At 44.2% G+C, this 144,179-nt stretch overlaps 2 protein-coding genes and 1 long non-coding RNA gene across 3 annotated transcripts; 1 reads left to right on the top strand and 2 right to left on the bottom strand.

The window, feature by feature from the left end:
• Positions 1–29,189: 29,189 nt before the first annotated feature.
• LOC311603612 lies at positions 29,190–32,323 on the bottom strand. Its single transcript, XR_014781182.1, has 3 exons — positions 32,184–32,323; positions 31,204–31,611; positions 29,190–30,212 (listed from the first exon to the last, which is right to left on the bottom strand). It is a non-coding gene; the product is annotated as an uncharacterized lncRNA (long non-coding RNA).
• Positions 30,712–100,604, top strand: LAMB1 (laminin subunit beta 1). The gene is made up of 33 exons (XM_084792577.1): positions 30,712–31,085; positions 32,207–32,385; positions 35,221–35,356; positions 38,365–38,438; positions 45,019–45,207; positions 45,294–45,357; positions 49,746–49,948; positions 52,673–52,793; positions 54,638–54,826; positions 55,123–55,302; positions 55,428–55,540; positions 57,091–57,170; positions 65,374–65,509; positions 66,722–66,880; positions 67,834–67,961; positions 68,113–68,236; positions 69,104–69,308; positions 70,616–70,759; positions 70,908–71,139; positions 73,337–73,500; positions 74,644–74,868; positions 75,959–76,173; positions 76,807–76,903; positions 87,014–87,383; positions 90,524–90,708; positions 91,549–91,790; positions 94,482–94,685; positions 95,195–95,339; positions 96,917–97,124; positions 97,305–97,446; positions 98,444–98,620; positions 100,042–100,201; positions 100,314–100,604. Exons 1-33 carry the CDS (start codon positions 30,905–30,907, stop codon positions 100,448–100,450), a joined length of 5,508 nt encoding a protein of 1,835 aa, XP_084648703.1. The 5' UTR covers positions 30,712–30,904; the 3' UTR covers positions 100,451–100,604.
• A 2,309-nt stretch (positions 100,605–102,913) lies between these two features.
• DLD (dihydrolipoamide dehydrogenase) lies at positions 102,914–125,693 on the bottom strand. The gene is made up of 14 exons (XM_084792578.1): positions 125,537–125,693; positions 123,949–124,027; positions 119,228–119,307; positions 117,005–117,073; positions 116,447–116,516; positions 114,965–115,065; positions 114,472–114,615; positions 113,662–113,763; positions 107,457–107,647; positions 106,609–106,779; positions 105,593–105,782; positions 105,063–105,200; positions 103,721–103,810; positions 102,914–103,626 (listed from the first exon to the last, which is right to left on the bottom strand). The coding sequence occupies exons 1-14, from the start codon at positions 125,573–125,575 to the stop codon at positions 103,561–103,563; spliced, it is 1,530 nt and encodes a 509-aa protein (XP_084648704.1). The 5' UTR covers positions 125,576–125,693; the 3' UTR covers positions 102,914–103,560.
• Between the last annotated feature and the right edge of the window lie 18,486 nt (positions 125,694–144,179).

Below are 144,179 nucleotides of genomic sequence, written 5' to 3'. Positions count from 1 at the left end.
CTGCTCCCAGCCTTTGCAGACCCATTTAAACATGCTGTTCTCCTGAAAAGATGGACCTCCACTGCCTTGCCTGCCTCCCTGCCTCCCTGCCTCTCCCATCTCTGTCCCTCTCTGTCCCTCCCTGTCTCTCTCTCTCTCTCTCTCTCTCTCTCTCTCTCTCTCTCTCTCTCTGACATAACACTGAGGATTAAGCCCTGGCTCTCACACAAGACACCAGACAAAGCATTAAGCTATTGAGCTATATCTCCACTGCTCTCCTTTTTCTGCTGTTTTAATCTCACAACAATATCTGCCTAAATTGCCCAAGGTTGGCCTTGAACTAAGACTATAGGCCAGGTTTCCCTTGAACGTGTAATCCTCCTGCCTCAGTCCCCTGAGTGCTGGGATTGCAGGTAGGTGCCACCAGGCCCTGCCGTGCAGTTTCTCAAACCATGAACTGTGCCTTGTTCAAGTCCTTCAGCTCAGAGCACCTCTTTGCCACTCTGTGGATTTAATGGGCTGTTTTCCAAGGCTGAGTTCCTATGCCTGTTTCAAATCCTAAAGGAAGTATTCCTTCTCCAAAATGCAGTGTTTTACCTTCCAGTGGGAACAGGGCTCTTCTGTTCTGTGATCAGGATTTGCATACAATGACTGATATCTCCCAACCCCCACCCTATACCACTGAGAATACAGTGCTGGGTGCATGTCTAAATTTCCCTGTGCTCTAGCTTTGTGCGCTGTGCACAGCAAGTGGTCAGTAAGGTGCTGAAGAGCAGCAAGTGAGACTCCACTATCACAGCACTCCCTGATTGCCTGACCTCCTTCAGTTCTCAAACAGGGCCAGTTTGACTTTTCTGAAAAGCCAAGATATACCTGGATTTTAAAGTGGTTTTTATATTATTCACAGTAGTTGAATTGCTTTCTTAGAATAGGCCTTTGGAGAATATAGCATTAGGAATTGTTACCCAATTTGGTAGATGAACAAAGATTGCAAACCTTTTAATGGTGGTCAAAATGGAGTTGTATCAGCTTAAAATGCATGAGTTTGTATCTCCTTCATTGTGTTTAGATTGAGATGTCAGGCATCTAAACCCTTTAATTGATTTTGAATGTGCACTTCAATCTTCTTTGGAGGGCATTTTGGAGAATACGGCTTTGTTCCAAGCCTATAGTTTTCCATGTTTCTGGAGCGGGGGATGGGGGGTGGGGGTGAGGGGCGCATTTGTTCAACAAGTATTCTGCTCTACAAAATAGTATTTTCTTACAGAAAGAAGGAGTTATTGAGGATGAAGAGGCCTTAAGGACATAATCAATCTCCCCTCCACTGCCAAATGTGGTGCTAGCTAAGGGAACATGGTTGCCTAACCCTCCCTCCTTATTTGGAAGAAGGTGCGCCTGCAGAAGACATAGAGATGGTTGTAGATTGTGTGCTTGGCACCTACCTTCCTACAACATCAGAAATTCTAACCCACAAGCTTGACAAAATACAGGAACTTCTGCAACTCTGTAAGACAATGGGACAGATAAGGAGAGGCTCACCAAAGCAGAAGACGCCCGAAAGCTGCCTGGGAAAGGGCAGTGCAGCTAAGTCAGCTACCATGTTAATACTCTTGCCTCCTATTTGCAAATCATCTGCTAAGAGGGCAACAGAAAAAGTGTTTGCCTGGCTGCTATCGCATGCCACCGAACTATCCTGCTGGAGCTGCATGTCCAAACGGGAGGCTGAACTCTTCTCTAGACACTGCTGGTGGCTGGGGGGGCAGATGGCAGGGATGCTTGCTCTCTGCTTTCCTCACACTCTACATGTCTCTGGTGGTTCAAATGGGAATGGCCGCCATAGGTTCACAGGTTTGAATGCTTGGTCTCAGTTGGTGGAACTGTGTGGGAAGGATTGGAGGGTGTGGCTTTGCAGAAAAGAATCATGAGATAGAAGAAAGAGATCTTAAAGGACGCAGGGAGATAGAAATAGTGATGGAATCTACGTAATAAGAAAGCAGAAGAGGAGACTGTAAAAGGGAATCAAGGAAGTGGTACAAGGGAGGCCAGGCAGTGGGGGAGGGGAATGAATGTGAACAAAGGAATAAAATAGAATGGCGCATATAGATGAGAACTTAATAATGAAACCCACTACTGAGTAGCTGGCCTTAAAATCAATAAGAAGATCATTTTAAAAATTAATATAAGCAGCCGGGTATGGTGGCGCACGCCTTTAATCCTAGCACTCAGGAGGCAAAGGCAGGCAAATTGCTGTGAGTTTGAGGCCAGCCTGGTCTACAAAGGGAGTCCAGGACAGCCAAGGCTACACAGAGAAACTCTGTCTCAAAAAAAAAAAAAAAAAAAAGGAAAAAAGAATTAATATAATTGTGGGGAAAAAAGAAGAAATGGATGCTAATAAGAGAGGTATCATGGTAAACGGAGTTAACCCATTCTTGTCTCCTGTCACCCTGCTTCCTTAACTAAACAAGAAGCAGAAGCTTCTTGATCTGATGAGCTTGGGGTTCTGTGGGCCAGAGTCCTATTGCTACATAGATGCTGGTAACAGTCAGAGTCCTATTGCTACATAGATGCTGGTAACAGTCACAGTCCTGTTGCTACATAGACGCTGGTAACAGTCAGAGTCCTATTGCTACATAGATGCTGGTAACAGTCAGAGTCCTATTGCTACATAGATGCTGGTAACAGTCAGAGTCCTATTGCTACATAGATGCTGGTAACGGCAACATCCTTCACTTTGTTTGTTTGTTTGTTTCCAGACAGGGTTTCTCTGTGTAGCCTTGGCTGTCCTGAACTCACTTTGTAGACAAGGCTGGATTTGAACTCACAGAGATTCACCTGCCTCTGTTTCCTCGAGTGCTAGGAGTGGTAGTGTATGCTGCTGACGAGGCTGGGTTCTTTTTTATTTATCTTATCATTTTTGTTTGTTTGTTTGTTTTGAAACAGGGTCTCAATACATAGCTCTGACAGGTCTAGAACTCACTATGTAGACCATGATGTCCTTGAACTCAGAGACCCTCTACCTCCCAAGTGCTGGAGTCACAAGTGTGTGTCACCACGCTCAGCCACCCACCAGCTATGGAAGTTCAGTAGAGTTGAGATGAGATCCACCATCACCGCCTCATTACCCGCTACACAAATGCAATGTGCCAGATTAAATGCCCCAGAAAGTCCAACATCTTCAGTCTTAGTCTTTAAAGTGAAGCATATTTCCTACCCAGTGAAGCGACACAGCTATTTATTAGCTGTTAGCTGCTGAGAGATATTTTTAATTAATTTATTTACTTATTCATTTTACACCCTTATAGTAGCTCCCTCCCAGTCCCTTCCTCCCTCTCCCCCGTCTCCCCTACTCAGGAAAGGGGAACCCCGCCCCCCAAACAACCCACCCCAGCACACCAAGTTGCATCAGGACCTAGTGCATGCTCTTCCACAGAGGCCTGGCAAGGCAGCCCCGCCAGGGGAAAGTGATCAAAATGCAGGCAACAGAGTCCACATCTGAGACAGCTCCTGCTCCCCTTACTAACGAAGACTAAGCTGCCCATGGGCTACATCTGTGTAGGAGGCCACTGAGAGATGTTTTTAATACCATGTAGAGATACAGCTAGTGATTGGTAATTTAAAAGCGAGTAACAGGCTTTACCTGGAAGGGACCTTAATCATGGAGAGACTATAATGTTAAGTCTAAAGGCCAAAAGGCCAGAAGAGTATTTTACTGGTAAACGTTTGCCTTATTTACACTTTGGATGTACTTCAACGTTTTGTTATGATAATTGGTACATTGAACATCTAAAGCATCTATTTGTGTAATCAATGTCAATCTCTCTCTCTCTCTCTCTCTCTCTCTCTCTCTCTCTCTCTCTCTGTGTGTGTGTGTGTGTGTGTGTGTGTGTGTGTGTGTGTGTGTGTGTAAATGCTACTGTACTGGGAATGTTCCTGAAATGAAATAATGTGGGAAAATAGGTTTCACTGGAACGTAAGAAGGTTCCTGAAGTTTAAAAAGGAAGACACTGGAGTAGAGAGTGGGTGTGGCCAGGAGGTAGGTTAGATTCAGCCAAGTCCACACTGGCCTGAGCACTTCTTTGCAGATGTCCATCTGCAGGTTCCACTCACCAAGTGTGGGCTGCTCATGGCTGTCTGAGGCCCCAGATAAGGATCTGGTGAATGTCGAGGCGAGCTCATCCTGAAAATGGCCTATATCACTGGAATGCTCTTGACTGCCACCTCTGCCTGGGCCCCTGAGCTGCTGGAATGTCAGCCAGAATGAACAACCTAAACAAACAGGCAGAAGCCCAGCCCTTTGGTCCTCCAGCCCCTGTTCTCGCCTCTGTGAGGCCTCTACACCCTCCCACCCCCCACTCCAATATGACTTAGAGAATGCTGCACGCCTTTGGAAAATTAGAGTGCAGGAATTGACTTTTATGTGCAAAACTGCCTGTATCTGATGAAATCTGAATGTCCCGGATAAGTAAGTGCACTGCTAATGGCATTTACATATCAATCCTAGTTCTCAAAGCGAATGCTTCAGCATTTTGCTTTGCTTGAGAGGAATTTAAATTGACTATAAATAATTAAGTAGCTTTTTTTTTTTTTGGTTGAGTCTCTGGAATTCTCAAGGTGAAGTAAATGAGTAATGGCATATTTATCTAATCTGATATGTTAATATCTTACGTTAGACGGCCTGTTAAGACTTGAGGAAACACTGAGCAGGTTGCAGCAAGCTCAAATCACTGAAGGCCAAGCAAACCCAGCTATCACACAGCTGACTGCTGAGATAAGGAACGTAAGGCAGAAGGTACTGCAGGTATTTTAGTCTCCAAACTGACCCGCAATAGATCCTGAAGGTGGGAAACACCACTGTTCCTGCATAAGATATTACCACTCTTGCGCGCCCCCACCACCCCTGTCTAGTGGAATCGTAGTGTGAATACCATGAGAGTTTGGTGGGACTGTGCACCTATTTAATGTTCAACATTAATGTTAGTAATTTTGTTATATTGATATTGATGGACTTATACCTCAGGTTATTGTACTACAGAACCCTTCTAAGCATGACCTGGGACGGGGAAGAGGGAGGCATGTGCTAGGTGCTACCATCAGACTCAAGAGAAGTTAGTTACATGACTGTCCCAGGTCACACAGCTACTTAACAGTAGATTTGTGGACAGAGCTTCTCAGTTCTGGTTGAGAACAAACCTGAAAACTATTTGTGTTTTGTAGAACTACGTAGGGCTCCTGGCTGCAAGGTTGCTGCAACCTGTCCTGAATAAAGGTGAAAGGCTATCTCAGGTCAGTAGAGGCAAGCTCTGTTTCAACCATGAGATGAGGAAAGCTTAACCCCACAACTCCACGGTGTAATGGATCCTCCATCTTCTGTTGTATGTCTCTCCTTACAGGGGTCAGAGTCATGGGGTCCCCGTGTCTCAGCTGCATTCATTTATAGAAGAAGAGCAGTAAGGAAGAGAGTAGGAGGCAGCACAGCCTGAAAGAGTGATTGCGTAGGAAGAGGCTGCAGGAGAGGGAGACCCCAGCTTTCCCTTCCCAGATACAAACTCTGGAACAAGGGCAATGCAACCAGGGCCATGTCGCCTGCAGCTGCTTTGTGCTGCAATGCCCCAGAGTAGCAACAGGGACTCTCTGGACCAGCAAGTGCAAAACATTTACCCCCTCTCCTTTTACAGAAACAGCGCTCAATCTCTGGCTGCAGAACTCCCACATACACCTAAGGGCATGGATTTTCCTATCTCAGGAGGTGATAGACCAATACCTTAAGGAGAAAAAGAACGAAAAATGTTACACAGGATGTTCATAAGGAACAAGTTTCCCCAGAGGCGAGAATGACAGCAAGCATGAATCCAGAGAGCTCAGCAAGCTCTCGCCTGGCAGGGGCAGAGGGCACCTGCCAAAATCAGTCTCTTTCCCTGTTTCTCTCTCTAGCCAATAAGCTTGCCTCTGAGTGAGGCAGTACTCAGCTCTCCCAGAGGAATTGCTATCCACCGTTGGCTCTTGTGCTGGCTGGTTTTTATGCCATCTTGAGAGGAGGGAAACTTAATTGAAAAAATGCCTCCCTAAGATAGGGCCATAGGCCAGCCTGTAGGACATTTTCTTAATAACAGTTGATAAGAGAGAGACCAGCCCATTGTGGGTAGTGCCACCGCTGGAGCAGTGGTCCTGGCTGCTGTACGAAAGCAGGTTGAGCAAGCCATGAGGAACCAGCCAGTAAGCCACAGTCTTCCATGGCCTCCACATCAGCTCCGGCCACCAGGCTCCTGCCAAATTTGAGTTCCTGCCTTGACTTCCCTCAATGGCCTCTGACTGAGAATGTGTAAGCTAAACAACCCTTTCTCTCCCCAAGCTGCTTTTGGTCATACTGTTTCATCACAGTAGAAAAGTAACTAAAACAGCTCTCACATGAGTTTGGGGTTAGGATTCACAATACCAAAGTAGCCTCTAAACCCGAACTAAAAATGTCACAGGAAGTGGCCCCATGTTGGTTAGTGTCCTCAGATGTCTGTCAGTGACAATGCAGAAATGCCCTCTGAGGGACCTTGAACCAAGCCTCTAAGAAACAAAGAACACACTCAACAAAACACAGTATAACCACTCAGTAAAACACAGGATACAGTCAGATTTGCAAAACAATTAAACAGGAGCTCTAGATTTAGTCAGTGGAAGGAAAGAATCACACATAAGATGTTCCCCATTGTTATATGAGAAAATGTGGGTGCTACCTGGACCAGATAGAGAATAGAAAAATTAATGCATTCTTCTTTATTCAAACAGTGAATGCATAGAATGGGTACAAAATGAATAAACTAGAAATATATGTGTTCATGTACTTATATATAAATATACATAAATCTATTTAAAATATTGATATTAATATATAATTCATTTTTACCCAGTGTGTGTGTGTGTGTGTGTATGTGTGTGTGTCTCCATCATATGCTGACTCACACTCCCTGGTGTATGTCCATAGGCTCCTCTGTATGGAGGATCTCATGCAGGGGAAGACAGCAGGCTCCTACCAAATCCTGTTGGGGTGTTTCCTTCCCATCTACCTGTCCTAGTATGCTTAATGGGGCCCTGGTCACAACAGTTCATCTGCGGAAATTTTCCTGAAATGTGCATGCTTTAGCATTTTGTGTTATTAATGTGCATTGTGTGTACCTGCCCTTTGATTCAATGCCCAGCATATAATAAAAGAGTGAAGGAAAGTCACCAACCTAAGAGGAGATCCAGTTACAAGCATTAGAGGGAGTTAATTAGCTGCCTGTGGAAAGTGTCCACTCATTTAGGTTGCTGAAAGAACCTATCAACTCACCTTCTTAGTAGGAAACCTTTGGTTGGGCTGTATAAATAGGGTAGCTTACACAAAAGGAAAATGTTGGGGTCTTTACAACTGGTCTGTTCACTTGCTTTGAGTTCCTAACACGCTGGGTAAACTTTCCATTGCCTGAGGAGCTGGGAGCATTTGCTACAGAACAGACATTGAGAAAGGGGCTTCCGTCTCACCTGCTTCCCAGCTCCATCCTCCCACTCAACTCAGCCTTTGTTCATCTTCTGGAGTCTGGGTTTTCAGCCATAGAAGCCGATTGCAGCAGAGCTCCACTTTCTTTTTTGTCTCCCACCTTCCCACATTTCTCCCTTGCCATTTGCTAACCAAATAACATACCCTGCTGCTTCTAAATCTTCCTTGTTCCTCCTTCATCTTGGATGTGCAACTGTTTACACAACTGAACCAGAGATTGGCCAAGCATAGATTAGGTCATTCTGTCTTCTGTTTCTCCCACTATAAAATACCAGAAGGGCACAAACAACCAGAAGGGCCCCAATGATGATGCTTCAATATGCAATAAGAATTCATATTTTGGAGCCAGGTGTGGTGGCGCACACCTTTAATCCCAGAACTAGAGAGGCAGAGGCAGGTGGATTGCTGTGAGTTTGAGGCCAGCCTAGTCTACAAAACAAGACCAAGGCAGCCAAGGGTACACAGAGAAATCCTATCTTGAAAAACTGGGGAAATGGGCTGGAGAGATGGCTCAGAGGTTAAGAGCACTGACTGCTCCTCCAAAGGTCCTGAGTTCAATTCTCAGCAACCACATGATGGCCCACAACCCTCTATAATGAGATCTGGTGCCCTCTTCTGGCCTGCAGGGGTACATGCAGATATAACATTGTATACATAGTAAATAAAGATGAAATGTTAAGAAAGAAAGTAAGAAAGAAAGAAAGAAAGAAAGAAAGAAAGAAAGAAAGAAAGAAAGAAAGAAAGAAAAGAAAAAAACTGAGGGGAAAGTATATTTTAGACCTAAAAAGTTTACTTTAATTAAAGCTGGATTTTTTTCAAACTTTTTAAAAAGCATACACATAAAAGCCCTCTTAGAAAGCACAAGTGACTAGAGAACACCTGTATTCTGGACTACTGTTCTCTCTGTGTTCTTTCTAGAAGGAACAAGAGACTCTTGTGGACATGGCACGCTTTATAAGTGCTTCCTGATGATGGGACTATGGCTCTGTTACAGGAGTTTGCTGAGCTGAGAAACCAGCATGTTCTTTAACATAAGACAAGCACTCTGGGCTGACAAAGAGTGAGACAGCTCAAAGATGCTTCAGAGAAGATGGCTGGGGACACAGAGGACAAGATGAAGAGGATAATGGGTACCTATTCTTTCATCCACACTGCCAATCTAACTGTAAGCAAAATCATAAAGCCCATCTTTCTGCTAGAACTTAAGCCCATTTTAATTCATCATTAGCATAACTTAGCCTCAAAGAAGTCCACCGAGGAGTACAATGTGTGTTGGCCTTGTGTTTGAAAAGCTGTAAAGTAAGAGTGTCTAGCATGAGGTTACCTAGGAAGGTGCGACTGAGAAGCTGCCTTGCTTTGTCAGAACTGCAATTCACTTGGGTCTCCTTGAAATGTCCTTTCTTCAACTTTGTGTGCCCAGCTGGAGTTGAGACATCTCAAGATATTTTTGCTTGTGAGGTCAGAGACATCGCTGAACCTATTACAAAGCCTGGGGCAGGACAAGGACTGGAAATGCAGTGCAGTTGGTAGGCGGCTGACCAAGCGTGCAGGAAGCTCTGGCCAATCTCCAGCACTGAACACACGTGCTGTACGGTGCATGGTAGACGCAGGAGGATCAGAAGTACCAGGTCATCCTTGGCTACACAGTAAAGGGGAGGCCAGGCTGTCACTCCCACAAACAAAACACAAGGAAACGTCCCAAAACAGGCTGCCATGCTGACCCACGTCAGTGGTGGTGAGAACCCTGAGGGCTTGCCTGTTATGCTTATTTTTCATCTTATGGGGGGGGGGGAAACCCTCTCTTTTGAGGTTAGAATGATCTAGATTCTTGTGCATGAGTCACCTAGCATAGATCTAAGGTAGATATCCAGAAGAAATTATTTTTCTGGAAAAAGGATTTGATCAAAATGAAAACCCTAAGGTACATAGAGTATAGTAAGCATACACTGTAAATGATCAAAAAGAGACCAGGCTGTGGGGCTTCTTCAGTCAGTCAAGTGTCTTTTTATTCACACGTGAGGATGTGAGCGCAGATCCATAACGTCCACATAATAGCCAGACACGGACATCTGCCTGGTCCCCAGGTGGGGGGTGGCGGGTAGCCTGGCCAGTCACAAGCTCCAGGTTCACTGAGAGAACTTGTTGAAAAAAAATAATATGGTAGGCAACAAAAGAAGAGACCTGATAGCAACATCTATCCTTCACATATATGTGTACCCCAACACACACACCTGCACACACACATGCACACACACACACACACACACACACACACACACACACACACACACTCACACACACCACTGATACATATGTGAAGGAAGAAGACAGAATGTTCTTTTCCATACTGGTAGTCATGATTTCTCTGGGTAGTGCTAAATATTTGAATTTTGAAAACATCAAATAATGAGTACAGTGTACTATTTGTACTCATATGTATTGTCTCCCCCAAACTTTAAAACTAATAATACTTTTGCAAGATGAGTAATTATCAAAATAGTAAATTAGACAGGACTCCTTAATTATAAATGCCTCTTTATTTTTGTTAAAGATGTATTTATTTATATTAAGTACACAGTGTTTTGTTTGCATGTACATGTATGTCTACACTCCAGAAGAGGGCACGAGATCAAACTATAGATGGTCACCATGTGGTTGCTGGGAATTGAACTCAGGACCTTTGGAAGAGCAGGCAGTGCTCCTAACCTCTGAGCCATCTCTTCAGTCCAAATGCCTCTTTAGTATGAAATGAAAAATTACAGCCACCTATGTCATTGCTATGACATGGGTAAAATGAATATCCAACATAAGTGGGAGCAATATTAGGGAAACACCAAGAAATACCAAGCTATTTTCATTGATTATTTTAGGTGAAGTGGAAGCTGGAACTTACATTTATATATTTGTCTGAAATGCAGAGTGCTTCTGGATTTTTACTTTTTTTTTTTTAATCATTTTCTGCAGTTTCCTAAAAACTTTTCAAAGAAAATGGTAGGAAAGCCTCAAGAAGGCAGGCAGGGGCAGGGGGCATTTTATGTTACATTGTACGGCCAATACCATGAAAGTCAATTCCAATGTCCTCAGACCTTAGTCCTTGCTATAGAGACAAAAAACATGGAAAGCATATTTCCGTCTGTGCTCCATGTGCAAATTGCTTCCATTTAGCTGTACTGACTGACACTTGCAGTCAGGAAATTAGGCTGCGAGAGAACCTTAAGCTACCTCCCTCCCTGAGCATCTGAGGGTCTCAGACTTCTCTGGGGATCTGAGATAGCACACCGCCCTTCCTTTTCTCTCTTTCTCTCCACAACATAGGAAAGTAAAACAGGAATTTGACTGTCATTCCCATCCTGCACTTGAGAAGGACCCACACATCTATTATAAACAGATGCCCACAGGCCAGCAGCCTGTAAAGACAGAAAGAGACAAAGCGTGCTTGCCATTATTCTGGGCGAGGTACTTAGAACTGAGTCATCCCTGTTAGCTACTCACTGCATAGCAACAGCCCAAGTGTGATGGCTTAAAATGCCAGCTGTGGCTCCTTTGCCGTTGGGTTGCCTAGCACAAGCCATCTGGAATACACGAGTATATCAGCTGATAGACCAGAGGGCCAGTTACTCCAGGGACTGACCTAAAACCCAAGCGTGGCTGGTTCATGATCCCCTGAGGAGGAGCACAGAAGGTGCAAAGCTGGCCCCTGAGGCCCAACAGCACCATTATCCCAGCTTCCACTGGTCGAGACAACCGCTAACGTCAGCCCAGGTTTCAGAGTATAAGAGTGGGAGAACGTAACCGGCCTTTGCTACTTTCTGGGTTCTTCTTTCTTCCATCCTTCTCCACTCCTTTTCTTCCCTTTCATCCTTCCTAACACTAGATATGAGAGGGGAAAAAAAGGATAGTGAGGAAAGGAAAGAGATCCTTGAATAAAGTCAGGGGTCAGAAAAGGGCAGCGTGATTGTTAGGGGCTGACACCAGGGGCATCGAGCTCCCTGGGGCAAGTTTGAACTTTGCTGTGAGGATATGTAATTTCTTCTTTTTGTTTCTTCTTTGTGCCTGACTACTAAAAAACCCCGCAACCAGCCACAACCGACAACCCACCATGCCTCTTCAGAGCCCTAGCATTTATGTACTCTGTGAAAATTTCCCAGAATGCCAAATGTCACACAATCGTAGTAACTATCTGCAGCTGGCAAAAATTACATCCCCACCAGAGCACGGGGCAAATCACAGTCAGCTGCTGCGGACATCCCCACACCTGGGATTAAAACAAAAACATATTCTTATAATTCTGTGTTGGTTTTTTTCTGTTAAGATTTATTTATTATGTATACACTACTCTGCCTGCATGTACACGTGAAGCCCAGAAGAGGGCATCAGATCACTTTATAGATGGTTGTGAGCCACCATGTGTTTGTTGCAAGGAATTGAACTCAGGACCTCTGGAAGAGCAGACAGGGCTCTTAACCTCTGAGCCGTCTCTCCAGCCCCGTAATTCTGTGTGTGCATGGGTTTGTTTTTGTTGTTGTTGTTGTTGTTGTTGTGTTGTATTTTGTTTTGTTTTTCAAGACAGGGGTTTTCTGTGTAGCCTTGGCTGTCCTGGAGTCACTTTGTAGACCAGGCTGGCCTCAAACTCACAGCAGTCCACCAGCCTCTGCCTTTGCCTTCCAAGTGCTGGGATTAAAGGTGTGCACCACCACTGCCCAGCAAAGCTTTTTTTTTTTTTGAGGGGGGGGTTTGTGTTTGTTTGTTTGTTTGTTTGTTTTGAGACAGAGTTTCTCTGTGCAGCCTTGGCTGTCCTGGACTCACTTTATAGACCAAGCTGGCCACCTGCCTCTGCCTCCCTAGTGCTAAGATTAAAGGCGTGTATTACCATGCCCAGTCCTAAATTGTGTGTTTTTAAAGAAACCAAAACTCCAGAACTCTCACTACAGGAGAGAAAAGTAGATTCTACATCTTTTCTGTTTTTTAATTCTACATTTCCATTGCATATGTTTATGTATTTGTGCATGTGCATGGAGGCGGGAGAGAGGTATGTGTACCACACTATGCCTGTGGTGGTGGGAGGCCAACTTCCATGAGTCATCTCTCTCCTCCTACCACATGGTAGCAAGTGCCTCTGTGGGCTGAGTCATCTTGCTGGTTGTAGGTTGGAACTGCTTAGATTATGAAAGAGAACTTGGGGACTGGCAAACAGTGTGCAGTGGGAGTCCTTTAGCAGCTCTAGACCCAGGAGGTACGAGCCAATTGAACACTGGCACACCAGGAGGGGCCAGAGCTGAGCAAGAGCTGCCACGTGCTGGGCAGCAGTGGTATGACTCCTTGCCATACACTCCTTCAGCCACGTGAGCATGGAAGCAGAGGTAGAGGAAGCCTGAGGGAGTCTTTACGGAGATTAACTTTCCAGGACACTGAACAATTTGGAGACTGGAACCTGGCGTTGTGGCGCACGCCTTTAATCCCAGCACTTGGAGGGCAGAGGCAGGCGGATCGCTGTGAGTTCGAGGCCAGCCTGGTCTACCAAGTGAGTCCAAGACAGCCAAGGCTACACAGAGAGACCCTGTCTCAAAAACAAAACAAAACAAAAAATCCTAGGAATACAGATCTATAGTTATAAAAAACTAAACATTTACTGATAATAAATCTTAAAGAACTTCCTATTAAAACAATTCTTTCATGTGCATATAATTTTACTATTTTTTTTAGAAACAAAAATATGTATACTAACAAGATAATACTTCTTTTTGCAAAAGTATTTCTGTGGGAGCTTGAGGGATGGCTCAGTGGTTAAAGCACTTGCCACTCAAGTGTGACAGACTGAGTTTGCATCTGCAGAACCGGCATAGAAATCTAACCACAGTAATGCAGGCATCTACAGTCCCAGCACAACCCTGTCCTGAGCTGAGGGACAATGATGGGAGAGTTGCAGAAAGGTCAAGGGTCAGCTGGCCTGGTGTACACACCAATGGACAAGAGAGACCCTGTCCCAAACAAGGTGGAAGGTGAGGTTGCCTTCTGACCTCTGCACATGCCCTGTGACAAATGCACACTGATACACACACCACACTTACTCACAATCACACACACACATATACACTCATATACACAGTCACACAAACACATACACACACACACACACACAAGGAAAATGCTAAATGCTGGCTGAGCATTTGCTACTAGGGGACATAGGTCAGCATCAACATTTTTCAGAGTTCATCAATATTTGTATTTATAATCATCAACTCTGGGAATGTCATTTTTCACAAGTTCGTACTATAAAATGGCAAGTGTATGGTTGGAAAAATCATTTCAATTTTTTTTTTCAAAATTTCAGAATTTATTGCAAATTCTCTTAATCCATTTAAAGATATTCTATGACATTCAAGGTAGCAGGTCAAACAGCAATTGTTAAAAATGGAACATTCTAGCAAATACAATCCAAATATGAACAAATCAATATCCACATGCTGAAGAATGAGGTAGGAAAATGGCAACATTCTTTCTTTTTTCCTTTGCTTTTGTTGAGACGTATTTCTATAATTAACCCTTCATGCTTCTGTAAGGACAAGAAGCTATTGCATGGGGCTGTGGAGGTGGCTCAGCCTGCAAAGCTATCAAGCCCCAGTGACTTGGATGCCTGGATCCCACAGGGTACCAAAAGAGAACTGAATCCTGAAAGCTGTCCTTTGACCTCTACTTGTGCTCTGTAGCAGGCATGCAAACTTGTACACACAAAAATAAATGTAAGAAAACCTGTATATCTAGTTTTTTTTAAACACTGTAATTTGACATGTACATCAATCTCAGATCTGTGCCAAGGTGTTCTAGGAGGCATTCCTTGGCCTTGCAGAGTGTGCACTGTAAAAGGTACATGTTGCATATTCACAACCAAGCACTCAGCAGAGCTGCATGATGTAACATGGACAGGCACTGCCAGAAACACCTCGATTTACTATGTGTTCAATAGTGAATTGATTTTTCATCACTGGGCATTCAGAAACCTTTTATGATTGCCAATTTTTTTGTAATGCTGACATTCAATCACATGACCCTATATTGGATTGGAACCCACAATTTAAGAAGCTATGCCTTACAGGAGCCATTAAAAATCTTCTTTTCAGGCTGGGCATGGTGGCGCATGCCTTTAATCCCAGCACTCAGGGAGGCAGAGGCAGGTGGATCTCTGTGAGTTTGAGACCAGCCTGGTCTACAGAGTGAATTCCAGGATAGTAAGGGCTGTTACACAGAGAAACTGTGCCTTGAAAAACCAAAAAAAAAAAAAAAACTTCTCTTCTAGCGTTGAGCACATAGCTCATTATTAGAACACTTGCTTAGCACCAGCCTTAGGTTCAGCTCCTAACACTGCAAAGATAGATAGACAGATGGACAGACGGACGGACGGACGGACAGACAGACAGACAGTCAGACAGACAGTCAGACAGACAGACAGATAAATTTATGAATGTTCTTTCTCTTGGGGTAGAGGATGTTACTCAGTGTACTTGCCTAGAATGTGCAGGTGCTGGGCTGGATTTCAAGTACTATACACCCGCAAGATGATGATGATGATGATGATGATGATGATGATGATGATGATGATATAATAACAACAATACTGTTTTTCTTGAAATTGCTTCCTCTAGCATCCCAACCAAGCTCGCCCAACTCCTCACTCTTGCTCTCTTTTCCTTTTGCATCCCAGATCTAGCCTCTTCCCACAGCACTGGGTCATCCTCCACAACTCTGTATGTTAAGTTAAACACACTGTTGCTGTTTTCCAGTACACTTCACCATAAATTAGTGTGGGTTGCTCCCTGAGGAAGGTCACAGCCTCAGACAGGCTCCAGCTGTACTTCCTGGGCTGTTTATTGAGCCAAAAGGATGGATAGCTTTTCCTGTCCATTCCAGCAGCCTCCATCCTGAAAACAGATTGCCCAACACAGCGAAGAAAAAGAAAAGGACACACCTAACAGCATTTATTAATATGAAGGCCTACATTTACATGTATTCATAAGATTTCATGTAAAATTTACATATGCACAAATATAACACGCAGGCCTCTCTGTAGACTTGTCAAGCCCCTCTGTGTGCATCCCCCACAGGTACAGTCTCCTTTTCACTCTTGTCCACTCCACTAAAAACCAAACTTGAGTAAGGTTCTAAATTTCTTTGCAGCCCTAATTCTGCTGCTTTGTGGGAGTGAAGAACTTAGGGACCCTGGCAATCGAAGGCCTCTCAGGAATCATACTCATAAGGACAGCTCGGCAAAAGAAAAAAAAAAGCACTCCTACCCCCCACCTTCTGCACTTGGCATTTCTCTCCTCAAGAAAACCTGAGCTTATGTGTCATCTGTTGCTTTACTCGCAAAGGGGTAAGCGGACCATTCTAGGGGCTCTGGCTCCCTAAGAACCCGTCTTGGTGTATCCTGCTCCTTTCAGGGACACAGTTCAGTCTACTAAACAAACCTAATTAGAGATCAGAGCTTCTGAAGAGAAATACCAACTGATTGCTTTGTGTCGGCATACATTCTGTAGTGGCCTTAACAGGCAAGTCTTTTTTTTTTTTTTCTTCCTTCAAGACAGGGTCTCTCTATGTAGCATTAGCTGTCCTGGACTCACTTTGTAGACCAGGCTGGCCTCGAACTCACCTGCCTCTGCTTCCTAAACGCTGGGATTAACAGGCAAGTCTTAAGGCTCCACCTCACAAATGCAAATGGCTAATGAATGGAAGAATTGTAGTTTACTCTTCCTCAACCAGTGGCTGATTAAGGAGGCATAGTATACACACTGCATTTCAAAGTTCCTTCCAGACACCCTGCACGGGCTGGACAGATGTGGTGGCTCATACCTTTAGTCCCAGCACTCTGGAGGCAGAGCAGGCAGATCGCTGTGAGTTCAAGGCCAGCCTGGTCTACAAAGTGAGACCAGGACAGCCAAAGCTAACCCAGAGAAACCCTGTCTCAGAAAAAAAAGAAAAAACCTAATCTTTAGTGCTATTACTTTCCCCCCCTCCTTTGTGGTGCTGGGTATAAACCAGTCTTCATGTGCCGTTCAGCCTCTGCCTCCTATTAAGTGAAGACTAAGATTTTTAGCTCACAAAATATTCACAGTATGGGGGAAAGAACATTTAAAAATGCTAGAGAGATGGCTTGCCGTTGGGAACACTGGCTGTTCTTCCAGAAGACCCAGGTTTGGTTCTCAGCATCCGCATGGCCACTCACAACTGTCTGTGGCTCGTGTCCTCTCCCAGCCTCCCAGTCATCGGGCATGCACATGGAACACGTACATACATGTGATGGTTTGAAAAAACTGGCCCCCATTGGCTCATAGGGAGTGGCATTATTTAACAAGATTGGAACATGTGGCCTTGTTGGTGGAAGTGTGTCACTGGGGGTAGTTTTGAGTTTTAAGTGCTCAAGTCAGGTCCAATGCTCCCTCTCACCCTACTGCCTGCTGATCCTCCTCCTCCAGCGCCATGTCTGCCATGCTTTCTTGCACGATGACAATGGACCAAACCTCTGAACTGTAAGCCAGCTCCAGTTAAATGCTTTCCTTTATAGAAGTGGCCATGGTCGTGGTGTCTCTTCACAGCAATGGGACATCAGCTAAGACACATACATGAAGGCAAAATGTCCATACGCTACATGTGTGTCCGTGCCTAACGTGTGTGAGAGCACATATGTCAGGGCGCACCTTTAAGAGAGGACAGTTTTCTTCCTCCACCTTATGTGGGCTCCAGGGACTGAACTGTGGTCACCAGGTTTACGAGGCACGTGCCTTTACTTGATGAGCCATCTTCCATGTCTCCCACTGTAGTCTTTCTTTCAAGACAACCTGAGCTTTTTTCGTTTTTGTTTTTGTTTTTTGAGACAGGGTTTCTCTATGTTACAGCTCTCTGTAGACCAGGCTGTCCTGGAACTCACAGAGATCTGCCTGCCTCTACCTCCCAAGTGCTGGGATTAAAGGCGTGCGCCACCACTCCTCCACTTGACAACGTGAGCTTTTAACTGGTCTTAGCCTCTAGTAAATGGACCCACAAACACACCACACATTATTTTCCTTAAAGTGACTGATGTCTTCATATAAATGACTGGTTATGACAAATATTCAAAGCATGCGATAAGCTTCACAGAAAGTAATTCGTGTGTGTGTGTGTGTGTGTCTGTGTGTCTGTGTGTGTCTGTGTGTGTGTCTGTGTGTGTCTGTGTCTGTGTCTGTGTGTGTGTGTCAGAAGAGTTGAGTACCCTAGTCCTGGAGTTACAGGTGCTTATGAGAAACCTGACATGAGCTTGGGAACCAAACTCAGGCCCCCATAAAGAGCAGCAAACAACTCTGTTTTTCTTTCTTTTTTATATAAAGATTTATTTATGCATGTATGTATTTATGTATTATGTATAGAGTGCTCTGCCTGCATGTACATCTGGAGGCCAGAAGAGGGCATCAGATGGTTGTGAGCCACCATGTGGTCGCTGGGAACTGAACTCAGGATCTCTGGAAGAGCAGTCAGTGCTCTCAACCTCTGAGCCATCTCTCCAGCCAGCAAGCACTCTTTACCACTGAGTCATCTCAAAAACAAGAAACCGCACATCAGCTAACCAAACAGAAATAATTTATCTTTGAAATGTAATTTAATAAAACTGTATAATCTTTTGGGATCAGTATGCCATTTGAGAATAGGAATCTGGACAAACATATATACAACGTCAGTTATTAACATATTTGACATAATTATTTTAAGATTCCTTAAAACATTCCATGTTGTTTTTAAACACAAGGTTTCATTTAAAACTAACAAAGAGCCAGACATGGTGGCGCATGCCTTTAATCCCAGCACGCGGGAGGCAGAGGCAGGCGGATCGCTGTGAGTTCAAGGCCAGCCTGGTCTACAAAAGTGAGTCCAGGACAGCCAGGACTGTTACACAAAGAAACCCTGTCTGGGGGGGGGGGACACTAACAAAGAGGGAAAAATTGTAAGTATCAAGTTTTCTGTTATGGAATGTATTTATGCAATAAAATCTATTTGACTATGCAGGAAAACTACACATACACAAACACTCACACACACAATTACTAAGAAAAGTACTTGGTTAAGAACAGTAGCTCTGGCCAGGCATGGTGGCACACACCTTTAGTCTCAGCAGAGGCATGTGGATCACTGTGAGTTCGAGGCCAGCCTGGACTACAGAGTGAGTCCAGGACAGCCAAGGCTACACAGAGAAACCCTGCCTCGGGAAACAAACAAACAAACAAACAAACCAACAACAGTAGCTCTGGCCCAGACTTCAGAGGCAGAGGCAAGAGGATCTCTGTGGCTTCGAGGCCAGCCCACTCTATACAGCTAGTTCCAGGGCAGCCAGAGCTGCATAAAGAAACCGTGTCTTGAAAAACAAACACACAAACAAACAAACAACAACAACAACAAAAAGACAGCAGCTCTGTATCATGTATGACAAATCTCTAGGACTTTCTAAAACCCAAACAGTAATCTAGATTATGGCTTTGTGAAAGAATTGAACTCCCGAGTCTCAGTTTATTGAGCCAACAAAAAGGTATTTCTTTCTTTTGAACTCCCTGGGAATAATTAGAAATAGAAGTTAAGTGGAGCCTGTAAATCTGACAACCAAGCCAGTGTTTGGGAATTCCAGAGATCCGTGCCATGGGAAGAAACTCAAAGCTGGGGAAAGCTGTGTAAACATTCTGCATCTAGAGATAAAACAGCTGGGGCTCTTTATGACGCCCAGGGTCAGCTTTGTGCTGGTCTGGCTGCATATGACTCATCTAAGGAAGGCAAGGCATGAATGGAGAAGGCAGAGTAGGCAGGATTAAGGGCACAGTTGCTTCACTGGAAATAAGAAGTTAACATTTCTTATAATCTTAAAATATCAGTCTCCTTAGGCATGATTGACCTAGGCTTAGGGGTTTGTGCATATGTGTATTTTGTCATGTTGGGGATTGAACCCACAGCCTCATGCATGCCAAGCAAGTGCTCAACCACTGAGCTACAGCCCTAGCCCCAGACTGGCTGTTTAGAATAATCAAGCTTCCTTGGTTGTAATCTCCCGCTGCTCAGATGGCCATGGTACAGGCTATAGAGCAGATGTATGGAAAAGCACAGAGGTTTCTAAACTTAATTTCCTAAGCAAAACAGAAAACCTATTAACCCATCTTAGTACTAATGCTAGTGTTGGGAACAATACTAATATGCAAACAATGGGAAAGATTTGAATACTTGCATTAACACATTTTTCAAAGCAGGAAAAAAATCTGTCTCTGCTATAAATACAACTTTCTGTATTTTGACTGAAATGTAAGGGTGAAGAATTTAGTTATCAAAAAATTAATCATAGGTACTTGGAACATTGCATTCAAACCAAAATAGACCATAACACCCCTATACTCAAACTCAGACTTAAATAAAAAATACTAGTGGGTTTTTTGTTTGTGTTTTTGTTTTTGCTCTTTGTTGTTGTTGTTGTTGTTTGAGACAGGGTTTCTCCCTGAGGCTTTGGCTGTTATGGAACCCCCTTTGTAGACCAGGTTGGCCTTGACTCACCAGATCTGGCTGCCTCTGCCTCCCCGGTGCTGGGATTAAAAGCATGCACCACCACACCTGACAGTACTAGGATTTGTTTTTTGTTTGTTTGTTTGTTTGTTTGTTTCAAGACGGGGTTTCTCTGTGTCGCTCTGGGTGGCTGTCCTGGACTCTCTTTGTAGACCAGGCTGGCCTCCAACTCACAGAGATCTGCCTACCTCTGCCTCCCAAGTGCTAGGATTAAAGGTGTGCACCACCACGCCCAGCTAGTACTATCCCTTTTTAAAGGAACATCAGCAAGCTTGATTTCTTCTTTTACTTTTTTTCTGGCCAGAAGACAGATTTTTCTCTCATAAGTAAGCTCTCTTAATAGCTCAAAGTCTGTCAAAGTCCATCTCACTTCTAAATATAAATGGCCATTTCTGAGACAACACTAGAGGGAACTGCTTTAATTTGGAAATAATACATCATTAGAACATTTTCACTGCAGAGAAAAAAATTCATGGGAAAGCTGGGAAAAATAAGCAGCTATTGTTTAACATTTGGGAACTACAGAGCAAATTTTGGGGTGGTTCTTTATAAAGGCTTTTTTTTTAATGTTTTGTTTTGTTTTGTATGTGTCTGTGTCTCTATATGGCACCTGTATGTGGGTACCTGTGGATGCCAGAAGAGGGCGTGAGGTCTTCCTGAGTTACATTTAATGCTGGGAGCAAAACTTGGGTCTTTTGGAAGAGCGGTAAGTATTCTTGACTGCAGACCCACCTCTCCAACCCCATGGATGGTTATTTTTAATCCATCATAAATTGAGGCTTTTTCACATTTAAAGCTGTTTCTCCTCTTAAAGAAATAGGCCCCATACTTCTAGGCAACTATTGAGCATACTACTGCTTAGCTATTGATATGAGCCACTAGTGAGAGACATTTTGTATTATTCCCAGCTTTTCTGTACTGAAATAATGTAGTAGGCATAATCTGGTGCATTTTCCCAATCAGATCTAAAGTGTTTTAAATTGTTATGCATTTCAGATTGCCTTCCAGAGAAATAAGAGTTTAATCTTGCTGATAGTGTTTACACTATTGTCCTCAGAAACCTCTTTACAGATAAAGTAGCCAAGGCCTGGGGACATACATAGACTTACCATTAGCCCACCGCCACTTGGGCTTCTCACAGGACCAGTAGGGTTACTTCTTAGTAGCCTTCACGGAGATTATATTCTGTTTGTTACAGTACCGAGCAGTCACTTACACACTTATGTTGAACTCAAAGTTTATACATTAGTGTCTCATGTATCTAAACCAGAGCAAACTACCTGCCTGTGGTATGTCCTTCTACATGAAGTAAGTATTTTCTATGCACTTGAAAGTGTTCATGTGAAGCCGGGCGTGGTGGTGCACGCCTTTAATCCCAGCACTCGGGAAGCAGAGGCAGGTGGATCGCTGTGAGTTCGAAGCCAGCCTGGACTACAAAGTGAGTCCAGGACAGTCAAGGCTACACAGAGAAACCCTGTCTCGAAAAACAAAAACAAAAACAAACAAACAAAAAAGAAAGTGTTCATGTGTATTGCCATGATGTCTTCTAGCAAAAGATTTCTGTCAATGACCTCTCCAAAAGCTCAAGGGGTATAGTGCCAGGTATTTATTTCTTCATCTCAAAAGCTCTCAATCAAGATCTGATGAGCATCTGTCTGGTGGCCAGTCTGTGTGCAGTACTGGCTATGCCAAGATGCCCTAGGGCACTTAAAATATAAACGCTCAGAAAAACTGTATACACACAATATCTGTTAAGCTAGCAGGCGCTCACTGCACAGCCATAGTGTGCTGCGTTCTGTGCTAGTGCCAGGGACAACACAGTGAGTAATGGAAGTTAAGATGTCCAGATTTATGGTTCATCTGTTCTAGAACTGTCCCCACGGAGGTTTCTCTCCAATTAGCACGTGACCAGGTCCTTACGATGCCTGGGGTAGGATTGAGAAGGTCCTCTGTGTGAACAGCCATCAGCAATAGCCTGCCTGCGGACATAAGGAAAACCTGGCTTGACAAGAAAGAAGGCATTTTAGGTGGAAGGCATTAGAAGAGGCAAATGCAGGGTTCCAGCTTCGCAGGCCTTGATCACTTCTTGTAGAAAGAAGATGGAAGCTGGAGCGGGTGGGCCAGGAGGCTGATAGATGGGGAATGTGGAGACCAAAGAGATTAAGGCCAGATTTCAATGGCCTGCATACTGATGAAGGAATCTGACCTTTGTACTGCGTCACAGATAAGAGAGCGGAGTATGTGGGTGTGAGGGCGTGGCTCACTGACGGGCGCACTTTAATTCTGTGGGCCTTTGGGTTTTTTTATTTCAGAGTAAGAGCCCAGACTTAGTTAGCACTCCAGCCCACTTTCCTCAAAGTATAACAGATATTTTCCTTCAAAACAGACTTTCCTTGTTAGAATTTTTCTTTGATTTTTACCAGTTCAGACAAATATATTCTCCTTGCCTATAAACAAAAATACAACGTAAAAGCCTCATCACTTAATGTGTCTTTTTTTTATATCATTTTAAAAATATACCTGTATAGTTTTAGTTCACTAGTAGTGTCTTTGCCTAACATGCATGAAATTCTAGATTTGATCACTAGCACTGAAAAAAAAAATTTAGCCAGGTGGTGGTGGCACACGCCTTTAATTCCAGAACTTGGGAGGCAGAGGCAGGAAGATCTCTGTGAGTTCGAGGCCAGCCTGTCTACAAAGTGAGTTCCAGGACAGCCAGGGCTGTTACAGAGAGAAACTCTGTCTCAAAAACCATTCCCTCCCCAGAAAAAAAAATTACTTTCTCATTATTTTAAACTTGAGCCTTTGTTTATTTTGACAATAATAAACTAAAGTAAGTCTGGTCTGCTTTATAGTAGACTATCTGCCGCTATATACAACAATGTATAGCTCATATAATTATGGTGCTGAGGAAATGCTTACTAAGGAATGACAGCTGTGCCACTGGTAGAACCAAGGTACTAACCAGGTAGGCAGAGCCTCCAAAGCTTAAAGGTCAGACAAATAGAGGTGACATGGCCATTTGAGGGAGGGGTGAAGGCGACCTCTTTCTAGATGACTGGATTATGGGCACCACACTTCATGAGTTCTAAACAGGACCACTTAGAAGTCAGTGAGTCTTCCACCCTCACTAGGATGGAGGTATTGTGTTAGCTATGGGGAAGAGACCCAGCATGCCCTATGTCATCCTAGGTTAGCACAAGGCCGATCCTGGAGTGATACAGGGGAGTGACTGTTTTCTGATGTGATAAAAAATGCAGCCACTGAGCTCATGGTGGGCTGGCCTTCCTTTAGCAGGAACAAGCAGGGCACCTGTGAGGAAATGAATGCTCTTGCCAGAGGGCCAGCCCTTTCCTTCAGGTGAACTGTGGTTGGAGTCTTAACTCATCTAGAGAGCCACAGACTCCACGGTGGGAGAGGAGACAGGACATGGCTTTTCCTAACACTTTCATCCCTCTAGAAACATACTCGGGGCAAAGATGCTGTTTTCCCAGGTAACAAGTACTGGACTGGAAACTAAAATCTGTTCTGCCAGAAGCCATACATATTTAGCAGAGTGTTCATCTTGCTAATGAAACCCAGTTCCTGAATGACCCCAGGTAATAATTAACAACCCAGAACTCTGTGGCAGTCTAATCTACTCTCTTGGTTACAAACCTGTCACTTTGAGCCTCTGGTACAAAGACATGCCCTGAACCCAACTTATTTAAATCATAAGCAGCTTTTTCTTTTTTTAAATTCTGTTTGCATTCACTCTACACTTGTAGCTGGGAGTGAGGAGGAGGAGAGGATTCAAGGGCACATGAAAAGCCTGGCCTTGGCCTTTCAAAGAAAGACAGAATCTGGCCTGGCACAGACACAAGCTTGTAATTCCAGCACTCGGGAGGCAGAGGCAGGTGTATCTCTGTGAGTTCGAGGACAGCCTGGTCTACAAAGTGAGTTCCAGGACAACCAAGGCTATACAGAGAAACCCTGCCTCAAAAACAAAAACAAAAACAACAAAAACAAACAAACAACAAACAAAAAAGATAGACTCTGGATTAAAAAGCAGAGTAAAGGGAAAATAAAAAACTTTAAATATGGGAATAAGGAAATTTAGTATCTTCTCCTCTGGCTTTGGGTTTTTTCATCTTACAGAGCTGAGAAAGGCAGGTCGAAGAAAACAGAATAAAATTTTTGGAAACGACCTTTAAAATAGAATTTTAGGTGGATTGTTTTAAAAGATAAAGTCATTAAACAATGTCATTTTAAGTTGCTCTTTTTCCTCTGTAAAACTTAGCATCCACTGCCGAGTTAATACTCAATTGCCCGTTCAATCTTCTGAGAATGTTTTTCAGTAAACATGGTGAATCACTCATGAATAAAAGCAAAGACAGAATCCAGAGAGCGTGAAGCCAGGGCTGACGGCTGTATTTATGTCCTAAGTGTCTAGCTGCCTACATTCGCGCTAATCCTGCTATGAATCTACTTTTTAAACTTTCCTTAACAGAGCTTCTTACAGCCGTCTAGCCCCACCCCAGGCATCAGTCCCTGTGACTTATTTTTAAAGAGCCAACTTGGTAACCAGGTGCCCCAATCTATAATCAGCATAAACAGTGAACTGAAGAGGCTTGTTCCATTTATAAGGTTCCTATGGTGTTCTTGCTAAACACAGGACTAGAACATTCACCAGGGAGGAGGCGGAATCCACTGTCATAGACAGAAGATGAGGAGATGGCTCAGCTTACCTCGCAGTCATGAGGTCAGGAGTTCAGATCCCGGGATCCACATAGCAAGCCAATGTGAGCTCATCCCTGAAACCTCAGCTCTGTGGAAAGCCAAGGCAGGGGGATTGCTATGACCTGACGATTTCCTGCCTAGCAAGAAAAATGTCAGCTGTGAGTCCAGAGAGCTACCTTGCTTCAAATCAGCAGGCGGAGAGTGGAAGAAGAGGGCACCAGCACTCTCTTCTAATCTCTACAACCTAGAGTGCACATGAACACACAGGCTCCAGCACTAGCACACACACACACATGCACACGCACATGCACATTCACTCACACAGATGAATTAATCAACCAACCAATCAATCATTTAAAAATACATTAAAAATAAAAGGAAGTTACTCTGGACTAGATCTCGCCATCTTTTGGCAAAGGGAAATGCAGTGGGCACATAGACTTCCCAAAGCTTGAAAAGCTTGGATGGGATCTATCGCCCACTTTAGGGACTGGTATAAAGCAATCCAGTACAGACCAGGGCACTCTCCATTGAGGCACGTCCTTTGCAATGCTCTGTAGATGGGTAACCACTTGTAGGGAAGTGTTAGTAAAGGCTCGGCAGCTTCAGACAGTGTAAACTCTGCTCTGTTGGAGTGAAAGGAAGCAGCCCAAATCTTAAGACCACATTTATTCCTCACTGTGGGATACTCCAAAAATACTAACCAGCTTAGGGAAGACATCTGGCTTCCAGGACAGCTGAATCATGACACAGCAAGGTGATAGATACCTTCCGATGTCTTCTATGTTGACTCCGAGCTCAAGCGGCTTCCACCATTGTAGGCTGACAGCCACAGCACTCTAGGTTACAGGGACTAAGAGAGAGTTTCTTTCCAGGAATGTACACACACACACACACACACACACACACACACAATCTCAGAGTCACTGTAGCTGGAAAGTATGAGTTTCACAGCCACCTCTGAGCCAATCACTGGAAGGAGGGAGGTGGTAACGGCTGAACACCACTGGAACATTCGGGTTGAGGACTAGTCCCTCAAGGCAATCCAAGGGAAGCTACCAGAGCAAGAGAGACTCGATTTAAACAAGCACAACAACAGTTCTATTATAAAGTCTAAGGCACTGCGTGCCATGACCCCTGTCTACAGTTTCCATATGATGGAGGGTGAGAGTAGTGGGCCTGTGTGATCTCTAAGCAGTGGGGGGGAGGGGTGGACGGGAAAGGCTATTGAATTTTACGTATTCATCCAACAAATGATACTCAATATCTACAATACACTAGAAACCCTTCCCTGCTGGGAATACAAAGTTGGACAAAATACAGGCATTGCCTTCAAAGAGTTCCCACGGACAGGGCCATTTAGTACAAAACTGTGGAGTACTGATCTGCAAAGAACAGAAGGGGCACAGCAGTTACTTTTCTGTTGCGGTGATGAAATACCATGGCCAAGACAACTCAAGAGGAAAAAAAAAAAAAAAACGTTTATTTTGGCTTAAAGATCCAGAGGGCTAAGAGTTTGCCATGGTGGGGAGGGGAAGTATGCAGCAAGCAGCAGGCATGGCAGCAGGATCAGGAAAGCTGAGAAGTCACATCAAACCCAGTCAGGAAGCAGAGAGAGAGGGATCTGGAAGAGGGGCGGGGCTGTGAAATCTCAAAGCCTATCCCTAGTGATGTGTTTCCTCCAGCAAGGCCATACTTCCTAACCTGCCCCCCCCCAAAAAAAAAACACGACTATCAACTGGGGACCTGGTGTTCAAATACCTAAGTGTACGGAAGATGCTCTCCTTCGAAACAGTTCAAGGGGTATGCAGGAAGGGCTCTAGGCACCCAACTGCTGCCTTCCAAACCTGTAATGCATTCAGGAACCAGGGACGTTGTAGGAACTTCAATTCACTAAAAGAAGAATTGGTTGGCAAGTGAAATTTGGTATTCCTGAAATGAAATAAGTTCAGGCAGTATTATTTATTTTTTTCTCCTTAACCAGAGAAAGTATGATTTTTTTTTCATATTATTTTCTTCTAAAAGCAGACTGAAAAGAGAGGCAGGGGTGTGGGGAGGGAGGGAAAGAACTTTCAAAGCAGCAAAAAAAATCCAGTACTTTTCTTGAGAACAAGCTTGTGTAAACAGTCAGGTTTTCCGATCTAAAGATCAAAGTCTTGAATGCAAAATCCTTGAGGCCTCACTGTTAATCAGAATGTAAAGTGAGACACAACCCCGGCATTTAAAGACTGTGGAATGAGAATGACCTTGAAAATGGTTCTGGGTGGAAGTTTTTCAAGTGGAAATAATAAATGCCTCCAGGAGATAACTGCCCCATATTCTTCGAGACATAATAGCCAATAATTTGCCATCCCACCTGCCACTGCAAATCAGAGAGCCCTCCAGCATGAGCGATACTGTTGCCAGGCAGAGGGAAGCCCTGAGCAGGCTTACTAACAAGACAACCACTCCTCCTGAGCTTGCCACGTTTTTCAGAAATCCAGAAAGTTCTATAAGAATAATAAGCTGCAAGAATTTGTTCAGGATTCCTAGGATTGTAACATTTGCAAGGATTCCTAAACCGAACTCATCTGGGTAGTGATTGCCTCCAGCTGGAAACAAAGTCACACTAGGTAACTAGAAGGCAGACATATGTGAATTAAGGTTGGTTTTGAAACAGAGGCTAGTCTTAGCTTTGATTCAAAAACTATTTCCTGAGTACCTACGGTGGGTGGTATGCTAAGTCGGTGTCAGTGCAGGGGTGGGGTGGGGAGAAAGTTATACTTGCCTCATTGTCTCCTGGGAGAGATAAGCGTATAAGCGCATAGTTAGGGCATTGTGTCACATGTGCTGCGGCAGGCCTAATGTTGGAAGAGGGACTGGCGGAAGTGACACTAAGTCAGCAGAGAGGGCCCAGGAATACAGTCATACAGATACACACTATAGCTGTTGAACACGAGAATAATACGTTCAACGCTGAGCCTCTGAGGGCTCCTGGGAGTCCTGGGGAGGAGCTGACTGGAGAGGACAGGGCCTGGAAATAAGAAGGACAAGGGGTGAGTTGAGAGCAGGGAAGAGGGTGCCCCTCTTCTCTGACTCCAGCACTCCTGCCCCTACTGTCCAGAGAACCAGTGTGGAGGCGAGAAATAAAGTGCAAAGTAAGCATGGCAAACACACGGTGCTCATCTTTTATTTATTTAATTATGTGTCCCAACAGAACTTGATTGTAAATAAAGAGGAAATTGTGACGGGGGTGGGGGTGGGGGCATGACAGCTAGAGGCTAGGAAATCAGAGCAAAACCTCACGATTGGGTCAAAGGAGTGGCCACTGACGTGTCACTCTACAGTTACACTCAAGAGAGCCCTGTGCCAGGTTAGTGTTCTGCTGTTGCTGTCATTATTAACAATAAAGAGTTTCACACTTGTGCCCTGCTCATCATGCCGGGGCTATCCCCGGGCTCTCAGAGTTAAGGGGTGAACATAGCAGCAATAATCCAACTGAGAAATAACTCATCTTGTCCTAAGGGTGGGTGGAAAGACGAGGCCCGTTCTGCATGAATTTTATGTACCTATTCGTCAGCAAAAGTGGAGCTACTTGGTGGCCTGCTAGAAAATTCTGAGTCCGACACAGGGTGCAGATGTGGATCCAGAGAAGAGGAGAACAAGGGCAGCTGGTGGAGCCCCTGGATGCGAATGAATGTGCGGAGGGGAAACAACGATGACAGTACAGCCATCGGGAACACCGGTGCTTGACGGATCAGAGTCGGTCAAGAGAGACGGAAACGTGTCAGATGCAGTGAGAAACACTCAGAACTGTGTCCCAGAAGCCAGGACTGAAGGAGTCTCGAAGAGGAAGGGTGTCATCATGCGAAGCATAACGGCCCTAAGAGGTCACGGAGGACCACAGGGTGTGCATAGCTAAGTGTAGCGCGCTGTGCTGCAGTGCCTTCAGCTGGACACGCTAACAACTATGGTGGCGACGGAAGCCGGCAGGATTGTGGTGGGGAGAAAGAGGGGCTGTGAGAAGGAAAGAGCCCGGGCTGCAGAGAGGAAGGTATGGAGGACAGGAGGTGTGTTAGGTAAAGCCAGGACTCCTTTCACTACTAATTAAGATGAAAGAGATACAGCAGGTTTTTATGTGAACATGTTATTCTTAGGAGATAAGAGGAGGAAAAGTGCCAGGTGGGATCAGTGAGCTCCAGATTCAATGAAACGCTGTCTCAATAAATAAGGAGAGATAAGCTGAGAACGACACCAGACCTCACGTGACAGCCTGGGCGCATGCACACGCATCACATACAACTTCTTCTTCTTCTTCTTCTTCTTCTTCTTCTTCTTCTTCTTCTTCTTCTTCTTCTTCTTCTTCTTCTTCCTCCTCCTCCTCCTCCTCCTCCTCCTCCTCCTCCTCCTCCTCCTCTTCTTCTTCTTCTTCTTCTTCTTAAGTAATGTTCAATTGACTTGTGTGAATGAGGTGGTCAGGAGAGCAGCCAGGCTCTTGAGGAGCGCTGAAGGTGACTAAGGCTTTTACAAAGAGAAAGGACATTGATGGGGCAGGTGGCTGGGATGATTTGCCTGCCAGTGGAGCAAAGGAGCTGGACGGTGCTTGCAACTTAGGTAGAAGAAAACTAATGCAAAACTTTGGTCCAGGGCTCTGAAAGCTGAGCAAGGAGAAGAGAAGCTTGCATTTTAGTACTTTTTTTTTTTTCCTGAATGTCTATAGTCATCCTTTTCAATAGTAGAGTACTCTTAGTGCCCTGCAGACTGTGCAGCCAGCCCTTGAGGATCCCATGCATCGGCAGGCACAGATCTTGGAGAAACCACAGCAGGGGCGGGTGCTGATTTGGTGAATAATTAACACACATTTCTAAATTCAGAGAGCAGCTTATTCTATGGCCTAATGATTATAAACTTTCCGAGACCCAATTTCACTTCAGCTAAGTTAAAAACTGACCAATCAGCCACGTAATCCCTTTTCCTTGAAATGGCTGGAAAACAATCAAATCTGACTGGTCTAACAATTAACTTAAGCGCCCCTCCTTCCAGGCACACTTCTCCAGGAAGGGGATTAAAGAAGGCAACGGAACTGGGCTCTTAGAAAGGTTTGGGGTCTGATCCCCAACATCTTTCTCCTTTTAAAACAGGGACACACACACACACACACACACACAACCATGCAGTGCTATAAGAAGCTCCCTGGAGCCCTCGTCTGGATTCTGTTTGCAGTGTGTGGAGAAGGGTGTCTCATCAAAAATCTCCAGCTTCCTGTCAGTGCCAAGCCTTCCACCGGGAGGTGAAAAAAGGCTATTCAAGACATTACTTTAGTTCACGTAGGCTGTCATTTCGTGTGTGTTTGAATAGAAGAAAATTGAGAGCCATGACATCCTGGGTAGCAGAGACTATAGGTGCGTCCTCAATAAATTCGGGCGCAAAGAATGTGCCAGTCGTGTCCTACCTATGAAATATGAAGACACCATGCATGAAGCAGGAACGCAAAGCTCTGGCGCTTTGATCCTGAGATGTGGTGTAAAGATGCTTCTGGGAGCTCAAGTGCCTAAGAACCAGACAGGTCGACTCTCTTTCTAAGGGATTAACCCAACCCACCTTCCCCCCCAGCGCTAGTTGCCAGAGTTCCTAGCCTTGGGCACACTTCGTGACTCACTTCTTACAAACGTAAATGTATGAGTCTGTGGTAGGTCCTATCGGATCCCTTTGCTAGCCGACCTGAACCCCTACGTCCAGGACCCGCCCCAACCCATCCATCCCTCCCCAACGCGCCCCGCTCGGGAAGCGCGCCCAGAAGTGGACCCGACAGACCACGCTAGGAACTCCAGCACCAAAGTCCTACCGCGGCTGCAGAGTCTGCCTTAAAACAAAAGAGGCGCCTGGGGAGGTGGGACGTAGACCTTAACCCCCACCCCCAGCCAACTTGCTGCCTCCCGCCCCCTCCGTCCCCGCTCTCCGTGTGCGCATGAGCAGAGGCGCCTCCCTCGGTTCCTCCCTAGGCGAAAGTTTCTAATTCCCTTCTTTGGGCCGGTGGGCTGCCAGGAGCGGCTAGAACGCTCGCCCCGCCGGGGGAGAACAAAGTAGCTGAGCGACTTGACCCCTTCCTGGGCCCAGCCCCCGCTTCCGTGGGAGCGGCAGGAAATGGAAGGGCCCCTCTCCTCTCTCTCAACATTTGCCTTTCTCCCCTTCTACCTCTCCAGAAAGGAAGACACGAAGAAAAGGCAGGCAGTTTGCCTGCTGCGTCCTTCTTCCCGTGCTGCGTCCCCTCGGCTGCAGAGGCTGAACATGGGGCGGCTCCAGGTGTTCGCCTTCGGTGTCCTAGGTAACTCAGGCTAAGGGCTGGGGGGAGGGGCATGCTTAGGCATTAGGGAAGAAAACCCCCAAACCGGTTTGCCCCTGCTTTGAAGGGAGCCTTGGGGGATCGGGAGAGAGAGACTGACCGGTTGGAAAACACGCCACGGGATCCGGTTGCCACCGCTTTCGCGTCAGAGGTGGCCGGGGACCGCTCACGCGGAGCTCCGCGGACCCGCATCCCCTGGGTTCTGCGCGCAGAGCTGGCGCTCCTGCGGGCTTCCCCGGCGATCGCTCCCGGGCTTGCCACCTTCTACCAGTTAGCATGTTAACCAACCGCGGAAGGCAGTCTCTCTGGCGTGGCTGGGCAGGCTGAGGAAGGTCCTCGAAAAACCCCATTACGCACAGAAGTGTCGGGACCCAAAGCAGGCTTCGTCTGGGAACAGATTGGGGCCATGTGGATTTAATTAACCATCCTTGTTTGTCTCAGGATGGCATCATGAACAGCTGGGCTGGGTGCTTTGCTGGAATGGCGAAGCGCTGTAGCCACTATGGAGCTGCGGAGACACACTAGCCGCCTTTAGCTTTGGGAATCGGCTTCTGTGGCAAACTCAGTGTCACCCCCCAGCGCGATCGCCTGTGACCCTCGTGCGTGCACGTACACATTTTTGTGACCCCGCGCCTACAAATTTCTCACACCGAGGATGCGCGCACTGCCATGTGCACGCGGGTTCTCACAAGCGGGTGTGCAGCGCGTGGCAGGGTCAACCTCACTGCCCCCTGGTTCAGGCACGTCTAAGTGGCCCGGTCACATCGTCCACCTTTAGCGCAGAGGCTTTGCTCGGGTAGGGCGGATCAGAATAGACAAAAGAGTCGGGTGGATTTCCTCAGTGATGCGCTCAGCTGACTGCTGGTCAAACCTAGTGGCGTGTTTGGGTTTTCTCGCCCTTTTTTCTCCATGTTCCGGCTTTCTAGGCCTCTTCTGTGCTTATCTCTACGCTGTGTTTTTCTATGTAGTCTCCTTTCTTCTGAATCCTCTCAGTCTGCCCCTCCTGCTGTTTTTCTTTTGCTCTGGCTTGTCCCTTGCTTTTTTCCCCTCCTTCCCTCTCTCCCCCACCCCCCACCTCACCTTGTCGCTCTTCTCTCCTGTAGCCCTGTTGTGGGGCACCCAAGTGTGCGCTCAGGAACCGGAGTTCAGCTATGGCTGCGCTGAAGGCAGCTGCTACCCTGCCACGGGCGACCTTCTCATCGGCCGAGCTCAAAAGCTCTCAGTGACCTCGACATGCGGACTGCACAAACCAGAGCCTTACTGTATTGTCAGCCACCTGCAGGTGAGGCCAGGTCAGGCTGGTGAACACACTGAGGGCTGCATCATCATCATCCTCCTCCTCCTCCTCCTCCTCCTCCTCCTCCTCCTCCTCGCGATCAAAGGGGCATGCCCAGGAGACTGTACATCCTGCTGTCAATCTAGATAGGAAGTACAAGGAACCCGTGGAGAGCCCTGGGATTAGGCAGGAGCTCATCCTGTCGTCCCAATCTCAGTTTGCACAGTTGCATCCGCCGAACACTTCCTGCTACCACCTACCACCAACCACCATCAGTAAGGGAAGCCCGGGCTGCGGTCGAGTTTGGCCCTTTGTCCTGTGCCCTGTAGGGTCCTGCGTGTCTTGTTTTGGTGGTGGTGGTGTTTGCTCGAGCCTTTTTGAAACTGTGTGTTGAAGATGATTCAGACCTCTTCTTTGTCTGCTGATCCCATGGTGTTCGGTTTTCCGTCTTTCACTTGAGTATAAGAATGCTCCAAGCCATGAAACCTTTCGAGATGAGTCAGTGAGGACCAGACAGACACAACCTTCCTTAGTGAGAAATGACCTGGTTGTCACGGCATCATGGTAGTGGAAGAGCAGAATGAAATCTCTGAGCTGTATATAAAGTGGACTCAGAGTTTTAGATTTCAGGAGTTGTATTTATATGAGGTAATGTTAAAAGAAGGAAAAACAAACAAACAAACAAACAAACAACCCATACCATATAGTATCCTGAAGCAGAGTATTTTTTTCTCAGCCTACCCCTACCCCCCCCCAACACTGCCCTACCCTCCCTTCCCCAGGAAAAATTAAAAAGAGGCTAGAAATGGAGTGGGGCCTCTGACAGTAACAGAAGGTGTTAGTCTCACACGCTTGGCAACTTGCATGCGGAACCCTCTCAGTCCACCCACGCTTGTGGGTGACCTGCGATTTGCTCAGCACGTGTAGTAAAATGGAGTCACAATGTGGCCAAGCGGATTCCACTCATTTGCTTCCAGGTTTGCACAGAGCTGTCTAGACTGCTTCCTCCTGATTAGAAGGGAGGCTATAATTAAACTTTTTTTTTTTTGTAGTTCTGGTAATTGTTCTTCAGTACTAGTTTCCTTGACTACAAGCTAATGAAGGCAATTAACGTTGCCTTGTCTAATCTTAGCATTTCAATTTCACCTAAACTCGTCTTGCTAACATTTACTTCAGAGTTAGGGTGCTCTGTCAGTGAATCACCAGATTCTGAGATCAGCTTTGTCCAGCGTGAAAACTGCACTTAAAAAAAACAAGAAAGGCCAAATTCGTTGGTTTATATGGTTGGCTGTAACACTACAGAGAGCGTCCCTCACATCTCAAGGTCATCTTCTCTTTCTCAAACGCTCATGGGTATAAAATGAAAGCAGAGAACTGTGGTTCCTGATCCCTTTGCAGCTCTGCCCCGATTGCTCCAGGGCCCCATCCCCTCCCCGTTCCCCCCCCTCCCCCCACTTCAAATCAATTTGGCAAGAAGTTCTTTAAATAAATACCAATGTAAAAGTATAGCCTGTGTTGATGCTATATCACTTTTGACCAAATTCTGATTATAAGATGTGTATTTGTCTGTAGGTACTTAAGTCTTAACATATTTTTAGATGTAAAAATAATCTGTACACTAGAAAACGTAGACACAGAGCCAAGCTCCATATGGGAAAGGAAGCCCTTGACTAGTCTGTTTGTGGTTGACTGGGACGTGCGTGAAGAAAGGCCATCTGACCCCCAGGTGGTTGTGGCTGCCATTGAGAAAAAAGAAAACAAGAAATTAATTTACTTCTGTGGAAACTAAAGTCTGTCATCATTCTTGTTTCTGTCCATTTGGGGTCCTCAGAAATGCCCTCAGTTGAGAGTGATCCCACCATAGGTCTCCCTGCCCCAGGTACTGAGCAGTTTTCAGGTTAGCCTGCTAATCGTCTCCCAACCTTGGACAAAGGAGAAACTAAGACTGTGGTCCTCTGGCTCCCAAAGCCTCAGGATCCTTTTGCCTCATATGGTTTCTGTTTCATGTAGGCTTTAGAAAAGTAGGCTAACTGAGTTGGTTTTGTTTTGTTATTTGGTTTTTTGTTGTTGTTTATATTTGTTTTCTTTCACTTTTAGTTTGCATTATGTCAGCAAAAACTGAACAACACCTCTTCTGCGTTTTACTTCTGAGTAAACTACATAACTGAGATTAAGATTTAAGCCTCAATGGGGTACGGTAGTGCATACCTGTAATCCCAGCACTCTGAGAGGCAGAGGCCGGCAGATCTCTGTGAGTTCGAGGCCAGCCTGGTCTACAAAGGAGTCCAGGACAGCTAGGGCTACACAGAGAAACCCTGTCTGAAAAACAAAACAAAAAACCAACGGCAACAACAAATTAATCCTAGAAACTTAAATTTGATTAAATTCATAGATTATGGAAACAATGCCCTATTTTACTCTTGATCTTAAGTTTGCAAGAAAGGAGGAAATAATTTTCCAGAGCATTTTAGATAGTTCAATAAGTTTTAAAGTGAGGAATATGGCATTCATTGTGTAATTTTCCACATTCAGCTTTCCTAAAGAGGGTTGTTTAGATTTTTGTCCTGTGTACTTAATTTTTTTTTAAGATTATTTGTTCTTATTTCATGTGCATTGGTGTTTTTGCTTACATGTATGTCTGTGTAAGGGTGTCAGATCCTCTGGAACTGGAATTACACACAGTTGTGAGCTATTATATAGGTGCTGAGAATTGAACCTGGGTCCTGTGAAAGAGCAGCCAGTGCTCTTAACCACCGAGCCACCTCTCCACCAGCCCCCTTAATGATTGTTTTTTTTTTAATGAAATTGGTTCATAGACTCATGAAACTGTTGTGTTTTTAGGAGGACAAGAAGTGCTTCATGTGTAATTCCCAAGATCCTTATCACGAGACCCTCAACCCTGACAGCCATCTCATTGAAAATGTGGTTACCACATTTGCTCCAAACCGCCTTAAGATTTGGTGGCAATCCGAAAATGGTACGTGATTGGTGTGGGAAGAAGTTCACCTGGGTATCTGTGACTGTGACTGACGTCTTGGTCCTCTGCTTAGAGCCCCTGATGTAACTGCTGTCTGGAGCTTGGTCAGATCTGACACACCTTCCTGAAGCTTGTGTCCTGTTTGATGCTAGACCAAGGGAGTTTTCATGGGCCTCACACTGAGGGGGCTTCTGGAAGTGGGTGTGTGCTGAAAGGAGTCAGACTGCATACCTCAGGCCTTCCACAGAACATAGCACCATTTTTTTTTGTTTTTTGTTACCAGCCTTCAAGAAAGGGGGTGGGTAACAAAAACTCACAGCCCTTTCCTCACCTTCCAACTGCAGAAGATTTCATGAAACAACTGACGGTCCCATAATATAAGCATTGTGACACGACCCTGCAGACTGTCAGCACGTCTCCTTGTTATCAGTGTTGGCAATGCAGCCTAATCAATCAATCAAATATGTTAATGTTGTTATAAAACGAAAGCTATATGAAATGTAGGAATAAAGGTAGAGTTGGTGTATTGGTTAATTAACTATGTAATATTAGATCTTAGACTTATTTTATTTTATTTTGAACACCCTGTTGCTTTGTATGAAGCACAGATTGGTTTCAAATTCGAAACCCTCCTAGGTATTGAGATTACAGGTTTAATGAGGCATGCTTGGCCTCATTAAATAAAAATTTTAAAATTATAGAAGGAGTCCTTGCAGGAGCAAACCTAAGCTTGGCCATAAACCTAGAAGTAGCTAGATCATTTCATTGCATCTCTTCGGAGTTCTTAGGAGCCCGCTGGCACCTGTCATTTATCCCTGCTATGCGGAATTCCTTTATGGCTTTCAGTAACTGGCTGTGAATTGCAGAACCAAGGACTTGGTTTCTAGGGAAGGTTGCTTGTTTACTTGTCAGTCTTAAGAAACCTATTGATTACAGACTTGCTTGAGATAGAGAGATAGAGATAGAGAGAGAGAGGTGGGGAGAGAGAGGGAGAGGAGCCTTCAGAAAACGGATTGTAACTTGTCAGAGTGGGTACTTTTTACAAGGGAATACACTGGTTGGTAGGTAGCTCTGTGTGAAAGAAGTTCTAGCCATCTGAGTCACAGAGGACAGGGCTGCAGAAACAGCATAAACCTTTTACTGAGCAGAGTCCAGGACCTCTTCCTGACCTCCCAGTCTCTGCGCGACCTCTGCAGTGAAGCAGAAATACAACGCTTCCTGGACATTGGGAGACGGACGGCCCCCATTTTAGTTAAGAAATGGTAAAATAGTTCTTAATGTGGCTAAAAGGTTTTCTTAACCATGTCAGGAGTTCATTTGTTTTGGTAGTGTTGAGGGCAACAAAAGATCCCAAATGCCGGAAAGATTTGCAAACATTGGGGCCTGAGAGAGCTCTGTCATAGAGAGAGGAGATTAGATAGATGGGCGTGGTGTCTGGAAAGTCACTGATTGTTACTGTACCTCATCATCTCTGTTGCCTGATAGCTCACAATGGAAGACTCTTTCTGTGACTCTAACTATCTCCTTTCTGTGTGTTCTGCGGGAGCTGGGTGGTTAAAGGGTGAGGTTGCATCTTAAATGCGCAGGTTCAGGGACTGGCCTGGAATGCACTGTGACTTAACTCACTTTGCCCAGGGGATCTGTTCTCGGAGCTGATAAATCAGATACAATGTAGAATAATCTTGTTCTCTTCTTTTCTGATTTTTCTTTTCTTCTCATATCAAGAGGAAAAGCCCAGACCACCCTACTTTATCAGGCTGCGGATTTGAATGAAATGGGCTTTAGGGATCCATGCGCTGTGAGAGTCCTTTTGTTACGGGTCTTCCTTTGCACTTTACATCATTTCGTTATCTCTTAATTCTGCACAAATATCACAGGTTTTCAAAGCCTCGAAGAGGAGAAATATGCATAGAGTTGCTTAGCTAATATTTCACTCGAAGTGCCCAGGGTAGTTCTGCAAGATGGTTCTTTCCAGCGAATTAGATAAGGCTCATTGCTATGATTATGGTGTTTTTCTTTAACATTCCAACTAACTCACATCCGTTCCAGTGACCACTTTTCCCCCTCGGTCGACTTGGCCATTTTCCAGCAGGCGAGTTTATTTCAAAAGGTCCCGCTGACTTCCTGAAAATATACCAGCTGTAACATGATTCATTCTGACACATTCCTGTCTTCCTGTGTTTTAAGACTTCTTTGCTTGGGAGGATGGACCCTGAAGGCATCTTCTTTCTGGGACTACAGAACAATCCTCTGAACCCAGCAGGGGGCAATCTCAGAGGTCTCTAGGGCCTTGAGGGAGGCGCTTCTTATCCCTGGAATGCCAGTGGCTTTTTTAGTGTGTTCAAGTGGGGTCTCTGACCCTCAGGGCACTATGCTGCCTGCAGAGGCTTGCTTGTTTGTTCAGGCTCCCCACCCCCCACCCCCCAACCAAGGGAAGAAGTTTGTGTTTGTTCAGGGACAGGTTTATTTATCTGACTGGTTTTTTGCCTCTTGGTGTTGGTTTTGAGGCACAGACACGCAGCCAAAGGTAGCTTCCATCAAGAATGAGTTTTTCTGAGCTGACATGTACTAACATACGTGACGCTCACCTGCTTTCTTTGCTGTCACTTAGGGAAGAAAGTAGTATTTATGTTTCTGCCGTGTCTCTGCAAACTGACCCCCTGCTGCGCACTGGAAATGTGTGCTTGGGGTGGGGGGCATTTGGCTTAGAGGGTTAGGGTAGCGGTTATGGCTTCCTAACCATTCATTGAGGGGCCTTCTGCCCTGTGTTTGGAGCAGTGAACAAATCCAGTAAGCGGAACTCTGGAGTGACTTACGGAAAACTAAGGAATCGCTCTGACTTGCGCTGCACTGCTAACATAAGTACAAAGGACCCCGTTAGTGGCTTCAACTCCAGCTTTAAGACCCAGGGGAGATTTGTAGGAGGAGCTTAAAGACTGAGGGTCGGCTGTTCAGAGACGGTCCCCAACTGGTCTCACCATTTCCTTTATTGCTTAAAAAACCTGTAGGTGTGGAGAACGTGACTATCCAACTGGATTTGGAAGCGGAATTCCACTTCACTCATCTCATAATGACTTTCAAGGTAAGCAGCCCCTGCCTGTCCCACGTGCAGGCTCCAGAGCACTGTGATTTCCACATTCAGAAACGGTGTTTATTGGGAGTTGGTCTAAAGGACAACTTAAATGTTATTGTTGCTATACATTGGGGGTAATTGAGGAGCTTTTAAAACAGGGACGTGAATAACTACCTTTCACACATACTGTCTTCATGTCAGTAAGCAGCGTCTCCATCCCAAGGTAATTCATCTATAAACGCTTAATTAGAGATTTCTTTATTTCTCCCATAGAGAAAGGCAGTGTTGGGCTCCCGCCCAAAACCACAGTAAGACATTTGCAGAGCGCGTCTCTGATCTTGCATGTTTATGCTTTAATGCTGAATTTGGTAACTGAAGAGGAAATATGTCTTAAATCTTAGGTTCCAAGATTTTGCAAACGTTGTGGGAGGAGTTTTACAGTTCCCAAAGAAGCCCGACGCATGCCTTCCTAAAGGCAGATTTTTTTTTTTCTTTTCAAGATGTAAAATGACTGTAGGACTAGGGCATGCCGCTGTACAAAGTGCCTTTGTTTCCTAAGCGGCTGCCGCCTGGAAATGACAGGCTTCCCATGGCTTAAAGCACACGTTGGCACACACAGCACTCATAATTGACTTACTGCTCCCCAGATTGAAATCACTTCTGAGTAGTTTTCAGGCGGAGTTGGGGGCCTCATTGACATCCTTTCAGGTTAGGAAAAAGGGGCCGGGGATCAGTTTACCTCGTTGGCAAGGAGCCACGCAAGTCTTACTTCTGTCTGGTCCTCAAGTCTGAGAAGCCAAGGACCAAGGGCATGTGTGGCAGTCAGAAGGTAGCTAGTGGGGGCATCCGGGTCCGTGGTTCCCAGGCCTGTGCACCTCACCCCTTTCCTCTCCCCCAAATGACCCACTGTGACTGCTGGGGCAGGAAGGTTAATGGTGACACCTAATACTGAAAGTGGTTGGATAAGGGCTATTACTAGCTTATCAGGACCCCTTGCTGCCAACTTTATCCTTTCATGAGTCACACTCAGCCTTAGTGGTTAAATTCAAACTCAGCCCCACATGAGGATCTCATCTTCATGTTACGTGACCTTTAAAGTATTCATAATCCTCTGTATTGACATTTGTGGCACTATCTTACTTTTGGGAGAACATCTGCTTCACATACATGGATGGCTCTGAGTTCATTTACGTCCAAAGTCCTTTGAGTCCATATTCTGTGGTCGAATTCAAGGGACTACAGCGAGCCAGAGATGAAATGTTATTCTATACCTAGGTGCTAAAGGTTAGGCTGAGAAAGGCAGTGAGACGCATTGACTTCAGCGGAAGGGAGGTTCATCCTTCAGGTTCAAGCTTCTGTGAGACTGCAGAACCCATGGGGTAGGGTATAGGGGTAGAGTTGGGTGTGAATTTGTTCAGCCCCTTCCTGCCTTACATCATGCCTGGAACTTTGGCTTAGTTGCTGTAAAATGAGAAGGAAAATGGCTGTATCAAAAGGTTGTGTGGGTACCCTGTGCTCCGTGTGGGTACCCTGTGCTCCGTGTGGGTACCCTGTGCTCCGTGTGGGTATCCCTGTGCTCCGTGTGGGTACCCCTGTGCTCCGTGTGGGTACCCCTGTGCTCCGTGTGGGTACCCCTGTGCTCCGTGTGGGTACCCCTGTGCTCCGTGTGGGTACCCCTGTGCTCCGTGTGGGTACCCCTGTGCTCCGTGTGGGTACCCTGTGCTCCGTGTGGGTACCCCTGTGCTCCGTGTGGGTACCCCTGTGCTCCGTGTGGGTACCCTGTGCTCCGTGTGGGTACCCTGTGCTCCGTGTGGGTACCCCTGTGCTCCGTGTGGGTACCCTGTGCTCCGTGTGGGTACCCCTGTGCTCCGTGTGGGTACCCTGTGCTCCGTGTGGGTACCCCTGTGCTCCGGGAGCAGGGGGCATCTTCCTGAGCTGGCATATTTGGGAACGTGACACTTTCTTTAAATGCTGTATGAAGGGATTGGGTTTGGTTCAGGACCCCCAAGACCAAGTTCTCAGCACAAAGGAGATTTATTTTCCCCAGGGGGACAAAGGACAGAGAATAAAAGACAAAGACAGGAGGTAGAGGACAAGGGAAAAGGGACAAAGGACTGTCTCTAGATAGAGAGGAGATAGGTGTGGCCCATAGGCAAATGGCAACTTACAAAGGTAGAAAGGGAAGCCCCATGTTAGGATAAGGTGTTTAATTGGGCATGTTAATTAGGTAGCCAAAGGGGCTTTTGATTGCTTGACTTCAATACTTTTGATAGCTGGACCTTTTTGTCCTCCTCAGGAGGAGGAAGTGGTCAAATAAAGGAATGGACCTTGGGGGCTGGCTTTAGGAATGCAATCTTAATAGTTTTGCAAGGCAGAGGGAATGGGGGAAGGTCAAGGCCTGCCAGAGCCATGCTCGGCACACTAGCCTCCCTTCATCATAGTTAACAGAAAATGGTGATATTAACACTAGCAAGCTTGTATTGTGACAGAACTTCAACTGGGGAGACAAAAACACACTCATCTACGCATCCCCTATGGGGGACCCACTACAGACCAAAATACGGATGCTACCAAAGTTGAGCTTGATGAACCAATGTGTTTTATTGGAGTTACAGAATGAAGTAACAGTTACCAGTTAACAGGAGCAGAGATGGTCCAGACAGCTGCATAGGTGACAACTCACGAGCTCGGAAACCTGGAGCACACACACCACATGGTCGGTCTACAGGCAGTTCAACAGGTTGGAGGGTGGCCGTTTCCGGATGCCTCCGTTGATCTAAACCCAGGCAGCTCAGCTCACTTCTGCTGGTCTGGTAGCTGGTCTTGTCTGAGAGCTTTTCTTTTAGCTTGGCTTCTTCCCTCTGAGAGGGATTCTCAGCTTTTATTGAGGCCTAGAGAATCTGGTCAGTTTCAGGGACTTCCTGAAGCTGTTTTGAGTTATCTTCCTGCTTAGCAGCTTCCTTCAGGGACAACATACATGACACACATGGGGGACAGACTGACAGGGACATAACACCAGGATTGCCCTTGACCTGGGGGTTGGGGGGCCAGGACCAGTACTGCCCATGGCAGTGGTGGGGGAGGGAATGACCAGGACTGCGCTTGACCTGGGCCAGGAGAAATAAGAAGAGTTTCAGAGGGGAGAGAGAGGAAACCCACTCTTGGTGGATGAGACAGTCTGAGAGCAGTGTGCCTTGGTGTGATCGTTGGCTTGTTCCTTAAGTACTGCATCCATTTGCTTCAAGCTCAGGGTGGTGAGGGAAGAGCGGAGAAGCAGGTCCAAGTCAGAAGTGCCTCCCGCTCCATACTGCCTATAATGTTTACATTCCTCAGCTGAGTCCAGGAAACATGGCACAGTGGCACAAGCCCCGCACTCCAGCAGTTGGGTTCTCAGTGAGCTCAAGGCCAGCCTGATCTGTATAGCAACTTCCAGGCTAGACTAGGGTATGTAGCCAGACCCTGGAGTTTTTGTTGTTTTGTTTTTTTAAGTTTTGAATTATAGAGTATTCTAAATTTTCAAACTTCAGAAGTTTTACCTGCTCTTGGGACACTTTTTTTATTTTTATTTTATTTTATTTTTCTTTTTGGTTTTTCGAGACAGGGTTTCTCTGTTTAGCATTGGCTGTCCTGGACTTGCAGTGTAGACCAGGCTGGCCTCGAACTTACAGCAATCCACCTGCCTCTGCCTCCCGAGTGCTGGGATTAAAGGCATGCGGCACCACACCCGGCTGGGATACCTTTTTATATGCTCACTTGCTTTCACACTCCACTACCCTTTGCCCTCTGCTTTGAGAACCACGGAGGAGAGAAGAAAGCCCTACTCCCTGGGAAGGGCCGCTATGAGGCTTTAGACTGGATGCAGGCCAGGGCCAGGAAAGGGCTGTGCCCACAACAGCCTACAAGTCTAAGTCCTTAGGAAGACCCACATCTCCTCAGAAGCACTGTCGGTGAAAATGAGGCCGAAGCAGGGACAAAGATGGAGAGCTCATTGTTTGTTCTCCACCAAGCTGGCTTTGGAGATGGCTGATTGCTAGGTGGGTTGGGTTTTCTTAGACTCAGAAAAACCCATTTATGTGCATGTGCCAGTATGTTTTTGTTATAGGCAGATGTTTCCAGGCTCTTGTGTTTGTTGTGCGTTCAGCAGCTCCTGTGTAGCAATATGGGGCCAGAGAAGGTTGATGACTAAGCTGGAGGGGGCAGGGGCTGGGCAGCAGGGGGGCAGGGGGGCAGGGGCTGGGCGGCAGGGGGGCAGGGGGGCAGGGGGGCAGGGGCTGGGGGGCGGGCAGGGCCTTCTGTCCTTTAGGTGAAGTGTGTTGTTCTGGTCTCCAGGAACTTCTTAAATCCACAGGAAATTGGATGACTGGCCAATGGCCCTTGGGATTTAGAAGTTTCCAGAAGTGAGAGAGAAGGAAGCATAGCCAGGACAGGCTTCTGTGGGTTTTTTCTCTGCTGCCTTTTGATACAGAGCCATCAGACTAAGTGTGCCCCTCCCAAGCCTTCTCAAGGCTTCCCAGTTGGGAGCTTGGCCTCGTGGGATTGACCAGGCCGACACACCTGTCACGTCAGGATCAGATGGCCAAAGGCGTTTCTAATTTTTCTGTTTTAAACTTCTTAGTCTACATCATTGCTTTCATCTGCCTATGGATAGATGGAAAAGTAACTTTGTATCCATCAATCGGGGTTATCCAGGAAGCTGGAATGTAGGTCCCGGGAACTGTGCCAGTTCCCAACAGTAGCACTCTGCAAGGGCTTCTGCCAAGAGGTGGTTTTATTTAATTCAGAAATTCACATTTATTTAGTTCTGTTTTCTAGGTTGGCTGAACTTTCCTTTGATTTTCCTCCGTGGCACTGACTTCCTCTTCCTAGAGTGCACACAGCATGTTCATGGGCCCGAAGCATCGGCCCACGGCCTACTTATAGGGTCCGTCTACTTTCTTATTTCCACTTGACTTTGTCCCTCACACCCTCCTGAAATCATCTTCATGTTTTGAGGGCTTTGTCTTTTTCCTGTTCCCCTGACACCCCCGCCTTTTCCATCTCTGTGAGGCCACTGGCTAACGAGGAGGAAATACACACGGGAGCACACAGTAGGGAAGGAAAAGTGACGGTCGCCCGCTCTTCTCCAAAGTCTGGCCTCTCAGGCATTTTCCTGGAGTGTTGACCTCTCTTTCTCTTGCCATTGGCTTTGTTGGAGAAATCGAATGCGGCTCCTTCCACATCCATGTTGCAAAGCTGCATGCCGTGCCATGCGTGTCCAGCCCCAGACAAGCATTAGAGGCTCATTCATGTCATTTTCAACAGCCACCATGCTTTGGGGCCTTGTGATTCTTTCCTCTCTACTTTCTCACTAAGATCTACTAGGTCAGATGTAACTCAGTACATTGTACCGTCACAACGGAACCTTCGACTTCATATCTCTCTGTCCGTTTTATGACTGTTGGAGTTCGAGACCTTCATCTCTCTTTGGTTGCTCTGTTTCTTGTCATCTTCCATGTTTAATGTCATGTCTGATGAGTGTCGTCCCACTCCTCTTTCCCATGACCCCTTTCTGTCTCCACCTAACATCCTAGGTATTTCATATAAGTGAAATCATAATGCTTGATTTGGTTTGTTTTGTTTTTCTTTTTTGTTTTTCGAGACAGGGTTTCTCTGAGTAGTCCTAGCAGTCCTGGGCTTGTTTTGTAGACCAGGCTGGCCTCGAACTCAAAGAGATCTGTCTGCCTCAGCCTCCCAGTGGTGGGATTAAAAGTGTGTGCCACCACGCCCAGCCGTAGATGGTTTATTTCACTTAGTACAGTGCCTTCAAGGTCCTTCTATGTTATGTTATAAGAAGCTGGAGTCGCCTCCTTTTGTCGCTAAATAATATTCTATTGTATTTATCATACTTTGTTCTTTGTTCTTTTTCTTTTCTTTTTTCTTTTTTTTTTTTTTTTTCCGAGACAGGGTTTCTCTGGGTAGCCTTGGCTGTCCTAGACTCAACTTTGTAGACCAGGCTGGCCTCAAACTCACAGTGATCCACCTGTCTCTGCTTCCAGAGTGCTGGGATTAAAGCGTGCGCTACCACCGCCCACCTCACACTTTGTTCTTAACCAGTCAGTAGGCACGTTGGCTATTGCTACTCTTTAGCTGTTGTGAATGAGCTGCTAGTTTTTCATATGTCATACGATTGTACTGTGGTCTTTGATACTGAACTCTAAGTTTTATGCCCATATATATTTCTTATTAGCCTGTGTGTAGCGTATGGGTGTTATTTAAGCCACTGTCTGATACATCTATTGAATGGTTAAACAAAGAAGTGAGAGAGAGCAAGCATTCACATTTAGTTCTGTCATGGACATGGTGGCTAACCATGCCAAAATATATTTGCTACAAAGGCCTGTTTATGATCAGCTTCCAAAAAGAAACAGCTCGCTGATCTACCAGGTGGGAGAAGTGTTTCCTTGTAAGAACAGTGTCTACAGGACAGCCCAGCCGCAGTCTGAAATACCAACCACACGAGTGAGCTTTGAGGCACACAATGAGAGATGCTTTTTGAAAAGGACAGATTAGCCATCAGAAACATCAGCTGCGACTTTTCTCCTGCTTTTAGACATTCCGTCCAGCTGCCATGCTGATAGAGCGGTCTTCTGACTTTGGGAAGACTTGGGGCGTGTACAGATACTTCGCCTATGACTGTGAGAGTTCCTTCCCGGGCATTTCAACTGGCCCCATGAAGAAAGTGGATGACATCATCTGCGACTCCCGCTATTCCGACATTGAGCCCTCCACAGAAGGAGAGGTTTGTATGCCTCTCTGTTTCAGTTCTGCGTGTCAACTTGCTTTTTGGTCACTGCAAAAAATACTAACCCTGTTATCTGTTCCTAGGTGATATTTCGTGCTTTAGATCCTGCTTTCAAAATAGAAGATCCTTATAGCCCGAGGATACAGAGTAAGCTTGTTGCCAAATAAATACTTGGGTGGGAAACAGTGCTCATACAGCAGGTGTCACCCTCCCCAGGAGCCCTGCTACCCAATATCTTGCTCCTCAGTCCTAAATCCACGACATTTTCTTCCTTTCTTTGTAGTTTCCCGCTAGCTTTTCAAATGACCAGAAGTCAGGCTTCACAGATAAGGAACACATTTTGACTGTCAGCAGAACTCCCGACAGTCCTACTGGCTGTACCGCCCTCTATTTTTGTTGTCATTGTTCTTGCTCAGTATATAAATTAGAGTACAGATTTAAGCTGCTGCAATAAAGCATCCCTCAATTATAGGTGCTCTAATAAAATTTCATTCTTTTGCTTGAAAGAAATCGGCAGGCGGGAGCCTCAGTTTTAATTCTGTGTGTATATGGGTTGCCTGCATATGTGTGCACTCCCCGCGGTGCTCTGGGAGGCCAGACGAAGGTGTCAGATAGAGCCCTTGGAAATGGAGTTACAGACAGTCATGAGCCACCATGTGGTGTGGAAATCGAACCCAGTTCCTCTGGAAGACTAGCCAGTGCTTTTAATCACTGAAGTGTTTCTGCAGCACTGGAGGGACTCTCAAAGAAGAAGCACAGTTCAGTTGCCACAGTTAGTCTCAGTATAAAATGTGAGATGATACCCAGTTAAATTTGAGTGACAGATAGATAACGTGCTCTTTTCTTTTTTAATATCCCATATTAACATTTGTAACTGGTACAAGGGTGTCCCATCCGATGTTTACAGTTAGTATAATTTTTTTTTTATCATTTGCTATTTGGGACCTACTTACACTAAAGATGAGGGCTTATCATCAACTTGAATTTAACGGAGCATCCTTTATTGTTCGCATGAACCTGGTAACCCTAGCTATAAAACTGCCCCTCTTCCTAGGACTAGCCACACTAGCACAGTTAGAACAGGTCACCGTGTCCTCATTCTAATCTGCGGAGGTCAGGAATAGAGACAAGACTCGGAGGTTGCGCATAGCACTCCCGTGCATTGCTATAATTAGTCTTGTCGCTGGAGCACAGAAGATACAGAAATATCTCTGGCCAGGTGGCCTGTGCTCTGCTAAAACTCTTGGCAAGGGCTCCTATCCACAGGCGATGGGACACAGAACGCCGAGGAAGATCAGAATTGCCAGTCATGACAAGTGTATGTAGTAAGGTGAGGACTGTATGGCCTGCTGATAGATGATTGACCCGAGTGCAGAGTTGGATAACGCGCAGATGGTGATGGGGCAATGAAATGGCAGCTTGATCTTGGCTCACACAGTACAGTTCTTAGTTCAGAGGCTGGAGAGGTGGCTCAGCCGTCAATGGTTATCCCATCCCTTGTATCCTCCCATTCTTCCCTCCCTCCCATTTTCCCCTTACTCCCCTCCCCTATGACTGTTCCTGAGGGGGATTTCCTCCCCCTGTATATGCTCATAGGGTATCAAGTCTCTTCTCGGTAACCTGCTATCCTTCCTCTGAGTGCCACCAGGTCTCCCCCTCCAGGGGACATGGTCAAATGTGAGGCACCAGAGTACGTGAGAAAGTCATACCCTACTCTCCACTCAACTGTGGAGACTGTTCTGACCATTGGCTAGATCTGGGTAGGGGTTTAAGGTTTATAGCCTGTATTGTCCTTGGCTGGTGCCTTAGTTTGAGCGGGACCCCTGGGCCCAAATCTGCCTATCCACTGTTCTTTCCACTGTTCAACAATTGTTTACGTCACTGCAGGACTGCATGTTGCTCTTGGGAAGCAGATTGTTCATTAATTAAACTCTTTGACTTTCAAGTCACACCTAGGGTTCAATTCTAATTCTGTTATAATGCAGCTGCATGACCTGGTGACTCACTTAAAAACACTTCCAGTTCCTCTTTCCGCATCTTTAACTAGAGATGGAAATACCAACCTGAGGGTTGTTGGAGTCACGTAAGTGACCATCCCAGTGTCCAGTGCATCAAAGCTATGGGTGGTGGTGACGCAGCTTAGCTCGTGTATGAAGCTGGTCCTGTCAGTGAAAGTCAGAGTTAAAGAGAGGGAGAACCTCCCTTGTTCTGCCTTGCTATGAGGCTGCAATTGATCCAGTAGAGCGAGACAGGGCTGGTTCTTAATGCGTCTTTGTCAGCTGTGCAGAGGCCTAGTTTTAACCACAGTCTCACAGAACCTCCAAGCTTGCAACATGGGAGAATAGAGTGGAAGAAATCCAGAGGATGTTGACAAAGAAGTCGGCTTTCCAGCTCAAATTAATTTTAATGTGGCCGAGACTCTCCAGGGTCTGTAGTTTACTCATTCCTTCTATTGTAAAAACAAATATTTAATGGCATGCCTGTGCAGTCTCTGAGCAAAGCCACGAGGCTGTTCCTTTAGGTCTCAAAATCTGGTTGGGAAAGATGTCCACATGGGTTCCAGGACAAACAGCCCTGGAGTCCCTAACAAGACTCATCTGTTCTGCAAGTGAGCGTTGTGGGGCTTGAAGAATGCATTCAATTCACGATGTCAATTCCCTAGGCTCTTGTTGTTCGGTGGCATCAGGGAGACCTTTCTAGGAAGTGCCCATGTTAGCCACTCATGCCTTTGATTTATTTAGTAAGCGAGGGAACAGAATTTCTGTCGTTGAGACCTTGGAGACTCACTTCAAAGGGATGTGCCTCTCAGAAGAGCAGGCAGCCCGAGGCTCTGTTGTTGCTCCGTGTGGCGGGAGAGAGTGGGGGAGCTGTTTGCTCTTTTGAGGGCTCCTTGAAGTTCAAGGGTTTCTAAATACTCCAGCTGCCCTTGACGTTTGTGTTTCGGCCTCTTGTCAATAGTACTGTGTGTGTGCAGTAGAGCTTTGCAGATGTTGCCATTCACAGATGCCATTCAGTGCAAGATTGTGGGTTCTTTGTTTTGTATGTGATTTTTTACAAAGACCCTAAGTTTAACACGTGGATGCTCCCTTTCCAGCCCCAGCCATTTCTGTAGGCTTCACTGTAAACCGTGCATGTGTTACAACTGTCTGTTTTGCATTTGGTGTCTGAAACTATGTGATGCATTAGGCTTCTACTGTTTTGTCTTGTATCCTAAGTTGTAAATATGCATTAGCACAAATGAAAGTAAAGCTGGCAGGCAATTGCAGAATTCAGAGAGCTGTAAGAGGCAGTTGGGTGAATGAGCAGATCTTGTGGGGTCCACTTCAGTAGGAGCTGCTTGGCCATTAAGGAAAACCACCTGCATAGCAGGTTGGCTGGCCCTTGCTCTGTCTCGTTATATAACATGTAACTGACAGCCTAGCTTCCGGAGTAAGCTTAGGCCTACAGACTAGGGAGAAAGAGGAAAAATAAAAGAAGACAAATGGAGCTGGACTTGGTGGCGCACGGCTTTAATCCCAGCACTTGGGAGGCAGAGGCAGGCAGATCTCAGTGGGTTCGAGGCCAGCCTGCTTTGCAAAGCGTGTCCCGGACAGCCAAGAGGAAAACCCTGTCTTGAAAAAAACAATCCCCTTCCCCACCCCATTCCAAAAAAAATCCAAACCAAAAAAGACAAACTGATGTGTAGGGAAAATGATTTGCTTGGAGACCTAGAACTAAGCCCCTTTGTCCTCATGTCGCTATACTGAATTAATAAATATGAAAATGTTTTGCAAAACCATGTAGACTACAGTGTTACTTAAAACTAGCTTGAAAGAGGCCATGAATTTGAGAGGGAGTTGGAGAAACTAGGAAGGGGGTGGAGGGAGAAAAGGGAAGGATTGTTTTTTTAAAAACTATTTTAAGAAAAGCTTGGTTGAGATGTTCTTCCCTGAGAAAGGTAGTTTTTCTTTCGTGTTAAATCTGTTCTTGTAACTTGGATTTAGGTAGCAGGAAATTTCAGATAGTGTTTTCTCATTTAAAAATAAATACATATCTGTTCCTGTTTGATTAAAATTGGCAGCCAGGATAAAGCCTTTTTCACCTGAGAGGATTTCTGGCTTTGATAACCATGTCTGTGGGAGCCAGAAGATAGTGCAGTGGGCTCTGCAACCATGATGGTTGGTTGGTTGTTGGTTTTTCGAGACAGGGTTTCTCTGTGTAGCCTGGGCTGTCCTGGACTCGCTTTATAGACCAGGCTGGCCTCGAACTCACAGAGCTCCTTCTGCCTCTGCCTCCCAAGTGTTGGGATTAAAGGCGTAACCATGATTGTAACTGACATTCTTACTGATCTGAGGGGACTGTGGTCGCCTTCCCTGCTTCCAGGGGCCTGTGGCACTGTGCTAAACCTCACAGCCATCATCTAGTTCACTCAGGAGGACTGAAGTGCACTTAGGCCGCTGTCATTTGTCCCATCTTTCTCTAAAGAGAAACAGCGTAGAATCCGCACAGCGTGCTTGCTTGTCTGACTTGACCTTTCCTTCTGGTGACCTTTGCAGATCTATTAAAAATCACCAACTTGAGAATCAAGTTTGTGAAACTACACACACTGGGAGATAACCTTTTGGACTCGCGCATGGAAATCAGAGAGAAGTACTATTACGCCGTTTACGACATGGTGGTCCGAGGGAACTGCTTCTGCTACGGCCACGCCAGCGAGTGTGCCCCCGTGGATGGGCTCCACGAAGAAGTGGAAGGAATGGTGAGTGTCCGCTGGTGTCTGTACAGGTGACCTGGAGTGCTTTTCAGTCCAAACTTGGCTTTAAGCCTGCTGACCGTTAGGTTGTGAGAAAGCGTGTGAACACTACCAGTTTCATAGATCCTGAATTGGTTTTTGGAATCCATTGCTGCAGGCCATTGCTGAAGTATTTAGCTACCAAGGATTGAAAAGCTGTCTAAATTACAATCCAGACTGCATTTCCATTAAAGAAAGCACACGAGCATCCAGTCTTCATGCTAGCAAGAGCAAGGTGGCCTCAGCCCAGAGGGACTGGAAATTGTAACCCAGGTCTAGAACCATGACTTGGAGATCAAATGGAGTTTTCTTTCTGCCCCCCCTTCGACTTCCCTTTCTTTGCTACTTTTACATTGTGTTTGCAAATCAAATGCTTTGGAATTTGAGATTTCATTTGCTTGCCAACTGGCTACCATGCTGGTTAGTTTGTCTAGTAGTTGACACAAGCTAGAGTCCACTGGAAAGAATGACCCTCCGTTGAGGAATCGCCTCCCTCTGACTGACCTGTGGGCAGCTCTGTGGGACATTGTCTGATTAGTGCTTGGTGTGGGGGGCCCCAGCTCACGGTGGGTGGTGCCCAGTGGACAGGTGGTCTGAAGAAAGCCACGGGGATCAAGTTAGCACTCCTCCCAGGTCTCTGCTTCAGGTGCTGCCTCTAGGTTCCGGCCTGAGTTTCTGTCCCGATGTCCTTCAGTGATAGACTGTGACTTGGAAGTGTAAGCCAGATAAACCCTTTCCTTTCCCAAGTTGGTTTTGGTCGTAACAACAGAAAAGCAGACGTCAGCAACGGAAGAGTCCAGAGGATTGTAACTCTAATCCACTTCAGTGGCTTCCAGAAGAATTCTTCCAACCCTTAGGAGTTTAATACTAGATTAAATTCTGGAGGTGACACGGACCTTGAGCGAGGAGACCAAAAAGTTAACAGTTCGTAAATGAGTAACTAGTGGTGGGCATTCAAACCTGGTCCCCCACCCCCCACCTCTGCCTTAGGCACCCCTCGTAGCTGCTGGGCCTTTCTTGACGACGGCTATGCCTTGCTTATTAGCTGTCTTTCTCTTCAAAACTTGTTAGTCTCTGTCCAAAGGGTACAAGATCCGTGTACTCTGCCCTTGTCAAACCTCTGCCTTCCCTTTACTCCAGCTGGGAGTCTTCATGGGTAAACAAGTCGGCTTTTCAACAGCCCCAGGGGGTGAGAGAAGTTTCTATTCAACATACCTTTCTGAGAGTTCCAGACAGACTTTACTTTCTAGAATAGCAAACCTTTGTGACTTGATGTCAAGGTGTATTCAGATGCTGCGTGTCGTGTGTGGTCTGGGAGACTGCGTTTCAGTTCTGTACAACCAGTGGTAATGGGCGGATTTTAATCTCCACCTAACTGCACTCCTGTCAAGTCAGGTGCAGGAGAGGAGGGACCTGTCTGTCCGGTTCTCGAATTCCAGTTGGTAGAGATCAGGGGTAAGACCTTAGGTACGTGCATGCTTGGCTGGTGAAGTGATGTGTTGATGCTTCTCAGACTGCAAGGGTCTTAAAAGCATAACTTGAGTGAAATGACATGCATTAGAATATCTTGGGTCTTCTTAAAAAGTTAATTTGTGTCTTTCTCATAGTTTTATTTCCTTACTTGAAGGGAAGCAGATGGTAAATGGTTGGGAAAATGGTTTTTATTATGGTTAAGAAAAATTAAGTGCTGTGCTTACAGGGGGGAAAAAACCAGAAACCCTTCAAAGAAAATGATTACCTGGCAGAGTGTAAGACACACAGAATTTAGAGCTTGTTCTCTGGGGCCGGTGCATATTGAGGGCTACGTTAAAACCTTGAGCGGTTTCTCGTGCAGTCGCTTATAAAAATTATTCTTAAATAACTAGTTTAAATACATATTGCACTTTGAAATTCATTTACTTTATGTGCATGTGTGTCCTCACACATGTGCCACTGAGTTCATACGAAGGTCAGAGCACAACTGGAGGGAGGGAGTTTCTCTCTCCTTCCACGTGGGCACTGGGGATCAGACTAAGGTATTGAGGCTGGTGGTGGTTGTTGTTGTTGTTGTTATTGTTTTAATTCTTAAATACTTACTTACAAATTTTTATTTTGGATTATAATATAATTATATCATTTCCCTCTTTTCTTCCTCCAAACCCTTCTTGCTCTCTCTTAGTTTATGGCCTCTTTTTTCATTAATTGTTGTTCCATTTATGAATGTGTGTATATATGTATGTATATATACACACACATATGCGCACACACACATATTCCTAAATAAATAAGTACAAGCTTCTCAGTCTACATAGTGTTAAGTTGTATTTTTAGGGATGGTCATTTGGTACTGGACAACCAACCGGTGTGTTCTTCCCTGGGAAGACTAGTTTTTTCTGCTGTTAGCACTCCTTAGTTGCCTGAAGTCCTTTAAAAAAAAATTCTTAAATTGTTAGTTTTGTTCATCTGGCTTCTTTATGGAGCCATTCAGCTGAATGTCCATTACGTCACAGAAGCTATTCTAGAGACAAGGATGATAGCCATCAGCTTACGTGGCTAGAACTCAGTCCGCTGGGGAAAGAAAGTAATAACAAGCCTCACTGTGAGGAGCTGGACATGGTGTGAAGAGGAGATTCCATCTTCTCCTGACTGTGGAAGAAGTGTGGCCATTCGCACGCGTCTGACTTTGCCTCTTCCTGGTTTGTAACTTGCCAGGTTCATGGGCACTGCATGTGCAGGCACAACACCAAAGGCTTGAACTGTGAGCTGTGCATGGATTTCTACCACGATTTGCCGTGGAGACCTGCGGAAGGTCGGAACAGCAATGCCTGCAAAAGTAAGTGTCTGTTGGCGGCAGTGCGGGTGGCAGGACCTATTTTCTGGGGAGCTGTGATCTGTAATTACATTATTTGCAGAGGGGAAGAAAATCTGTTCCATTCTCCTGGCTGAGTCTGTCCCAGAGCAATGATGCGTATGCACTGAGTTAAGTGAACAAGAATTAACATGTTTGGCACTGACTTAAGAAAATGGCGGTGGTGTTCATGACATTGTATCTGCTTTTAAGACATAGGACAGCAGGGCAAATGAAAGGCAAATATAGTAGTTGGGGTCTGAGGTATCCCCCAAATGATACGTTGAAGGCCTGGGGTCCCCAGCTGGTGGCACAATTGAGAAGTCACTGGGTTCCAAGGACACTACCTTGATCGGTAGGTAGGTCAGTGCATTGATGAGTCCCTGGCTGACTGGGTTTCTAGGTTAGGCCCAGCTGGAGGAGTTGGTTCTGAGAGGTATGCCTTTGATGTTGTTTCTTCTTCTTCCCAACCCTTTCTGGTTTGTTCTTCTGCTTCCTGGCTGCCATGAAGGGAGCAGCTCTGCAGTCCCATGCCTTTCTGCCGTCACGTTCTGCCTTAGCACAGAGCCAGCAGCAACAGCTGGCCAGCTGTGGAGTACAGCCTCCGAAATAACGGGCCAAAGTAAAGCCTCCTTTAAATTGTTTTCCCAAAGTATTTTGTCACAATGAGGAAAGAAGTCTGGCCTACTGCTCGGAAGACTGGGTGTACTACCTGCCTGCCACACTGCCTTTCCCCATACATCCTACCATAATCTTCAAGTATGTAACCCTAAAAGGCTTTTCTAGGAAGGCAACTGTTCGTTAGGGTAGAAAATACTTTCATCAGTTTCTTCCCCGGGTGGGGCCTAAGGTACCTTTGCGGGATAACCCCCTTCTTCCTATATTGGTCACTTTTCAGAAAATAGCCAAGTAAATTGATATAAAGTGGGAAAAAGCCACCAGTCCATGGTCACTTGGCTTTGCTGCTTGAGATCTATGGAAAGGCAGAAGCATCATGGGAAAAGATAGCTGTGGGTCAGAGCTTTCAAAGGTCACCCCAGGGACCTGCTTTCTCCAGCCAGACCACACCTCCTACTTCGCATTATTTTCTTTCCAGTTAGGTCATTATTTTATGGACTAGGCCCTTCGTGAATCAGTCATTTCCTAACCAAGCCTTTTACACGGGAGCCTCATATCTAAAAGACACTGTTTCCTGGTCATATGGTTCCGAGGGGATTTTGTCCAAGAGTTTCCCATTTATAATAACAAATTTATCTATTGGTTTTATTGAGATGGAGTTTCTCTGTATAGGCCTGCCTGTCTGCCCTGGCCGCTCACTCTGTACATCAGGCTGGCCTCAAACTCAGAGATCCACCAGCCTCTGCCTCCCAAATGCTAAGATAAAAGGCACGTGTCACCACAGTCCACCTAGCAATATTAATTTTTTATATACAGTCCATGTTTGGTTTGGTTCGGTTTGGTTTTTCAAGACAGGGTTTCTCTGTGTAACAGTTCTAGCTGTCCTGGAACTTGTTCGGTAGACCAGGATGGCCTTGAACGCACAGAGATCCACCTGCCTCTGCCTCCCAAGTGCTGGGATTATAGGTATGCAGCACCACTGCCAGGCCTACAGTTCATGTTTTAAAAGCTGCTAGCTGATTGGAGGTTTCAGGGCGGGATCAACAAGGCCCTTTTTCATCATCAGAGGCTTCTCGCCGGTTACCGTTTTACTCAGCCTCAGTCCCCTCTTGGATTAAATGAGCTTTCTTGCTGCCAGCTCCATCCTCCATTGGAAAATAAGATTTAATTTTTTTTTTTTTTTTGTCTTTGACATTGGTCTTGTCACACAGAATGTAACTGCAACGAACATTCCAGCTCATGTCACTTTGACATGGCGGTCTTCCTGGCCACTGGGAACATCAGCGGTGGAGTTTGCGATGACTGTCAGCACAACACCATGGGACGCAACTGTGAGCAGTGCAAGCCGTTCTACTACCAGCACCCCGAGCGAGACATCCGGGACCCCAACCTCTGCGAACGTACGTTGGCAAACGTCATTCATGGGACTTGTTTTCACCGCTTTCCGTGCAGCATAGTTTGTGGTCAGCATCCTCCTCCTGGTGCTCAGACTCTGAGCAGCATAGCCAGCGTTGTTGGTCAACAGCTGTCAAGGATGCTGAGAGAGGCATTTGTTTGCTAGTTCTTACGTTCAGTTCTCTTTGGCTGGGTTTGGAAGGTAGCAGAGAACATGTGGGTTATGCAGACAGAACGAAGCAAAACAGAACAAAACATGGCCTGATTCCTGGTGTCTTTAACCTGGAGTTGTTCTTCTCAGCGTGTACCTGTGACCCAGCGGGCTCTGAGAACGGAGGAATCTGCGACAGTTACACTGATTTTTCTGTGGGTCTCATTGCTGGTCAGTGCCGGTGCAAACTGCACGTGGAAGGAGAGCGCTGTGATGTTTGTAAAGAAGGCTTCTATGACTTAAGTGCTGAAGACCCATTTGGTTGTAAATGTAAGTGTGTATGGGGCATTTCCCCAGGGATACGGCTCCCATTTTACATGGAAATTCTAAAGCTAAACCCTAGCATTGGACTCACTCGGCTTGTGTCTCTTTGCTCCGTTTTGCCTTTAATAAAGCATGTGCTTGCAACCCTCTGGGAACAATTCCTGGTGGAAATCCTTGTGATTCTGAGACCGGTTACTGCTACTGTAAGAGACTGGTGACGGGACAACGCTGTGACCAATGTCTGGTAGGTAAATCCTAACCTCTGGGGATGAGAAGTTAATGAGTATGACATGTTTGTTTTGTTTTGTTTGAGGTAGGGTCTCAATATATAGCCAAAGCTGGCTTTGAACCCACAATCCCCCAACCCCTGCCAGCCAGGTCCTTGTATGGTATTTGTGTATTGCCATACCCGCCAAATAAGAAATGCTTTCCCCATCTTGAAGCTTACCATCATCTTTACATGTTAATGTTAAGAGACCCAAGGAGAAAAAGTCAAAATGGGGATTCCTAGTGAATTATTTGCAAGCCACAGTGACTTCCATGTATGGAGACAAGTGCACAGTGTTGTCTTTAAAGTCCATGCTGACTGCTAGTGAGCACATAATAAGTTAGGACTTGTCAGCTTCTAGCAGAAATGTGGGTTGACTCACACTGTGAAGAGCATTTCAGAGAGATTGTCTCAGGAGCTAGTAAAACATAATATTCCTTACCTCTCTCCCTTCTGAGGCTCCTAATGAGATTCTCAGAGAACTGGACAGAGCTGAATTCTCTTAAGATTCATTGCATCCGTATTAACTATAGCAGAACACTTGGAGTCAGCAGTGGAAAAATAGTTACAAAAACCTGGGTATTTTCGTGATAATTTGGTTGTTGTGGAAAATGACTCTAATGCAAGGAAATGTTTATGTTGTTAGATAAAAAACAAAGAAACACTACAAGGTGTGAGTAGTACTTTATGTAAGAAAAAGTTTCAAGACAAAATCTGGAGGGGAGTACACCAATAACAACAGTTCAGGGAAATAGTATATTTTGAGGGGTTGCCTGGGAGGCTCTAATAATTGAACCACCTGCCTTGCATATGTTGGGCTCTACCACTGAACTTCAGCCCTAGTCCTGAGTGGAAGACTTACAAGGGTAGTTAATAAAAAATGATCTGACATCTTCTGTACTGTTTCAATGCTGTTTTTGTTCAGTTTTGCTTAGGAGAGCCACCTGTCCCGTACATTCATGTATCTGTGAGCATTAAGTGTGTATATATGTACAACCCTGAGAGATGCTGATAGATGTCTAGAGCTGTGCTTTAAGTTACCAAGTCTGTGAGCAGGTAAATCTCTGCTCGTTTTGAGACTGCAGAGACCGTCTCTATAGCGAGAGCATCTCAAGGCCTGGCAGTCAGTCGCCTTTCCTTTTATTGGAGAATAAGCTCTCAGTTTCTGCTGTTTGCACAAACACGGATGCTAAAGGATTTCTTTCCTTGTGTTTGGGGGGAGGTTTGTGGCCAGCTGAACTGAGGGAAATGTAAAAGGCTGTGGAATCCGTGTCATAATTGTTCTTAGTGTCAGAGCCATTTGAGTGAAGAAAACTCTATACTGCTGTCTCCGAGTCGGGACAAACCCTTTCCCTCATGTGACACCATGCTGAGTTTCTTTTAACAAGAGTATTCCTAGCCTCTGTCTGTTTCCTTGGTTGAAAGAAATTCTTGGAATAACCTGGGCATGCTGGAGCTTGTTCTTTGCTGAGTCTCCTGTACAGTCAGAGGAACCCACTTTTACCTGTTTACTCTTTGATCTGCAGCCACAGCACTGGGGCTTAAGCAATGATTTGGATGGATGTCGACCTTGTGACTGTGACCTTGGAGGAGCTATAAACAATAGGTAAATGGAATCTTATTTGTACTCAGACCTTGGTGCCAAGCAATCTCACAACTTCAGGGAGCCTGAAAATTAATGTTTTTTTTTTTCTCATCCATTTAAAAATCATGTTAGGCTTCACCTGTTCTTGTTGTTGTTATTATTACTATTATTGTTGTTGTTAGTGGTGGTGGTTTTTTCTTTTTTCTTTTCACGTGTATGTTGTGTGCATATATGTGCACATGTGTATGGCAGCCTGAGGTTTGACAATGGGAGTCTTCCTTGAGTGCTCGCCCACCTCATTTCTTTTGAGGCAGGGTCTCTCCCTCGAGCCCAGAGCCCCCCTAGTGGCCATTCCCCTTCACCAGCTGGCTCAGGGATCCCCTGTCTTCAACTTAGGAGGCTAGGATTCCAGGCCAAGCACCTACACGAGTTCCGAGGCTCCAGATGTTGGCCCTCTTGCACGGTATTGAGCCCTCTCCCCAGCCCGCTGAGTATGTTTTAATAGACATTTTCAAAGAGAAAACCAGCCCCTGATTTCCCACTTGCCTTTATCTTCATTTTTTTTGTGTCTGTGAATGTGCACACACAAGAGCACATGTGTGGGGGTTGGAATTGAGTCTCCTGTGCCAGTGTGTTGGTTCAGGCATGGTAGCTTAACCTACTGAATGAGCCAGCCAGCCCTAAACATGTCATCCTGGAACTCGCAAACTTTCCACTTGTGGAAGCCTTTGTCTTACACTCACCCACATCTCTATTTTCAATAGCTTTTGTCTCTGTCTGTCAGGTGGAAATACGGTGATCGATTTGGTTATTTTCATCTTCCCTTTTTAAATGAGTTGCAGTGAAGTGCTCTGAAGCTGACATGTCTTGACGAAAGCTTGCCTCTCTGTAGACCAGGTTATCAGTGATGAAACTCCTAAGCCAAAGAACATACACGGAAAAAGGTCTTCAGAGAGTGTCATATTGTTGTAAGCAGATTAAACCAACCGATTTCCCTTATGTCTGTCACAGAAACGTTGGCTCCTCTGGCCCCAGCCTCAGCTGGTGTCAGCAATTCTTTTTCACTAATTTAATAGGTGGGAAATAGATTCTCATTTGATTGTGAGAATCTTTCCATCTTTTTCCTTTGTTACTTATGGTCTATTCATAAAGTTTTCATATCAGTTACTGAAATATGATTTGATAAAACGTGTGAATCTCCATGGAAATATATGATACGTGTTTAGCCAGATGTGGGGGTTGAGTTAACCACACTTGAGTCCGAAAAGAATTTTGGTCTCAAACCCAGAGCATCTGGTGGGGAGAGTGCAAGTGACTGCAGAGAGGGTCGTTCCCTTGTCGCCTAGGTCTTCTCCCTAGAGAACACGCTGATTCATTGAGCAAGTTTCTTGTGCTCAAAACTTGACTCTCTGACAAGTCTGTCTCCCAGCTGCATAGCCTGCTAGGAAGGCTGCAAGGTGAAGTCCCAAGAGTGTGTTCTCTTTCGCCTCTTTATTAGGGTTTGTTCTGTCCCAGAGTATAGTGGGGGATACAGGGCAGCCTGTGGCCTCTACCTCCAGAGAACTCTGTTCTGAGAACCTCCCGAGGGGAGACAGCTGGAAGGTTCCATATGCTCTGCCACAGTATGCAGTCCTGGTTCCTCCACTCACAGCTGTCGCCCCAAGTCCTTCCTGACCAGATAGCAGTGGCCGCCATAACTCAGAGATGCCTCATGTTCCTTTACTGTACTCACTTCGTTTTCTCTATTGCACTCACACTTCTGCTCTTGATCTCCACCCTGGTCTGTCTTTTAATCTCTTCTGCCAAAACTTAAAACAAAACAACAAAAAATCTTAGTGAGGATTTTAAAGCAGGTAGTCCCTTGATCTAGCATGACAGATGTGACACAGTGTTCTGTTGGGGGAGGAAACCTTTCTACCTTCCAGCCCCTCAGCCCTACAGAGTTCCGTGGTGCTCATTTTTAGTGTTTCTTAAGGCATTGGTTAGGCTTCTGCCTTAATACACCATTTTAGCTGGGAAACAGGCACAGCCAAGGTACGCTAGGAACACTTGCTGGATGACTTATCTGCCACACAGGAGTGTATTTTACTTGATGATTTTTTTTCTCTTTAAAAATTTTTTTGCCGGGCATGGTGGCATATGCCTTTAATCCTAGCACTCGAGAGGCAGAGGTAGGTGGATCTCTGTGAGTTCGAGGCCAGTCTGGTCTATAAAGTGGGTCCAGGGCAGCCAAAGCTGCACAGAGAAACCCTGTCTCAAACAAAACAAAACAAAACAAAACAAAACAAAACCAAAAAAAAAAAAAACCCAAAAAACTATTTTTACACTCCATGAGTGCTTGCTTGCTTGTGTACATGTGTGCCTGGAGGTCAGAAGACAGAGGACAGACCCCAGTCAGTTGGTTTTCTTCCTCTGTCTCATGGGTCTCAAAAATGGATCTTGAGTCATGAGGCTTGGCAGCAGACACCCCTACTCATTTAGAGTAAAAAGACACTTTAAAACATTTCATAAGCTGGGCATGGTGGCATATACCTTTAATCCCAGCACTCAGGAGACAGAGGCAGGTGGAGTTCTGTGAGTTCAAGGCCAGCCTGGTCTACAAAATTGAGTCTAGGATAGCCAAGACTACGCAGAGAAATTCTGTCTTGGAGAAAAAATGTATAGCTAGCCAAACTTAATTTGAGCTGTACAGTAAAGACTTAGTTATACATAACTAGTATGTTGACAACAAATCTGAATTTTTACTTAGTGAACTAAGATCTAATTGTTTCAAGTAATAGATCTAAAGCCAGGTTGCTGAATTTTTGTCCAGATTGCTTGCTTTAACGAATGAATAAGAATTCATGGCAGTGGTTGCTGGATAAACAGTACTTTAAAATATCTTTGTAGCGTCCTTCCAAATGTTCTCAGTTAAATGTTGTCCCTTGAGTTGGGCCTGGGCATCTGGCCTGTGGTCCACCCTGTCTTGGCAAGAGCTATGAGTTATAGCTTCAGTCCTCCGTTGTGTCTTATGAGATTCATACTACTGTAAGCTCCTAACACTCTCCTGACCTTCTTCTTTTATCATTTGTTTATACTGCTTTGCATTTCCTGGGTACCAGCACCGTGAGGGATGCAGATGCTCCATCAGCCGTGAAGCTAGAGCAGAGGTTACTAGACACTTCCCTCGGCTCTCTGCATAATCGTGGTTTCTCTACCTTTTTATTAGTTGCTATGAGGGGTGGACATTAAAGGATTCTAGAACATCTTTCCTTGCACTTAGAAAGTATAGTTGGGGCGGTGGTGACATTACCCAGAAAGAATGGGTACCAGCTCTTGTTTGGAATCAATTACAAAGGAGATGGCAGTGTTGAGTACAGCAGTTGGCTCCTATGAAAGATGCTTTTTCTACTTTAAAAGTGTTCACTGTTAATAGAGAAAAGCTGAACTTGCACTTTTCCTGCTCATTCACTTGTAACTGAAAGCAATTATGTTTCCATGAGAACTTTTAATGCCTGTATTTGAGAGAAATCTGTGCTAAATGATCTTAGCCTTGACCTATTGGGAAACCTAGAGCCTGTATTAGTTTTTGATTGCTGCCAGAAGAAATGACTGCACTTTACTGGCTGAAAACAACATAAACGTACTATCTTGCGGGGGTAGGGGTGGGGGGAGGAGGAGGGGAAGAGGGAAACAGGCAGATGTTGATGTACAGTACTGCTCTCAGTGGACAATGAGTAGAATGTGGTTTCCTTGCAGCTTGTAGGGTGAACCTTTTCTGCTGGCTGTTCCCAGCCTCTTTAGGCATCCATGTTCCTTGATTCACACCTCCTTCTTTCCTCAGAGCCATGATGAGCAGGGTCTGGGAGTGCATGCTTTTAATCCCAGCACTGTGGAGGGAGAGGCAGGCCGATCTCCTTGAGGCAGCCTAGTCTACAAAGAAAGCCCAGGACAGCCAGGATAACACAAAGAGACTCCATCCCCCCAAAAACAAAACCAACCAATCAACCGAACAAAAAAAACATGATGAGTAAATTCTTTGGTCACTATGGCTTTCTAGCTCACTTCCCTGCTTGTCCCTCCCATCTTAAGATTTCCCATGACCACCTAGATAATCCTCAGTCATTTCACCCATTCCAGGATTCCTGCCCTTCATCACATCTGCAAAGTGCTTTCTGCCATGTGAGGTCATGGACCAGCAGGTCCCAGGGAGGATAGATGTGTATTTTGAGGCCAATCCTGCTGCTCAGAGCCTCTCTTTCATCTCCCCCCGACCCCCAGTTTTTTGAGACAGGGTCCCTCTGTGTTAGCCTTGGCTGTCCTGGACTCGCTTTGTAGACCAGACTGGCCTCGAACTCACAGCGATCTGCCTGCCTCTGCCTCCCGAGTGCTGGGAGTAAAGGCGTGCGCCACCACGCCCGGCTTGAGCCTCTCTTTTATCTTATGTCATCTCTCTGTTACTGACTCAACAAATAGACACTGTATTTAGGCTACAGGAAAACTTGTAGTGGGAGTGTGAGGAATTACACAGTGTTTCTGACGTGTGATGGTTGTTAGTTTGTTTTCATGTAGATCAGTAAAGGATAGTTACATGCTATCTTTTAGGGAAGAGTTTGGATTTGAAAATGAATTTTGAAACCAGCGTAAGGTTCAGGGCCTTCTAGCTGGGAAGAGGGGGGGGGGGGGAATGGGTGCGTCAGGCGCTTCCTCTTCTTTGCTCTCATCATTCCCATCTTCTTCTCTCTGCACATCCCAACCATCCTCCTCATGCTTCCCTTAGTCTCGATCAGATGTGTCTACCCAGAGGGCTTCACTCCTGGCTACATTTTGTCTTAGTTAATTGCCTTGTTGCTTATCTTCCCAATTAAATTCTGAGCTGCTGAGGAGACATTCCTCTCCCTTACATCCCATATTACTTATCCATAAATAATGTTCTTTTTTCTTTTAGTTTTTTTTTTTAAGACAGGGTTTCTCTGTGTTATCTTACCTGTCTTAGGCTTACTGTGTAGACCAGGCTGCCCTTGAACTCACAGTGACCCACCTGCCTCTGCCTCCCAAGTGTTGGGATTAAAGGCATGCACCACCACTGTCCTTGTTCTTATCAAATATGTGTAAGGGTTGATTCAGAAGCAAGTTAGAAATGGAGTAAAGTGTAAGGGCACTGATGCTGGCAAGCACCGTTTCCAGGGACAATATTTGTTCAGTAAATGTTTGCTGAAGAGTGAGAGGAGTGTGGCTTGTCAGAAAGCACAGGGCTTTGCCAGGAAGACAGGCAGCTGGTCTGGGAGTTTGGGCTGTGGAGCTGCAGCAAGCACAGGGGAGGCATCGTCCCCTGCTGTGATGAGGTACAGAGAAACACTTGCAGGGCTGTGGAAGCAAGCCTGTGACAGGAGGTTTGGATAGTGATGGTTAACATTGGAGAGGTCAGTTTTGGAAGACGTAGAAGACGGTGGCATCGTGGCCTAAGCTAGTGACAGCGGCAGAAGGAGGCTGCTATGAAATAAGACTTTAAATGTTTGCATTGAGGAGGAGTGACGTTTTATCTCACACCATGAGAAAGGATTTAAAATCTGAGTGTTTGAGAAGGTGGCGTGAATGACCGAAGAAACTAGAGTGCAGAAAAGTGCCTTCTCTGTGGTTGGAATTACAGAAATGTGCATGCGTGTCAGTTGGGGTGTTGAGAGCTGTAAGGCTGAAGAACATCTGTGTGGGGACTGATGCAGGCGCAGGAGGCCCCAGAGACAGTAGTGTGGAGTTGAGGTTCTGTTTAACAGTGGCAGCGATTCCAGCCTATCCCAAGACTTGTGATCACCGGGCAAGATCTTTCTAGATCCTTCCATGTGATCATGTCTTCCTAGGATTTGTTCTTCATATAGAATTGTGCCACCTAGCAACAGTGGCCTCACGAGTCTGTCAGTATCTCCATCCTCGTCTGCCTCCACTGATTGTTTCTCATGACCGTGGGAGCTAGTTGCCTTCCTTGGTGGTTCATTTGGTTCCTCAGCAGACATCTGCTGCAGGGGGAAGTGGGTTCGTATGATGCAATGTCTGATGGCTGAATTTCGGAAAATGACAGTTGGTGGTGCCCTTGGCTAAAAGTGCTGGGTCCTAATTAGGACAGGCTTTCTTCTTCTGAGAACTGGTTTTGTAGCTTTAAGAACCGTTCCTATGGGATAATGACTTGCTACAAAAAGCACGGATGTCCACTGGCCCGTGACAGCCAGGTGAGATGTTTCAAGCAAGCCAAAGCCTGTTTCATCTGCTGAGTTGCAGCTTGCCTGGAGCTTGAGTTCCCCTAAACTGCGGGAGTGGGTTTAAATAGGGCTGCAAATCACATCTTGACTTTTACTGGACTGGAAGTGGACGCCTGAAGCCAGATGTGGCGATTTAGGTTGAGGTAAAGGATGGCGGCTTCCAGGCCAGCCCGAGTTGTTTACAGAGACTCCTGACTTAAGAAAAATCAAACCAACAAAAGGATGCATGTATTTGGAATTTACCTGATTCATAAAATGATAGCATGGGAAGAGACAGAGAAATATAGCAGAGAAAAAAACCTAATGCATTATAATTTATATAGATGCATTTATTATCTACAATAATAATATCTTGTGAGACTTAATCTACATTAATTTTGTTGTTGTTTGTTTGAGACAGGGTTTCTTTGGGTAGCCTTGGCTGTCCTGGACTTGCTTCGTAGACGAGGCTGGCCTTGAACTCATGTTTTTTTCTATCTTTGGTCCATTAATTTGTCTATCCAGAGTTTACTGCAGAGCACTGGGCTTGGGTGGGTGTGGGTGGCTGAGGTGTGAAGGCGCAGTCCTAGCCCTCAGGTTTCCAGTCCAGCTCCTGGTTAGAGATCTGCTAACGATTAGGATAAGGGAGAAAGGAAACAGGTTTTATACGAAAGTGGGGAAGACTCAGTCTCAAAGTGCATCCACTGACTGAGGTAGGAGGAGGAAACTCAGCCTTATAGAAGTTGGTCCAGGTGCTGAGAGGTAGGATTGAAGGCTTGGTGCCCTCACTTTAAGGCAGTGGCAAGCTTTGTAGTAAACAGCATGCGTAAGAAGTAAGGCAGTGGCGTGGAAGAGACTGTCTGAATTATGGGATAGGGGTCAGGAGATGCCTCAACAGGGAAGGAGAGGCCCACTGTGTGTGTGTGTAGATGCTCAGCTCATAGAGAGATCACCCCAGGCTGAAGGAGCTGCTGGGGCCAAGGGAGGAGTCACAGGCACCAGTGCACTAGAGCAGTTGTGAGGAGTAGGAGTGTGTTGTGACTGGTGAGGTCTGGGGAGACCTCAGGCTGGTAAGGGCCAGACGGGAAGGGGTAGCACACCTGTCCGTTGTGTCAGGAAGTTACATGGTGGTGCTTTCTAGAAAGGCCATGAGGGGCAAATGTGTGGAGAAGTTGTGTTGAGGTTCCATAGTTGACAAAGGTACCAATTAGAAAAGTTGCTTTTGCTGACTGTGAGAGAATAGCAAAGCACAGCATGGCCAGTGGGAGGTGAAGAGTAGAGATGTGGGCTCTTGGTGACTCAGTGCAGGGTGGGATCCACCAGCCTAGTGCAGAACAGAGCTGCGAATGATGCTCTTTGCACCCATTATTCTGAGGAAACGCTGGGACAGCTGAGTTGAAGAAGTCTTTCAAGGAAGATGGGTAACTGGGTCTGAGATCAAAAAAGGAGTTGTAATTAAAAACAAAACAAAAATGGGCCTGGAGAGATGGCTCTGTGGTTAAGAGCACTGGCTGCTCTTCTAGAGGAGCTGGGTTCAAGTCCCAGCATCCACATGGAAGCTCACAGCTGTCTGTAAACTGCAGTCCCAGGGAATCCAGGGCTCTCTGCAGCCCTACTCCAGTACCAGGAATGCATGTGGTTCAGACATACATGCAGGCAAAACGCCCGGATTCATAAAATAAAGTGAAGGGGTGAGGATGGGGGTAGGGGAGCAAACAGTGTAAGTAAGAGTATAAGGAAAAAAAATTATAATGTCTGCAGAAAATCTTCATGTGGTGTACAGGGAGCATAGGGGAAGAGAGGAAACTGAAAATCCAGGCCAGAGAACATTCAGCACCATCTGCTTAGACAAATTTGGGATTTGTTTACAGGTATTAATACCCCCCACACACATACACATATCTTATCTTTTTGAATGAAATAAGAAAATATTGCCATTTGAAAAGCCTAATAGCAAACCAGAAGGATGTAGCGGGTTAGTCTGTGCCTGATGAGCCGTGCTTCGTCCCCAGCTGCTCTGAGGACTCCGGCCAGTGCTCCTGCCTGCCTCACATGATCGGGCGCCAGTGCAACGAGATGGAATCCGGTTACTACTTCACCACCCTGGACCACTACATCTACGAAGCGGAGGAAGCCAGCCTGGGGCCTGTAAGTAGGGGAGCTTCTGGCAGCTTGGTAGAGCAGCACTTTGTGGGGGGCTATTGTGGGATGCACATGTTTCACAAAGCTGCTACGTAAGGACTTTTTCATAGATCTTGTAAGCACAAAATAAGGGTGGGGCCATGCTGTCATTTTAAAGGTGACTTGATCTGGAATTCTCTAGTGGACTTTGGAGAGTTCTCTAATGAGGCTTTCGGCTGGCGTGTCTACACGAGTACGTGTTTTCTACTCTTCTATTTGTGCTCCAAAGGTATTGCAGATCTAATATCACATAGGCTCAGGCACATTTCACTTTCCATCCCAAACTTTACTGGTGTAAAATGTACGTCTGGCACCTAAGCTTAACTGGCTGCACGCTGGACCCAGAGTACTTTCCCCCAGGTAACTTGCTGTCTTGGCATCCTCACAATATGGCTTTTGGCTGCCGATAAGGAAGAAACAAAGGGCCAGAGCTCACAGAGTTCTAGGCTGTCACCTCCTGATGCTCTGTTAGTCACAAGTCCCTAGGCCAGCGTGGTTCACAGGAGTATAACATAGCCTGTACCTCTTGATGAGTAAAACTCCTCACAGACACTAAGGCCTCAGTGGTGGCCATCTTTGAATGGTAGCCAGCCACAGGTTCTGTGTAATAACTGTGACAGTCTACCAGCATGGACTCATCGTTAGGGAGGACTCAATATTGTTAGGGAGGACTCATCATTGTTATGGGAGGATTGATCATCATTAGGGAGGACTCATTGTTATGGGAGGACTCATCATCATTAGGGAGGACTCACCAGCTTTTCACACTCCTACTTGTGTACCTGGCAAGCACACAATGGAGGAGGAGAGAGAAGAAACTGCACTAGATTCTGCACTAGGTACTAAAGTAGCCCAGTACTTCTAGACATGCTCAGAGGCCGTCCATCATGTTCTTTGCTCTGTTTACCTGCTCATTATGTCATGCAAGGTATATATCCCAGACTTTGGATTTCCATCTCCAATGGCCCACGATGACTCTCAACGATAAAAGTAAAAGCTAACCAATTGCCAGTTTATGTGAGAGGAGAAAAGAACAACAAACCTTAAAACCATCCTCAGGGAATTGGTAACTAGGAGACGGAAAATAGGCATAGTTTTCAGTCTTTGGACTTCTTTGGCTGTGAGGTGTAGGTGAATTCCATTTCATACAAAGAATAACCAGTGTCCTCTTGTCCCCAGGGAGTCATTGTGGTGGAACGGCAGTACATTCAGGACCGGATTCCTTCCTGGACAGGACCTGGCTTTGTCCGAGTGCCTGAGGGGGCTTATTTGGAGTTCTTCATTGACAACATACCGTATTCTATGGAGTATGACATCCTAATTCGCTACGAGCCACAGGTGAAGAAGCCATCAGTATATGTGGCAGGGGGGTGTCTAGGGGTTGCTACTAGAGAAACATTACTCCTAATAGCTACTAGAACGTTCTGTGAAGATGAGTTTGTATTGAAATAGATGCCAGCCACTGGGTTTTCTAACCTCCTTCATGTACCAATTTGAGCCCAGCTTCTCACTCAGCAATCCCCTGTTAGGCCCTCGCCTGGCTAGGTAAAGCAGGTGATGATGACGTATCAAAAGCTGTCCTCTCCCCGAGGCCTGGCTGCCCAATGGTCCCACCCCCACCCCCAACCCCCAACCCCAAGCATAGTGGCCAGAGATGACGTCCTAAAAAAACTGAAACATAAATGAAGGTGGCACTTAAGGTGGGAGGGTTGTATACAAGAGCACTGAGCCAGGGCTTCTAGGATATTTCCCAAAGACCCGGTTCTAGGCCAGGAATGGGAATGCCCAGATCGAGGCCTTATAGCACGAGTGGGAATTTTTGTTTCTCCCCCTTTAGAGATAGATGGGTTCTTGTTTTACTGCTGAGGCTAACCTTGAAGTCAAATCCTGCCTCACTCAGCCTCTTCAGTGCTGGGATTACAGGTGTGTGCCAACACGCACAGCACCAAGTAAAGTTTTGATAAACTGACCCAAAGGGAAGAGAAGAGAAGATGTGAAGGTGGGATTACTGAGAATCCCCCTTAATGGTAGCTGAAGGATGTGGTCGGAGCCGTGCTCGGGGAAGCGCCAGGATCAGAAAAGGCTCCGGATTGTGCATTGAGCAGGAGGTTGTTATGTGAGCTTCACTTGGAAGAAGCAGGAGTTAGGGCCGGAGCGGAAGTGTTAGGGACAGGAAAGCAACTGTGCGGTTTCTCATGCAACTTAAGTGCTGTGGAGAGGTCTTCCTAACTGGCCCGGCTGCAGAGCGCTCACACGGAGACTCCTTTTTGAGGCTTTGTTTCCTTCTCTAGCTGCCGGACTACTGGGAGAAAGCTGTCATCACCGTACAGCGGCCTGGGAAGATTCCAACCAGCAGCCGATGTGGTAACACTGTTCCGGACGATGACAACCAGGTGGTGTCCTTGTCGCCAGGCTCAAGGTCAGTGTGGTCTTACCAGCTTAGTCGCCCATGTCCCTGTGAGGCACTGGCCATGGACAGTCATCTTCCACTGGATGATCTTCCTGTTTTTGTTATTATTGGAAGCTTAAACGTTGCCTGTTTGTTGTGTTTCTCTCCTGTCTTGGGGCAGATACGTCGTCCTCCCTCGCCCAGTGTGCTTTGAGAAGGGAGTGAACTACACAGTGAGGTTGGAACTGCCCCAGTACACGGCATCGGGCAGCGATGTGGAGAGCCCCTACACGCTCATTGACTCAGTGAGTGGCAGGCTCCTGTCCACGCAACAAAGAGCACCCGCCTATAGACAGCGCCAGCCCCAACTGCCACCCGAGAATTGTGTGGAGGGACAGAGCTGGGCAGTGAAGCAGCATGGGCCCTCTTTGTGTTTCTGTGTTTATAGCTGTAGGGTAGAAGGGCTGGGCCTCCTTCCTGGTGAAAATCCCTGACTCATCAAAACCCACCAATCCTTGAGCATGAAAACCCACCAGTCCTTGAGCGTGAAGTCCTACCAATGCCTGGGCTTGCTCCAAGCTCAAGACTTGAAATCTCACCAATCCCCCACCCTGGAAAACTCCTCCGTCCCCTAAAACTCTATAAGCCTGTCTCCTGTCTAGTTACCTGCTGCTTCTCACCAGAGCAGAGGTAGCCTGCTTGTGTCTCTCCCAATAAACCTCTTGCATGAGGTATGCTGTGCAGTATGACTTTGGTTCCCGGCTGCAAGGATACCTTTCCCTTTAGAACTGTAACACTTCTATCAAAGAAACACTTCCTTCAGCGCCTCAAAAAACTTCCATTGGGGGGAGCTTTTCCCCTCCGAGCTGTAACACTTACCATAGGGTTCCTCCTTTCTGGGATGGCAGTGTTCAAACCAGTTCCCCACAAATCTGTGAATTGCATCAGCAGTAGTTGTTTCAAAGCCCCCACCAAGCCGCATAAGCTGTCTCGGCATTCCCTGGCCGGAATATTTATGACTAGAGAGGGTTCTGCATTAAGTCATGAGTGTCATTAGCTTTTCTCCCCAGAGCTTCTGTCCCCAGGCTGAGGGGTTTTGGCATGTTTACTCGCTATGGTCGATGATGTGGGCCCCTCCATGAGGTCACTGTGTTGCTCTCCTTCTCCCGTAGCTTGTCCTTATGCCCTACTGTAAATCCCTGGACATCTTCTCAGTTGGAGGCTCAGGCGATGGGGAGGTCACCAACAGCGCCTGGGAAACCTTCCAGAGGTACCGGTGCCTGGAGAATAGCCGGAGTGTGGTGAAAACGCCCATGACAGATGTCTGCAGAAACATCATCTTCAGCATTTCTGCCTTGATCCACCAGACAGGCCTTGGTAGGTGTTGCTTGAGCAACTGCCGAGGCTACAGTTACAGCGAACAGTTACAGACGCAGTGTGTGTGCCACTAGGAGGTACAGTGGCCACACACCTGTACTTCCCTATGAGACAGCAGGGAGAAAGTAGTGTCTTAGCCAGAGTTGGTCATTATTCTTATAAATGTTTTAGTTGTCCTGGTATGGTAGTTCTACATTTGTTTGTTTGTTTGTTTGTTTGTAATTATTCACTGTACATCCCAATTGTAGCCCCCTCCCTCATCTCCTCCCAGTCCAACCCTCCCTCCCTCTTCCCTCCTATTCCCCTCCCCTCGTCCTCAGAGAAGGGGAGCCCTTCTCCCCTACCAACTGACCCCAGCCTACCAAGTCTCATCAGGAGTCCTCCTCCTCTGTGGCGTGGTAAGGCCACCCCTCCAGGGGGGAAATGATCAAAGTGCAGGCAACAGAGTCCATGCAGGGACAGCCCCTGCTCCCCTTACTAGGAGACCCTATATAGAGACTAAGCTTTTATTCCCGGTACTAGAGAGATAGCCTGGTCAGCATAGCAAGTTCCAGGGCAAGGCTCTATAGTGGATCCTTGTTTCAAAATAAAATAGTAAATAAGAAATGTTTTTGTCTTTGAGTACCGTTGAAGATGAGATCCACACTAAAGACATTTACGGGGGGGGGGGGAGGGCGGGGCAAAGAGATAGCTCAGTGGTTAAGAATACATACTGCTCTTGCAGAGGAACCAGGGTCAGTGTCCAGCACCCGCACTGGGCAGCTCACAACCACCTTGTGACTTCAGTGTCAGTTCCCAGGGACCCAACACCTCTGCCTCCATGGGCACCTGTACTTGTAGTGCCTTTATCCACACAAACATACATAGAATTGAAAATAATAGAAATAAATCTTAAGTGTCCATGTGACAGGCAACTAGACCCAGTGTGTGAGGATGTAGCCCGTCTTTCTGTAGCCTGTGGACATAGAGGACAGAGTCAGAGAAGCGTCAGCTAACTGAAAGTTACGTATTTCTCTAGGTAAAGGTAAGTCCAGTTTCCAAAGGTCACAGGGGTTTAATGTCATCAGATATTTGAGCTCTAGGGCTAAGGGGAGAAAAACTTTAACTTCCTGCCTACAAAACCTTTCCTCTGCCAAGGAAGTTGCTTTGTTCCCTCCCAGTCAGCGCAGGGGTGATGATTTTGAAACTGGAATTTTCAGCACTAGAGTAGGAAAGGGGTGAGGGAGTGTTCGGGGGAGACAGGGCCAATTGCAATGGGGTGCTGTGTGCTGTCCCCACCATCAGCCTAACTGCTCTTTTCCCTGCAGCTTGTGAATGTGACCCTCAGGGTTCCCTGAGTTCTGTGTGTGACCCCAACGGAGGCCAGTGTCAGTGCCGACCTAACGTGGTTGGAAGAACCTGCAACAAGTGTGCGCCAGGCACCTTTGGCTTTGGCCCCAACGGATGCAAACGTAGGTGTTACCAGAGACTTTGTACTGACTTCTGGTGATGGTCCTGGGGGATTCTTTGACTCTCAGGCTCTGGGCCTGACGGTGTGAGCCCTCAAGGGTGAAGGTGCCTCTGTCTAGCTAATAAGCTGTTTGTTTGTTTTGTCTGCAGCTTGTGACTGCCATCTACAAGGATCTGTCAATGCATTCTGTGACACTATCACTGGCCAGTGCCACTGTTTCCAAGGCATATACGCCCGGCAGTGTGATCGATGTCTCCCTGGATATTGGGGCTTTCCCAGCTGCCAGCCCTGCCAGTGTAACGGTCATGCTGAAGACTGTGACACAGTGACAGGGGAGTGTCTGAGCTGTCAGGACTATACCACAGGCCACAACTGTGAAAGGTATGTGGGCACCACCTCATGAAAGTAAAGAATAATGTATTAGGCGTGGTGGCTGACATTCCTGTAACCCCATTACTTGTGGGGCAGAGGCAAGAGGATCAGGAGTTTGAGGCCAGCCTGGGCTACATACTGAGGTTTTCTCTCAAAAGAGAGAAAGTGAGAAAGAGAATGACAATCCACTTTGGCTAAATAAACATTATCTTGGACGAACCTCAGGATTAATCTCTTCAGGCACTTTCTGGCCCGGATGAGAGTTGAGAAACACTCTTTCTTGTCTAGTTTGAGTCAAAGCAGAAGTCTCATCCAAGTTGGATTAGTCACTTAACTAGCTTTGTTATTTAAAACGCATGCACTCATGTTCTGGGAGACAGAAAATGTGCAAAGTAAAGCTTTTCTCCAGTCAGCAGATGTTAATTTAGTAATTACCATGGATACCAAATATATAGGGAGAGGCCGAACACTCCATTTCTGTCACCACAGCTTTGGTTTTGTTTCACTTACAGAGTGTTAGAGACTCCCCCAGCTGCTCCTGTAGGAAGCTGCTTGTCACTATAGCTCTCCCCAGTACATGACTAGGCAATGTGTTCTTGCACTGTTTCTGTGTGAAACTAGATATATATTTAATAGTCTGTAGATTTCTGTTTCTTCATTTTTCTCATTTAAAAATTGTTGTACCATCTCAAAACAAGAAACATGAGCCCTGCTTCTAACTGTTCTACAACTATGGATGAGTCAGAGTATTCAACCTCCCGAATGTGTAGTAACTAGGGTGGACCCAAAGCTCTTTCACACTTTTATGCTATATGGGAAGTTAAAAGCATCCTGGATGGCGTTTGTTTTGGGGTCAGCAGCATTACACAGTAAGATAACTCCTTGCTCAGAGCTGGGAGGCTGAATCAGAATCGAGCCTAAGCATTTGCAAACCGTTGAAGCTCCACAGATCCCGTTTTCAAAAAACTAGAAGTGAAAAAAGCTGGAGAGATGGCTCAGTGGTTAAGAGCACTGGCTGCTCTTCTAGAGGGCCTGAGTTCAATTCCCAGCACCCTCATGGTGGCTCACAACCATCCATAATAGGAGCTGATGCCCACTTCTGTCTGATTTCCCTCTTCTATCATGCAAGCATATGTGCAAATAGAGTACTCATATACATAAAATACATGAATAGACAAATCTTTTGCCACATGGTAGTGGTGCACACCATTAATCCCAGCACTCAGGAGACAGAAGCAGGCAGATCTTTATGAGGTCAAGGGCCAACCTGGTCTACATAGTTTCAGGATAGCCAGGGTAACACAGAGAAACTCTGTCTGGGGCAGGGGGTGGGGTGGGGTGGGCGGTGAACAAACTAAAAACAAAAATGAAAAAAAAATGGATGTGATGGATTTGAAAGTCACTAAGCTTCTAACACCCGCCTTCCTGCCCAGGTCTGGAACTCGGGAATCACAGCCATAGGGCATCCCTGTTAGCTTTGTTGGGTAAAAGCTGGATTGCGGGATGGTTTAAACCCGTGGCGATGAGCTTGCTAACATAATCCAGCTCCTCCAACTCCCCCTCTCCCCCACTCCCCATACTCACACTCAGGCTAAGAAGGATAAGCCATGCAGCCAGAAGCGTATTCCTTAAAGCCAAATGTCAAGGGCAGGAAGGCAGCCCATGGGACAGTGAGGGCCACATGGGGAACAGTTAGTGAAGGAGATCATCACATTAATTCAGGGGTGTCACCCTAAATACATGGTCTTACGACTGTTGCCCTCATAAGCCAGCATCCACACCACCAGGAACCTTGTTAATCAAAATATTTGGGAGAGGAACCCAGCAACGTGTTTAAACATGACCTTCATGGGGCTCTAACCAAAATTTAAGAATGGTTGTTGCTGCTGTGCAAAGTCCTGTGTAGGGGAGCAGGAGGAATGGGTTTTTATGTCCTCATTATAAATAATACAGTTTCCAAGCCTTTTCTTTTTTTTTTTTTTTTTTTTTTTTGTTTGTTTGTTTGTTTGTTTTTTGAGACAGGGTTTCTCTGTGTTAGCCTTGGCCATCCTGGACTCACTTTGTAGACCAGGCTGGCTTTGAACTCACAGCGATCCGCCTGCCTCTGCTCCCGAGTGCTGGGATTAAAGGCGTGCGCCACCACGCCCGGCTCCAAGCCTTTTCTTATGGCTAGGTCATGGCTCACTGTCTTCTCCACCCACTGCAGGTGCCTGGCCGGTTACTATGGTGATCCCATCATTGGGTCAGGAGATCACTGCCGCCCTTGCCCTTGCCCAGATGGTCCTGACAGTGGACGACAGTTTGCCAGGAGCTGTTATCAGGACCCCGTTACTCTCCAGCTTGCATGCGTTTGCGATCCTGGGTACATTGGTAAGTCCTGCACACACCCTGAGAAGTAGAGAGGCAGGAGAAGGTGTGTCTTTGAGTTCACTGTTAGAAAAAGATGAAGAGCAGACCAGCTAAGTTCACCTTAACAGTCCTTCCTTAAAACTTAAGAGACTCAGGACGACCCTGCCCTTTTTCTGTGTAGCGCGCGGGGCAGAGTCAGTCCTTGGATGTGGAAGATAGTGGAGTTAGAGCTACAGCGTTTGAATACATGATAAATTTGGGAGTAATTTCTCACTTTTAAATACAAGGATAATTAATTTACTTTAAAAAAATGTTTATTTATTTATTATTAGGTATGCAGTGCTCTGCCTGCATGTACAGCTGCAGGCCAGAAGAGGGCATCAGATCACATTACAAATGGTCATGAACCACATGTGGGTGCTGGGAATTGAATTCAGGACCTCTGGAAGAGCAGCCAGTGCTCTCAACCACTGAGCCATCTCTCCAGCCCCCATAATTTACTTTCCTCCCCCCCTTCCTATAACTTAGCCTCTAGCAAGTGTCTGGCAGCCCTGAGGGGGCCCTAAGGTAGGCTAAAGAGAAGATCACCTGGGGAGCTTCCAGAGAGCAGGATTGGTTAGAGCCGACTGTGTGTTCCTCACTGTTCACACTCCACTTTCTTCTAACTTTCAGTGACATTAGCCTTTGGGTGGGAGTGGGGGGCCCTTCACTCCAGCTACGAACTCTCGGATCAACTGTTAGGCTCATGCACGGCCCCAGAAATACCTCACGCGTGTGGTTCCAGGGTTTCTTAGGAGCTCATTTTCCTGGCTGTTGACAGAGGATGGCCTATTCTTCCATGATGTGTAATGCTTGGGTTCGGATTTTAACACCCAGCTACACTTACTTGCATGCTCTCATCTCTGTGCAGGTCCTGCCCTATTCCACTCCCAGATGACTAGGAGCTAAGGCTCTCCTACCCGTTGTGGTGTTGGGGAGCACAGAGTACTTTCCCCTCACAGCTAGAAGCCTGCTGAGATCCCAGGGGCTGGGCTTGGGAAATTACATAGTGACACTGGTGAGCCACTGCTTGGTGGTCCTCCAGGGTGGAAATGCTAATGGACCAATGAGCAGGCTTTTAGATGGGGTAAACCGAACGCTGTGCTTGGTTTTGTTTTCCAATAGGTTCCAGATGTGACAGCTGTGCCTCAGGGTTTTTTGGCAATCCCTCAGACTTTGGGGGGTCATGTCAGCCGTGTCAGTGTCACCACAACATTGACACTACCGATCCAGAAGCCTGTGATAAGGAGACTGGGAGGTGCCTCAAGTGCCTGTACCACACAGAAGGGAACCATTGCCAGCTATGCCAGTATGGCTACTACGGTGATGCTCTTCGGCAAGACTGTAGAAGTAAGATGCACATTCATTTAGCATGCGCACTAATGTGGTGCTCCCTTCCCCTCCCTGCCCCTCCCCTCCCTCCCCTCCCCTCCTCCTTTTACCAGAAATTTATTGTTCAAGTATTTATTTCACAGGGAGAAACCCTTGTTCAGTGAGGGGGGAAAATCACATTTAGCAAGTGAAAGATGAGTCTGATTTATTTATTTTTTTTAAATCTCTTAAATCCTCATTCTTTGGCAAGACAAGTCTCATGACGTGGCTCTGTGCCAGGGGAAATTGTGGCTGTCATCAAGATAAGTGCCAAGCAATAGAGTGCATGGTGGTGTGTTATTTCCCCGAGCTTGCTGATTGGGGCAGGGGAGGGGTGGGGTGTGGTGTCCTAGAGGCCTGAGCTGCCACTGTGGGTGGCTGCGCCTGTCTTTCTGATGGCTTTGGTGGAGTCAAGTCTTTCTCCTCAGGCAGAGACAGGAGTAACAGCAGGGTAGAAGCTTTCTTTCAGATCTTATCTCTCTTATCAGGAGATCAGCCAGGCTTTCTGGCTGCAAAGCCCAAGGGCTTCTTTTAATTTATAAACGTGTGGAATGTTGGGGACCCGCAGGACCGGATTCCTTAAGGCTTTAGCATACAGGGTTTTCTATCTGCCGCTTCTGACGTAAGCTATGGCTGTTTCCTGCTAGCAGTTAGAAATCACTAGATGTTTCAGTTCCCACTGGTATATTTTTATAATTTCCAGGTTCGTTTTTAAATTTTGAAATGGCTCCCTTTTGAATCTGTATATTATGAAAATATCCCTAGGCTAGCAAAATCTGTCACAGTTTGTGTGAACATGTTGCCTGCCTGGGAAGTGTCAAATGCATAATGGAGCATGAAAATTTCTAAAGAATGGTAATTTCGGGTGGATTTTTTTTTGTTATTATTATTTTTTGTTTTTGTTTTTTGTTTTGTTTTGTTTTGTTTTTTAGCCTTTCCTTTCTTCTTGTCTGTAAACATTGAGATCCAGAGAGAAAAAGGCCTACCTGCTTAGGTTCAGCTAACCTCTTTGTGCTGTGTATCTGTGAGTGTGACCAGATGTAAATTTGATCGTGCTGTATGATTTCAGAGTGTGTCTGCAACTACCTGGGTACAGTGCAGGAGCACTGTAATGGCTCTGACTGCCATTGTGACAAAACCACTGGCCAGTGCATGTGTCTTCCAAACGTGATTGGGCAGAACTGTGACCGTTGTGCGCCCAATACCTGGCAGCTGGCTAGCGGCACTGGCTGTGAGCCGTGCGGTTGCAATGCTGTGCATTCCTTTGGGCCGTCCTGCAATGAGGTGAGAGGCTGTGGCTAGGGGCGAGGCCTCTAAGAGGCTCCCTGACAGATAGCCCATCAGGTGACACTGTCCCATTTGGAGGAGGGCCAACGTATAGCACCCAGCTTGGCCAGCAGAGTGTAAACTGGCAGTCAGTCCCTGCTTGCCCTGGGCCGAGGCAGCGTTAGTGTGCACAGAGTCCTCATTTCGCCCCCCACAGCATTTCAGTAGAGTGTCCAGCTATGGACGCAGACTCACGTGTCATTTCTTTCCCTCATCTGGCCCCCAAATCAGTTTCATAGTTGCGCAGCTTGAAAGGAGGAAGTACATAGCCACCCTCTGTAGTATAAAAGCGCTGTAACTTGCTGACACAGGCTAAAAGTAACACTCCCCCCAGAGTCAGAAGAGCCAGAGGTGGCCTAGGATTGGTGTCAGTCTATGAAAATAAAAGTGAGATGCAGAAATTCTACCATGCCAGAAACTATCCAAGCCCCTTGCTGGAGAACAGCTAGGACAGAGGTGCTGGTGTGGCGAACCCTCTCCCGTCTGCACCACAGGTGTCTGGGTTCCACGTCTGTCATGTAACCCGGTTGGGGCAAGTTACAACGGGCTTCTCCACTGACACAACATGACTGGTCTGTATTTTGACTACAGTTCACAGGGCAGTGCCAGTGCATGCCGGGCTTTGGAGGCCGTACCTGCAGCGAGTGCCAGGAGCTCTTCTGGGGAGACCCTGACGTGGAATGCCGAGGTGAGGCCAGGCCCCGTGCTGATAACTGGGTGGGATGTGTGGGAACAGGGGCCTTAGGTCTGGAAAGGGCCTTTGGTGAATTCTAAAGCGTAGTCAAAAATGACATAACAAGTTTGTGCTCTCGCTTGTGCGCTCTCTCTCTCTCTCTCTCTCTCTCTCTCTCTCTCTCTCTCTCTCTCTCTCTCTCTCTTTTTGGAAAGAACTTCTAATCTAGCCTTGTGGGTAACTGTGACTGTTAAAACAGGATGTGTTCATTTCTTCAGCCCTACATCGAGGGGGAGGCATTTGTCTTGGCACAAAAACAGGCAAGGATGTGTGCACATCCTGCAGGCCACTTTTTAAAAGTGATTTTCAGCAAAGTGAGGCTATATGAGCCGTGTAGGCCAGCAAATTGATTTTGTTTCCTTCTCTAAACAATATTCTGTGGGCAGCTTCTTTGCTCATGCGTGCACAGATACGTTTCCTCTAGTAACATCAGCCAATTCCAAGACACAAGTGGACTCTGGCAGCAGGTGAAGCACAGAGCCCACATCAGCAAGACTGGAAGGCGGTGATACAGAGCCTTGAGCCAACCATATGAGTGTATGTGGTTGGAGTTCCAAGTCTTTCTCGTTTCCGTGTGATTCAAACCTAGGTTCTCATGTAGGCTGAGGGAAATGCGACCTTTTCTTACTAGAAACTTGCTGCTGGGGTGCAGTGGCTCAGCCTGCACGTGCTAGTACTTAGGAGCTTGAGGTAGGAAAAGGGAAAGTTCTAGGCCAGGCTGTGGTCAGCATAGCAGGAACCTGTCTCAGAAAGCAAAAGCAAACAAGAAGCCCAACTTATTAAAACACTCCATGAGTCATAAGGATTTCTTAATTTTTATACTGTTAACTCATGTTAATTTAACCAGGCAAGTTTTTTTTTTCAGACCTTAAAAACATTTATGAAAGTATTTTCTAAGCTGTTTAAACTGTCTCCTACCCATTTCCTATTTTTTCTTCCTTGTGCTTTAAGTGTATTTTTTTTTGGGGGGGGGGTTAATATTTCCTATAGTTTCTTACGTACTCCTTGATATATTTTTCTTGTAGGTCATTGTTTAACTCAAAATGTAAGAATGACCTTTTCCTGTCGTGGGTAATAACAAGAAATAAGAGGTCTTTGATGAGCAGCTAGCTCATTCAGTATCTGCTGCAGAAACTAGAGACCTAGAGCCTGTGTGCCTTGCAGCAAACTAGTGACCAAAGCCTGAACAGATTGCATCCGATTTCAGTTTTCAGTGAGGCTTGCCAGAGGATTTATATGGACATCTTGGGTCAAGGTTCACTTCACATGGGGGGTGATGTTTGCTCTGTCCATAAGTTAGCACACTTCCATTCAGAGTTCTGCGTTCCAGATGTGCCTTCATAGTAAGTTTTGACTTTCCACTTCCACTGGAAGGTCCTGTAAGTCATAGGACCAGCTCCTCTAAAGTGTCACCAGACATACTGTCCTGTCCACTGTTCCCTTTGTATTTCCTGTTTTTCTTTTAAGATAACTAGACCCATTATAAAGAAACCGCAGCCAGTGCTTCCTGGGCAGCAGTAGGAAGGCAGGCGCATATAGAGTGATCCCGTGGCAAAGAGCAGGTTTATGGGGCAGGCGGCTGATTTCAAGCTGAGAGTCTACATTAGGAGAATACAGCCCTCGCTCTTGTGCCCTGCCCCGCAGGCATCTCTACCTCTCAGTATGGTATTCATCTTTCTAGTTCTCTGTGGCTGCGTTGATAGTGCACATCTTATGTATGCATAGTTTTCAATATAATACACATGGAGTTTGCTTTTAAAAGTTGAGCTTCAGATTTTTCCATATTCATCTCCGTTCAATTCCCGTCCTTCAGCCCATCCACTAAAAAGTTGTTTCAAGCCCCTTGGAAATACTGTTTTCTTTTAGGATGTGGGCTCAAGGAAAAACACCCTGAGAGCGATGAGTAGGACCTGGGTGTAGAGATTCTGGTTTTTCTTGCTTCCTCCTAAACCATCCCACATTCCAACCTCCTCTCTTCCGGGTGGAAGGCAGGAAGTTCCCTTTCCTACAGTATTAAAGTCTAAGGTAAAGGCATATGGCCTGCTCCTTCACACTGGCAGCTTGCTCAGTCTCTGAGACTAGACAGGGAAGGAAGGAGGAGGGTCTTGGAAAGTTGTAGAAGGGAAAACTGACCTTATCACCATATGGGTCCATTGTTGCAGGTACCTGGGGTCCAGGAGCCAAAAACAGTGTTCTCTAGGGTGTAGGCCCCCATTCAAGCAGGTCCTGAAACAAGAGACTGTTGGGTCTGAAATGCTGTCAAGTCTCTATGAAAAATGCTCAGAATTTACAAAGCCCCCAAAGAGAAGACTGGCACTTGCAGGTTGGGAAAAGGGGGTTCATTGCCAGCCCTGGGGCTAGTGTGGCCTGAGTGGCAACAAGGCTGAGGGCAGGGACAGCTACAGAGTAAGAGACAGCTCAGGTTTCTGTTTGTACTGGAATGTGTTGACAATGGGAGGACCCCAGCGAGCATCTGGAAGTGCCACCTGAAGTTAAAGACCACACTCTGCTGGGATTGTGTAATGGATTGCCGAATGCGTCTTCAGTTGAAATGGTTTGTTGAAGCGTACAGATTTAGACTTTATGCTGCCAAGAAACACTGTGCTTATAGAAGGGCTGAGGTCATAGCTAAGTAGTCTCCTTATGGGAAAAAAATGTAGTTATGTGAAAGACAAATGGTTGGAGCCTCCAGCATACAAATGGTTGAATGTTCCTATTGTCCAGGCAGCATGGGGCTCTTGGCCTATTGTGCCAAGATGGAACAAGCCCACCACTGTGCTGGGATGGAAAGTCTCAGCTACCCAGGGCTGAATGAACTGGTTCAGCCTAGAGCCTGAAGCTCTGTTCTGTGCCCTGCAGGGGCCGGGGTCACAGGAGGAATCTTTTTGTCCATTCATGGATGGCAGAGGGAAGAGTGCAGTGCCCGCGGAGGGCCACAGGCTCCTTGAAAGGCCAGTGGCTTTCTGCTCGGGGGAGCTGCAACATGAGGCATAGGCAAGGGCTCTGGGTGGTGGGCTGGGTAACTGTGCCCCCTGCACTTGCGTCCCACATAGAAGGACCTAAGTTCCATTCCTTAATACACACACACACACACACACACACACACACACACACACACACACAAAGAAAAAATGCCATGCATTCCTTGCCTACGTATTCATCTTTAGATGCTCACATTCTTTTCTTGGGCTGACATTTCTTCCACAATCACTCCCCTCCATGCTCCATCTGCCCTTTTGAGATACGGATTCAGGCTGGCCTTGAACTCCACATCCTCACATTTTGATTTCCGAAATGCTAGAGTTACAGGTGTACACTGCCCAGTCCGGCCCACCCACCTCTTATTGTTACTTCCCTTATGACTCTGGAAATAAGACAATCTGAGCTTTTAGAGAACAGTAGCCTCGGTTAGCAAGAGGTCTTTCTTGTCTTGTATAATCCTAATAACAGAGCATGTGTCCCCCCTACCCCCACCCCCAGACTGTTGGCTTTGCATTCATTTCCTGATAGGTTGTCTGTGGCTCCTTTGTGTTCCAGTGCCAGACTTGATGGTCAGGCAGGACGGCCAGCAAAGCCTAACGTGTTGACTCGGTGGTGTTCACTTCAAAGCCTGTGGCCCCCCGGCCAGGACGGGAGCCCGATCAGTTATCCTTTAGCTTTTGTTCCAGAACCGAAGTTGTGTTACCAAGGCCAGAAAAAAGGAAGGGATGGGCATAGAAGAGGATGAAAGTATTGAGATTTCCTTGCTATCAAAGCCAGTTTTTAATATTTACGGGTTGCCATGGCACCTGGAGGTGAGAAGAAAAATGACATGACCGCTCCTAAGTGTGGTGAAGGAGAAGGTCTGTTGTAAATCAAAGGGAGAGCGTAGCCGGAGGCAGGGACATTTGGGAGAGTCCAGAGTGGATATGACCCTGAGCCACGTGTAGGGAAGGGAGAGGGGAGAGAGAGGAGCCAGGTATGGCAGCCAGGAGGCCAAAGGTAGGAAAGGGCATATACCAAAATGTCTGCACTATATAGGGAAGAGCCTTTGGGGCGGGAGAAGGGCAGTCCAGCCCCTGGGCTAGAGATTTTAGGGTAGAGGGTGGGGTGTGCCAGCCATACCCTGTAACAGGTAGGGACTGAGGAATGCTGGGAAAACCTGGAGGCCAGGTCCACTTTGGTATGTTAAATGGGCACTTCAGCCATTTGTCGTAGATTTGAAAATAAGAAGAAGGTCAATGGAAGGTCTGTTCTCTCCTGCCATGTGACTTAAACTCATGGTCACCCCTGAAGTCACTTGCTTTTAGTGAAATAGAAACTTCTCTGCAAACCCTTAGCAGATTGTTGCCCTTGTGGAAGAGCTGGGGTATGGTAGGAAGTTAGGGCAGTAGATAACCCACTACTTGACTTTCCACATTGCATCATTTCTATGTTCAAAATAAGATTTCAGTTTCTAATGAGGTGAGCGGTCATATTCAGTGCACAGGGGAAAATGAGTAAGGCTAGACTGGATGGTATACACCTGTAATCCTAGCTCTTGGGAGGTACGGACATGAGGCTAAGGAATTCAAGGCCGTTCCTCACCGCATAATGTCTTTAAAGCCAGCCTAGGCTCCGGAAGACTTTATCTTAAAAGGTGCTCCTGCCTAAACCAGAGGCACTTCATGGGCTGTTTGGGGAAAATGAAGCACATGAATGTTCAGAAAATCTTTTGTAGTACTGAACACTTTTTAGGTATATTATATACATATTCTTAATTTTGTGGATGCAACAAATAACCTATGCAGACGAATATAGCCTCTTTAGGATTGCTGACAGACCTCAGGCACAGGGGTTAACTAGCTTGCCCAGAGCCATGCTGACAGACCTCAGGCACAGGGGTTAACTAGCTTGCCCAGAGCCATGCTGACAGACTTCAGGCACAGGGGTTAACTAGCTTGCCCAGAGCCATGCTAACAGACCTCAGGCACAGGGGTTAACTAGCTTGCCCAGAGCCATGCTGACAGACCTCAGGCACAGGGGTTAACTAGCTTGCCCAGAGCCATTTCTCTAATGAGGGCGGAACCAGGACCAGAGGCCAGGCCTAGGGAGCCAGGGCCTTTGCTCTTGCCTCGAGCCTGGTGCTCCTGTTGGCAAGTGGTGTTGAAAGACAGGAAATGACTGTTCCAGCTAGAGGACAAGATGTCACAAGATGTCTGTGGAAAAAGACCCTCAGGAAACAGTTCTAGCTTGAGTCACGAAGAGGTTTGGTCTCACCAGCTGGTGAGACGCTTTAATGACAAGTCGGGGGAGGTGGACTCTGCTCAGTGGGCAGAGGTTTGGAAGGAAGGGAAGGCTGTAAGGCAGCAGGACCTCACATGTCTAAGAAACAGGTACACAGGTGCATTCCCATCGTGAGAGTTGGCTAGTGTTTTCACCTGAGGTTCAGTGGTTTTTAAATTGGTGTGATATTGTAATGTAATCATGATTTAGACATCACAATTTAAAAAAAAGAACCTTAGTGACAGAACAGAATATATTTACAAATAATAACAAACTTGAATTGTTGATATTTTCTTTACTAGTTTTCTTACTATATATGATTAATACTTTTTTAAAAAAATAATGACCAGTTTGGTTAAATATACACATGCATGCACAAACACACACACACACACACCCCAAACAAACCTCAGAATTCTGATATGTAAGAAAGATTACATCCTTTAGGCAGGTTTTATTCAGAAAACATTGCATCCTTAGGCATGACAGCAGCTACTGCCTCATACAGTAACATCCACCATGTGACCGTTTTTAGCACATTCCCACCGTGCTAGTCTTTCTCCGCATGATAGCAGCTGTCAGAGAATGCTATGAGTATAGTTGCCAGCTTATAAATGCACTCAACAGAAAACACATAGGAACAAGTCATCTAAAACCTTCCGCAAAATCTGTGGAAAGCAAAAACCGCCAGATGCCGTTCCTTCTCATGACACAAAGTGATACTGGTTTTGTGGGCTGTGTGAGCTTCTCGTCATACTTCCTTAGTAATGACAGGTATGCAGGGGATCTGTTTCCAGTGAAGGCGTGCGTCTGTGTTTCCTGTGTGGTCCAGCACCTTGTCAAAGGAGCTGAAGTTGTGAACTGGTTATGGGCAGGGTCAGCATATTTGAAATAGCCACAGGCAGCAGATGTCTGAGCAGTTCAAATTCTTCCACAGCCAAGAACGTGGGGCCACTGTAGTCGTCCAGAAGGTCTGGGCAATAACACAGTTTTGCATAAATGTGTTTTAAGCTGTTTTATCCCCTAGTCCCATACCAGATCAAGCAACAGACAGTTATTTTAAGGGCCAGGCTAAACAGTCATTTGAGCAATAGCAGAACCTACCTAGAAGTGTGCAGCTCATCTAGTGTCTGCCTCTTAGAGAACCATATCTGGTTGTTCCTGGCTTTTATTGAGAGCAGCCAGGTCAGATGTGTCATAGGTGAAGTGAAGCCCCTGTGATTGATTGACGTGGGATGGTCTATATTTCATCCATCATCAGCTTCCATGAATCTGTCTTTAAATTTTTTGGCATCGTTCATCCTATCTGGATAAAGGGTTCCCTTTCTCTAATGTCTGGTTTGTCAGAGTTTTATGTAGTTTTTTGGGGGCAGACATCACTGGTAAGTTTTCCAAGGTTTAGTAATATCTAGATTTTTACTCTGGAGTGCATGTGTGTGTGTGCATGCATGTGCAAAGGGACAGCCTTCCCTGCCCCTCCTCAGGGGTTGTTCATCTTGGTTTTTGAGACAAGATTTCTCCTTGGCTTGGAGCTCAGCAGCTGGGCTCAGCCAGCTGGCTGTCAGAGTTGAGGGGCTGCCATCTCTGCCTCCCAAGGCTGCGTTCTAGCTTCTGCCTCAGGTTTCTCTGTTACACAGAGCCTTGACTGTCCTGGACTCTATTTGTAGACCAGGCTGGCCTCGAACTCACAGAGATCACCTGCCTCTGCAGGGACTAGAGGCGTGTGCCACCATGCCCGGCTGCAGAAATTTATCATAATAGGTGAGCAATTAGCATGCCACTTATGGTCTCCCAGTATCCTACAGGGTGTAGTCTCATTCTCTGATAATTCAGAGAAGCACGAACTCTTTCCTACATAGAGGAATGGAGGTGGCCCACATACATCTCTAGCTGTGTTGGCAAATGTCTCTCCAAGGGCAGGTAGTTGCACTCCATTTATTAGAAGATCAGTCAACTGTTCAGAAACAAAAAAAAAAAATCTTAAACCACGGCCTGGAATTTCAACTATTTCAATACAGCCATCACTTGGCAGGTGTTTGGTAGTGCGTCTGGCAGCTCCTTTCAGATTAACTCTTTGTTCCTTGCTTGTGAACATCTGAGAAATAGCTATGACGCTCTTATGCTGATAGTCCCCTGACCTGGGTTGTGACTTGATGCTAACCATCAACAAAGGACTTTCCCAGGCTGGATATGTCGCCTTGATGGCACAGCTGGATTTCCTGTAGACCAGTTGGTGACAGCAGTCATATATTCAGCTGGTCTCTTCCTTCTACTGAAGACTCTTTTGATACTGCAGTTTAAACATTTTCTTCTGTAACTGCTCACAATTAAAGCCTCTAAATGTTTTTTTTCAGTAGAAACTTCATGTTATAGCAGCTTCACTGTCACTAGCCCATCCAAAAACTATAGTTCCTATGGCTCCTGTAAAAAAACAAAACAAAACAAAACACTAGGTTATTTTGGTTCTTGAGTTGGGTTTTAAAGTCCTTCTAAGAGATTATGAGCTTGAGAGTCAACTGCTTATTATTACCAAATGAAATGAACTTGTTAGACTTAACAACACGAGCTCTTTAGCCAGCGTTATCTGAGCTCTTCTGCTCACTTGAAACACTGACAGAGACTTGGCCAGGCCTTTCCCTGATTTCTCTGGTTTGTTACTGCTCATTCCACTACAATATGCCACAGTGAAAATGATTTAAAGGAAGGTTTGGCCTATTGCACTCCTCTGTGGTCTTAATATGTTGCTGGGAATTGAACTCAGGACCTCTGGAAGAGCAGAGTGCTCTTAACCACTGAGCCATCTTTCCAGCCCCTGAAAACTCTTCTTAATCTTCAAAGGGAAGATAGCAAGTTGACCTTGGGCATGAGACTCTTTTTTTTTTTTTGAACATAGAGAACAAATGGTGTAGAGATTATACTTAAAGTGATTTGCAACTTAAGTGACTTCTGGTTTGATGAATCATTGCCTTCCCAAAACACAGGAAAATCAAAATGCCTGGTGCTTGGAAAATTGTAACTGGGGACTGTTTTTAAGAAAAAAGCTTAATTTTGAAATTCTGAAGTTTAGTTCCAAAACATCCAAGGAAAGTGTATTTTACAGTCCTGAAACTTGAAGGTTGGAATTGGTAAACTTCAAATTTTTAAATAAGGTATTACTGGAAAATACACAAAAATAAGCCACAGACAGACAGACAGACACACACACACACACCCTTTATCCAGTGGAAATATGATCAGGTACCATAGAGCAGGAACCTACCAAACATGTAGAGACACAGAAAGTGACTGTGAGAACCAGTAGCTCTGAGTGCTTGCTGCTCACCAGGCATTCTCACAAATGCTTTGGAACCCTCATTCCAGATGCGGAAGCCTCAACACCTTTCAAGGATTGGCTTTTGTCCTCTTTGTCCTAGCTTTCTTTCCCTACCCCGGGGCACACAAAGGTATGGGGAAGACAGGATTTTTATAGCTTCTGCCTATATTGTGTTCTAGCTGTAGTGCTGGATTCCTTGACCTTGTTGTTAAAGGTGATAGGCAGGTAAGTGAGCATTACCACTCACCATGTGGCAAGTGTCAGTCAAACCATGTAGGCTGCAGACACCCTTGTGGAGTGAGAAGTTGGAGATGTAAGTGGCTCTCAGGATTGGGCCCAACTGATTGTGGGTGATGCTCCATCAGAAATCATTTAGGAGGCAAATCACAGCTATTGATGTTGAAAGAGTCGGGGAGACACTGTTGCTTCAGGCTGGTTATTTCTCGTATGTGAAATGCCTCATTTGGCAAAGACTATTGAACTCCTGAGTACAAGTTAATGTTTTGCTTGGTGCCCTGTGGGAAAATGGCTTAAGACAGCCATGCCTCTGCCCTACAAGTCCATACTCCTAGGGAACTAGGAGGGCATGTTTGTTTTACTTTCACACCTTTACCCAGAATGGGCATAAGGCCAGAGATGTGTGTACAGACCTTTTGTTGTTGCAACTCTACAAATACTGTGAAATGCCAAGTGTTGATATGACTTGGTGACCTCAAGTTCAGAATTTTAAGCAAGGGTTCAGGGGTATACATGTTATAGTAAGCGATGCCGGTCAGCTGTTGGCTGGAAATGCTAGTTTTTTCCTATGCCAGGCAGGATTTCACCTTTTCCCACCCCCAGGTCACTTCTGACATTTTTATGAGTCTTGCTCATACTGTAAGGGTGTTTAGTCACAGCAGCAGATGCAAGGTGGATTGTCTATAGTGGAAGCCTTTAACGCAGATGGTTTGAATTATTTGTATTTGCTTTAGACTTGGTTTTCTGAGCATCTTACCCAACCCACAATGCTTTGTTTGGTGAGCAGGCAGATTGATTGGTTAGGTGCTGCTCCTTTGGGGTGTGGGGGTATATCTTCTAGCAAAGGGTCACAATCTGAATCATTTGACTGCCACGTTATGTGGGAGCTCAGACTTGGAGGCAGAGGTGGTACGGAGCCCAAGATGGGCACTGGAGACACAGAAAACTAAACTTTTTCTCTGCCGTGAGACTTGGAGCAGCTCTTGTAGTGGCTTCCATTTTAGAGAAAGCGATGACTATTTTGCCTAGACATAGCGATGGTGTAAAGGTTAAATGATGTGATGCATAAAGCATGTCTACAATGTAGCCACAAAGTAAGTATTCAGCAAGGCTTAGCTGTTGATTTTTTAAAATTACCATTACTCTCAAAAAAATGTCAATAGTCATGCATGCTAGGGGGAGCCACTGTAGGTTGTAATAGTGATTAAGGATTTTCAATGCCAAATTTTGTCACTGAAGCTTGTAATGAAGTATTTCTGTTTCCCTGGCAGCCTGTGACTGTGATCCCAGGGGCATTGAGACACCGCAGTGTGACCAGTCCACAGGCCAGTGTGTCTGCGTGGAGGGTGTTGAGGGTTCACGCTGTGACAAGTGCACTAGAGGGTACTCGGGGGTCTTCCCTGACTGCACACCCTGCCACCAATGCTTTGCCCTCTGGGATGTGATCATCAGTGAGCTGACCAACAGGACGCACAAATTCCTGGAGAAAGCCAAGGCTTTGAAACTCAGTGGTGTGATTGGTCCCTACCGGGAGACCGTGGACTCTGTGGAGAAGAAAGTCAATGAGATAAAGGATATCCTGGCCCAGAGCCCAGCAACAGAACCACTGAAAAACATTGGCATTCTCTTTGAGGAAGCAGAGTAAGTAGTTACTGAGCAAAAAATTAAAAAAAAAATCACTCATGAAGGTCCCCAACTTTTGAACAGCCACCATTTCCCAGGGCAGTACTTCTGCTAGGTTTTCCAGTCCTATTCCGTGGGCTCTGGGCCCCCTGGTTATCAACAGTGTGATAAATTTTATCACAGAGGTAAGCAGGATAGAACAGGAGGTTCAGTGCTCTGTTGCCCTGTTGACGCAGAACTGGATTTGAGGCAGAAGACACAGAGGCTCAGCTTTGACATGTGTGAGGCTGTGAAAATGTGGGTGGCACGTTGATTCCTGGCTCTCTCCTGCCATTGCCCTCCAGTGTGACACAAAGATAGATCTATACAGTGTTAAGTACTGCTACTACTAGGGAACTCCCGTCACCACAAATAAGACCCTTATTCCCAAATTACTTTTCTGCCCAGCTGCTGTCATGTGCAAGGCATCATCGATAGCATCTTGAAATGTCTACACGGAAACAGCTTCCTCACTGGGCCTTCTCTGGATATTCGCTTCTTTGATTCAGTACTGTTTAATTTTACCAGTTAAAGTGATGTGAATTAAGTGGAGATGCCAGTTGGGGGTCATGCTTCTACCCTTTATCCTAGCCTTGTTTTCCCTGTCCTCAATATTTCAACTATCATTGCCAGAAAGGAGCCCCAAGACACCACACCTAAAGACTTAAGAATCGAAGGAAAATAGAGATGGGTGTGGTGGCACAGGCCTGTCGATCCCAGCACTAGGGAAGCTGAGGCAGGAAGATCACAGAATGAAGCCAGCCTGGGCTATATAGTGAGAACAAACAACAGAGAGCCACAAGAAAGATTATGTAAATACACTCTGGGTTGGAAGGCTAGCTCAGCACTAAAAGTACATCAAATCCTAGGTTTGCTCCCCAGTCCAGTAAACTCTTAAAAATATAGTCGAAATTGTTTTCTATTTTTACATGTGTAGGCATGTGGCTGCCATGGTGTACTTATGGAGGTCAGAGCACAACGTGTGAAAGCAAATCTTTTTCATCTAGCATGTGAATTCTGGGGCTCCAATGCAGGTCATCAGGCTTAGCAGGAAGTACCTTTTTACCTGCTGAGCAATCTCACCAGTACTAGATAGTGTTTTGTTTTTCTTTTTGTTTTTGGTCTTCAAAACAGGATTTCTCTGTGTAGCCTTGGCTGTCTGTCCTGGAACTCACTCTATAGACCAGGCTGTTCTTGAACTCAAGATCCACCTGCCTCTGCCTCTCAAGTGCTGAGATAAAGGGATGCACACCACTGCCTAGCTAGATATTATTTTTAATTGCAATATTTTTGAAACCTGAAAAGAAATGAAAGCCTTTTTGAATTGGTCAATTAATAAAAATGAGCCGGGCATGGTGGTGCACGCCTTTAAACCCAGCATTCGGGAGGCAGAGAGGTAGGCGGATCTCTGAGTTTGAGGTCAGCCTGGTCTACAAAGAGAGTCTAGGACAGCCAGGACCACAAGAAAAACCCTGTCTTCAAAAACCAAAAACTAAAATAAAAAAAAACAAACAAAAGAAACACTGGGAAAAAATTACTACCAGGAAAGTGATTGAATATTCTAATTTCTACCAAATCCTGTAATCTTTTATAGTGTCTGCTCTTTGTGTTGGGTATCCTCTCAGCTTAAGAAGCATTGTTGGTTTTGTTTTGTTTTTTAAGTATATTTATTCATTTACACATCTGAGAAGTCAGGGTATACCCATGCCTTGGAGCACATATAGAGGTCAAAACTTGTTGGAGCCAATTCTCTTTCTACCACTTGTGTTCTGGGGTAGACCTCTCATTGTCAAGTGTTGCAACAAGCATGTTTATTGACTTAGCCATCTCACCAGTCCCTTAAGTAGCATTAAAAAAAATGCCCCTCAAGATTTTCCCTTTTTGTCCTCTAATTTTTAATTATTATTGTGTGCATGGGAATGTGGACATGCTTGTACCATGGAACACATGTGGGGGTCACAAGACAACCAATGGTAGTTAGTTCTTTCCTTCTACCATGGGGCTCCTGGGGAATCAAACTTAGGATATCAGGCTGGTAAAGCCTGCTATCCTGTTGGCCTGCTTTTAGCATTTTACATCTTGTAGATTTTGTTTGTTTTATTGATTTCTTTTTTAAGAGACCCAGGCCTGTCTAGTCACTGTTGCCTGATGGCCCTCAGATCTAAGGTGACCATCCTCCCTCAGCTTCCAGTGTAGATGAGACAAGAGCTACCAGGATGGTTGGATGGTTTCCTAGGACTTTATAGTGACTATCATGTCCCAGAGAAGACAACTAGATTCCATCAGGCAAACCAGTAATCCCCGAGATCAGATCTTCTCGGACATTCCTTTGTTGTATGTGTGCACGTAGACATCATACTATTATATGTACACAGGTAGATAGATTCCTGAAGTGCAGCTTCAGAAAAATGACTCAGAAGAGAAAGGAGATGGGTTTAGATTCCAAAGGAAATACTTTAAAGGCCACATGTTTTATTCTCCAGAGATTAGGACCTTCTTTCAGCTTTTTTTCTAAGTAAAAGGGTAGTTGTTTTGTGGAAGGAAGAGGGTTCTTTGATGCCACTTTGCTTGGAGCACAGAATCTGACAAGATGTTCAAGTGGCTCCCGCTTCTTCAGGGTGGGTTCCAGGGCTTCCTCCCATCATGTTCCATCTTGAAGGAGAGGCCTGAGGTGGGGTTGAGGGAAAAGGGTTCGGCAGGTGGCTGGGAACATTCCTCTGCACTGGAGTCTTGAGTCTGAGTCATTACTGAGCTTGAGCTGCTTCCACTGAAAGCCAGCAGCCTGCATGGACCCTTGTTTATTTTACATCAGAGGCCTGGAGCTCCCACCAACACACACACACACACACGCGCGCGCGCGCACACATACACACACACACACACACGCACACACAAACACATGGAGAGAGAGCGCTGAGGGTTCTCTGGTGGTTTTCTTCAAAGTACTTGAAAAGGTATTGGCTTCCATTGTCTCTTGTAGGAATAAAACTGGAACAGAGAGGGTTATAGCTGAGCTTGTCTGAAGATGGAGGGCGAGGGATTGTGCTAGTGGAAAATGCACAAAAGTGAGACTTGAGAGTGTGGGCCAGTTTTAGGCAAGCTTGTTTTTCTTTTTACAGGAAGTTAACCAAAGATGTTACAGAAAAGATGGCTCAAGTAGAAGGAAAATTGTCTGATACAGCATCACAGAGTAATAGCACAGCTGGGGAGCTAGATGCACTGCAGACAGAAGCAGAGAGCTTGGACAAGACTGTGAAAGAACTGGCCGAACAGCTGGAATTTATCAAAAACTCCGATATTCAGGGTGAGGACTTTTTGTGCAGGAATCTCAAACCTGACTAATAATAACCCTTTGTCTACCATCTTAATACTTTCTTTTTTTTAAAAAAAAGTTTTTTCTAACAGTTTTAAATCTTTACTAATTGAGTCTTTGGCACAAATGGGGCTTAAAAGTTCTTGGTTTTGCAATATGGGATCTGGACACAAGGCACGGCAGAGACCCCACTGGGTTAAAATGTGGTCCATTTCCCAATTTAACTCCCTTGCCTTTCCTTAGACATTTGTGAATACTAAAAAATTAAGTTGTTAATTTTGTGAATCCTTTCACATTTGAGATTACTGATCACTTAAGAAGTAACTTTTGAAAATATTTGAAATCATTATCGCAGGCTGTATAATACCCTCACCCAGAAGCAAAGGTGAAATATGTTAATGACACAATTCCGCATTATACATTTTGTTTTAGTAGGTCCCAAGAGCCAAAATGTATTGCACTCTTTATGTGTATAATAATCATTTAAACGTACCCAAGGACATAAATAACAGAAACAGTCATCCAGACATCCCCAGGCTTCCCAACACCAGGATTTGCCAATGTATATAAATAACATGTAATAACATATATGAAGGCTTAATTTCTCACTTTGCCCCAGTGTTTAACATCCTCCATATTTTGATCAGATGCTAATGGGACAGAAGAGATTCACTGATGTTAGAGGGAAGCTCTACTTCCAGATTTTTTTTTTCTTGAATCCCAAAGCCATGTAGTACAATTCAGGGCCACAAGATACCAAATATGGGCCCTGGGTGGTGAGAAACCAGGGACAAGGAAGTTAACTGTAGACGATTTCATTTCCTGCCTTAGGTGCCTTGGATAGTATCACCAAGTATTTCCAGGTCTCTCTCGAGGCAGAAAAGAGGGTGAATGCCTCCACCACAGACCCCAACAGCACCGTGGAGCAGTCAGCCCTCACCCGGCAAAGGGTGGAGGATCTGATGATGGAGCGAGAGTCCCAGTTCAAAGAAAAGCAAGAAGAACAGGCGCGCCTTCTGGATGAACTGGGCGGCAAACTGCAAAGTCTAGACCTGTCAGCTGTCGCTGAGATGGTAAGGCTGGGGGTCTGGTCTCATTTTCTGTGTTCTTTTAGGAGACAAAGAGAACAAGCAAAAACCGCTGCCTTGTCTTCAGTGTTGCTGTTTGCAATCCTGTAGGGGTGACTCGGTGCTCACGGTGCTGGGCTGCAGTGTGGGTTAGCTGTGACCAAATCCTGGAACTGTGCTTCCCAGCCCGCTCCTGCCTGATCCTCTGTGCAGCCACCCCCCCCATCTCCTCTATCTGCTGAGGGACTTGTTACTGAGCCTGGATCCTTTTTATAGTGTGGCCTTAAAAAACAAAACAAACAAACAACAAAACTTCGCTTGTTCTGCTTTGAACAGCAACATCCAAATGGAAGAATTCAAAGTTGTTCAGGGACGGACTTTCTAGTTTTTCCATCGGTGTTTGCAAAATGTTCCTTTGTTCCAGTAATATTACCTGGTAAAGATTAAAGTCTGAGCTGGCCTAGAAAGCAGATTAATTTCTTAGAAGCTTTTAAAAGGTAACTCTGGAGCCAGGTGAAATTGAGTAGTGAATTTAATGAAAATCAGGCAGAAGGCCAAAAGAAAGCTAAGCCAGGTTTCTCCTGCAGTTTTCATGGGAGAAAACTGGAGAGAACTGAGACGTACTTTTATACATACACCAACATTATTTTCTAGTTTTTCTCATTCTAGATAGAGGAATCTTTGAGAATCAGGTGAAGCCTGTAAAGACACTCATTTGTAAGGCCCTGGGCCCTGCACCCCACCACTCCAAGTCACTTTCAACCTTCATTGCAAACCAACAGTGTAGCAAGCTGAGCTGCTTCGGATTTAAGGACCATGGTGCACTGGAGACAAAAACAAAACAAAAACAAAAACAAACCAACCCTCTCTTTTAACCACTCTGTAGTTGCCATTTTCCCTCTTGCCCCCCACCACATCCACAGTCTGAAATAGAAAAAAGCCCTCATCTCGTATTGTGATTAGTTTTTTTGTATGCCTGCAGGGCTTGGTATTCATTATATCATGACACTTTAAAAAAAAAAAGATTTATTTATTGTATATGAGTGCTTTATCTGCAGAAGAGGGCATCAGATCATATTATAGAGGGTTGTGAACCACCATGTGGTTGCTGGGAATTGAACTCAGGACCTCTGGAAGAGCAGCCAGTGCTCCTTAACTTCTATACAATTTACTGCCATTTTGTTGATGAAAGAAAAATGAAGGTCTTGCTTCTCCATATCGTATACCTAAGAGTGCACACACAGTTTCACATGTATGTTAGTTTTCTTCATGTTTTAGGATCTCTTTACAAATCCTAATGAAAAATCAATCATTTAAAAATCTCAACAAATTGCAATGAAGTGGAAGTCTCCTTTCAACCAAGGGCAACTTAAGTGGGCATGGAGGAGTACCTCTAGCCTTAACAGATGAGCACCCTCTCTGTGTAGGCTTTTCTGTAAGACAGAGTTTTCTTGTTTTCATAGTTTTTGTCTTAATTACCCTATGATTGTTTATCTGTGGCCTCTCTGCTGCCATTTTCCATTTGTGTTCCTTGGACATTGAGTTCAGTCATGCTGGCTTTCTGTCCCCGTTCATGATTGTTGAAACAAAGCAGCTCTAGTGTGCTGCCAGACTGCTCCTAGAAGGCATTCCTTCTTGAGTCTTGAGGAGGACTCATTTTCTGCTATAGCACATAGTAGAATACAGTTACTCTAGTCTCTCTTACCTCTTATCCCCTCTCTCTCTTCCTCTGTGTATCTATTTCTTCCCCCTTTCCTTCTCTCCCCATGCTCATTTAATAAACCATATATATATATATATATATGAGAGAATACAATCATTCTAAAGTGCTTTATGATCTATAAACCAGATCATTATTTTAGTTATTAACATATTTGGGATTATAGTTATAATTATTTGGGCCAAAGAGTTCATAGTATCTCTACTAAAAACATGGTGTCTTGAAAACAATGCTTTTGTGTTTGGAGGTGTTCTGGTAACTGCTTCCCATTGCAGTAAACCTGCCCTCTCCTTAGTACAGTTTCCATAAAGTGCTAAATATAACTTTCTTCCTGCCGTTTCCTATCATACAGCATGTAATTTCCCTGCTTACATCTGATTGTCATAACCATGTAGCGATCTTTAAGAAGTTTGTGGTAGAAGAAAAAAGTCTGAGTACAAACTGGATGGGGTGGTTGAAGGAACTTGGAAAAGTTACATCCACCTTTGTTCATACAAACGGTCTTCCTTTCCCATCTGAAATGTTCTAGCACTTTCCTTACACAAATCCTATCCTCCTGCTTCTCTATCTCCATTTAATTCTCAGCACTGTCCTTTGCTAACTTTTCTCACTACATGTCATCTATTCTTGATGACAGTTACATGCCAGATAGCACGCCATCTTCACCAGAGCACTTGGTGATGACTCTAAACAAGTTCCATAGTACCTCCCTGTCCCAGTGTAACTCAGAAAGTCTTTGACTCTAGCAGAACTTGATAAAGCAGATAATGCTTGTTACCTGGGAGAGCTCATAAGCTATCCTGCATTTGACTAGAAGGTATGGAGATTAAAGGTAGGTGGAAGCAAGCTGGATGGCTCCTGCATCTGACACTTTTTAAGTATCCTTGCTGAGGACCATCTGTGTTCTCTGGCCCACCCTCAACTGTTCTGTTGCCGACTTACCCTGAACCCTGTTCTTGACCCTTGGTTAATTGCAGACCTGCGGCACGCCTCCAGGGGCTGACTGTTCTGAAAGTGAATGTGGCGGCCCCAACTGCAGAACTGATGAAGGAGAGAAGAAGTGTGGGGGGCCTGGCTGTGGTGGTCTGGTCACTGTGGCCCATAGTGCCTGGCAGAAAGCCATGGATTTTGACCGTGATGTCCTGAGTGCCCTGGCTGAAATAGAACAGCTCTCTAAGATGGTACGTCTGTGGGTGGCCTCAGGTGGTTCATTGGTTTGCAGTTATAGGGAGAATCTAAAAAGGAGTCAGTTGCACATGCTAACTAGGTTCACTGTCCAATGTGAAAGCTGGTTGTTTCTGTGTGGTCAAAAGGTGATGGTGAGGCTCTTATTCTGACTAAGAATTTGCTTTCACTTCATGGAAATAACATGTAGGTTAGGTGAAAGCAGCATAACTCTTATATTAACAATTTGAGAGAACATGTAATTGCTCTACTGCACAAAACTGGGCACTGTTTTAAAACGACACATACTTAGACCACCAAGTGTTGTAGAGCCAACAACAGTTTGAAAACATTTTAAATACTGAACAGGAACCTGTATACTGAGTGCTTTTATGTACAGAGAAGCACAATATTGGAGTAAACAGGAATTTGTTTCTAAGTTTGCTGACGTTACTTTTTAGATCATTTGACATGCGGACCTGTTTAGAGAGGCCGAGATCACAGACTGCTTGTTCTTCATGTTTAGGTCTCTGAAGCAAAAGTGAGAGCAGATGAGGCTAAGCAGAATGCCCAGGACGTCCTGCTGAAAACAAATGCTACCAAAGAAAAAGTGGACAAGAGCAATGAGGACCTGAGGAACCTCATCAAGCAGATCAGAAATTTTCTGACTGGCAAGTAGTCGTTTTGTTTTACTTCTACTTTCAGCCATTTGTTCCTGCAAAATTCTGTTTGAGAGGCAAGAGTTCCTATCTGAGTTTTAGGTAAAGTACATTTCTGGCAGGAAATAAAGTAACAGAAAATATCTGTTAAGAATGTCTTCATGAGCTGGGTGTGGTGGCACACGCCTTTAATCCCAGCACTTGGGAGGCAAAGGCAGGTGGATTTCTGTGAGTTCGAGGCCAGCCTGGTCTACAAAGTGAGTCCAGGACAGCCAAGGCTACACAGAGAGATAAACCCTGTCTCAAAAAAGATTCCCAAGCAGCTTACCAAGAAGTCAAAACATTTACTACGAAAACAGACCTAGGACTTATGTCATTAGAACCTTGAAGGGGTTGTTACCTTGGCAATGTCCCCAAGGCTTTGTCATCTGTCTAGAACCTAGACAGATGTTTTCTGTGAAGAAAGAAATCTCTAGAATTTGGTCCAAATTTTAAGTTTTGGTTATACTTCATATACTGTCAACATGGATGCTATTGGGTTGCAAGATACAGAAAACTTGCAACTGGATCAGAATTAGTCAAGAAGGGGATTTATGATATAACAAGTCCAAAAATAAGTCTAACTCATGGGTCTGAGACTTGCTCGTTTTACCTTTTCTCTTTTGCCATTCTTGAGCTGACCCCCATCGTTACAGGAGGTGATCTGACATGAGGGGTGGTTGAAGAAGAGGACCCCTCCTCACTCCTTTGCTAGACCGTTTTAGGAGGGAGGAAAGCTTTAGGCATTCTCATGCATCTCTGGCGAGGAATTAGTCATCAGTAGATGGCCCATACATAGATGCCACTGGAAGTGGAATGTGCCTGTAAAAATTGGCAGACTAATAATTTAGTGCTCACTTGATTTTGCCTGATTTTCAGGTATCTGTTAACAGACAGGAGACATGACTAGTAAAGACAGTTTTCCAATGACAACTGGAAACAAGATGGGAAGCCATGCCTCAACCGTGTATTTGTTTTTCCACATTTATGTGCACTGAGGTCCAATTTATGTTCTTAGTCAAAAAATGAAAACGAATTACAGAGATCTGACCTGTTTAAAGCTTAACAATACATAGACATAGACTCGAGTTTTGCTGAAGTCTTGGTTCTTGTTACACTCCAATCCCTTCTAGAATTTCCTAAATTTAGGTAACTGATAAGGAATATTGGTGTATAGCCCTAGTTATCCCAACTCCCTATGTAGAGCAGGCTAGCCTCTGAGGTCTGGGACAAAGTGTGTACCAACCTTATGTGAGTGTAAAGGTTTTGTTGCCTTGCAGTACCAGCTTTAAATGCTAGGCTCTGATCTTCCATAACCCAAAGCCAGTTACACGTAACATGCTCTGTCTGCCCTTTCTCCCCAGCCTGAAATGCCCTTCAAAGCCTGCTTGGTTCCTCATCTTGCATGACCTCTCCAGCCTAGGGCAAACCTTACTGGTGCTTACTTCTCCACGTTAGAGGCATGTCTCTTGCAACCCTTAAATAGTGGGTATATGATATGATGTGGCTGAGCAAAGCAGCTATATGTTTTTTCTGTCTGCTTTTCACAGAGGATAGTGCTGATCTGGACAGTATTGAAGCAGTTGCTAACGAGGTACTGAAAATGGAAATGCCTAGCACCCCAGAACAGTTACATAACCTGACAGAAGACATCCGGGAACGAGTTGAAACCCTTTCTCAAGTAGAGGTTATTTTGCAGCAGAGTGCTGCTGACATTGCCAGGGCTGAGATGTTGTTGGAAGAAGCTAAGAGAGCAAGGTATCTGAAGACACACTGGCCATCTGGGTGGGTGGGCAGGCTGCTTCTGCTGTGACTAACATGCTGTAAAAGAGGACTTTAACTAATGGTCTTTCAGGAGACTATGCTTTCAAAGAAAATGCTATTTTTCCAAAGGAAAAACGTTTTCATGTTAAATGCAGTGTGTGTTCTTCTGCTCAGCAAAAGTGCAACAGATGTTAAAGTCACTGCCGACATGGTGAAGGAAGCATTAGAAGAAGCAGAAAAGGCCCAGGTTGCAGCAGAGAAGGCGATTAAGCAAGCTGATGAGGATATCCAAGGAACCCAAAACCTGCTAACATCGGTAAGGTGCTAGACCTGGGTTATATGGAGGAAACACGTATTTGTTACTTAGGGACAAGAAACTCTGTCACACTGAAAATTATTCCTTTAATTAAATTGGAACTATTTCTTAGCATAGGTGTTTTCTCTCCTCTAAAGTGAAAGTCTGTCAGAAACTAAGCACTATTCTTAAGAGTTTTTGATTATTATTAGCAATTTTTTCCAAGTTAATGGTACAGCTCCAAGGATGAGGATCTTGGGTGTGACTTACAAATTTTAGCCTGTGTCTCTACCAAATTAGCTTTAAATGTTTTGTTCTTTAGTTAGTTCTGTGGAGCATGCCTGTCTTTAGAGGGAAGCTACAGGCCAGACTGCTTACTCTGGCTACCTTTTAAAAAGACAGTGTTTGTCCTTCCAACGAGACCAGCTTCCAGACTCCTGCCAGTTGCCCAGGCCTCTCTTCCGCTGGGTAACTGGGTAACTTGTCCCGAGTCTCCACATCTTCAGGCTAACTCCCCTTCACTAGCAGAGTTTATCACCAAGCTGACAGGACTATCTACAAAGATGACTGCAAGTTAGCAGTCTACTTTCCACATAATTTGGAATTTTCATTGGAAATCCTTCTCACAGTTGCTCATTTGTGAATGTTCTTTTGCTAAACACAGCTTGGATCAGAAGACATTTTAAAAAAAGAATGTGAGGTGCAGAAATAACAGAAGCTGGGCACTTTTAAGCCATGGCTCTCAACCTTCCTGATGCCTAGATCCTTTAATACAGTTTCCCTTGTTGCGGGGACCCCAACCATGTTGTTTTGTTGCTACTTCATAACTATAATTTTGCTACTGTTATGAAAATATCTGATATGCAATCACCAACGGAGTCTCAACCCACAAGTTGAGAACTACTGATCTAAACTGTCCTAATATTTTCATTTCTGGTTTAGTACAAATTAGCATAGCAGCCTTGCCTCTCCTAAACATATACTAATGGGTTCTGGATGATTAACATCATACCTTTAGATTGAATCTGAAACTGCAGCTTCTGAGGAAACACTGACCAACACCTCCCAGCGCATCAGCAAGCTTGAGAGGAATGTAGAAGAGCTTAAACGTAAAGCTGCCCAGAACTCTGGGGAGGCAGAATATATTGAAAAAGTAGTATATACTGTAAAACAGAGTGCAGACGATGTTAAGAAGGTAAGTAAATCTTTGTAACTTCATAGATAAGTTGATAAATAGGCAACTAGTTTTCTCTTTACCTTTGTTGATATTAAGATACAAATAGCCCAATGACCTATTTTTTTTTAAAAAGGTTTATTATGTATAGGGTGTTCTGCCTGCATGTACACATACATGCATACCGGAAGAGGACAAAGGGCATCAGATAACATTATAGATGATTGTGAGCCACCACATGGTTGCTGGAAGAGCAGCCAGTGCTCTTAACCTCTGAGCCGTCTCCAGCTCCCAATGACCTATTGTAAAACAGCAGTCTTTAGGATAAATGAAAAAGAATGGATTGTGGGATACAACTGTAAACCTAGGCCCTCAGATCTCAACCTGGGTATGAGTTTAGAAGAATGTAATTAATTAGAACTGGGGATGGTAGTCTAAAAGCATACATACTAGACTGGAATTTCTGTACTGTAGTTCAGGGAGAAAAATCTTTTATGACATGGCAGCTAGCCAGTTATTTGAGAATACTTTAAAGACAGAATGGAGAAAGCTTAGCACAGAGCAGCTAGTAGGAAGTCAAATCATACCTTTCAGACTTGTTTTGAATTGCTACTTTTTGCTTCTCATTGGAAGGCACTGTATTTAGCAGATTTATGTTTTACACACATTTCATTTCTAAATTTACCTCCAAAGACAGCTTTTTACACCTGGAAGTAAAGTCATGATTGTTATATAGCCTAATTTTGATTTCTTATTTTTGAAAAAAGAGAGTTTAAGTTATTGCAGCTTTCCAATATTACAGAAAAGTCATTTCATTGCACCTGAATTGGGAAGAGAGACAAATCTGAAGAAAAATTACTTGCCAGTGTCGACAGTCCTTCTTGTTCCTACTTACCTGCAGTTCTGAAGGCACACAAATCTCCCAGATAGTCTCATGGCATTGAAAAAAATGATATTGAAAAATTTTAAAGCTCTAGAAAATTTCATAATCACTGTTGTACCTATTGCTCCAACCCCTGTATTCCCTATAGCCTATGTTGGCCTCAAACTCAGATCTACCTCCCATTCCCACAGAGTGCCTGGATCACAGGTGTGCACCACCACAGCCAGCCCTTCCCTTCTCTGTGTGTGTTATAGACCTTTTCTTTCCTAAACCTTTATTTTGATGTCCAGTCTACTTCTGTATAGCTGGTTGTGCTTATTTGTCTGTAGTAAGTGCTCATCCAAGGTAAATAGGGTTAAGCCCTACAGTAGTCGACTTAAAATTCCAAATTTTCTTGGCAATGTTTTTAAAGGTTACACCTTAATATGAAGCCCGAGTACTTTGATGATCCTTAATCCAGGATGCTTGCCTGTCCCCTCCCCCCAAAATTAATGTCTTTTGTCTAAAGATCTTGGACATTACCGGTTTCACTTCTTTCTGTCTTAATATGGAACTGCAGACTCTAGATGGCGAACTTGATGAAAAGTATAAGAAGGTAGAAAGTTTAATTGCCCAAAAAACTGAAGAGTCAGCAGAGGCCAGGAGGAAAGCTGAGCTGCTACAAAGTGAAGCAAAGACACTCTTGGCTCAAGCCAACAGCAAGCTTCAGCTGCTGGAAGGTGGGTCGGGTCTTCCTGTTTATGCCTTAGGTTTTTGGTACTCTAACATTAACTTTAAAATCATATGCTATAAATAGTTCACATTTAACCTTATTTTTATTTGTCTCCATAGATTTAGAAAGGAAATATGAGGACAATCAAAAATACTTAGAAGATAAAGCTCAAGAATTAGTACGACTAGAAGGGGAGGTCCGCTCACTCCTTAAGGACATAAGTGAGAAAGTTGCTGTTTATAGCACCTGCTTGTAAGAGGAAAGGGCTGTAAGTGGCTGCAGTAACCAAAGTAAACCACACGGACAAACTGATGCAGTGATTTGCAAAATAACTCATTATCTATTTAAAGTTTTTAACCACCCACTTTTGTATGAAGTTAAATAAAGTACATTGGTTTTGTATAAACATACTATGTTTCTTTTATAAAATGCTACTTTCAGATGGGCTTGTAAAGCACTTTAAGACGACACTAGTGTGTACTATGTGTACAAGCAAGCTAATAATAATCACTCATTTGTTAGGAGACCATCAAGCCTGGCATATCTGGACCCAGAAGGGACCGGTACAAACCGTTGCACCAAGGACAATGCATACAGAGAACCTAGACGTCCTGTTCAGATCTAGCAATGGACAGTTGTGGGGGAGCTGGGACTGCCTCTGACATGAACTCTGGTGCTCCTGATGTGATCACTTCTCCTTGGCAGGAGACCATGCCATGTGGGCACATGGGGGAGGAGGGTAGGAGGTGGGACGTGGGCTATCTGGGTGAGATCTGATAGGCTGTGGTCAGGGTCAGCTGGTGGGGAGGAGGCCCCCCTGTCAGAGGTCTAGGGGAGGGGAGTAGAGTGGAAGAGGAAGGGAGGGTGAAATAGGAAGATACAAGTGAGGTGATAACAATCAGAAAGTAAGATGAATAAATTATAATTTAAAAAGAAAACAAACTAAAACTATATTCCTTATAAATTCCCCACTGGGGATCCTGGATGGAAGCTAAATCGGATGATATAGGATAGCCTATACCATTTTACTTGTTGCTCCAACCGTTTCCAAGCATCAGAAAGAAGATGGCTTCTTCCTTCTATATTTTACCACCTAGAATAGGGCCAGGGTTACTCATGGGCAGGATTTTAATTTAGCCTGGTGAATGAAAACTGTTCATGCTAAAAGGAGCAGACGTACTCACACACAACTCACACGCTTAGGTTTTACATTATGCTTTAGCCTCACAACCAAATATTCTGAACAAGTACTTAGTCCAACGCAGAAAGATGATTAGCCTATGACTGCCAGTTGTATCAACTACATAGCTGAATGGGATAGCAGTCCAGCCTTTCTTGTTCTTCACACATTCATCTTAGGCTCCCCCGCCCCATATCCAACACAGGTGCAAATGAAGCAGGGTCTGGATAAAAGTTTTATACACAGTTATAATTTAAACGAGGCATTTATCTAAGTAAGAATCTTAGTTCTGGCTCATTCATTAACAGCATTCAAACACGCAAACACTCTACTCCCCATGTCTTTTCCACCAAAACCCTTACTTTTATATACTAAATAGCTTAGTGAATAGGACTGTTCCCCCAAGTTCCTTGCACTGAGAGTTTAGTGGATTATAGCAAGGAGATGTTTGGAACTTGTTTTACTCTAAGGTCTTTATGCTTCACTCAGATCGTATTTGTATTCTCATACTGACAACTGAGACTATTGTGTTTTGTATCTGCACAGCTAGGAGATCATATTAAATTACTATTTCCATATTAGAAAATTCCCAGAGAGAAGGGGGCACATTTAAGATATAAATCAACCATCACCCGACCTAAATCTAACACTTTAGATTTTAAGAATAGATCAATTTCACGTCTACTGACACATTAGCATACACAGCACCAACCCTCCTGCTAATTACAAACTGAACAACAGCAACAAAAGGCACTGCAAAGCATATGCACAATGTCACAAACTGCCCAACGCAGTAGACTTCTGGCACAAGACAAACTAAAACAGTTTCAGCTGCAAACTGCTATCAGAGTTTGGAGTTGAGCCCATTTAACTGCCTAGAGCGAGGCAATTGAAGCCTGGAAATAAATCTTTGAACTATAATCAATTCTGCTGTGCAAAAAAATAAAGCATCTGAATGGTCACTGTCCTTTCATTTGTTTTACAGATAATTACTAAATGTTGAGCCTCAACTTTACACGACAATGTTGTTAGAATCGATATTATTCCCACTTCGCTTAAAACTGTATCCTTTACATTGCAGTCAAGTGAATACTTTGCATATTTTAAGTCGTTTTCAATTTTTCTTTTACTATCAAATTTAGGAGGTACTCAATAAATACGAAAGTTCATGGCCTTTCTTGAGATACTTAGTCATTTTACGATTTAGCCATTCAATAACATTTACCAATAAATAAAATTTTGTAGCACTCTTAAAAATGACCATTTACTATGACTAAAAAGATAAAAACATAATTTTAAAAGACCATTTAGCCATGAAAATACAGCTGACTATAGATTCCCTCATTCTGTTTCTCCTTAAATACAGGCTAAATGTTTAATATTTATCTGTAAAACAAATCAAAGAGCAATGACTGTCCAAATGCCTTAATATTGCTGTACAATCTGAAAACAGTACTATAAAAGTAACAATTAAAAGACAATCAGAGGTAGTTAAAAGAATTAGAACCATCTTAATACGCATTCAGAATAACCAGTAAATAAATATTTAAGACATGTTTATTTTGGTATCTCCATTCCCTGGTATAATCATGACTCTCCATTTACCAGTTCTGTGGACAGAATCCTCATTTGGGCAACTGAATGCCCTTTAGACTTACAGACTTTACTATACCTTTTCTACCTCTAAACTGTCAGGAATATAGGAGTTAAATAAAATGAGAGGCAATCACTTTTATTTACATAAGTTTGTTTGTACATATTGAATCTTGTTCTAGTCACTGACTCGTTTCCAATATGAAAACCAAATTTAAAGTAACTTCGTCAGTTTTCTTCAATCTGTTCACATGCATCATCCAGCTCCTCCCTTGTCAACAGATTCACTCCACTAAATTAAAGGTAAAATCTATTAGTGCTAATTCAGTGAAGTCGAATCCTGTAGACACCATGAAACGCAGGTCAGAAACTTTCCAGGATGCTACTATACAGAGCTTTCTGTCTGCATTAATGCACTGGAACAAAATATTTAAAATATAGGTACAAGGTTATTCCATTCTGTTCAAACCTACTAAATACCTTCCAGAAGTTTCATAATTTCATCCTACAAATTCTTGGAACTGGGAGAGTACCCTGTTCAAAAATGTAATGTTGACAACAGCTTCCAGATTTTAGGAAGAGCAATCTTCTAATTAAAAGTTGATTGGTTTGCCAAAAGACGCAGCCAGGTTTGCTTCTCTAAAAGCCTCTGACAAGGTCTGCAAGGGAAGCAACAGACAATTAAGTATGGATAGTTGTGGGCCAAAAGAAAACTTAAGCAGCCATGAAGCCTGTGTATGTTGTAATAATTACCGGATGTGCGTGACAGACTCTAGCTATATCTTCACAGGAAGCTCCATATTCCAATGCCAGGGCAGCTTCATTCACCATTTCTCCAGCACCCTTTAAAGTGAAAAATTATAGTTTCCAAGGCAAAAGTAACTACATGCTATGATTTTAAAAAATCAGGCTTTTTGGCTTTCACACCTTAAGTTTGTCTTAAATCTCTGCCTATTATTACAACAGTGGAAGAACAGTCAGAAGTTTGCCAGTGAAGAAAGGCCTAGGAGAAAAGGTAGCAGAGGAGGGGCTTGGGCTTTGAAGCCAATGAGCTCGGTCCTGCAACTATGCTATTTTTATGTGTTTTATGCAATTCTTTGCTTGAAAAATCATATCTCTCCCATAATACTATAAAAGCAAAATATGAACAGTGAGTTTCTAAGTTAGGAGAAATTGCATATGAAGCACTCAAATATTGTTAAGTTTACTGTTCTTCCACACAGCAGGGGAAAAACACTTCAGACTTACTGACATCTAAGCCTTCCCTCAGAAGGTAACATCCGGGCTGAGACCATGCAAAGGCTGGAAGAGTGCTCTATACTATGAGCTCAATATGCATATGGAAATGTCCCCAAATTACAAACAAAGCTTGGCCTGCTATGAAAAGAAAGCTCATCTTACATGTAAGAAATTAAAGAGTGGGGCTGCACAGATGGCACTGGCTGTTCTTGCATAGGACCCAGGTTCGATTCCCAGCCGCTACATGGTGGCTCAACTCTAATTCCAGTGGATCTGATGCCTTCTCCTAGCCTCTGTGGGCACTGCATGCATGCAGACAAACACCCACACACACAAAATAAAAATGAAAAGGTTAAAAAAAGAAAAAAAATTAGCCAGGTGTGGTGGCATACACTTGTAATCCCAGCACTCGGGAGGCAGAGGCAGGTAGATCTCTGAGTTCGAGGCCAGCCTGGTCTATAAAGCAAGTCCAGGACAGCAAAGGCTACAAAGAGAAACCCTGTCTTAAAAAAGCAAACCAAAAAAAAGAAGAAAAAAAAATTTAACGAGCAAAGACAAAGAACAGAAGATGAGGTCAGAACGTGGGGAGGACAGAGTAGAGTGGGACCAGAGTCAGCAAGGCTTCATTCTAACAGCCTTGAGGTTTTCAAGCATCACTAGTAGGTTTTAGGCAGTGTAGTAGATGACAGGAAAGGCAAGACTATACAAATACAGCTGTGGTACCTTGCTGGGATCAGTGCACAAAATCCTTAGTCAAACTTTCATCAGAGGTAGCAGAATAGAAACAGCTAGTGTACTAAATCTATTAAATGATTCCCAGAAACGTTACTGGGGTCTCTGACTTGGCAATACTTACTGGTCCTAGAATATGTGCTCCCAGTACTCTGTCTGTTGATTTCTGTCCCAGAATCTTCACCATGCCATCCGTGTCAGCATTTGTTTTAGCTCTGCTGTTTGCAGCAAATGGGAATTTACCAACTTTGTACTCAATACCCTGTGGAAAACAAAAAATGAGAAAATATTTTAATCACTGTAACTTTGTTCCCACTGGTGAAATCATCTCTCAAATTAAGAATATAAACCCCAAGAAAATAATTGTTCAGGGTACACTGAAGGAATGACCAAGGCAGGTTAATAAAATTTGATGTGGCAAGAAATGTAAGCAAGTATAAGTGCCAAATATTAAAAAGCTCAGGTTTTTAAGTACACGTGGTTATGATCTTCTCTACTACTGCTGACATATCTAAGGAGTGAATATCTCCTTATGACTCTAACATAAGCAGTAATGTTCTACAGAGCTACTAAAGGCAAAGATGAGTTTTCTAGTCACTGGTGCCATTAGCTCAAACCCTACGATGGAGTGAAACAGCCCACACTTAGGATTACCTCTTCTTTCAATTGCTCTTCTGATTTGCCAACCCAAGCAACCTCGGGGTGTGTGTAAATCACTGATGGCACACAATTATAGTCAATGTGCACAGCACCGCCAGCCATTCCTTCAACACAGATGATGCCTTCATCTTCTGCTTTGTGAGCCAACATTGGACCAGCAACGACATCCCCAATAGCATAGATACTACCAGAAAAAAGAAATGCAGTAAACTTCTAACATCAAAGGAAGTTTAGTTGTATCACAGAAACATACTCTGGCTACTAGGTCACCAAAAAGTACAATCAATCAAATGCAGTGCTTTAGAAACAAGAGCTAAGTATCTAATCTTGTTTGTTTGTTTTCGGGACAGGGTTTCTCTATGTAGCCTTGGCTGTCCTGGATTCATTTTGTACTCACATCAATCCACCTGCCTCTGCCCGCCCCTGAGTGCTGGGATTAAAGCTAAGTATCTAATCTTTGAACCATGAAAAATTCAATTAGTTATATTTGATTTAAAGCCTTATTTTCAAAACAGTAACTGAAATAAAGTTATTTAAAATTTCCAACACTTGAGAGCCTGAGGAGGATCACTTGAGTCTAGCTCAAAACTAGCCTACACTGCAGAGAAGATTTTATCTCTAAACAAAACCAACAGTTTAAATGCAAATAAACATTTTCAATTAAAAATAATAATTTCTAGGCGGTGGTGGCTCACACCTTTAATCCCAGCACTTGGAAAGCAGAGGCAGAAGGATCTGATGTACAGATGGAGTCCAGACAGCCAAAGCTACACAGAGAAACCCTGTCTTAAAAAGTCAAGTATCTATATATGTGTACACACACACATTAGTAACTATGAAGGATTTAAACATTCTTCATTACTATCATTTTTATACGCTTTGTTAAATTATTAGGGTAGAAATGCTAGATATCCCTTTACAACACATGTGTCATTTTTATCTTTATAGACATCCAAAAATATTACGCATATAACATTTTTAAAAAGCAAACAGTTAATTATTCAACTTACTTTGGAATTTTAGTTTGAAATCTGGTATTGACTGGAATTCTACCTCTGGGATCTAGTTCAATTCCAAGCTCTTCTAGTCCCAAATTCTGAGTAAAGGGCCGTCGACCAATACAAACCAAGAGTACATCACAAGAGATAACTTCAGCTTTACCACCAGCAGCAGCTTCAACACTAGATAACAAACAGTGGCCATTGGTATACACATAACTGCACTGACAGCTTCAGAGCCATGACATTTCTACTGCCTTTATTTCATTACAAATATGAGCCACGCAATTAAATACACACATTCTTAAAATCTCATAAAACAAGGCAGTGTATCACAGTGGTAAAGACACAGGTCCCGGGGTTGAGGATGAGCTGACGATGAGCCATGTGGTAGAGCACCTGCTTAGCATGCCTGATGTCTTTGGGGTTTGGTCCCCCAAAATCAAAAGTCTCAAAAAGCTTCTCACTGACCATGCCATTGTGAACAAATTACTTTGTTAAATTAGGTGAGTATTTAATGTCTGCCAAATGAATGATATCAATTTAGTAATCAAAGTCCCCATGTATCTGTCTAAAAATGCTGAATGAATTTTAATAAACACAAGGAGCTTTAAACTGAATGACTATATACAATGAAAAATATATCACAATGAGACTATCTGATTAGGGTGGGTTTTTTTTAAAGCATTCAACTAATTTATAAATTTTAGTTGACTAATTTATAGGCAATACCATGTAATATAAAGCATTAACATGGGTCTAAGTTATAAAAAGTCTAGACTATATCTGTTAATCTGAAAGTGAGTACTTTTCTGAGACAAGCAAGGATGATTTGTCAAAAACAAATGCAGCATACTTACGACACATCAATTTTTCCATCTGACTTCTTGGTGGCACCAGTAACTTTTGTATTCAGTTTAAACTTAAACCCTTGCTTTTGAAGTATACGTTGAAAATTTTTAGATATCTCCATGTCAATTCCAATTCCACCCACATGACCCAAAAATTCAACTGCAGTCACATCTGCACCAAGTCTTTGCCAAACTGAACCCTAAAATTAATTGTAAAAAAAAATCATAAGTTTTCATAGCAACATTTACTAATTATCTCAAATAATGTACTATATTGATTTATTTTGCAAAAGTTTAGGGGAAGCTCTAAGGTTTAAAAGGAAAACAGATAATTTTATCTATTATTCACCTATTCTATGTTTACTGGGTACCTACTTACTACAGGCAGGTACATTATAATTATAATGGTTGTATCAACAAAACTTGCTGCCCCTGGGGACTTTACAATATAGTAGAGGAAGTCAACAACACATAAACCTCATGCTAGAGGATAATCAAGTGCTTTGAGAAAAGGAGAAAACAGAGCTGGGGCCATTTTAGATTGCAGAAGGGTTCTATCTCAGTAACATTACACGAGAGAGTGAAGGAAGCAGACTAGAGCAGTGACGGAGAGAAGAGTGTTCAAGGCGAAGAGTTAAGTGCAAGGGACCTGAGATGAAAGAAGCTTGATGATGTTGATCTTGCACTGGCTTGAGCGCAAGTTGCTTCCGTTGTAAGCCCAAGACGGGGCCCAGTCCTAAACCTGGACTGATGAATCTCTAAGCCTTCAATCATAGCAGCTTCTCTGTACAGTAGATAGTTGATTAATATAGAAACACACAAACGGTCACTGGGCAGAAAAATGAGAGGCAATGGAGTATCCAGCTCTAAATCTATAGCACATACCTTTCCCCAGGGCCCAGGAATCATTACAGAAATTGGGACAGAAAGGTTTTAAGAGCTGTAAGTAGTAGACAAACATCTATAGCAAAACAGTATCTGCTGGGCGTGATAGGGCCACTGCATATAGAACTCATAGTGCTGTGACTGCATTCGTAAAACCTCTCCAAGACTAAGACAGCCAACACCTCAGCATGGACAAGGGCGGGGCTGACAGAATCCTACCCCTGATGAGAAGCTACTGGCAATTGGTAGTGCTGGGGAGGTAAGTTTTCTTCAGGGATGGAATGCCATAAAAGCTACCCATGCTCCAGTAGATGGTCCTACACCTATGTACATACAAACAGCACAAAATAGACTCAGTTTAAAATAAGAGAGAACACACAAAGTTGACAAGAGAAAGTGGTGGAAGGAATAGGGAGAAATCTGGAGGAGAGAGAATGAAGGGTGGATGTTATCAACATACATCACATGTATAAGAAATTCTCAGACATCTAAAAACAAGCATGTTCTTGCTATTAATAATTACTACATTGGCAAAATACTAAGCTGGCTGAGAAAATCTTTTATTTTTTCAATGAAGGAAAAATGCTTACTTTATTCAAATTTGGACTTAAATGGAATGCTGCATTTTAGTAAGTAGCATGACTGACTGCGCAATGATTAAATATGAAATAGCATCAAATTTGAAGTTAGGACAGGGAGTACAGGTCAGTAGCAGAGTGCTTGCCTGGAATGTGCAAGATTCAAGTTCTAATCCTAGAATTGGAAAAAAAAGAACAAACTATGCAGCCTTTTAAAATATATTATTTAATATTTCATATTAAAATCATCTAATAATTTTAAATGACAAGAGTATCTTTCTAACTAAGTTAGATTTACAGTCATTTACAAATTTCATGCATTTTTATGATGAGCATGAACAGGAGAAGAAGTAACACTGGACTATGAAAACTCACAAATAAACATATACAACACTTAACTCAAAATGTATCATGAATATAATGCTCACAGCAGGTGCCTTTGTAACCCTAAGTTAGAAAAAGATACAAGAACAGAGCAGTCTTCCCAGTATCCGAGAGGTAAGGAACTCAAGGCAGTAAGAACATGTCTCAAAAACAAATTAACAGGCAATTACAAGCTAGCTTTTGAAAGGTATTCACCGTATGTCTACTGAGAAATAAAAGCTGACCGTGAGTACTTAACTACATATCAGCAATTGTGCTGGATACTAAGGACACATAGTGAACAAACAGCTATGATCTCTGTCCTCATGTTTATGATTTAATGAAATCAAGAGGATCAGGTAACATCAAGGAAGATCAATGTTATAAGAAACAGCCTCCAGGTGCAACAGAGCAAACAGCAGGAGCACCTAAGAACCTCCACTCTCATGAAGCACGACTCAATATTCCAAGAACTGAGAAGTGAGAAATATCACAGTGGGCACTAGGAAGGCAGAGACAAGCAAGTCTCTGTAAGCTCAAGGTCAGCATTGATACACACTGAGACACTCTCAAAAACAAATCCAAAGTAAACAAAACAGAAAAAAACAAACAAACAAAAGAGAACTATCCTAGAGGGGAATGTTTACCAATAGGTGTAATGCTTGCTCAGAACTGATATTCTGATACAACCAAAGCAGAGCTGGCGAGGGAGAGGAGGTGGCCATTAAGCTGGAGAAATAAACCCGCATCACAAAGTGCTTATCCTCAAACAACACTAAGGTTAGGTTTTCCTAACAGACTTCAGCCAAGAAAGGAAAAGGACATGATTACACATCTTTCTTGTAGCCACTATGAAGACCACAGATTAGACTAGGGTAAGATATGATGCTGGCCTAAACTAGGATCCAAGTGACTCTCACTGGAACCAGGGAATGACTGACTATGGGACAAGAGGTCAGGTGAGAAATCAGGTATCTACTAGCGCTCTTATGGAAGCTTCTACAAGGAGAGAAGCACACACACTGAAGAGGGAAATGCTAGATGAGAAATGGGTGTGGCATTGTTTGGAAGGAAAAATGAAGATAGAAAAGTGCTTTAAAAAAACAAACAAACAAACAACAACAACAACAAAAAAAAAAACCAGAGTTTCTCTGTGTAGCCTTGGTTGTCCTGGACTCACTTTGTAGACCAGGCTGGCCTTGAACTCACAGTGATCCACCTGCCTCTGCCTCCCCAGCGCTGGGATTAAAGGTGTGCGCCACCAAGCCTGGCTAGAAAAGTGCTCTTTTAAGTGAACAGAATTATCTATGAAACACATTAAGTGGAGATGCTATATATTCAGAAATAAAAATCCAGAGGCAGAGAGAGCAAGTATTAGGTTATAGATATGGTAGGTTCTTGGGTAAGTAAGATGATAAGGAGAACATTGTGTGGAGAGACCCAAAGAGTCAAGGAGAAAAACCTAGCTAAGGAACCTAAAGTAAATTAATAAAAGAAAAGTAAAAACAGAAATGTGAGTAAGTAATTTTTAAAAAAAGTTAACCCAGAAGGTAGATATAAATCCAGCACAAGATGAAGTCTGAAAAGGTAGAAAAATTTCCAAGGCAAAAAAAATCACAAAGCCAACTGCTACTAAGCACAGCAGGAAAGAAAACAGTCCATGGATCGAACAATAAAACCAATTTGTGTCCCTTTCAGGAGCAATTTCTTGGCACAAAAGGCCACGGCCTGAGGATTAAATGGAAGGTGGTGGAACAAAACACGAATACTCTTTTGAGAAATTTAATGGAAAAAAGAAAAGTAAGAGGGAAATTAGTAACTGAAAGACAAAGGCTTTCAAGAAGGCTTATTCATTCACATACACATAAGTATGTGTCTGCAAGGAAATGCATCTGAGCACGTGTGTGACACATACCCAGGTATAAACACAGAGGCATGTTCAACTGTAAATCAGAAGGAAAATATACAGATTGGTAGTACATGTGTACAATCCTAGAACTCAGGTGGCAGAGGCAGGAGAGCTGCTGCAAGTTCAAAGCCAGTCTAATCTACATATCAAGTTCTAGGCCTGCCAGAGATATATGAGGCTCTCTCCAGAGGGTGGGGGCTAACACAAATTAAAAGGAAAAAAGCCCACACAAGTAAGTAATTGTGAGGGCGGAAAAACATGTTATGAAGTATGAAAGAGAGCTGAAGAGATTAGTCTTATCAGGCACAGGAGTGCTTATGCATGCCACGCTTTTCTTGTACATTACTCAGGAAGTTCCATGTGAGGGCAGGGGAGCAAGTGTGCCAGTAGAGATAGAACACGAGTGGGGAATTCAGTGGCCATGGCAGAGACCAGAACTCAGCTAGGGAAATAATGGATCATCAGCCAGGCTGAAGTTCATGATGAGGTCTGTGACTTCAACAAGAACTTAAATAAGCACTAACCCAAAGAGCCTTCTTTCCCCCAGATGCAGACACTACCCTGGGGATAGCATGGGAAGACTGACGGCTAAAGTCAAACAAGACTAAAGTTTGTCCCGGCAAGTATGTCACAAAAGTAAAGCCAAGCCAGGCGTAGTGGCACATGCCTTTAATCCCAGCACTCAGAGGCAGAGGCAGGTGGATCGCTGTGAGTTCAAGGCCAGCCTGGTCTACAAGCAAGTCTAGGACAGCCACGGCTACACAGAGAAACCCTGTCTCGAAAAACCTGAAAAAGAAAGAAAGAAAGAAAGAAAGAAAGAAAGAAAGAAAGAAAGAAAGAAAGAAAAGAAAAGAAAAGAAAAGAAAGAGAGAGAGAGAGAAAAGTAAAGCCAGCTAAGCCTGATAGTACGTAAGTCTGTAATCCTCATTACCCAGGAAGCAGAGACAGGGATATCACATGTTCAACAAAGTGAATTAAAGGCCAGCTTTGACAACTTTTTGAAAAGACCTGACTCAAAATAAAAGTAAAGAGAGGGCTAGGGATTTAGGTTAGTGGTTCAATGCTTGCCTAGCATGCTTGAGGCCTGTATTAACAAGACAAGCAATTAACACTAGTCATTATGTTCCATCACCAGTATAAAAAAGGCGACTCACATTTAATAGAGCTTATAAGAGAACAGTTCAAAGTAATCGGTTGTGAAATCTAAACTGATCAGGAAAGCAGTCAAGACTGGAAAACAGGTAACAACAACAACAAAAAAACTACTCAATTTCTGAACTAGAAAAATTAAGAGAAGAGCATGACCAGGGGAAGTCTGAGCTGAGGACAGCAGAGGTAGAGCATGTGGTGGCCCCACAAGAGAGCACCTGATATAAAGGGGAAAGTTCACTAGAAAGATGTAGAAGCTTGCCAAACAGACAAGAAAGGACGGTGAGAATTACTATAGCTCAGAACTGTTAGTATCTTGGCATTTCTAAAATAAATGTTAGGGAGAGGAAAGAGTAACTGTGTGTGCTATCTTGAGGAGTGCGGAATTTACTGGAATGCATTTGCTCAGATGAAAACTATTTTTCAGTATGTTACGGGTTATCAGATTAAAAAAAGAGACCAGTTTCAATGATAAGAAATGGTGAGAAAGCTGAGCATGGTGGCGCACACCTGTAATCCCAGTGTTTGGGAGGCAGAGGGAAGCAGATCTCTGAGTTTGAGGCCAACCTGGTCTAAAAAATGAGTCTAGGATAGCAAAGCCTACACAGACACACCCTGTCTCAATAGACCAAAACTAAAACAAAATACAAAAAAATGAAACTGAGAAAACAAAGAAGCAGACTATGAAACAAAGGACATACAGAATACTAATGATTTACCTAAATAAGTTACAATGGAAGAAAAGGTGTGTTTGTTATTACTATAAGTTTTAAGAAAAAAAAAAAATCAATGCCGACTGACCTAAAATGTTATACAAAGAATCAAATAAAAGTAGAGTTTTTTGTTTTGTTTTGTTTAAGACTATTTTATAAGAACGGCTACAATGCATACGCCTGGTGCCCTCAGAGGAGAAGAGGGCACAAACCCCCTAGAACTGGAGTTGCAGATAGTTGAAGCAACCATGTGGGCGCTGGAAACTGACCCCAGCTCCTGCAAGAGTAGCAAGAGCTCTTTAGCTACTGAGTCATCTCTCCCTTTCATCTATTACCTTAAACGGGCCCAATCTTGTACTTTTCTTGAGAGAGGGAGATTTCATTTTTAATTCTGTGTGTATGTGCACGTGGGTATGTGGCCATGAGCAGCGGTGGTGAACTCGTGGAGCTGGAGTTCAGGTAATTGTGAGCTGCTTGATATGGGTGCTGGGAACGAAGCTCGGGTCCCTTGGTAGAACAGTTTGTGCTGCTTGCCATGAGCTCTCTCTCCAGCCTCCAAGAAGAGGTTTTGAGTCCCTTTTGATACCACAGAGGCAAAAAGGAAAGCTACTACTTACCAATTCTACACCAATTACTCCTGCACCAATAACAACCAACTTCTCTGGAACCTTTTTTAAGGACAAAGCTCCCGTAGATGACACTATAGTATCTTCATCAATCTATTTTAAAAAAGCAAAAACAGTAAGCAGACTCACTTGTGAAAAGCTAGTATGTTATTATCTGTGATCTCATTCCCTTTTATCTCATTTATTTGCTTTGATGTATCTATGGCTTCAATATATCACAATTTCATCAACTCTCATCAAAACGCTAATCTGAAATTTTATCATTTGACATTCCAAAATAAAATGGTTAATTTTAACTTTGTGTTTTGTTGTTGTTGTGTTTGTATATGTGTTTGTGTGTGTGGAGGCCAAAAGTCAGCCTTAGCCATCATTCAGAAGCTCTGCTGGGATGCTGCCCATGCCTCCACGACCAGCTGTTCACATGGATGTGTAACAAGCCCTGTATCTACTGGGCTTTCTCACCAGCTCTTTTTCTGAGGCAGTCTCACTATGTAGTCCTGGCTGCTAGACCAGCTTAGCATTGACCTTATGGCAATCTCCCTCCTGCCTCTGCCTCCTAAATGCTGTAACTACAGACACTCACCACCATGCCTAGCTTAACTTCATACTGAACTCAAATGTATTATAAACTGTTCTATATCTTATAATCACTGCAAAATAATGAGAAGTAGCTTTGCAAGGCTAAATGGCTGCCAAATTACGTTTCAGTCAGTAACCACTCAACATGTATGAACAGCATAAATTTATTAAAACCTATTTTGCAAAGAAGGTTTTAAGAAATAAATTAGAAAGCATAAATACCGTGATTCCAGGGAAAGGAGTAACTTCTGAACCCGTAGCTATAAGGATGTTTTTTGTACCAATAACCTGAGTGCTGCCATCGGCTTTTGTAGCTGTCACCTCATTTTTGCCAGTTATTTTTCCAAATCCATTGACGTGAACAACCTTTATAAAGTAATATTTATACATTCACAATGCTTAAAATGCTTTTCTGATAATAGTAACTGGAACATAAAATGCTTCCTTAATAATATGCAATGCATGTAGCAGCAGAAACACTGTTCGGGGACATCTGTTTCAGGGCAGTCTTACTTTGGATTTTCTTTTGGGTTTTACTCTTTGTAAGGTCTGGATGATAATAAACGCATTTCATTACTTTTTAAATGTTTTAGTACTGTTTTAAATTAAATAAATATCCCACAGCAGGCCAAGATCATAAAACATCACTGTTAGCATAAAGCAATTATTTCCTGTATATGTGAAATAAACAGAAATCTGAACACTGCACACTAACCTTATTTTGTTTGAATAAGTGGGCGATTCCCCCTGTTAGTGCCTTCACTGCAGAACTCTTCTGCTCCATCATCTTCTCTAAATTCAAGCGAACTTCTGACACTGTAATTTGTTAAACAAATCTTTTCATTACTTAAACTCTGATAGCAATATATGATAGTTTTTGACTAATCAAGGTCGGAAAATATTCATCTCAATGTTGATAAAACTATATAAAAGTCAGCATTAACTTTTAAAATGTAATAACTGTTATAGCCACAGCCAGTAAAGCCACATCACCACATCATTAACAACAGAACTACCAAGCATTGTTAAATGTGCATCTGTGCCAGAAACACAGTCCAAAATAGAAATATCCTACTCTACTGTGACCCATTCCACAAATACTTTATGATGGTTACTAGTCTAAGTAAAAAATTGGAAAATAAAACATCCCCTGAAATTATATAAGATAAAAGTTAAGATGTCATGAAACAAAACCAGTTAAATATATACGTGAACACTTCAAAATACAAAAAGCTTAACAGGAGTTTAATCAACTACACTTTAAAATTCATTTAACACAGAACACTAAAGCAACAATGTAAGAAAAAATAGTTCAGCTCAACAAAACTGCAGAGATAAAGACACAGCAATCAGCCCACGAAGCCAACACATAGGCAGACTGTTAGACATTTCTGACTTACAAAGGCGCCAAGACAAAAGGTAAAGCCTATGCTGCCTGTAATGTGCATCTCCTGACAAATCCTGTGTCTTCTAACATCATGGTACTTTCACAGAGTGTGACATATTTGCTGTGACTGATATATAATCATGTATATGCTCAATGGATTACCTATACAATCTCTTTCAGAAACCTACTACTGTGAAAATAATGCCATGAAGTACAGTAAGTCTATCTCCTGGATACAGACCAAATGCAAGAGTTTATAAGTGGTCCTTTCCCTCTCCCTCTCCTCTGTTCTGTTCTCCCCACCACCAGCTCAGAAAGGCCTGTGTTCTTTCCTTCAGTCTCACCTGTCTAACACAGCACTCAGGAATATAGGCTCACAAGGTGAGAGAGAAATAAAAACCATCTCTTCACTGACGCCCAAAAAACAGAACTTAGGCAAAAGCTTGCAAAGGCAGAGAAGCTGCCATGGTAGAAATCTGAACCTAAACATTCTTATGTAAAACTCTCTAAATTTCAATATTTTAAAAAAAGATTTATTTATTATTTATACAATATTCTGCCCGCACGTGTGCCTGCCGCCACAAGAAGGTACCAGATCTCATTATAGATGGTCACGAGCCACCATGTGGTTGCTGGGAATTGAACTCGGGATCTTTGGAAGAACAGATGGTGCTCTTAACCTCTGAGCCCAATTTCAAGATTTTTATCCCACTCATCTTTCAATAAACAGCTTTCACACACAGACACATCAGTATTTAGCTAGAAGAGTCAAACACGTCTGGTACTACTAGCTATAAAAAGTACACTTACTTTCAATTCCCCTAGATGCAAAATCTTTTCCATGGGCCATATGGTAGTAATGAGAATTATTCAATAAAGCCTAAAAGAAGTAAGGCAAAGTTACCAATTACTCATAAACAGACTCTATAACCAGAAAGCACTTACAAAATGGCATTTCTATTTAGAATAGTACATCCTATCACATGAATTCATCTTTCCTTCTTATACAATTAACAAGAAAAACAACACTGACATAAAACAAGAATAAAAACAAAACAAAGTAATTTTCTTTAATAGTAAAACAACAAAAACACATTTCAAGCTGGCAGGTTAGCCGGGACTTCATGTTTCCATAGGGAGGAACAAACACATACACACAAAATTACTAATTATCTTTTCACCAGCAATGGAAAGCTAAAGAGAAAACAAAAACAAAGCCCGAACATTGAAGTCTGGAAGAGGAGGAAAGTTTAGAAAAGAAAAAGTCTTCTAAGGAACTGTGTTAGATCACCAATTTAGTCTCAAGACATCTCTGAAACAAGCAGGTAATAGAAAACAATCTCTGCAGTGCTTGACACACAAGCTCACCTTTGAAGGAATACAACCAACATTCAAGCACGTTCCACCTAGTGTTTCATTCTTCTCAATGCAGACTGTCTACAATCAAAGAGAACAATATTTAATAACATGTAATATGCATATTTCATTCCACTAAAATTCCAAATATGTCTTAATTGTTCTGCAAAGCAAGCTCCTAAGCTCTGTCTTTTCAGACTAAAAGAATCCTTTGAGGAGGGCTGGAGAGATGGCTAAAAGCACTGACTGTTCTTCCAAAGGACCCCGGTTCAATTCCCAGCACCCAAGTAGCAACTCACAACTATCTGTAACTCCAAGATATGACACCTTTCCACAGACATGCATGCAGGCAAAATGCACCTAAAATAAAAGTAAACAAATTAAAAAAAAAAAAAAAAAGAATCCTTTGAGGGCCAGTCCTGCAGATCCAAAGCTGCAGGATCTCCACGACACAGGGCAACAACAGAATATCCAGGAGGAGTTCTGGTCAAGACTCAGTATGACAGTGTAGCAGAAGCCAGAGGCCTCGAACAGACCAATGACTCACTGCAGTGAACATTTGCAAGGAAAGATGAGTGGGCAAAAGAATACACTGCGACACACTGTGAAACACCAGCTCCGTGACAAGATGTTTTTGTGTTTTTATTCTATTTTTTATTTTCATTTGTAGGGGAGACTGCAAGGACGTAGAGAAGACACAAAGGGACGGGGTGACGAGTAGAATTAGGGTGCATGATGTGGTATTCACAAAGAATTAATAAAAAGGGTTTCTTGGGGGTGGGGATTACAATTCAGATATATCATGAATAATAATAATAATAATAATAATCAAACAATAAGTTTTTTTTAATTTTAAAGTAAATAAAATACAGAGTAAAAAAGAAATTGACAGAGAAATTTTGCTCTCATTTTCCTATGGTTTACCTATATTCTTCCTCCCTGTGCTTCCTCAAACTCCAACAGGACTTTTCCCTGTATAATATTTAAAAATTATTCAGTGCTTTAAGTGAGCTAAACTTCTTATCATATATATAGTATTTGTTATGGGTACTGTTGAGGTAAACTTGAGTTGGTTGGAAACATTATGCCATGACCATACTTGAGATGTACTAGAAAACCCAGCTGCTTAGAGAATGAGAGTTGTGCGCCCTCTTGTTTTTTATAAATAAGAAATCCAAAAGTATACCACTTATTCTTAATGTCATTTTATCCTACCAAGTTTGTCGTTGTTTTATACACCAGAATAGTGTTTGTACGAAAAGTTATGCCCTTCTAAACTACTATTTATACTCACAAGATATTTTCTTTACTTTGTAAATATTTTTTTCTTTTTTAAAACGTTCTTTACTTTTTACATATACATATACATAAATATAATAATTTATATTATTACACAGATATACAATAAACTACCAATAGCAAGAAGAACCATGACACAATCAGGAATTACATAAATGTTACATTCTTAGTGTTTTGATACAAAAAGTTTTTTAAAAAGAACCTTTTAAAATCTATCATCTGAATAAAAAATCAGACTAACTCAGGAATAAATTATTCTAAAAAGATTTTTATCCAACATTACCATGTAAGTGTTTTATTTATCACTATATCATATCACAAATGTATTTAGAAACTGAAATGAAGTATTTCAGAAGAAAAATAACTGACTTTTCTATACTATGAGACTACTACAACCATTAAGTCCCATCAGTCTCAAGTTTACAAATAATCTACAGTTTAAAAAAATATATATAAAAATTCCAGCTGGGCATGGGGGCATATGCCTATAATGCCAGCACTCAGGAAGGCAGAGCAAGTGGATTGCTGTGAATTCTAGGCCAGCCTGGCCTACAAAGCGAGTCCAGGACAGCCAAGGCTACACAGAGAAATCCTGTTGGGAGGTGGTGGGGGGAGATACTCCTGAGCTAAAGAAGTGGCTCAGTGGTTAAGAGAACTAACTGCTCTTCCAGAGAACCTAGGCTCAATTCCCAACACAAACATGGCAGTCTGTAACTATAGTCCCAAAGGCTCTGAGGCCATCTTTTGGCCTCATGTGGATACCATATGCACACAGTGGACAAACATATATGTATGCATGTGAAACACCCAAATACGTAAAAGTTTGGGTTTTTTTTTTTAATTAATTCCCATGTTTTTACCTGTTCAGCACTTTGTGACTAAAACCAGCTTGGTCCATAATAAAACAAAGCAATATCTACTTTGGGTCTATCTTACCTTAAAGCCTAATTGTGCAGCTTTGATGGCAGCAACATATCCTCCAGGCCCAGAACCTATCACTGTCACATCAGCATCAACTATAACAAAAACAAATTGATATAAAATGGTAAATACTAACATTTACCAAAACATCCCAAATAATCTGCATGTTCTGCACAGCATTATTTTGTTCCTAGATACATGATGTATTTTGATGCCACTAAGAATGGTACACATTTTGAAATCCTTTTTATCTTCTATTCATTATAACATATATAAATACAACAAAGTCCTAGACTATGAACCCTGTATCCAGCTGCCACTTACTGGTTATCATATGCCAATGTCATACTCTCCCGTAATATGAGGAAGGCATGGATAACAAAAGCATAACATTTCCAAGAAGAAATAACAAATAAACTGACTAGCCCAACCTATCTAGAAATTAAGTGGCAGAGCCAACTAAGCTTTTTGACCCAACATCTGGTATTCGTTCATTTAATACAATCCCATTCTTTAGTTTCAGCCTCCATATATTAAAATCCCAAAGAGCAAAGCTTTAAACCTCATTAGTACAAGGTGACCTTGGGTAATATGATCTGCTTCACTTCAACCCTTCATCTGCAAAATAATCACACACACAAAAAAACTTTACTTATAGTAATTATACAGAATGCTGAAGGCTGAAAGAGGTTCTTAAAACTGTCAATGGCCTTAATCTCCAAGCTGTTTTGCAAGCTTCTCCCCTAAATATGTTATAATCATTCTTACCCCAAAGTGCTCATCATCTGAAATCTTAAATGGATTATAATTAACTTTCTGATGATAATCTTAAATACTCTTAGTCTTTAAGAATAAAACAGAAGCTGGGTGTTGTGGTGCACGCCTTTAATCCCAGCACTCAGGAGGCAGAGGCAGGCAGATCTCTGTTAGTTGGAGGCTAGGCTAGTCTACAGAGCGAATCCAGGACAGCCAAGGCTATACAGAGAAACCTTGTCTTGAAAAACCAAACCAAACAAGCAAGAATAAAATAAGAACTTACACAAATCTAGGTTCAAATAATAACTATATAACCTTAAATTCTTTTTTAAAAAATGTCAATTCTCTGAGCATCAATACAACATATGGGTAATAGTGATAATGTCTACAGTTCAAGGTTGTTAATGACCAAAGAAAATACATGTCAAGAACTTAAGAAGGTGCTGGGTACCTACAAAGCACTTAGTGAGTGTTGCTTTCTTCCTTAGATCTGCCTGCCATATTCTGTCTGGGCAGCTTTGAGAAAATGAGTGCCCAGCCTCAGTCCCATTCAGGCAACAGCCTACACTGCTAGCCCTTGTGCCAGATCTAAAAAGCCCAGCTTAGATCTTATTTTCTCACTCTTCATTAATGTCTGTCTGTTACTCAAATAACTCCACCTTACTAAGTACAGCACCTTCTCCCTTTCAGTATCTATTTCTCCAAGTTCATCTCCCACCGCATTCTGTACACCCATCTATCCCAAGCAGTTTAAGCTTCAGTGTACACTGTGTCATCATTATCTAGAACTACATATTGACAGCATGCAGCCCACATTTCAAACACTAAGCTCTCGCAATGTACGTACATGATAATTACTCTGCCTCTTATAATCTGATTAGAGAGAAATAAAATTACCATAAAGTCCAACCTATAACCAGAATGATCTTTAAAATAAGTTCGATCCTATGATGGCTCTGCTTAAAATATCTTACTGACTCCTAACTTCCTATCTGAGAAGTGGACTCTCAATGTTCAGTGTGTCACAGCTATGACGCTTTATGGATTAAATATACTGTGCTTCTTTCCACATTGCAATGTTCACCCATTTCCACTCATCCCTCTTCAGGGATGTCTTGGCTTCTTTTTCTGTTGAGTGACAAAATAGAGCAACTTAAAGGTAGCTTTATTTTGGATCACAGTTTATGACAGGAAAGCTAAGATACCAGGAGCTTGAAGAAGCTGGGGACATCATACCCACAAACAGAAAGCAGAGCTCAGCACACATTCTCTATTTTGTATTGTCTAGGATGCCCTGCCCAGGTAGTAGTCCCCTCCACAATTAAGATGGATTTTCTCTATCGAGTATTGTAATCAAGATAATTCTTTAAAGGCTAACCTAGCCTCATGGGTATGTCTCCAGACTTGTCTCTTAAGTTATTCCAGATGTTGGCAAGTTGACAATTACAACAATCATTATAGACATACACATAAAACCTTAAGATAAAATTATGCAACCATTCCCTATCCACATACAGATTTCATAAATCCCTGTCCTTGGGATCTGGACTATCTATCGTAATTATTTGTTAGATGTGTGTGTTCGCCAGGAGACTGTGAAACCTAGAGAAGCTGAGTTTTGTTTGTTTAGATCACTGTTATATCCAAGCAGCTAACGAAATAACTAAGCACAAAACAGTAATTAATACTCATGGAAATAATGAATATACTAAAACAGCGAATGAATAAAATATGACGTAAGTGCAACAGATTTGTGCCTGTTGTGAAATGCAAGGTCATTATCAACAGTAACAGGACTTCACCCAGCTTGATGAATTTGCTTTATAATAACATTCAAGGGCCGCGAGTAGTGGCGCACGCCTTTAAACCCAGCACTTGGGAGGCAGAGGCAGGAGGATCGCTGTGAGTTCGAGGCCAGCCTGGTCTACAAAGCGAGTCCAGGACAGCCAAGGATACATAGAGAAACCTTGTCTTGAAAAACCTAAAAACAAAACAAACAAACAAACAAACAAAAGAATATTCAAACATCTAGTGTTGTAACAGACATCGTATCGCAAGCTTTGATTTCCTCAAGCTGGTCAATCACTATTCTTCTATGAAAGCAGAATAAAAATAGTGAGTGTTGGGTCAAGAGTCAAGAGGATCCTCTACCTCTCTAAGAGCTTCTTTATCCCTAACGCAGGAGAGGTAACAGAGAGGTGTGCACAAAGTAGGACAGACATTAAGGCTGTGCCTGGAATAAAAATGAGCCTGTACGTGTCAGATAATAGTACTGGCATTTTAGCTGGTACTATTTTGTATGGTGACCCTTCTGGACTATTTTGTGATATAGTAACTAAAATAGAGAGGGCCTCAGTAAGCATGCAGTGAGGACCAACTGTGCCTTCCTAGGTACTAAGGGAAAATCAGTCTTTGCCCTGATGAAGCTTCTATTTTTGAAGGGAAAACAGTTCTTAAATAAATACCTCAGCTACATGGAATTATGCTTATTTTATATTTACAATTTGCCAATGCCAAGAGACCACCAAACCCCTTGATTAAAGAGCATTCTGCCTCTATTTTAGTATATTTTTCTGTTGTTTATCAACACCATGACTAAAGGCAACTTAGGGAGGAAAGTGTTTCACCTTCCAGGGAAGCCAAGTCAGGACCCGGAAGACAGGAAATAAAGCAGAGGCCCTGCACAATGCTGCTTCCTGGCTTGCTCAGCTTGCCTTCTTACATAGCCCAGGACTAGCAGGATTGGACTCTTCCACATCAACCACCCATCAAAAAGACATGCTACAAACACACCCTCAGGCCAGTCCCATGGAAATAATTTCTCACATGAAGGGTTTCTTTTCCCAGGTGACTCTAGTTTGGGTCAAGTAGGCATAAACCAGCACGCGGTCTCCCTCCACTAAAATATAAGTGTCTGTACAAAGGCTGAAAAGAAAACAGAAGGTTCTGAATAGATCTTAACATTCTGTCACATGACACCTAAGGCTGTCTTCTGATCTCCACACCTGCACTGTGGCAAGCACACAGGCACTCACACACTCACACTCACCTTAGCATAGGCACAAAATTAAAGAGAAAAAGATTTTTAAATTTAAATTTTAATGGGTGAGTCCAGTAAATAGATCACTCCATTTTTTAAACTTTATTTATTTATTTATTTATTTATTTATTTATTTATTTGGCACTAGGAAGTTAAATACCTCACTAAAAGCCCATTTTTTCTATTCCAAGTGCTTATAAAAAACATTATCTTTTATAGAAAATTCAGAACTTCAAGAAAGCATTAAGAAGAAAATTACACACCACTGTTCCCTTTTATGTATATAATAATAATCTTAAAGAATTTCATTCAAGATGCCAAAAGTAAAAAAAAAAAAAAAGATGCCAAAAGTCATCATTGTCACCGCTCTGAAACAATTAACACAATCTGACCCAGTAGACAAATTAGTTCTTAAAGCTGTAATCACATGATATTGCTCAACTCAAAAGCCACCTGTGGCTCTCCATCACCAATGGAGCAAGCCCATACACCACCTGGTCCGGAGTGTTCAATGATCTGATCCTGCCCTACCTCTTCTGTTTCTTGGGACTTTGCACAGCCACCCTAGTCTTTCTTCTGGAGGTTCCCAAATTAAGTTCCATCTCAGACCTTTCTCACTGAAGCAACATTTCATACCCTCACTCCCTTCTCAGACACCATCTCCTCCAAACGCTTTCCCTGACACTCCTAGATGCCCAGTAACTCGCTTTAATTTTCAATTATTTCTCCCAACATGTTACCTATGTATTGTTTGCCTTATAGTATCAGCCTAAGTGTCTGCCTTGCTTATTATCTCTTGTAACATAGTAGGTGTTCAATCAACAATAAACAAATATATAGATCAATTCTAACACCAAATAACTTACTCATTCACTTTCTTTTATATATAAATGGGAAAGAGCTATTAGCTCATTTGAAAACTCCTGGATCAAGTACTTACTTGGTTGATCTGCGTAAGTTCTTAAAGGCACTGAAGAAACTCCTTGTAGGCCATGAGATATCCGATTGAAATGGCCTCTCTAGAAAAAAAGACAAATACAGGCTGATGAGATAGCTCACTGGCTCCTGGCACCAAGACTGACTTCCCAAGTTCAATCCCTGGGAACCATATGATGGAAAAGAGAACTGACTCCCAGAAGCTGTTATCTTACCTAGCATACTCGTGCCTACCCATATGCACATCATAAATAAATGTAATTTGAAAGGTTTGATGACAGCACACTGGGGCTAATGTATCAAGCACTGATTTAATGGACTTTCTGTGCCATAAAGGGGTATCCTACCAGTTTCTTTGTCAATAGTATTTAACTTTCACAATCTTACCTTTGCTTGACCTGCCTTATTATCATCAATATTCAATGAACCATCTCATATTAAACTTAATAAAAATATACTTAATGGCTTACAGTTTCATTGAAATTTCAAAAAGCATGGCTAATTTTAATGCCTGAAACTTCAGCAACATTCATTTCACTTGTCATCACGATTCCTAACTAATCTAACAGTCTGATGTCACCTACAACATCAATGAAGATGTTCTTGAATCTATGAACAGGAAACTAGGCTAGGAAATGTACCAACAGTGTAGTGTACCCACAGTCTGGAAGTTCCACACGCTGCATCATAATCTCACACTCTCTAAGCTCTCGTGCCTACCATTTCCTAAGGCCAGCGACACAAAGAAACAGGGCTCCAGACCCTATCACAGAGAACAAATCAATGGAAGGCAATGACAATATCGCCTGATGGAGCAATGCTTTTACTTGGAGGCAACTTCTATAGATGAAATCAAAGACATGTTAACCAAAAGAGGAGCAAAGAACTCTCTATGCTACTTTTAGTCCCAGCTTAGCTTTTCCCTAAAAGAAATGACATTCTGCATGTTACATTTAACTTGTGAGGGCACAGACGACTCAGGTGTGACACAAAAGGCGGATCTCTTCATTGTCTCTAAAAGTTTTCACGCTACTCTGCCCTTAGGCCGCGTGCATTCAATTTGGCATTATTTGGTTGACAGGTGAAACGGGAAAGTTGTTTGGACGACGAAGAACGCCACATTTAAAAATAAAAGCCCAAGAGCCTGACTGATGGCAGACTGCTAGTTTAGAGTCGCGAATGCAGAGGACCTAGGCGGAACTCGCAGGGCTGCGTGCCGGGGTTGGCCACGTCTGGGCCACTCGGGCCTCAAGGTTACCTAGCCACCGCAGGACCAGGCCACCCCGGGGTAGGGTTGGGAGGAGGCAAAAGGGGTGAAGGGGCAGGCCGCCGCGCGTGACGAGGGTCATTTACTCGTCCCCGTCGCCAGGGGGAAGCCCCAGCCCCTCGGCCCACGCCCGGAAGTGCGGAGTGGAGCAGCGGGCAGTCCCCGGCCACGGCCGATGCTCCCCGTTGCCTCCGGAGGCCGGACTGAACCGGTGCAGAGGCGGGGCCGCGTCGGTTCCGGGCGGGAGGCCGCGGCAGGGCCCACACGCTTGCGTCTGTGTGCTTCTGTGTGGGGTCCAGCACCTCCCCTCGCAGGCGGCCCTCACCTTGGCCAAGGAGCAGTACACACGACTCCAGCTCTGCATCTTCCCTCGTGCCTGTCCCTACCGCCACCGTTTTCACCTCCGCTGAGCGCCTGGTAGGCTTATCCAAGGTCTCCCCACCCTGCGCCTGCGCAAGAGCATACGTCATCGCGGAGGAGCAGCGCGATTGGTCCGAGAGGCAGAGGCTTTCCGGTCGCTACGTCGTCCGCTGTCGTGAAGGGCACCGCGCTTTATGGCCGCCGGGGACTCCGGGAAATGTTGCCAAAGTGTCTGGGTAGTAGAGGTGCAAACTCTTCACTGAAAGACGGACTAAGGAAATAAAAATGTTGTTTGCTCAGTGAAGCCTACAGAAAGTAAAATTTGAATAAGAAAGAAAAGTTTGACAACTTGACAAGCTCATGGTTGTGCTAGACATTCGTGGACATAGGCTCTATCTACCTTTACAAAAACCGTGTGAACGAACTCTGGTGGCCCATATCTGACCCCGTCCCCTGGATGAGGAGGCCTGATGGCACTCAGAGGAAGAATAGCAGGCTACCAAGAAGAGACTTGATACCCTATGAGCATATACAGGGGGAGGAAGTCCCCCTCAGTCACAGTCATAGAATAGGGGAGTAAGGAGAAAATGGGAGGGAGGGAAAAATGGGAGGATACAAGGGATGGGATAACAATTGAGATGTAATATTAATAAATTAATAAAATATATTTATAAATAAAGAAGTAATGAAGAATTAAAAAAAAACCGTGTGAAGTATTTCCATTTTCTGGATGGATCCATGAGAGCTTAAAGAAAGCAACGGAGAGATACCTGCAACCTAGGGGATAAAGGCTTTGCTTTTAACTGCCGGTTTATAATCTCTGTTCTCAAAGGCCATGTAAGGGATAGGCGGGCCACAGACTTTAGCCAACATCCTGCTCTGAAAACTATGCTAAGGAGGAACTATAGGAAACAAACTATCTTCTATTTCTGTATTTTGGAATCGCGCCTCCCCTGTAGAGCAAACTAGAAAGGATTGGGATGGCGGAAGAGACGTTAGGTTTTCATAGAATAGCATGCACCTAAAAGATTGCTAACTATTGTTTATAAGATTGAGCATGGAGGTCTAAGGTCTGATTCCCACTTTGTAATAACGGTCTTTAATTTATGTAAGCCTTAATTCTACATTTCTCAAAAGTTTATAGAGTACTGAACTCCATAGAGTTAAGCATTAGATGGATATTACTGCTCACCTATATTTTTCTTCTTACCATTTTGAGGTAAGAAGACATGGATAAATGATTTTTAATGTTATGAAGAGAGCTAGCTGTTACCAAACATTTACACACACACATGGTTGCGCTTGTGCGCGGACACACAAACACACACACACACACACACACACACACACACACACACACACCCCTTTTCCCTTTGAGAGAGTGTCTCACGTGTCCCAGGCTGGCTTTAAACTCTATATACAGCTGAGAATGACCTTGGCCTTATGGTCCTTCTGCCTTCATTCCCTGAATGCTGGGATTACAGGTGACTACAGCCATGCCAAATTCATTTGTTCCTGAGTGCTGCAGATGGAAGCCAGGGTCTCTAGGATGCCAGGCAAGCCCTCTACCAGCTAAGTCACATCTTCAGCCCTTATTCTTCCCTTTCATGTACTAATAGAGTGCTCAGCTGGACAGATATTCAGAATAGCAGGTGCCTTCTCCAGCTTCCATACAGCTGTAAGTAGGCATAGACCAAGTACTGACCAATGCCCGTCTCCATTTATTGTGTGTTAATTTATAACAGGTAATCTTTTGTGGAATAACTCTCATTGTAGTGTATTTAAACTAAGCTCAAAGCTTGATACCTATCCAATTAAAAAGTAGACTCACTTTCACCCTCTTTTGAATATGGTCCAACCTTGGGCAAATGTTTCTTCTAATGAGAGAAGGGACAGAAGCCGTCTCCTCCTCCTTCTCCTCCTCCTTCTCCTCCTCCTCTCTTCCCTCATCTTTCTCTCATCTTCTCTCGCTTTTCCTCTGCCCCCCCTTTTCCTCTTCTTTCCTCTCCTCTTTCATTCTTCCTCCTTCCTTCCTCTTCCTTTCTCCCTAACCCCTCTCTCTGTGGGCAGTTTCTACCCAAGTCCTTGCAATTGCTGTATTTATGAGCAAAATACTCTCATTATTTTAGCCATTAAGCTCTTTGGGACAGTTTGTTGTACAGCAATGGACAGATTATGCCCTTATGTGCTCCCCAACAGAGTAATTACATTCTATTTCTGCTCCCATTATGGATCTCCTTATTTTCATACTCTCCTTTGTTGCTATTAAAATATCTCTTTATGATGCCTTACCATTGCCACTATTCATTATGAAAACAACAATGCTCATCCCCCGCAGCTGTTGCAATTCTGCCATCAAAGTTGAACTTAATATGCAAATTTAGTTTACATAGAGGCATTACAAAATAGCTTCTCAGAATAATGACCCAGGGCTTAATTTCTCTCATACAAAAGGTCTAAACTGGTATTTCTGGCAGATGTGTCACACGAAGAGGTCCTTAACCTCTCTTTTCGTTTGGCTCTGCGTTCATCAAAATTCTTCCTGGAAACATTTGTCTCAAGATGGCTGTTCTGGTCTCTGTGACCCTATAGCTCTGTAGCGTCACTTGATTTTGATTGACTTAAAATTATTAATGTGGAGGTTGACTTTAATCCTTAGTCTCTCACTCACTTCTTGCAGATGACATTTCTGACTTAACAGGCTAAAATTCTTGACTTTGAATAACTGCCTTTTCTCTGGTGAGAAGTGACTTTTGTATCTCAAAATCGAATTGTAAGGTGAGCTATTTTATGTAACTGGTGGAGGGTGTAACCAAGTGTGAAGATCGGTGGGTCAGGGGAAAGGGCCGAATGAAGGACTGGCAATGAGTGAGTTCGTTGAATTTGGAATGCAAACTAGACACACCAATGGAGAAATTACCAGAAGCGCAAGCCTAAACCTCAGCTGCACTAGGCTTTGAATGGAGAGATGGCTTGTAGGTAAATGGTGGGTACTTAATGGGAGCCCAATTTTAAATCCAGACCCCCCCCCAAAATCCAGACATGGAGGATGAAGAAAAGGATCAGTGATTAAGAGAAAGTAGTACTCTTGCAGAGAACCTAAGTTCAACTTCCTGTAACTCCAACTCCAGAAGATCCAATGCCTTCTTCTGGACACTGTGAGCAACACACACACACACACAAACACACACACACACACACACACACACACACACACACACACACACACACACAGAATAGAAAATAATTTTTTAAAATCCAGGCTTGGCTATGCTAATAGGAGTGGGTGTTAGAGACTTAACAATCACTGAGGATTGCTGGTGACCAGCCTAACTCCAGGTTCAGTGAGAAATCTTGTTTGAATGGAATCAGGCAGAGAGTAATAGAACAGGACACTCAGCACCCTCGTCTGACCACACACACACACACACACACACACACACACACACACACACACACACACACGTGCTTGTGCCACATTTACCCACACACAGGAAGAAAGAAATAAGGAGTTTTTCTAATAATTAAGATTGAAAGTTTGCTGATATTTGGGTCGTGTGATATTTATAGGAGTAGATGAATAACGATAACATCTAAAAAGGGGGCTTATGGGAGAGAGGGAAGGGGAGCCAAGAGACTGAATACTTAGCACAGTGTTAGGCTCAGATAGAGTTCCATTCTATCTGCTTCTTTAGTTTTAGCTGTCTTTTGCTGAGCAGGTAAGAGAGTATTGGGCAGGAGTTACACTGCCTAGTTAAAAACTGGTAAGTCGCTGCTAATGTTGGTTTTAATATATGCTCCCCCATCCCTTGTTTGATTTTTGATTTTTGTAGTATTGGTTTGCCTCACACTCACATGTAGTCCTAGCAGGTGTTTAGGTTGTGACCTTTCTTCCTCATCCTCCCAGGGCTAAGGTTACAGATGTGTGCCACAGAATTCTGATAATGACCCCCTTTTAAATTATAATTTACTCAGATTGCATCCCGATTGTTATCCCCTCACTTCTAACTTCCCATTCCCTGCTCTCCTCCCGCCCCCACCTCTTCTGCCCAGTTCCCCTGCAATGGACCTTTGACAGAAGGGGACCTCCTCCCCCACCATATGACCATAGCCTATCAGGTCTCATCTGGATAGCCTGCTTTCCCTTCCTCTCTGTGACCCCTTTTAATGTTTAATCTTCCTTTAAGTAAGCTAAAATGTTGGGGATTAGGATGATCTTGCCTATCAGATTACCCTTGTGTTACTATTAGCTGCTTTGAACACTCCACAGATGCCCTGAGGAAGCCAGCCACTGTTGCTGGCTCCCAAAACACAACCTGGTTCCTAAAGGCACTGTTGCACACACAGCTGTTTTAAGTGGGGCTGGGCGGTGGTGGCGCAGGCCTTTAATCCCAGCACTCAGGAGGCAGAGGCAGGCGGGTCTCTGTGAGTTCAAGGTTGGTCTACAAAGAGAATTGCAGGACAGCCATGGCTATTACACAGAGAAACCCTGTCTTTTTTATTTTAATTTTATTAACTTATTCAGATTACAATTAAATTGTTATCCCTTCACTTGTATCCTCGCATTCCTCCCTCCCTCCCGCTTTCACCTCATTCCCCTCTTCTAGGTCTAAGACCAAGGGGGACTTCCTCCCCCACTATATGGTCATAGACTATCAAGTCTCCTCTTGGTAGCCTGCTTATTCTTTCTTTGAGTGCCATCAGGCCTCCCCACTAAAGGGAGGTGGTCAAATATGGGGCACCAGAGTTCATGGCAGAGTCAGTCCCCACTCTCCACATAACTGTGGAGAATGTCCTGTCCATTGGGTAGATCAGAGTAGGGGTTTGTTGTTTACTACTTGTATTGTCCTTGGTTAGTGCAATAGTTTGAGCAGACCCCCCTCTCCGCCCCAGGCCCCGATCCACCCATCATGATGTTCTTCTTGTAGGTTTCTAGGACCCTCTGGGTCCTTCTATTTCCCCATCTCCTATATTTCTCTTACCTAGAGTCTCAGTAGGATGTCCTCACATCTATGCCACTCTCCTGGTAAGTGAAGATGAGAAACCCTGTCTTGAACACACACACACACACACACACACACACACACACACACACACACACACACACACACAAAGCAAGTGGTGAAATTTTTTTGCTGTCACCAGCCGTCTCCAATCAGGGCAGAGGATGAGACTTCACTTGGCAGCAGAGCAAACCTCTAGAGCAAACCCAGACCTTCATTTAGATGGACTTCTGTGAATGGTTGCAGATCCTCTTGCCACACACCCCTTGGGCTCTGTAAGTGGTGGTCACTACCTCTTTGGTGTTGCAGTGTCAGGCCTACTCAAGGACTTCTCTGGAGTGCGCTGTTCTTGCCGGCTTCTGATCTTCATCCTTAGAAAAGCAGGGCGAGGGAGTATCATGACAAGAGAAAACGACAGTGGAAGCAGCGGTAGACACAGGCAGACGATACAGAGCTGGTGATGGTGGAAGGCAGCTGAGGAGCTGAAGAGAGTGGCCAGGATAGAAACATTAGTAAGAGGAGCTCAGGAAGCAAAGAACGGCAGGAGTAAAGGGTAGGAGAGAACAGAGAATTAAGGCTACAGAAAGATAAAGGGCTGTGTGTAAAGAGAAGAGAAAGTCCAGGCTGTGATGGCTGGGAAGAGTCCCCGGGAGCTGCCAGGCCTCAGAGGCCCAGACTCGGACGCATTGCTATTTTTGACTGAGGATGACAAAAGCCTAAATCCAGCACCTGTAACACTTGCTGTTGTAGGGCTGAGAGCCCCAGCACCCTGGGGTTGTATGAAAGCAGTGACACTAGAAGAAGCCACCTGCTGTAGTGTACTGCTGTCTGCTGCCGCCATACACAACTCCTGAAGCTAAGGCCAAGGGCTGACAGTGTGGGGCACCAGTGGGTAGCCACAGTGTAAAATGATAAGCCTCCAACCTGGATTCAGGGAGCCATAAGCCTTTGCCTTTTATAGCCTGGAGAAATATTGGGCCCTCGCTCTTAGGATCTATAAGACTCTGGAACTGGGCTATCAAGCCACTAGGTTTTAGATACTCAAGAACCTGGCATTCCCAGAATTGGAAAGCTTCTTGCTCACCCATAGTCCTAATCCACACAGAACAGAAGCACAGGAGCCAGCTAACTACAAGGCCTTTTTTATTTTTTAAAGATTTATTTATTTATTATTATATATAAAGTACTCTGCCTGCAGGTACACCTGAAGGTCAGAAGATGGCATCAGATCACATTATAAATGGTTATGAGCTGCCATGTGGGTGCTGGGAACTGAACTCAGGACCTATGGAAGAACAGTCAGTGCTCTTAACCTCTGAGCCATCTCTTCAGCCCCTAGCTACAAGACCTTTAAAGACGGTTATACAAGCTTCCTGGGCAAAGAGAGAAAAGGCCATGCCCACACTGTGGAATTCGAGGGATCTCTTACAATGACCCTTGGCTCCAAATAGTTCTACTCCACTCCATCAAGTCTTTAATTCGTATCTTGAAAGTATTCCATCAAGAGATCTCTTCCTGCCAAGTAACAAGGAGGGCCCGAGGGAGGATGTTTGCATCTCACTGAGAAGGAGAAATAGAATAGACAGAGGAAGAGAGGGAACAGGCTAGGAGAGGGAGCGCTGTGGGAAATGAGGGTGGGGACCAGATGTGCAGAGAGGGGAGGATGTGTAGGGGGGAGGTTGTCTGGGAGGGCAGAGGGCTTGCAGAGAGAAGAGAAATCATGGGCAGAGTCATCTCTGTGACAAACTGGAGACCTAGGACAGGGTAGGCTCCTGGGAGGATATGGAGGTGACTCTCACTGAACCCCCTAGCTGTGGGGGACATGGAGACTGAATAGACCACCCTGTAACCTGACAGGACTCTTAGTGGAGGGAGGAGAACACCAGCCCACCCAGAAAAACCTTCAACCTAAAATTGACCCTGCCCACAAGATGTGCAAGAAGAAAGGTAGAGCAGAGACTGAGGGACGTTCCAACCAATGCCTGGCCCAACCTGAGACCCACGCCATGGGAGACAGCCAATTCCCGACACTTTAAATGATACTCCGCTGTGCTTGCAGACAGGAGCCTAGCAGAGTTGTCCTCTGAGAGGCTCTACCCAGCAGCGGTCCAAAACAGATGCTGAGTCTTACAGCCAAACACTGGGCAGAGTGCAGGGAGCCTTGTGGAAGAGTGGAAGGAAGGATAGTAGGACCTGGTAGGGACAGGAACTTCACAAGAAGACCAACAGAGCCAACTAACCAGGGCCCAGGGAGGGCTTGTGGAGACTAAAGCACTAGCCAAGGACCATGTATGGACTGGACATAGGCCCTCAACTCAGATGAACCCTATGGGCAGCTTGGTCTTCATGGGGGTTCCCTACTAAGGAGAGCTGGGGCTGTCTCTGACAAAGATTCTGTTGCGGCCTCTTTGATCATTTCCCCGCTGGCAGGGTTGTCTTGCCAGGAAAGGGGATGTGCTCAGTCTTGATGAGAGTTGATGTCCTGGGAGTGGTAGGTGAGGGGGGAGGGGGAACAGAAAGGAAGGGTGGGACTGGGAGGAGAGGAGGGGGCTACGATTGGGATGTAAAATTAATTAATTAATTAATTAAAAAATAAAATTAAGCAGTAGAGGAGGAGGAGATTCCTTCCTAGTGTTCCTTTCCCAAATGTTCTCTCTTAAGTCCAGGGGCTGCCTCCAAGTTTCATTTTAGGGAAAAGAGGCAGACAGAATAAACATCTGTTGAGCAGATGTGCTAAGCTCTATGCCAGAGGGTTTTTATCCTTTCTCTATTTAGTCTGTTTCTTGTGTAATGGCTTATCAGTGGATTTTCTTCTGGATGGTTGGCCAAGGAAATAAGGTCGGGCTGAATGAAAGGGTTGTTCTGGACTTAGAAAGGGAGGGATGGAGCAGAGTGAATGTCAAGTGTACATCTGGTAAAGGGTAAGAACATACAGAAAATAAGGAGCCCACAAGAGGTCAAATGAAGCCAGATTGATGAAGTGCCCTGCCCTGGGCATCCCAACAATTGCCTTGAGTATGAGTTCCAATAATGGGAGGAATGCTAACAATGTTGACAGCAACCTGAATGCCCCCTATTGTTTGCAAGCTTACTTACATATCTAGTCACTCCTCCACCGATCAGGGAAGCAAAAAAAAACAAAAAACAAAAACAAAAACAATACCAAAACAACACAACAACAACAACAACAACAAAAAACCATCCTGTGGCCTTGTGGCATTTAGTGTCTAGTTGTAATATAGTTCCACAATGAGTTGTTCCATGACAAGTGACAGGGAGAAGAAGCATGTTGATCTATGAAGATTTGGCCTCGTTGATCAAGTTGGTGGTGGTCGGCTCTCCTGAGGAAGTTGTACCTGGTTTCCAAACAAAAACTGGTGATCTGGGCAAGGAGGATGAAGTCAGTGTTCTAGGCATAAACACCACCATCATTTGCATTCTCCAGATGGGTCCAGATGAGAAAGAATGTTGTAAGGATGCTGGATTGATGGAGATCTGAGTTCTGGGTCTTGCTGCTCCTTCATTTTCTGTGTGTAATCTACAATAAGCCATCTTTTTTTTTTTTCCTTGCAGACTCTAAGACACCTCTCAATAGCATTGGGATTACAGATGTATACCACAGATCTGGTTTTACATGTGTGTTAGGGATCCGAAATCATGTCCCCAACCCCATACTTGGGTGGTTTTTTTTTTTTATTGGAACTACTTTCACTACCTGCGAAATTCATTACAAACTCCACTATGAAGCCCTGCTAGCCATCACTGGTTCTCTGTGTCCCCAGCAGCTAGAGTAGGCACAAAATCTTAGCTATGTCAATCAGATATACTTACCAGAATACAAATGAAGAGCGCACAAAGAGGAGTTGGGGAGATGGTTCAGTGATGAGAGCATTTGCTGCACAGATGTGAACACCTGAGCTTAAATCCCCCAAGCCCACATAAAAAGTCATGCCTGGTCCCTCACACATCTGTAACCTCAGCACTGTGGACACACATAGACAAGACCATCACTGGGCCTTGATGGCCTGAGCCTAGCTCCAGAGTCATCGAGAGAGCTTGTCACAGGGGGAAAAGGTAGAGAGCAATAGAACCGAATGCTCTGTATCCTTCCTTTCTCTAGTCTTCCTGAGTGCACACATGCGTGCACACAAAAACACATGTACACTCACACATGCACAAAAAAAAAATAAGGAAAAAAGTGGTATGGGTCAAAAGAATTGGGCCAACTTAGGACTTATGCTGGTAGCAGCAGAAATTCTAGGGTTGGAGGCTAGATGTGACAAGAACAATGGTTTATCCAAACTTCCTTTGGAAAATCTGACATCTCACACAACATTCGGTTCCTGCCAATTTGCCAACCTCGCTTCTCAAGCCTTCAGACTGACTCTATGGTTATGGGATGGCCCACCAGTAAATTATTCCTTTTGTTCACAAGTGAATGAGAAATGATCTCTCTGAAGTCATTTGCAAACCAGAATTCAGATGGGTACACTACCACTTATTGGAAAGACACTATATAAGAAGCATTTGGTAAAATACTGTTCTCAAAATCATAACTGCAAGGCAGTTTTATAGGAAAGGAAAAAGAAGTCCAAAGAATTTTTAGAAAATACCTAAGGTTGTATGGTCAGACTTCAATGCCTCTGCCTCAGCTTTTTCAACAAGTCTATGCCGTTGTTCCTCATGACAGACACATTTCTATTACTAAGCAACACAGTTGCCTGATTCCTTTGGCGGGGGTGGGAGGGTGGGGTGGGGTGGGATGGGGTGGGAGGGGGGGAGGGGGGGAGGGGGGTTGGGGAGTGGAGGTGGGGGTCCACATGCACGTGGAGACCAGAGGTTAAATCTTGGTGACTTTGTCAGTCACTCTCTACTTTATGTTTTGACACAGGCCCTCTCACTGCATCTGAAGCTCTCCACTGGATGTGTGATATACCCTAACTGTAGCACAGGTTTACCAGGGTCAAATCTCCCTTGAGCAAAACCAACCAACCAAGAACTAATTGCTACATAACCCATTGTTCTTTGCATTGGCTGGTTTTACTCTACCTCGTCTCTGAAGCATTTCTTTTTTTCCTGAGACATTTCTCTCCCTTAGATTTTTTTTTCCCAAACAAAATTTGTATCAAAATGCTAATCTAAGCAGTGGTGATTGGTTGACCAAAAAACAAAGAGCTGCAATGTGAACAGCCTAAGCCTCTACGTCTGGGTACTAGCACTAACTTCCCAGAAGGCGGCAGTGTTCCTCCACTATGCATTTACTTTATGGCCACTGAGGGGAAGTAGGAAGCTTCAAAAAGGAAATGGGGGTGTTTTGATGTAGGGACAGGGTTGCCATAAGGCTTCAAAAATAATGCTAGAAACCAAGATATTATGTTATTGATATGTCATAACTAATAAATCAACAATTACCAAGCACTTGCCGAGCATCCACTAGGTACAGACTATCATTTGTCACTTAGAAGAGGATGCAAAAAGTTACCAAGTCTCCCTCATTTCAGAGAGGCCCTGGTCTCGTTGAGGAGATGGCCACCACTGCAAGACAGTGTGCCAGCCTGGGCGGGGGTTTGCATCTACACATACCACACCCCCACGATCCTCCATCCAGCTTTACCACGGTGACTCCTTCACCCTTTCCGATTTTTTTTTCATTTAAAATTGTATGTGTTTTGCTTGCATGTATGTCTGTTCACTGTGTGCATGAAGTGCCCATAGATGCCAGAAGAGGACAATAGATTCCTTGAAACAGTGAGCTGCCATGCGGGTGCTGGAAACGCAATGCCTATCTGCCGGAAGAGCGGCCCGTGGTCTTAGCTACTGAGTCACCTCTACAACCCCTTCCCCTCCCCGGCAGCTGCCGCCTTCACATCTATTAAAGCCTCACCCCCAAATCCTTGCTCTGGGGGAGGCCTGCCTGGACCACTCTAGTGACATTTTCAGCACACCCTGTGCTCCCATTCTCCCTGCCCCGGTGCTTCCTTCTCATCACAGTTGCCATCTTCCAATGTCCTGTGTCACTCGCTTTTTATCTTCATGTGTTAGAATCGCATGCTGCCACAAGCAGCCAAGCTCCATGAAGGCCCTGCTTCCTGTCTCCTCTGTTCACTGATACACCCCGGTACCCAGCCTAGTGCTTTCCACATGGAACACTTTTTTTTAAGACTTCAAACTTATGTATTGGAGGCTGTATGTGTAGTGCCTGAGGAAAGTCAAAGGAAAACCTGGAGAAAGTCAGCTCTCTCCTTCTACCACTGGGTTCTGGGGGCTAGAGCTCAGATCATCAGACTGGGCAGCAAGAGCCTCTATTCAGTGAGACATCTTTCCAGGCCCCGCCCCACCATCACCACCACCACCACCGATACCCAGATTGGTTTTAAACAATTGACTTAGGAATGCAAGTGAGTACCAAGTGGTGTTGATGGGCTGACGCCCCTTGAAGGGTGGGGAGGATTTCGTTAGCTGGAGAAGAAGCACCAAGATGAATGTGACCTCTGAGGCATGAAGGCCACGGGAAAAATAGAAACAAGGGAAATGGGTATAATACTTTCTAGGACGGTAGATAAGAAGAGCTATGGCCTTTATGATCAGGCCTGCAGCTGGAAACATCCTTCTGCAATTCCTTTGCTTGTGCCTGGGGTTAGTCTGTCTGTCTCTCTAAATGCCCTCCTCATATATAACAATAACAATAACAATAACAATAATATAATTAATAATGAGGATGCTTTCACTAGAGAGTATTAGAAGAACTAGAGAGAATTTACAAATCATGTATCTGGCTCAGAAAAAGTGTTTAAAGGCAGACATTGTTATGCCAGGGGTATCATACACACGGACACTTGCCAAGCAGGTTAGTTGAAACGTTTACCAAATGTTATCTTAAGTCACTTGACTTGAATGTCTCTCTGTAGCAGGTCTTCTATTAGGGATTAAGGAGGTGACTGTGAAGTGTAAAGCCTTCAGGGGTTTTAAAATTGAGTGTGTTTATACCATGGCATGGTACTGTCAATGGAATTCTGTAGACACTAGTCCTGGTCTACACAGTGGTCCCGATGTCAGTGCCATCCGTCCATCATTTCTGGTAATAAAGCGGGAGACTTCTGTCTTTTTAAAATTAAGCTGCTGTTTGAAGCTCTCAGGTCTGATAATGTGATTAATGCAGACTTCATAGCCAGGGTTTCAGATTCCAAGCACAGCCTTTTTTGGGGGGGGGTGGGGGAGGGATTTGAACCAACTCAATTATACTGTTGGTTGGCTTAATCAAAGGAAAAAGAGCCAATCTGCCTACCCCCTCAGCAAAGCTGAGATAAGGGGACCTGGGGAACTGAAGTGTGTCTCTCAAACCACTTTCTGCCAGCTTATGAAGGATTGCCTCTTCACAGTCTTTGTCCTCACAGAATTAAACCTCTCCAAGTGGAAATGGCACTTGAGGGTAAATACCTTGAAAATGCTTGTAATTTTCTCCCATTCAGTATGTTTCATTTGACACTGCCGTGTCCTAGACACCAGGCCGCTGAAAGGAAAATGAAGTTAAGTGATCAAAACCTTTGGGGCGCACAAATAAATAAATGCATGTTGAGACTGGGAGATTTTTGTTATGCACAGGATTAATGGGACTAGAGGTAATGTAAGAAAAAAAATGGAAGTCTCAGAAAAACTATTTGGGGCCCAGAGAGACTCCGTGGTTAAGGGCACTTGCTGCTCCTGTAAAGGATTGGTGTTCCATTTCCAGCACCAGCATGGCAGACAACCATCTGGAATTCTAGCTCCAGAGGAGTTGACATTTCCTTCTGATCTCTGTGGATCATATACCTGGTACCTGTACATACATGCATGCAAAATGCTCATACACATCACCATCATCACCATAACCACCACCACCACCACCACCACCACTATCATATTTAAAGAGAAAAGTTATTATGTTCTTGGCATGACAGAGCTTAAAGAGAAACAGAGGAGCACATTTGAAAGGAAAGTAAACGTAACCAGATTAAATAGGGACAATGTGAGAGTTGTAACGACTGTAGAAACACAGCTATTCTTGGGACTATTTGTTTGTTTGTTTGTTTCATTTTGTTTTAGTTCGAGACAGGGTTTCTCTGTATAGCTCTGGCTGTCCTGGACTCTCTTTGTAGACCAGGCTGGCCTCGAACTCATAGACATCTGCCTGCCTCTGCCTCCCCAAGTGCTGGGGTCACAGGTGTACATCACCGTGCCTAGCTATTCTTAGGACTATTGAGGTTTCTAACACAGACCTTCTTAAACTGTGGGTCATAAGTGAATGTGGGGGTTAGGGTTGCAGGTGAGTGCCACCATGCCCAGATTTTCATGGAGGTGTTAGGATCCAAATTCAGTTCTTTCTGCTTGCTCAGCAAGCACTTTACAGAGTATTCCATTTCAGTCAGTCCCTTTGATGTCTGTGACTCTTAAAGAACTTCAGAAACTTCCTTAAGATGTTTTACTAAATGTAGTCCTATCTAATTATTTTCTGTAACTGCATGTAGCCAATTACTTATTTATTTTTCTTCTTAAAGATGCAGTCAGCTTACGTTATATTATGGAGGTTTTGTCTGTGTATATGGTGTGCACCATGTCTGTTAGAATTCCTAGAACCGGAGTTATGAATGGTTGTGAGCTACCCTATGGGTGCTGAGAACTAAACACGGGTCCTCTGCAGAGGCAGCAGGTGCTCTCAGCCTCCAAGCCATCGCACCAGCTCTACCAATTATTTTTGAGTTCATCTTTTTGCTTGTTTTTAGTTTTGTGACACAGAGACTGACTATTTAGCTGTAGCCGGTCTGGAGCTCACAATGTAGAATAGGCTGGCCTCAGACCTGCTGTCACCTGCCTGCTTTTCAAATCCTGAGATCACAGGTATAAGCCAGCATACCCAGCCTTGGGTTTGCCTGTTAAGAAGATAATTATAACGTACCCTAAAATGACGAAGTTGTAACCCTCGGTGGAACTAGCCAACAGACCAGCATGTAGCAGTGTTATGAAGAATATGAAAATTTGTTACTTTTTATAACTTTTCTGGGAGTAATTTCAAACATATTTAATAGATATATTTAAAATAGACAAATATAGCATAATGGCCTTCATGCATCTTTCATCCGGTTTCGACAATGACCAAATTGTGGCAGTATTTCTCCATCTTGTCACTGTCTGTGCCTGTCCCCTGTGTCGCTCTGGGCAGATACCGGTCATCATACCATTTCATGTGCAAGTAGTTCAGGGTGCAGCCTCAAAGGAGAAGGATTTCGAACCAGGCTTAAAAAAAAAAAAGCAGAGCATACATTTATTTTTTTTATGTCAGCAAATAATGAGTCATTGTTAAAATTTTAAGATTTGTTTTTATAATAATATTACAGTGTTCTTCAAATATGCAAACCATGAAGATGACAGTATCATCCGATACTTTATAGATGAAGAAAGTAAGGCTTGTGGATGTAAAAGAATCTGCTCCATTTGCCTTATTTAGGAGAAATAAAAAAAAATTGCAGAAACAGGAATACTTGCAGTGGATAGCTGACTGACATGAACAGTAGATTTGAAGGACAGTGAGTCTGAGGCAACAGGTATGAAAAAATCCCTGGTAGACTTGGTTAAGATGATCCATAATTATCCCACAAAGGTTTCCCATGTGCTATGATGGATAAAAGTTCCAAAAGAAAGTCATTTCAAGAGCCTGCGAAGGAAGGAAGGCTGCTGGAAACATCAAGTGCTCAGTCAGGAAAGGCCAGTTTCACCTTTGTTTATATGGTTGTGATATACGACATGACCAACAGAGGGCAGCAATGTGGAAGTAACAGTAGCGTTTGTACAGCCCTGGCTCCACCCCGTGACAACCCAGCCTTCATTCCTGATAGCTCAAACATGTCTGTCATCAGGCCTTTCTCCTCTGACCGCTCCAAGGATGAGTTTGGAAGCCCAGAGGAAATAAAGGTGTTGCTAGGATACTGTTTCTTAAAGTATGTCTCCTCCCAACCTCCAGTGTATTGTGGTTTGAAAGCTCAGTTAAAATGATGAGGTTTGATGTCTCAGTGTTAGTAAAGAAAGTAAAATGTCTCAGGAATGTTGATTACAGGTTATTCCTTATTTAATTGGTTAAATAAAATCTCTCTCTTTCCCTCCCTTCCCCCCCCCTCTCTCTCTCCCCCTTACACACACACACACACACACACACACACACACACACACACACACACACTCAAGCCCCTTGTTCCTTTATCGCTTTTAAAAAACCATGGCCATTAGAATAATTTAAATATATATATATATTTAAGCCATATATATATATGGCTTTTATCTGACAACACATTTGTGGCTATCGCTTTATCTTTATTGGACATCTCTGCCCTGAAGACTACAGTTAGGGCTTGTTACTCAAGCTCGGCAAAAACAGGAATACTTCCAGTGGATAGCTGACTGACATGGACTTAAAACATAGGAAGAAGAAGATGCATTTTTGCTCCCTTTCAATGCTCAAGTCTGTCATCCAGCTGTCTTACTCCACACACGTCACTAGGATGGTTCAAATGAGAAGGAAATTAGAGCCAATCCATAGAAATATCTGGCATCATGACGATTCAGAGCCCTAAATGAAACCATGCTTGAATTTGGTTCTCCCCCTGCGCTGTTCAGTTGTAAGTAGGATTCTGTCTGCTGCAATGAGAAGATCCCTAAATAGTACACCTTGGCATTAGTGAAGTGGCAAGCAAATAATTAAAAACAAAAGTAGCCAGGCTGGGAAATGGCTTAGCTGGCACAGGGCTTGCCAAGCAAGTATTAGGACCACCTCAGTGTAGCTCCTCAGCCTCCACATAAACACACCTCACTGTAGCAGCACACACAGTAGTCCCAGTGTAAGCAGGCAGAGGCAGCCCCTGCCTGGCCAGCCGACAGAGCAAAACCAATGAGTTCTGGGTTCACTGAGAGATCCCTTCCCCCTACATGCGCATGTGTGCGCACACACACACACACATGTGCTGCCCACAAACTAAATAAATAAGAAAGCTATTGTCTGAAGTAATGAAAGCTGACCCATGAGGATACAGCATCATGATGGTTGGTGACAAAAGGAACCATGAGTCAGGGTCTGCTCCAAGAAGGAAGTAGACATCCCGGGGGTACTTTTTTGGTTTTTCGAGACAGGGTTTCTCTGTGTAGCCTTGGCCATCCTGGACTCACTTTGTAGACCAGGCTGGCCTCGAACTCACAGCGATCTGCCTGCCTCTGCCTCCTGAGTGCTGGGATTAAAGGTGTGCGCCACCATGCCTGGCTATCCCGTGGGTACTTGATCATCTTGGGTAGTCTGGAATATTCTCTCTGCCCATTTCTCTGGCTTGGAATCAGCAAGAAGGAGCATTTCCTTATCTCTCTCACTCAAGAGGATTAACTTTCAGAGTTTCTCTTATCTTAAAAGAAGGAATTCTTGAAGCAACCAAAACAGCAAAGTGCTGAGTGTTTGAACTATGTTAACAAAGCAGAGAAGAGACTGTCAGACACTGAGAAAAACACAAGGAAAATGTAGGTAGGGAGTAGTTAAGAGAAAACCGAGCATCCTCCCAGCTTCCCGACTTGGGCTCCTTAGACTATAAGAAAGAATAGAAGAGCAGACACACAGTGGGAATAGGTGTCTGGTTTGAGACCCACAACTTCATTCTTGTATTATCTTGGTGGATGAGGATACTCAAAGCTTTTCCGGTCATTTTTTCCTATCCACACTGTGACTTCCTGAAGCCCTGGGCCTCTGGAGCTCACCAGTCAAGAACAGAACACTCGTTTCTGCTTCATCTGCTGTGGATACACTTCAAGATCTCCCAGAATGCTCCTCTCACAGCAGCTGCATGCACAGCAGCGGCATGTTTGGGAGCCCAGTAAGTATTCAGCAGGGTCCAGGAAGCCAGTCTCCTTGGTGGCACAGTGCCTGAGGCACTTTGCCTACTGGGTGTCTGTGTGTGGGAGCATAAACTCCTTGCACGGGCACAACTCTTCTCCTTCCACCGTGTAGTAGTCATTGCATTCATCTTCCTCCTTCCATTTTCTATTGATAATCAGTTCTTCTCACGTCTCTTTGAGCCCAGTAATGAGAATGGCTCCCTTGTTCCTGATGTCCCTTAACCCACTGCTCTCACTCCCCACAACAGTTCTCCAGGCCAGCCAGTTCCTTGTGCTTTGCCTCCTCGAAACCCGCCCTCCCTCTCAGAGAATCACAGCTTCCAGGCATTGAGCACTGGTTCCCTGAGCTACCTACCACCTTTTGTTTCTGAATTTTGCCCTCCAAGTGTCAGTCCAGTTTAGTGGGCTTGTCTAATCCTGGTTATGCTGGTTGTTTGGTTTATTTGTTTGTTTGTTTGTTTGTTTTTTTGGTCAACGTGACACAAGGGTCATATGGGAAGAGGAAACTTCAACTAAGAAGATGTTTCCGTTGGATCAGCCTATAGGCAAGTCTGTGGGCATTTTCTTGATAAAGGATTGATGTGGAAAGATCCAGCCTTCTATGGGTGGTACCATCCCTGGGTAGGTGGCCCTGGAGTGTATACGAAAGAAAGCTGAGCAAATCATAAGGAGCAAGGCAGTGTATGCCACTCCTCTATGGTCTTCGCTGCTTGAGCTCTTGCCTCCAGGATCCCGCCCTGAGTTCCTGACATGTCTTTCCTGTGATGGACTATGACCTGGGAGCTGTAAGATACAACAACAAGTCCTTTTCTGCCCCCAAGTTGCTTTTTGTCATGCTGTTTATCACAGGAATAAGAAGCAAACTAGGACTCTGGTTCTCTGCCTCAGTCAATGAGCTTATATATGAAGGGAGATTCCAGCCAACAGTCACACAAGTGGGTGAGATATCATTCATGTATCACATAAGATTATCAAAGAGCCAAAAGACACGAAACCCAAAACCATGGAAACATAGCATTGCTGTATTCTCACACACTGTTGGTATAAGCAAATTGCTTTGACTTTTTAAAAGAACCGCCATGTAAACTTACGCAGCATCTAGATGTTTCCTCATTTATACTAGCAAGATGTTTTCTCTACTGTGGAAAAAAACCCATAAAGCTACGATGTCATACTGATCCTGGGAAGGCAGACTAAGTGTCTGAAATGAATGACAGAATACATAGTATTCATCACACATTAGACAGAGGAATGATATGAATTTACATACATGGAAAGATAGCTACCATGTCGCTAAGTGAAAAAGAAATCAAGGCATAGAACATAGTGCATAATTGTCATGAGATTATAGTAACATGTATATACACAAACATTTATGCATTGAAAGGTTTTGTGGGTTTTTTTACATACAAAAATGTTCTTTGAAATATGATTTGGAAAAAATTTAGACACAATGATGCAGAAAGTATTAGAAGAAATACAGGAGCAGATATGTAAAAGCGTTTCTTGGGTATGAGACTAAGCCATTGAAATCACATAAAACCAGAATGACCAAACCTTTGAGATTGCTACGTAGAAAAAAATATTGTAAGCATCATTGAAAGGCAAATGAAAACCTGGAAAAATATTTTACTAATATATGTGAGAAAGGCTTGCTACTACTATTCAAGGGGCACTTGGAAAATAATTAAAGAAGAATGAACC

Source organism: Acomys minous (assembly GCF_964271855.1).
Source record: "Acomys minous genome assembly, chromosome: 8".
In the NCBI taxonomy this organism is placed as follows: domain Eukaryota; kingdom Metazoa; phylum Chordata; class Mammalia; order Rodentia; family Muridae; genus Acomys; species Acomys minous.
Note: the sequence above shows the minus strand (reverse complement) of the source record. Positions and strands in the feature narration are given on the sequence as shown.

What these genes read in the sequence shown, in the direction of transcription:
- LAMB1 (XM_084792577.1), top strand. Translation starts at nt 30,905, where the DNA reads ATGGAAGGGCCCCTCTCCTCTCTCTCAACATTTGCCTTTCTCCCCTTC. An exon ending in ATCTCATAATGACTTTCAAG is followed by an intron (nt 38,439 to 45,018) that starts GTAAGCAGCCCC and finishes TCCTGCTTTTAG; the next exon opens with ACATTCCGTCCAGCTGCCAT. An exon ending in TGGCCCCAACGGATGCAAAC is followed by an intron (nt 70,760 to 70,907) that starts GTAGGTGTTACC and finishes TTTTGTCTGCAG; the next exon opens with CTTGTGACTGCCATCTACAA.
- DLD (XM_084792578.1), bottom strand. Translation starts at nt 125,575, where the DNA reads ATGCAGAGCTGGAGTCGTGTGTACTGCTCCTTGGCCAAG. An exon ending in AACTTACGCAGATCAACCAA is followed by an intron (nt 119,308 to 123,948) that starts GTAAGTACTTGA and finishes TTTTTGTTATAG; the next exon opens with TTGATGCTGATGTGACAGTG. An exon ending in ACTTATTCAAACAAAATAAG is followed by an intron (nt 114,616 to 114,964) that starts GTTAGTGTGCAG and finishes TACTTTATAAAG; the next exon opens with GTTGTTCACGTCAATGGATT.